This window comes from Sminthopsis crassicaudata, chromosome 1, assembly GCF_048593235.1.
Source record: "Sminthopsis crassicaudata isolate SCR6 chromosome 1, ASM4859323v1, whole genome shotgun sequence".
In the NCBI taxonomy this organism is placed as follows: domain Eukaryota; kingdom Metazoa; phylum Chordata; class Mammalia; order Dasyuromorphia; family Dasyuridae; genus Sminthopsis; species Sminthopsis crassicaudata.
This window is the reverse complement of record NC_133617.1, coordinates 415,339,095-415,460,990: the sequence shown is the minus strand read 5'-3', so window position 1 is coordinate 415,460,990 and position 121,896 is coordinate 415,339,095. Positions and strand designations below refer to the sequence as shown.

General features: G+C 35.3%; 1 protein-coding gene across 11 annotated transcripts; it reads left to right on the top strand.

Annotated features, from left to right (window-relative positions):
* Positions 1-847: 847 nt before the first annotated feature.
* Positions 848-59,949, top strand: GKAP1 (G kinase anchoring protein 1). 11 transcript variants are annotated; one of them, XM_074280160.1, is made up of 13 exons: positions 848-1,517; positions 2,385-2,520; positions 15,857-16,116; positions 18,496-18,639; positions 33,079-33,156; positions 35,707-35,839; positions 40,511-40,533; positions 46,283-46,435; positions 52,103-52,204; positions 54,799-54,862; positions 56,045-56,115; positions 56,938-57,015; positions 59,519-59,949. In XM_074280160.1, exons 3-13 carry the CDS (start codon positions 15,901-15,903, stop codon positions 59,564-59,566), a joined length of 1,110 nt encoding a protein of 369 aa, XP_074136261.1. In that variant the 5' UTR covers positions 848-1,517; positions 2,385-2,520; positions 15,857-15,900; the 3' UTR covers positions 59,567-59,949. The 11 variants fall into 11 exon arrangements, with proteins under 11 accessions (XP_074136261.1, XP_074136258.1, XP_074136262.1 ...); XM_074280157.1 differs by having other exon boundaries at positions 46,283-46,444; XM_074280161.1 differs by lacking the exon at positions 40,511-40,533 and having other exon boundaries at positions 46,260-46,435.
* Positions 59,950-121,896: the final 61,947 nt, after the last annotated feature.

The window sequence follows — 121,896 nt, the reverse complement described above, 5'->3', positions numbered from 1 at the left end:
AAGGGAATAAAGGAATAAGCATTTAAAAGCTCCTATGTGCTAGGCATTTGTGTTGAGCCTTTTGTTTTTTAAACAAATTTATCTCTCAATTGACTCTTGAAGTAGGAGTTGAGATTCTCCTTACTTTACAATGGAGGACACTGAAGCAGCTAGAGTCCAGGCCTAAACTGAAAATAGGTCTTGAATCCAGCACTTTTTTTTAACTGCTCCACAACAGACCAAACCTCAGGGTTTATTGTCTTTTCGGGCTACCTGAATAACATTTAACTTATAGCTTGTCTTTGTGGAACTAGAAATATGAGGGGAAAAAACCTGGTGGGTTGTTTTTTTTTTCCACAACTAGCATGACACAGGAGTTTAACTGTTAACATTTACCCACATTTAAATCGTGTCTTACTTAATCCCAATACTAAGTGGATTTTCAACACTAAATGGACCTTCCGAAGATGCCAGACGCTTGGCTCCCGGGCTACGGTACAGTTTCTAGGGTTCGCAAGCCCCTGCTGTACTGCACCCCGAAACAGGAGGCGGCTATTTCCTAAGTCACCAAGCAAACAAACGCAGGTTGGTTTCTCAATTAATACAAATCAAATCTCGCTCTACTCGAAGACACCAAAACCAAACGCTAATTGGCCCTGGGTGGACTTAATCTTTGGTGCTTCGACCTGTCCGGCCCCACGTCTGGGGGACTCGCTTCCCCACAACCCCTAAGTCAGTGGCGACACTTTCTCTGTGAGCTATTTCGACCCAGCCCGGCCCCCGTAGCTCCCCTTCTCCAGCAGGTGGTTCTGGTTTTCTCCCCCAACTCCAGCCGCTCACGTCACTTGAGAACCTCTGCCCACGCGCCACCGCCGCAACCAACCGAGAAAATAAACAAACCCCGAAACGGACCGCTGGGGCGCGCGAGGCCCCTCCCCTTCGCTCCGCCCTAGACTCCCTCCCCCTCCAGGTCTATACAGCACCGACTCAGGGGCTGCTCTGCCGCGGGCGAACTAGCCGTTTTCTCTTCTCGCCACGTGAAATCTCGCCCCTCTCGACCTGCATAGGGCTTTTCTGTGTCCTCTCCCCTTTTAAGCGTCTCCCGCCCTCCATCCCCCGGCTCCATAGCTCGACCTTTTCATCGCACCCGGGACCCGTTATACACCACCCTCTTCACCCCTCCGCGGCCCTGAGAAAAACGCCGCGGCGCGCGCAGAGAGAGCTGGGGGTGAGTGAGTGCGCGTGTCGCGCAGGGCCGAGAGGCGCCCTCCGCCCCCCGCCGGCGGCTGGCTCCCTTCCCCCCCTCCCGACTTCGGACCATCTCGCGCCGCCGCCGCCGCCGCCGGGCTCCGCGCGCTCTCTCGTCTCCCCCGCGCCCGCGCCCCCGCCCCCTTCCCCTCCCAGTTGACGGAGGAGCCAGAGACCCAACGCCCAGCGCGGCCGGCCCCGAGGAGCTGCCGCTGCCGCCGCTACCGCAGCCAACTAGCCGGGGAAGAGGAGGAAGACAGACCCGGGGGAAAGCCGCGGAAGGGAACGCGGTGAGTTCGAGGAGCGACTGGGGCCGAGTGTGGACGAGCTGCCTGAGTCGGACCCGCCTCCCCTCAGGCCCGGCAGCCTTGCCCTCGGCCTGGGGTGAAGGGCGCCCGGGGCAGCACCCGGGGGCGGGGGCGAGGCCCGAGCTCGTCTGAAGGGATGGGGAGGCGGCCGACCAACCCAGGCCGCCGGGTAGCGGCGACCCCCAGCCAGTCCGGTCCCCTTTGAGCCTCCCCCTCCTCCCATCTCCAAACTGGGAATTCGAGGAGGAGGTGGGTAATTTTGGGCTTCCCTGACTGGGTTTATTGGGGAGGAGAAGAAAAAGGGAAACGGGTGTTCTTCCCAGGTGTGTCCCCCATTCTCCAATGCCAGACCCCCTGCTATGAGTCGGATTGTTGCGCCTTCCTAGGATTGTTGCTCAATGAGTCCCCCTCCTGGATTGTTTCCCAATGATTCCCCCCCTTTTCCCGAGTTGTTGCCCAATGAATCCCCCTCCCCTTACGCAGTTGTTGCCTAGTGAATGATCACCGCCCCCTTCCCAGGTTTTCCCCCTTTGAGCCTCCTTCCCCCGCGTTCCAGGTTTGTTGCCTAGTGAGCCCCCTTTCTGGATTGTTGCCCTGGGAGCCCCATTTCCTTCTAGGGTTGTTGCATCTAGAGGGTCCCCTCCCTAGCTTCCCGGGCCTGAAGATGCCTGGAGGCTCGGAAGCTCGGCGGCCGTCCCTGCAGGTGCCTCCCCCGCGGCGCTGCGGGCTCCGCGCGGCCTCGAGCCTCGTGCCCATCCCTGCAAACTCCCCTTGGGGAGTGGGGAAAGCCAGTCTGGGGAGAGATCGCGGTTGGTCGGTTTGGTTTTTTACCCATTTCTTTTTTCTTAGGTGTTGAATTCTCCTTCATGCCGGACTTAAGTCTAGCCCAGTCAGATTCCTTCCTTGCTTTGCCTTGTGCTATTAAGATTTTGGGCACCTGTTAACACCGTAGGAGTGGAAAAGTTGGCTTTTGTTCACGAATGAGGTATAGTTACTTTTTTTTTTGGGGGGGGGGGATGATGTGCTGTTTTTGCCTCCCACAGTTGATTGAGTTTGACTTAGACTCATTCTTTCTCAAGAAGGTAGTTCTGGAAATGTTATGCTAGGTTTTTAGGCATCTTTAGAAACTGGATTTTTAAAAAATGTATTTTTCATTTCAGGTGTCATATTCTAATAATTATTTGACAGGATTGATATAATTTTTTGACATATAGTATTTGGGCTATTAAAACATTTCATCTTACATTAATAGGAATTTGAATTTTTCCCCATACATCTTCTTCCTCCTACTAAATGTCTTAATCCTGTGCATTTTTGATATCCCAAAATACCTATTATTTAAATGGCTTCTACGGTCTGCAAGGGACTGTGCTAAACCTTAAGGATAAATTTAAAGGCAAAAAAGGAACAGTTCCTGCCTTCAAAGAGTTTGTTTTGAGGGATAGGGTAGGGTGGAAATTTATACAAATATAGTACAAAGAAGATGAGGAAATATGGAAGATGACCATTTCTGAAAGAAAGAGATTCTGAAAAGTCTTGAGGAGGGAAGTGTTTTCCTGATGTGTGGGGATAGACTTGAGACTTGAATTTGGGAAACAGCTCCTGTGCGGTGTGTAGCTGAGAAGAAGATGAAATAAGGTTGCTTGGACAAGGGTCATTGAGAGCCAGATTGAGATCTAAAAGTACCTTCAGAGCTTTTTTCATACTTATGATCATGATTTTCTTTTAATTTATATTTTCTTCGGGTCTTAACTAAATTTTTTCTTTAAACATCTTATTTTTTATTATCATTTTCATTTCTGAAACTATCCCTTCCTTACCCTTTCCCAACAAATTACCTCTTAATGATAAAGGACAAAAAAAGGGAAGCATTGGAAAGGCAATTAAGCAAAATTGTCCAATATATCGTTTCTGAGGGTATGTCTCCTCTATCCATTTATGTATATCCATGTACATAGTCTAATATCCCATCATATTTTCTCAATTCTTCACGGCCCTATCTTTCATTATAGTTATCCAGTGCTCGATCTTATCATTTTATTTCTAATAGAAATGGATCTTAAAAAACAAATTAGTACCATCCACAACAGTATTAAAATTTATTCATTATTAACATGCTAGATTTGATGCTTCACCTTTGAAAAGCTGATGTCACTTTCACATTGTGATGAGGCATTAAGACAGAACTTCAGGGGAAATAGAAGAATTTGACCATTAAAATAGAATGTAGAAATTATTTATTGTGAATCACCCATAGTAAATTTTTAAACTTTTTTTTTTGCAACTTTGCATACTTCTAAACTTTCTCCAACATATATATAGAATTAAATCTTTCTGTCTGTTAACTCACTGTTATAGTGCTTAAAAATTTACAAAGCCCCTTTATCAGGGAAATATTGAAAATAAATAAAACATTCCAAAAGTTAAATACAAATCTATTTAGAGTTAACTAATTATATGGCTTGCTTACCTCAGTATAGTTAAAAATAATTGCTGGCATATAAGATTTGCTAAGGACAAGAATTTTCTAACATTTTAACACTGATAGTCAAGTGCCATTCAATAATATGCTCAGCAAAAATAGAGACTGGTACTTGTACTTGGGTGTCTTCTGGTCCCATTGCTGTATTTAAGTTTCTCTGCTCCTTGTGTGTTGTTTGTTTAGACATTTTATTCATATCTCTAAAAATTTTCCATTTTTGATTTTCTTTGATTTGTGCTTTTCACATCTGCTTCTTTGATCTTTCTTTTATACCAGCCTTATCTCACATTTCTTCCCTTAATGTATTCTTGTCTTCTATCCCAACTATACAACTAGCCAGAACCAGAGTCCAGCACCTTTTTTTTACTTCTGCATTTAAACAAGCTGCCCCCATTCTTAGAATGTACTTTTTCATCTCTTTCTTTCAGGATTGTTCATTTTTAAGAGTAAAGACTTTCTTGATTCCTTTGAACTTGTTAATTTGAGGAAGAAAAGACATCTTGGATTTAATTTTCTTTGTTTTTTGGATCTCCCCAATAGAAAATAAGTTCCTTGCAAATTTAGACTGTTGTATTTTTCTTTTTGTCCCTAGTCTATTATAATTCAGTATATATAATGAACACTTAACATTTTATAAATTTCACTTGTACATGTGTTAAGCTGAACCACCCACATCTTCCTATGCTGCCCTTTTCAGGTCTTTTCCCAAGATCCATTTTTTCATAAGGTTAATATAACTCTGTTATGCTTCATTCTTTTGCTTTCACTAGAGGAAAATTTTCTTTAATTGTAGGTTGATTTCTTTGGTCGATTTTATTTTGTTATCTTGTTTGTAATTCATCATCTCATAAGGTACAGAACAATGCATTAGCTTTTAAATAAAACTAATATACCTCCAAACTGTTGAACTGTCTTCTGGGCAGCACACTGGTATTTTCAAAGGATGCTGAGCAAAAAATTACCTGCTCCATACTTCTTTATCCGTCTTATGTGTTCTTTATTTCCTAACTTTTAAGAGTCCTTCTAACATAGAGATGGATTATTCATCCCATTAAACTGTGTAGATGTTCTCTCTCCTGTGTAAATTGGCATTCATCATCTTATTTGTCAGTGGTCAATTCTTGCCCTCTCCTTTATGATTCTAATTTCCTTGACTACTTAAACCATGTGTGATTTTTCCTTAATATCTTTTCCTTTAGGTTTTCTATTACTTTTTATACTCGGGAATAAGTCTTGCCAATTAGAGCACATCTTTCCCTTCTACCCAAAGTACTCTGCACTTTTCATAGAGTAATAGATGTAATCTTGGCTCTTCTTGGCAGAATTTGTTGTTACTGTTTGTTTAGTGGCTTCTGAAAGTTACTTCTTTGCCTGCCAAATAATTTTGGGGGCAGCATCTGTGTTTGGAGCCATTCCAGAAGCAGAACATCTTCTGGGAGCCTAGATAGACTATGGGCTCATAGCTGAAGTTTTACATTTGATACTTTAAACCTATTTAGTTGTGAAGTGCTTGCTGCCTAAGGAAAGTTTTTACATGGCCATGATTTTATTCCTCATTTGCCTAACATGTTCATTCATGTCTTATCTTTCTTTCCTTCTAGGGCCTCAAGGAGTCATTTAGTCTAAGATATGGAAATAAATTATTTCCAGTAGTGACTCTGGGAAAATGTTTTGGACCACATATCTCTAAAATTGAGTTGTGAAATTTTTAGTCCATTTTAAATAATGAATAATTTTAGAAGTATTAAAGTTTAGCATGTTGACTGCAATCAAAATATTGCCTTCAGTTTATACTTCTTGAATTTATATACCATAGCACTTTTAGAATAAATAATTTTATCAGTTTTTAGTGAGTCATTTGACTCGTTAAACTTTTAAAAATATTTTATTTTTCCTAATACCCATAAAGATCCTTTTTGTAAAACTTTGTTTCCTAAATTTTTCTCCGTCCCTCCCTTAACTCCCCCTCTTCAAGAGAGCAAGCAATCTGATATAGGTTAAATATGTGTAGTCCTCTTAAACATATCCATATTTGTCATGTTGTGCAAGAAAAATCAGACCAAAAGGGAGGAGGGAAAAAAACATGAGAAGAAAAAAAGATTACTATATTACACTTTGATCCACAATCAGTCTCCGTGGTTTTCTCTCTGAATATGATTGGCATTTTTCTATCCCATGACTTATTACACTTGAAACAGAATGAATATATATAAAGCATATTTTAGTTGAGAGGTTAGATTAGGTATTTTTCCATGTTGCAAAAAAAAAAAAAAAATCCCCCCTTCAGATCATCAATTAGAAAATATGCTTTTAGGAAAACTTCAAACTTGAAAATAAAATAGGTAGGTGTGATATTACTCCCAAATTACCACTTCTTTGAATTCTATGTTTCAGTGATAAAATTAAATGGTAATCACTACATAGAATTCCCAATCCTTCTATTTTTGTCCATCTGCATTTTTTATTTCCTTCACAAGCTAATTGTACACTATTTCAAAGTCTGATTCTTTTTGTACAGCAAAATAACTGTTTGGACATGTATACATATATTGTATTTAATTTATACTTTAACATATTTAACATGTATTGGTCAACCTGCCATTTGGGGGAGGGGGGAAGGAGGGGAAAAATTGGAACAAAAGGTTTGGCAATTGTCAATGCTGCAAAATTACCCATGTATATATCTTGTAAATAAAAAACTATAATAAAACAATTAAATGGTAATTACCAACAGTAATGCTTACTTTAAAATTCAGATAGAAATATAGATGAATGTTATTTGTGTTCTATTGAATTTTTACTTGTTTTTAAAAATATTTCCCAGTTAACTTTTTAATCTGGCAGGCTCACTGAAAAGTGTAGTTGGCGACAGACACCCCTTACTTAAAACTATAATTACTGAATTTATATATATATATATATATATATATATATATATATATATATACATATATGTATATTTAAATGGTTAAATGATTCATTATTTCATAGTGTTTGTGTTCTTTTCACTGATGCATATAGTATATAGCAATCATTCTATACTTTCATAGAGTATTTTATGTGAATTGCTGAAGTCAAAAAGTGTTACTACCTGATGGCCAACATTCTGGCAACAACTTAGGTTGATAAAAAAGAAAAAGCATGAAGTCTACTAATACTTTTCTAATTTGGTATAGGATTTGTCAAAGCATGCATTCTCATGATATAATCTTTAAAGAAACTATTTTCACATTATTAGAACTTTATTAATAGAGACCACATATGTATATGCAAATATAATTTTAATATCTGTTGGAAGTCTTAATCTTCAAATAATTCACTTGTTTATAAGTGTTTGGAGCAGTTGTTTTGATTTTTTCTTAACTTTATACATCTAGAATTTATCTTGTTTCTTCTCAAAAACTATATAAAATAGATCAATTTTTGAAAGTATAAATAATTGTTATTACAAGGTACCTGGAATGAGTTTTAAAAGTTGAGCAAGAATTTAGCTTTTAATTTCTTGACAGTTCAGGCAAAGAAGGAAAAGCTGGGAAATGTTTGGTTTTCATTTCCTGATAATAATCATCTGGAGGGATTTTTCCTTAGTATTGATCTAATGGAGAAATTTGTTGTGTGCATTCTTATATAAAGGATACCAGATAACAAATCTTCAGCTGATTCTTCAAAAAAAGCCCACAAATATTGCATTTGCAACCTATAAAATTGGCAATGCTAATAACCAACCTTTTTTTTTTTTTTAACTGAAGCATAGTATAGAATCTTGACAAAAGTTTTTCTGTAAGGACCTAAAGTAAACTAGGTATTTTTTTTATTATCCAGCATAATATAAGGAAAGGGATAGAACTAGGGAAAATGGATAATTAACATGTTCATCAGGGGTATTTCCTTAACTTTACCCTTTTCTCTTCCTCTATTCTTTCCCCTATCTCTGCTCTACTCTTTATCTCTTTTTTTTCCAGTCATATGAACTTAACCTTACTTGACTTCAAATAATTCAGTTGATGAGTAACTGTGTTTAATATCCTTAACTCTTGATTAAAGAGTGAAAAAATATGCTTTTAATATTATATTAGCACAAATTAGATAATGTATTAGAAGTTTAGAAGGTCTAACTTTTCTTTATACTGACAAATGATGTTTTTAGACCTAAGTGTCTTAATAAGAACTTTATTATCTGAAAAAGAGTTGGATTCTAAGCTAAAGTCATAAATCTGCTGACAGTCATTGAGCATATGGCATATAAGAAGGATCATATGTGTTTGGAGCTGACTACAAAGATTCTTTCATTTAAAAAGCCTTGGAATTTTTTAAGCTTTCAATTGAGAGAGTCCTCCATAGAAGAGAGATCTTGGCCTAAAAAATTTTATGGATAGATGTTGCCAAACAACTGCCTCAGCCACAAAAGAAAGTCATTTTTCCAGTTGAACATCAATTATAAGTTAAACTCTTTATCTTGATGGACGTGCCAACATTGTTTAATTTAAACAAACATCATCCTCCTTCCTCCAAATAGATAAATGAAATGACCTATGGAATATAAGTAGTTATTTATTTACTTTTTTATCCAGCTAAGAGTTGTAAAATGTTTGTCAAATTTAGTCAAATAAATTTTGTGTGTTGCAAAAAGATTCTGTAGTATTATAGAAAGTTAGCCTTAAAACCAAGGAAAACCTAAGTTCAAGACCTATTTTTGGCACTTGTTGGCTTTGTGTCTCTCTGGGCAAGGCTCTTTATCTTTCAGTATTCTATGGAGCTCTTGTTGCAGAAAAGATAACCTATGTTCATGGAAAGAGTTTATTCACCCAACTGTTCTCTGTTCCAATAAAATTATAGATCTAGTCTCTATCCTCTATCCTCCTTCTGTGTTTAATGTTTGAGACAAGTGGCAGATATAACTGCTTCTAATAATAATAAAAGCTGACATAAAGCATTTTAAGTTTTGTGGATTTGACAAGTGTTTTGCATACTTGGGCATTAGCTTCATTTTAGGATTGAGAAAATTGAGGCTCATAGAAATTGTGATTTAGCTGGTCAAAAAAAAAAAAAAGAAAGAAAGAAAGAAACCAATTCCAGGGATGTTTAAAACTACAAATCCAGTCCTTTTTGTATTGCATCTTTCTCATTGTCTTCATGGAAGTGTTAAAATTATTATAGTGGAGGATATTTCTCTTTTTATAGCTAGAGAATATATATTCAAAATGCTCTAAATCACTATTAATTTGAGAAATGCAAATTAAACAATTCTAAGGTACCACCTCATACCTTTCAGATTGGCTAAAATGACAGGAAAAGAGAATGATAAATGTTGGAGGTAATGTAAGAAAGCTGGGACACTAATATATTGTTGGTAGAGTTATGAACTGATCCAACCCTCCTTGAGAGCATTTTGGAACTATACCCAGAAACTCTGCATATAAGGAAATCATAAAGGAGGGAAAAGGACCCACATGCACAAAAATGTTTGTATTAGCCCATTTTATGGTAGTAAAAAAATTGGAAAGTGAGTAGATATCCATCAATTGGGGATTGGCTGAAAAAGCTGTGGTACATGAAAGTAATGGAATATTATTGCTCTATAAAAAATGAACAAGCTGATTTTAGAAAGGCCTGGAACAATTTACATGAACTGATATTGAGTGAAACGAACATAACCAGGAATACATTGCACGCAATAACAGCAAGAATGTGCAATGATCAACTATGAAAGATTTGGTTTTTCTCAGTGGTTTAATGATCCCAATATATAGACTTTGGACAGAAAATGCCATCTGCATCTGGAAAAAGAACTATAAGGAGATTGAATGGACACATACGATGTCACTTCATTTTTCTGGGTTTTTTCTCTCTCCCATGATTTTTCTCTTTTGCTCTGATTTTTCTCTCCCAGCATGATTCATAAAGCAATGTGAGCTAAAAAATAAATAGATAAATGAAAGAGAAGTTAAAAAATAAAGAATATCTATTTTAAAAAACTTAACCCAGTAAATAGAAACTGAGAAAAGTACCTTGGAGATCATTTAAATTGATTTGCTAACAGTTTTTGGAATTCTCTAAACATAGCTGGGTAGTAATCTGTCATCTACTCAAAATGTTTCTATGGACAGGACTATCATTGCCTTATTGGACAAAATGATGCATTAAAGCAATGGTGTCAAAATCAAATAGAAATGGAGTCCTCCAAATCATATAAAGGGGTCCTGTGGGCTTCATATAGACTTAGAAAACTATTTTTTTCTATATTTTATCATTTTTATTTAAATATTTCCCTATTTCATTTTAATCTTGTCCAAGATATAGTGAACAGTATCTGTCCGATAGATCTTATTCAGGCTGAACATCTCTGCCTTAAAGAACCGTTTTTTAAATTCTGAAATTTTCTTTTTGTTTTTGGATCTTCTGTCTTTCTGGACCAACGATCATGAAGGATCAACGGTCATGAAGGATCAACAAGAAAAACCTATAACTGCCTAAATGCTGTTTTAAACAGATATCTGTAATAATCTATATGAAGTGGACTTTGCTCATATATGTTGTCCAAGTCTGTCTTCCTTTCTGCATACAACCACCTTACATTCAGACCGGCACTTCCTTAAAGTATACATTTCCAAATGTTCTGCTTTTGTTTATTAAGATTTGCAGAGGGCAGCTAGGTGGCTCAGTGGATAGAGCACCAGCCCTGAAGTCAGGAGGACCTTCATTCAAATCTGGCCTGAGACACTTAACACTTCCTGGCTGTGTGACCCTGGATAAGTCACTTAACCCCAATTGCCCGGGGTGGAGGGGGATTTACATTAATTTTAGTTTGAAGGCCAATAAGAGTAGGGATACTAGTATATTCTGATTGTCATATTTAACCAAAATATTTTGGTTGAATATGGTTAAAATTAGTAAATTTTTGTCATAGTTAACCTTATTTTGATCTCATATTTTCTTGAAACCTGCCTACTTTGTCCCTGTGCTTAGTATAGTTCCTGGCAAATAGTTGTAAATGTTCAACAACTGTCTGACTTGTTCCTTGTTCTATTAGAACCAAGCAAATCTGACTCTTATTGAAATCATAGCTTATCAAATACTTAATAGCAGCCATTGTAATAATGAATCTGGGGATATGAAAGATAGTGTCTATTCTCAAGTAGCTCACTTTCTTAGGGGAGCAAAATCCCATAAGAAAGATTTGCCTGGAAGTGAGATGTGAAGGTCCTATGGCTCGCATGGTCCAGATGGCAGCAGAGCAGATGGTAGAGCATCAATTTCAATGTTATTTCCACTGATAAAAATCATATCAGTTTCTGATATTGAGCCATTTGCCAGTGCCAAATACTGTGTGGGGGAGTAGCTGGGGGAGGGGTTCATGGCAGTTTTTTTTGGTGAGTCACTTGGGATTAATTGACTTATGTGGCATAGAGCTACTAAGTGTTAAGTTTCTGATGGCCGGTTTGAACCATATCCTCCTGACTTCAGGGCCAGTGTTCTATTCCTATGCCATCTACCTGCCCGCCCCCCCAAAAAAAATACTTTAGTAGCAAGAATTTTCTTCACAGTCTTTAGTAGAGTTTACTGTGGAACCTACAGAAGCAGTTGGTGGGCCACTTCTCCATGGAGGCTGCTTTTCAAGATAATGGCTCTGTGGTTTGGGCTGGAAGCATTGACAGACAATCTATTATTACATCTTTCTAGTTTTGACCATTGTTCTGGAGAACTGGTACCATCTTATAGTTATATCTATTCTAGTTAAGTTTGTGCTATTTTATCGTATTTCTATCTTGGTGAGCTTGTCACCAGTAAAAATGTAGACCAATAGCCAAGAAAGGTGATGCCTGAACTTTTCATTAGAGACTTTCCTCTGGGTTTTGTTAGCCCATTAGTTTATTTTTTGAACTATTCATTCAAAATTCTGATAAACCTAGTTCGCATTTGTCAGTCTTGTCAACAAAGTTTTGTCAAATGCTATATTAAAATAGCATGTGGCAGTTAAGTTCCATTAGACTTCTAATGCTCAGAAATGAAATTTAAATTGGTGCATGACTGTTTTTGATGAACCTGTTTTGGCTCTTAGGGATCACGGATTCCTTTTCTAAAAAATGCTCTCAGTTAATTTAATGACTCAGTGTTTTGCCAAAAAATGTCAGGTTTACTAGTTTGAAGATTGCATTGTCTTTGTCTTTTGAAAATTGCAACAGCATTTATCTCCTTTATTCTCGCTATATAACAGTTTTCCTGTTAACCACTTTATTCTTTCCAATCTAAAGATATTCTTCATAGTAAAGAAAATTAGCCAGAGAAGTATATTTTTCTTCTGTTGACAGGACACATCTAAGGCACTTGTCCTATCCCTTCTTTTTTCTTTCTCTTGCTAAAATTAGTGTTTTTATTTTGGCATAAGGTTGCTTCTGACCACACCTATTTTGCCAAGATTCGTCAATCCATTTATATAGATTGACTTTAGAGACAAGTAATTTAAAATAATTCTTATATCTTAAAGATTCATAAATGTGTGTGTCTACAGAAAATTTAGAAAGGTCTAAAATTATCTAATTAAGAGATAGAACATCGTATAGTAGATAAAAGGGTCTGGCCTTGGAATAAGAAAGGCTAATAATAAAGAATAATAAATTCAGATCCCACATTTTTTGGGTAGTTTCCTTTCTTAGAAGTTTTTCTTATTTCAGGCCTAAATATGCCTCATACAACTTTTGTCCCTTTTAGTTCCTTTCAGTAGGAACAAGATGAACAAATTTTTCTCAATTGTATATCAAATTCAGTAGATCTCTGCTAGAACTCATTCTATGTTGTACCTCTCTATATCATGTCTCCTTCTTCCAAACTTCCCTATTTCTGAGGTTAGTCTTATCCTTGGATTCACTTAGACAAAGTCATGCTCAGATATTAATTCCCTTATGTATATGTATATATAACATATAATATATATTTATATATACATATTTGCCAGATCTTGTTGATTTATCTCCACAATTGTTAGTTCTGCTCTTTTCACTTATTACAATAACCTCAAAATTTGTCTCCTCCTCCAATCCATTTCTGCAGTTAATCCTCCACACAGTTTTCACAGTATGATATTCCTTAAAACACAGGACTTTGTGACTCCCCTCTTTAAGTTCTTTGGTTTCCTATTACTGTTAGGATAAAATATAAGCTTCTCTATTTGGCATTTAAAGTCTTTCATCTGGCTTCAAACCTGCTGTTCTAGTCACATTGTGCATTATTCTTCATATATACTTCACTCCAGTGAAACTGACTTTAGCTTACTGTTCCTCACATGACATTCCATTGCTATGCTTCTGTCTATTCATAATCCATAAATGGAATGAGCTTATTTCTCCTGGCTCTTAGAATCCCTTTATTTTAATTTAAATTTAATTTAAAAAAATTGTCAACAGTATTTTATTTTCCCCAATACATTTAGATAGTTTTGAACATTTGTTTTTGTAAGACTTAATATTCTAAATTTTTATCCCTTCTCCCCTCCCCAAGGTTGCAAGCCATTTGAAATAGGTTAAATATTTGAAATGCTTTTAAACTCTTTCCATGTTTGTCACATTGTATAAGAAAAATTAGACAAGGGGGGAACATGCAGGGGGAAAAAAAGGTGAAAATACTATTCAATGATCCACATTCAATCTCCTCTGTTCTCTCTTTGGATGTGATTGGCATTTTCCATCCCAAGTCTATTGGAATTGCCTTGAATCATTGCATTGTTGTGAAGAGCCAAGTCTAGAGTAGTTGTTCATCACATAATCTTGTTATTACTAAGTACGTTGTTCTCCTGATTTTGTTCACTTCACTCAGCATCAATTCATGTAAATCTTTCCAGGCTTTTCCGAAATCAGCCTGCTCATCATTTCTTATAAAACAATACTATTCCATTAATCTTTATAGAGCATCACTTATTCAGCCCTTCTCCAAGGGCGGGGAGGGGGGGGGAGCATCCATTCAGTTTCCAGTTTCTTGCCACTACAAAAAGGGGTGACACAAATATTTTTGCACACGGATTCTTTTGGATCAAAGGGTACGCACAGTTTGATAGCCCTTTGGACATAGTTCCAAATTGCTCTCCAGAATGTTTGGATCATTTCACACCACTACCATCGATGTCTTAGTGTTCGTTTTCTCACATCCCCTCCAACATTTATCATTATATTTTCCTGTCATCTTAGCCAGTCTGAGAGGTGTGAGATTGTTTCAGTTTGCATTTCTTTAATTAATAGTGATTTTTTAATATGACCAGAAATGTCTTTAATTTCTTCATTTCAAAATCGTCTATTCATATTCTTTGAACAAAGATTCCCTTTTTTTCTCTCAGAATTTCAAATATCTCTACTGACATGACCTTTCCTTGATCCCCTCAGTTATTACTAGCTCCTCAACAAATTGTTTTGTATTGATTTTTTTATGCATTATGTATATTCTTATACTTATGGTATGTATATGTCTCATTTCCTTCAGCCTAAATACAGTCAAAATTTGAATCTCTATGACATTCTAATTGCCCTCTTCTGGATGTCTATCAAAATACCTTTTAAACCATGGCTTGGGTTTAGGTGGCAAAATTCATAGAAAGCTGACTCTTAGAATCAAAAAGACTTCAGTTCAAATCTCAACTTTGTTAGTTAATGATGCTCAGGTGTGACCCCTGAATAGGTATCTCACTTTTGAATCTCACTATTTTACTTTGTAAAATGGGAGATAGCTTTTTTCCCACCATGATTATGAGAATCGTGTTAAATACATTATTAACCTTAAAGTTCCATGTAAATTTCAACTATTATTAAATGAAGCATTATAAAATTAAGCAGGACAGAATACAGTAAAATACTTTTATCACTTCCTGTTTCTGACCCCCATATATATTCATGAACTCTGAATATACTTGTTTTATTAGATGCCATGTCCCATAGTTGGCTCATCTTAAACGCATAGTTCACTGAAGCCCCTGACTTCATAGACAAACTGCTCTATAGCTACAGCTTCTAATACTTTAGCCCAGTCTTCTAGGCTATTAACATTTTTTTGGATGTTGATTGCCATTCATTGTTTTAGCTGTCCCTTCCAGATTATATCATCTATAGATTGGGTAAACATGCCATCTATACCTTTTATTGAGGTCAATAATAAAAATGTTAAACCTAGAGACAAGCAAAAATCCATGTTCTGTTCCTTAGGCTCAAGTAGAGTAAGTCTAATTCCTCTTCCATACGATAATTCTTCAATTATTTGAAGAGAGTATGTCTAAAATGGAATTGGGTACAAAGTGTATACCAGAGCCTAAGATTTATGCTCAAACATCCTCACAAATGTGTACATATGTACATTTGTCCAGTGATGAACAAACTTCCATCTTCCTGATTTGTAGTATTGTAAAGATGAATGACTATAAAATACTTCAAAATTTGCAACTTTCCTCTTTCTATAGATGGAAATTTTACATGTCCTATAAGTATTTATAGGAAAAAGGAGCTCCAATTTATTATTTTCTAGGAATTTGGGGAGGAATATGTTTAGAAACATTTTATTTTCTTCAGCTTAAGAAATTTAAGTACCTACTTAAGGACTACTCTGGTAGTAACCCTTCCATAGTCTAATTATGATGGCAGATATTACAATTTTGTTATTTTATGTTGCTGTTTCAACACATATTGTTGTTTAATTCCTTATTTTAGTCATTTATTAAAAATACATATATTTTTATGTATGTAAAGTCTGTCTTTGTATAGACTTTACAAAGTCTGTGTGTGTATTAATTAAACTTATGGTAAGGAAAAAAGTCTTCTTAGAAAGCATATTACATTGATTCCTTTTATTTATCTTGCATTTTCAGGAATTATTCTCTGATAGACTTTTCTTAAGAGAATCATCTTTACAATGGCTTCAGCTGTGATTAGTTCTGTTCCCACTACTGCTTCTCGTTTTGCCCTCCTGCAAGTAGATAGTGGCAGTGGTTCTGATTCTGAGCCTGGGAAAGGCAGAGGTCGGAATCCTGGAAAGTCTCAAGCATTGGGGAGCAAGCCAACCACAAATGAAAAGAAAAAAGAAAAGAGAAGAAAAAAGAAGGAACAGCAGCAGAGTGAAGCAAATGAGGTAGCATGAAAGTTAACTGGTTTAAAGGATTTTTATAATTTATTTGAAGACCCAGAGTCTTTTCTTTATTATGGAAGACTTGACAGTTTTTCCAAAATTTTTCAAGATGAATTGTATGATAAATATTTTAAATTAGATTTTTATACTTGATTGATGGGCAAAAGTATACTTTAACTGCGGTTCCTGTAGACTTGTGATGGAAAGTGCTATGAGAAAACTATGGAGATTGGATGTGGATCAAACCATAGTATATTCACCTTTTTGTTGTTATTGCTTGTTTACTTGTTTTTTTCCTTACTTTTTTCCCCCCTTTTGATCCTATTTGTGCAGCATGACAAATATGTTTTGAAGAATTGCACATGTTTAACCTCAAAAAAAGTATATCTTAACTTGGGAAGAACTTGGTTCAAGTCTAGCCTTTGAATATATTGGCTTTGCAATCCTGGGCAAATTACTTAACTTTACAGCTTCACAGGCAAATTTCTAAAACTTTAAAGTTTGATAATAGCTGCCAGTCTGCATTAGAAGGAATTTTCTCACTGGAAGTTCTCTATACTTCTAATGATAGGACTGGAATGATAGGACTGGACCACCTATCTTTTCTCCTTTCCAAGTTCTCAAAATAATGGAGGAAGTTAAAAACAAATATTTGGCACATATGAAGATCCTTAATGAATTTTCATTTTGTTTTGTTTTTTAGAAAAGCTGATCAAACTTCTGTTTCTTGTTTTGTTTTTGCATTTACTCAACATAAAGAAGGATTACTTTTACAGCATATGTCTTAGGGTCCTGACTAAGTATGGATATAGAATAGACTAGGAGTCAATCTCAAGACTAAATCAATTTAGACTGAAAAGGAGAATGGACTTTTCAACTGTATCAAGTTTTTCAATTGTAGGAAGTTTTTTTTTTTTTTTTCCTGAGGCAATTGGTGTTAAGTGAAGTGACTTCTATTCTTGCCATTCCTTTAGGGGTTTTCTTTTTTCATCCTATTTTCCCTGCCAGTGTGTTCTGGATAATAATGAAATTATTGCAGTTGAAATCATGAAATATGATATAATTAAGTATATTATGAAATATTATGAAGTAATGTAATTAAAATATGAAAATAATGCCATTATGATAAAAATAATAAAATTAAAAAGCAACTAAAATTTTAAAAAGTTGCATTGTAGAAGGAACGTATATGCCTATCATCTTCTTGTATCTTTATTAGAATCTCTCATTGATGAGGCAGGTTAACAGATATTATTTAGATTAAACAACTTGTATTTGAGTGCTGGTATTGCCATTGAGTAATAGTTTGACTTGAGATAAGTCACTTAACATCTCAGAGCTTCAGTTTACTCATCTGTGAATTGGAAATAACTTACATAGCTTAACTGGGTTTTTAGAATCAAATTTATAATGTGGGTAAAGCACTTGGTAAGTATGAAATATCATATAAAAATCTTAATAATGGTTTTGTATTACTTTGAGATTCCTGCTATGGCTCCCATGCCATGTTGTCTTAAAAGTCAAATGAAAATTTCTGATCTTTTTTTTAAGCCTTTCATTTTTTCCTATCTTTCTCTTTATCTTGATTTTTAAGTGGAACTACTGTAAAATTTTATATTGACTTCAAGAATTAGTTCCTCCATCACATTCAGGATATCATTGGTCAGTTTATTCAGGGTTGATCAGGTAATTAAACAAATTTTTTGATTTGTTAACCCTTTAAAACTAACTCTTATGCCTTGTAATTTTATCTTAAAAGCAGATTAGTTTTTCTGTTCTCCAATCTTAATGATTTTGTACTTTTGGAATAAAAGGAATTAAAGAATTGATAAAATAGAATTATGGCAGAGTGACTATTTTAATTTTCATTTGTCAACTCAATATGAACAAATTAGGACCTAAAACAGTATTTAATTATGTTTTCTTATTTGTAAAAATTAGATTAAGACATAATTTTTAAAATCCTTTCCAGATATAAATCAGATGATAGCATAATGCTTTACAATTTACAAATACTTTGAATCATGTAAGACCTTCACACAAATCTGAATTAAATAGTAAAGATAATCTTTCTTTTATTGATGAGAAAATTGAGGGTGCTATTCATATAGATAAGTAGTTTGTCTAATGGCGTATAGCTTCTTAATGGTATTGAAACTGAACCCAAAGTATTCTGATGCCAAATCTAATACCTTTATCTCACACTATCTCACATAGCCTCTCAAAATAATATTAGTGCCCACAAATGATTTCAACAAATTATTGTTTATTTGATTTAATAATTGGTTGACTAGTCAGGATCATTTTAATCTCCAGTCATTAATATACTAGAGTTGATTAGTTGGTAGCAATATATATGAATTATTATCGTTGTCCTTTCAGCTTAGGAATATTGCTTTTAAGAAGATTCCCCAGAAATCCTCCCAAGTAGTTTGTAGCTCTCAACATGAGCTTTCATTGCCAAACCCAGTACAGAAAGACTTACAAGAAGAAAATTGGCAGGAGTGGAGACAAAGAGATGAACAGGTACAGTTTTCTAGATTATTATTTTTTTCTTCATTCTTTGGTGGAATTGCAAATGTGAATATCTTTTTCAGATTAATAGAGAAATGAATTAACATCATAATAACATATCTTCATCTTTGCCACTTTGTCGATGAATAATTGTAATTATATTTACTGTAATGAAATGAAGTTTTCCATAGCTTTGTATCATCCTTTAAGTTGTGCTACTTTTTATACCAAAATTCCATCACAGCTGCCACTGTGAAGTATTATCCTGTCTGTACTAGATTAATCTAATCCCTCTTCCATATGACACAACTGTATATGTTTCAAGGAACCTATAATGAACTTTCTCCTTCCCCCTCCTAATTTTCTTTTTTCCAAGTTAAAATTATCTCAATTTCTTAATATAATTCCTTATAGTTTAATTTATGTGCTTTGTGTCTTATCTTCCCCTTTACAGTATGAGCCCATTGTGGATAAATGCTATTGAAAATCTTAGAGTAACATAAGAAATTTGGTGGGGAGGGTTTTTTTTTCCTCATAGAAGATTAAGAGAAGGCATTTCATGGAGAGAATGTTAACCTGAACTCTGCTTTCAACATGAAACAATAGAGCAGATGAATCTTAGCATGTAGGAAAATGTGTTTAAATTGCATCTAAAGGCACTGAGAAAAGGAAAGACGAGATCTGGGAATGGAAAGTAGTATTTTGCTGGAATGTAGTGTGTAGAAGGGAACTAGCATGGAAAAAGGATGGCCAAGTATGAAAAAACCACATGCTAGAAGATCTTGCATTCCAGATTCAGGAGTTTCTACTTTAAATAATAATGGAAGCCCATTGAAGTTTTTTAAAGTCTTGATTAGAACAGTTATGTGTAAGATGACTAAAGATGATTTTGGAAGCACTAGATTGATTGTAGAAAGGAAAGATTAAAGAAAGGGAGAAAGAGAGATTACCAAGGGAGAAAATATAGCGTGGGAAAAAGATGGTAAAGAAAAGAGCTTTAGTGAGTACTTCTAATTTGGGGAAATGAAGGAGCCAGGAAAAAAACAGAAATATTCAAACATCCTGTTTTAAATTTCCTTTTTTTTTTCCTTTTTAGGAAAGGATCAATATTTTCCACATTGAGGGACATTCTCTATGTGTAAAATAATTGTCCTCTAATATGTTTCTCCCCTCAAGTGGATTTATGTATAGGCATGTGTATCTTTTTGATATATAGTGCCTGTTCAACTCCCTTTATGTCAGATTTATTTCTATTGAAAGTATAATCTTCCATTGCCAAATTCTAATCATAGTTCCTATATCATGAAATCCATAATGAAACCATAAGGTTGCATTAAAAATTGAGGTTCTTTTTAATTTATCAACCATACTTCATATTCGTATATCCAGTAGTGCGTAAGATGCAGGATACCTCTAGAGCATACCAGTAGTTTGGTGACTCATCAAAAAATAAAAGCATCAAAAATTCTTTCAAATTTGATTTGAGACCGATTATATCAATTTACCTAGGGGGATATAGAGAGCAAATCCAAGCTCTCAGTGCTCTGTGAATCAAATACTGATTTCTATTAAATAAGTTGCAATGCAGCATAGACAAAATAAATGCATTACACTGACTAGCCAAACATATGTGCTTTTTAAACTTAATACATTACGAGCCAACTGTTTTAAATAACTTCAATCCTTCAATATTGTAGGCAGTTTGGAAGAATTTTCTGTAGGAATTAGATGTGTTTAAAATTATCTAATATCGTTAAAATACCACTACAAAAAAGAAAGTTTCATATAGAATTACTTGAAATTTTTCAGAATTTATATATTCACCCAAATGTTGTTCCTCAAATTTATTTTGTGAAGATATGTACTGTTCTAAGTGTTCAATTGATATTTAAGAGATGTTATTCTTTTTTATTGGTTCTTCATTCAGCTCGATGAAATTAAAAGATACAAGGCTTTGGAGTCCTCTGAGAGGGATTTCACTATTTAGTATTTAGTATGCCTACTCGCACTCTTACTTCTAAAGACACAGGAACCTCAAGGTGATTGGTGGGCTGGATCTCAAAAGAGTGAACTCTTACAAGAGAATCTAGGCTCTTTGTGCTCTCTCTCTTTCTTGCTTGCTTAGATTTCCCCTATTCACAAGACAGATGAGCATAGAGTAGATCTGCATTGGGGTAGGAGTGGTGCTCAAAATAATCTGCCTCTATAGATGGGGCATAGATGCTTGAATTTGATATTTTTTTTTAAGTGAAAGCCCTCCTTAAAGAATGAAATTTTACTTCATTAAGGATATACTAAAGAAAACTGAAACCTGTTAAAATTGTTCAGTTCCTTTCTTTCCTATGCCCCTCCGTTTCCTAAAATGTTTCAAGTTAGTCATACTTATGGATTAGTACCCATTTGGAAATGAAAATTTTGGTATATATCTTTGAGAGGAGAGCAGTTACTGTACTTTGTCCTTACAGTTAAAGCTTCCTAGTTTGTAATGATCATTATTAGCATTATAAAGAACTGAAGCAAAATAGGAGTTCAATATTTTAGGTTCTCCTTAATTGTTTTTTATTTTAGCATTACCATATCTATTCCAATCTGCAATCCTATCCCTTCTTTGTTTCTTTTTTTTCCCCTCAACTCAGCTTTATAAAACCTCTTTGTTATCGAACCATTCATTGCTGGACTCAGTTCATCGGACTCCTGACACTATTCTTAAAGGAATATGCTATTGATCCTAAGTTAGATGCCTTTCAAAAATGTCTCTTTCAGATATGAGTTTGTCAGGGAATTTTCTGTGCATTGATTTTTCTTGATTGTTCTTGTGTGTTGAGAATTTCATTCTCTGGTCTCAGACACTGAACACTTCCTAGCTGTGTGACCCTGGGCAAGTCACTTAACCCCAGCCTCCAAAAAAAAAAAAAAGAGAGAGAGAGAGAGAGAGAGAGAGACAATTTTGTTCTTGAGAGTTTTCCTTATCTACCAAGTCTGAACTTCTGAACTGTGATAGATTAATTTGCCCATGGGATCTTCTCTTTAAACTCTCCAGAATTTATTCCCCTATAGTGAAGGGTGCATATCATATTATGCCTGGCTTTTCTTCTCCCTTTTTTTCCTTTTCATCAGAAATTCCATGATAGAGTAGTTATTTGCTTTGAAGATTCTGATCAATGCCAGCTGAAGCAACAAGTGCTACTTTATTGTTCAGAATTACCTCTTTATTTTGCAACCTTTTGAAGGATGAAATCATAGTTAAGATAGTTTTCTCTTTATTTTGCAACCTTTTGAAGGATGAAATCATAGTTAAGATAGTTTACAAATTAAATTTAAATTTAATTTAATTTTTTACAAATTAAATTAAAATTAAAGTTAAGATAGTTTACAAATATATCCTATCATCTGCTGTCTTGCTTTTGGCAGAAAATAATAGTGTATAGCTGAAGCTTGACTTCTTTTTGCAATGTTAGCTTTCCATGACAGATTTGTGATTTGTTTCTCAAATTCCCCATCTCATTCTTCCTTTCTAGGTGATTTCCAGTGTAGTGCTTCTGTTTGTTTTTCTATTGATCCTCACAGTTATCTATTGATTTTTCTCTACCATGTTGCTATGTTCATGAGTGTATTTTTCCTCATGAGTATACATTATTACTATACAAGGTTACTCTGTTGTTTTTTATCTCTTTCCCTTTTGAACATGAAGTACACTTTTAATAGCCAAATTCCAATTTTGAGTTAGTTCTGTCTTACAGTCTGTTGTATCTGTAAACATAGTTCACCTTGCCAATACTTTGGGCATTCATTTGTAGACATGCGAAGCATGGATTTTATTGTTAATTCTGTTCTTGGCTTTTGTCTCCCATTATTTACTTGGTCTGTCTAATTGTTCTTCCTGTATTGTATTTACAATTTTCCACTATATGAAGCTTCTCAGATCTATGCAGTATTCTTTCTTCTCTTTCAGTTGATTATTATCTAGACAAGTATGATCCAAATTGCTTTCTATATTATCTGGATTGACTCATTTTCACAAGTTCAAAAATGTTTTGTTTTTCCACAACCCCTCCAACATTGTCATTTTACTCTTTTGTCATTTTTACTAGTATGATAAGATAGACCCACAAAGTTGCTTTAATTTGCAATTCTCTATTAATAATTTAAGTTTTTTTAAGAGCCAATAGCAATGATATTTAGAGGAAATTGATAGGTTTTGTTTTCCTCCTTCCCTGAATTTGTCATTTTTTTCTTCCCTCACTTAACAAAATAAAATGCAAAGTGGGAAGGAAGGAGGGAAAGAATTTAAGATTTAAAAAAAAACAAACTAAAGAAAATGACCAAGTCATAGGGGAAATTTTGTGTTTGATATTGATAGCTCCCCACTCTGCAAAGAAAGGAAGGGACATTTTCTATCTTATCTCCTAGGTCAAGGTTGGTCATTATAATGAATGTCTTAAGTTTCTTTTTTAATTCTTTTGCATTGTGGCAACATCATTCTTATAACATCCTGCTGATGATAACTGATAAGATCTTCATTTAGTTTTAGGATCATAAATTTAGAATCAAAAGGGACTTTAGAAGCCATCAAATCCAAATTTATTTCACAGATAAGAAAACTGAAGCACAAGGAGGTTAAGTGACTTGCCTAGGGTCGTATGGCTATTAAAGATTTGAGGCAGGACTTGAATTTGACAGGGGTGAACCCTGAAACTGTCCCCCTGATTTTGTGGGGGGGGGGGGAAGCCATGGGAATAAGCTCTGAAACTCTCCTGACCGACCTACCCTTCAAGTGAGTTAAGTGGTTGCATTAAGATTAGCCCAGGACCACTCCCAATAGTTGGAACTTAAGTGGTCTCGTTCAACTGGACATCTAGACTTGGGGGCAGTGATAACATCAAAGGGATCTCATTCAATAGAAGCCCTACCCCCAAACTGCTAATAAAATGACCATTTTGAACTCCAAATCTTTGTAGAAGTCTAAAGTAGGATTATGCTTTGCCAAGGGACCTCTCTTCTTGGCACAACTGCCTAACAGGACTCTTGCCTGCTGTGAAGCTGCCATCTTCTCAGTGATAACCTAACCTCTATTTCTCTGAAAGGACTTCTTCCCACTGAGGAGTCGGTCCTCTTAGCAAAGCCGGCTTCTCAGTGCTAATAAACTTCCCTTTTGCCATTCAGACTTTTTGGGTTCTTTAATTCTTTCATGTTGGACCTTCGACCAGAGAGGATTCCTACAACTTTATGCACTGCCACTAACAACATCATTTTGATTCCCTGACTGGTGGAGTCACTCCAGAATATCCTGCCTTTCTTTCCCCATTTTCAAGAAAGCTCAACCCATCTGTTCCCAGAAAAGTGCATATCTGTTTCTTTGAGGCAGGGTCTGGAAGGCCTAAAATGGACTGTTTTCATTCTGCAGTTAGAGAGGGAGGAGTGGGGGGTGAGATTGTGACCCAAATATTTGACAGACTGTCAGGCATTGTGGGCTTTATTTCTTCCTGGGAGTCTGCTGCTTCTCCCAGGGGGCAGAAGTTAGAATCAGTATCCTGAGGAGGAGAAAAAAAGTTGAGATTTGGTTCAGGTGAGAGAGACAGAGTTAGAGATAAGGTCTTATTCTGGAAGGGATTCAGAAGCCTCCTGATAGGGACTACATAGAGATGCAGAGCGGGGTTCCCGTGTCCCTAGGGGGGCTGGAAGGAGGAAGTTTGATTTCCTTCCAGCAGATTTAAGCATCATACTATATTGCTGTTTTAATTTAAGCTTTATAGTTTTGAGATCTTTCAAGCCAAATTTGTTTCTGCCTAAGGAAGGATCTTTAGAAACAGAGGTATTTTGTCCCATTTTGCCAAAAGCCTTAGTTTCCCCAATTCTATAGCTCCTCATCCATCTCTAGATGTGTCTAGACATCCCTGAGGCGTCCCTGAGAGAATTCTACTCAAGCCTGGGGGGTCTGATGACTCAAACCTTCCTGGGTATTTGAGTGTCCAGCTATACAATAAAACAACAAGAAAAGGCTTTATCTCATCCAGATTTTGGGGGATTCCTGGTCAGGGAACCAAAATAATGCAGTTAGTGGCAATGCAGAAAATTGAGAATTGGGGTGGGAATCCCCTCAGCACACAGATCTAATGTAAATTTAAGAACCCAAAAAGTCTGAATGACAAAAGGGAAGTTTATTGGCACCGAGAAGTCAGCTTTGCTAAGAAGACAGACTTCTTAGTGGCAAGATCCTGTCAGAGAAATAGAGGTTATTACTGAGAAGAGGGTCTCTTCACAGTGGGCAAGAGTCCTGCTAGGTAGCTGTGCCAAAAGGAGAGGTCTCTTGGCAAAGCATAATACTATTTTGGACTTCTGCAAAGATTTGGAGTTCAACATGGTCATTTTATTGGCTGTCTGGGGGATAAGGCTTCCATTGAATGAGATCCCTTCAATGTTGTCACTGCCCCCAGGCCCAGATTTCCAGTTGAATGAGACCACTTATGAGATCTTAATGAAACCATTTAATTGCCCTGAAGGGTGGGTCTCTGTCAGGAAAGTTTCAGAGCTTATCCCCAAAAGTCAAGGGGACATTTTCAGGGCTCACCCCCATCAAATTCATTCTTCCTGATTTCATTATATATTCACTGAAACATGCTTCTCTCTCTTTTCCAAAGTACTCTACCTACTTGCTCCAGTTATATGACTCTTTTTCTGCTAAATGAAAAGGGCAATGGAGGAGGGAAAGGGAAGGACTTCAGCTTGAGTAAACTATTGTTAAAACTTTTTTCTTCCATTAAAAAAATTTTTGAATCAACTAAAACTAGCGTTGCCAAATACTCATCAGAATAGAAAGAGGAAGTTGCACATAAAACTAATATTCAGCTTGTCTTTCTTTTTTAAGTATGTAATTTCATTTCTACTTCTGTTCTCATCTCTTCTTTCAAAAACATTTTGTTGTCCCTCTTTTCTTTTTTTAATTTGGGAAACCTATCCATAGTTCTTATCATCCTCTTTAACCTTTTTTCTCCTCATCCTACTTTGAGAAAAATAAAAATGAAAATCCTTGCAACAAAAATAATTACATATTGTTGCATGCCTTGGAAAAAACATTCAGATATAACAGATTCCCATGTGGACTGTCCAAAAATTTGTTTCATTATACAATTTGAGAGCATTCTTAGGTATAAAATGAAGAGGAGGCTTCATCACTGGTCACCAGTGATTATGTTTTAACTTCTTTAAGTTCTCTTTGAAAGAATAGGCAGCTTTCTGAATAGACTTGAAAATGTGATAATTCTCAGGGACAAATAAAAACTTCAAGCTACCAAATTTTTACAGATATATTCAGATGAAAATGGGTATGTTTTATTATGCATACATTAATCAGTTTACAATTCCAAAGTGAAATTTGGTTTGATAAAACCATTTCCCAAATGCTTATCATAGGTTCATACATATTTCAGTATTTGAATGGGTTTATAAACCTCATTGATGTGGATCTTCTCTTCAAAGGTACAACTCATCCACATGTCATATTTTATTACCCTTACCTGTGACATCTTGAAAAATTATTTTTGCCTAAGACAATCTAAAAATCCTCCATGAGATATCTATAATGTTGAATGATTTTTTGTAGCCTTTTTTTAGCATCATATGAGTATCCTTTTTAGCATTATATGAATATCAATGTAGTATTTAGGCTGGGAGAAAAAGAAAAGACAATATCAATGGACTAAGCCAAGGCTTGTTCATCCAGTGCTATTTCATAGTTTGGATAATTGACATTCTTTATCCACTTTATTTTTTTTTTAATAGATTGCTAGACCAAATGCTTTTGGACAATAGTAGTTCTTATTCATTTGCCTCTGTACCATTAATCTGCATGGGTTTACCTGATAAAGAAAAGCATTGCCTTTGATAAGTATTATCTGTTATATCTTCACCATAACAGTGAAGCAAGCATTTTAGGAATGCCTAATTAAAACTATTTTTGATAAAAAAAATTTTCTTAAAATCAAGAATTTATCAAGTTCTACCATTTCAATTCCAATATAAATTGGATCAAATGCTACTACAAATGAATGATTTTGTGGCAAATCACTATTCATGCTAGAGAAAAACAAGAGAGCCCATGCATAAATTTGTAGAAAGATCTTCTTTACAACCTCAGGAAAGCGGGAATTACTACTATAGATTCTAAGATCTCCCTCATGAGAGGCCCCCTTTTTATTAGCTATAATTGGGAATGACCTAAATTTTAATTCAGTGCCTATGAATATGGCAAGCTCTAAATGGTGGCTTACCAGAATTCTTTTTTTATGCAGAAAAGGTCCCTTATCTGATATGTTTGACAGCATTTCCTTGAGACAGGTAAAGGCCTGTCCCTCTTATAGTTTTGGCTAGACTCAGAAACTTTCCAAGAGTCCAGGAATTCATCTCCTTTCACTGGTAGTGATTAACTCATAACAAGTTGTAAGGCAAAATAAAGAGTATGAAGTCTGTGGCCTGGATTTCTGATGTAACTCTTAAATCTCCTGTACCAATCTCCAGACACTAAATCATATAACTGATGATATAAATAGGTGAAAATTTAGGGCAGTTCAGTACTTCATTCACATACTGGCAAAGTCTTAAGATATCAACAGGTAATTGATTACAAATGTGGCTGTACATGTATGAATTTTCTACCAAATTATTAAATTTCTTTACATTTGCAAAGGAAAGAGGGGCAAGTGCACAAATTTGAAAAAAAAAAAAAGTTATTCTTATATATTATGGGAAGAATAATAGCAACCACAAACTACAAACTAGACATTAAATGAATTGGGGCAGCCATAATTGCATAGTTGTTATATAAGAATATATGTCTTTTCTGTGCCATACTTGATAATTTATACTCAGAGGATCAAATAAAATTATTTGTAATAGTATCTATCAAGATATCCTTGATCTTAATATGTGTGAGAGATTGTTGAGAGATTTTAAAGATGCATTTTGCTATATGATGTCAAATCCTTTTTTTTTTTTTTTTTTTTTTTTAATAAAAATAAGCAACAGACACAATGGGATTTTGTAGTCTGTACATTTTAGTCCTGGGAATTATGAAGTTTTCTACTATGGAAAAATAATTTATAAAAGTATTCTTCAAGTTTCAACAAGGATATTTTCAATATAGGTATAGAAGACTTGCCATAAAGATTTTGTAGATGACGAATATGGAAATATGTTTAGAAGAATTGGACAGGTTTAACCTATATCGATTTGCTTGCTGTCTTGGGGAGAGAAAGGGGGAAGGAGAGGGAGAGAAATTTGGAACTCAGGGTTTTGCTAAAGTGAATGTTGAAAATTATCTTTGCATGTATTTGGGAAAATATAGTGCTCTATTTAAAAAAAAAAATCAAGATATTTTAAAAAAAATTTTTAGAGTTGAGAAAGTAGTAGCTATCTTTCCATCTTTCAGATCTTTAAATACCCTCAAAATGTGGCCCCTTCTGCATATATTTTTACCCCTATATAGCTTAGGTTATTCGATTACTTATCTCATCTTTGTAATTTTTAAGACTGCACTATTATTTTTTTGCCAATTAAACAGAAAGATTCATGATGGAGTATGAATTATTAAAACTGGCTTGCATTTGTGAAGGAATTGGCATGTTCAAAAGATTTAAGAAAGTAGCTACTTAAATTCCCTTAGAAACCTTATCAGTATAGTATCTTCTTGTCCCTGAATTCACATGCATTAGATTTTATAAATCATTGAACAGAGAGAACATTGAACCAAGCATGCAGTTGTAAAATTATATTTCAGTGTCTCATATATAAAATAACTGGATTGGAATTATTGCATAATAGATTCTATTATAAAATACAAAGAACCCTAGGAAATTTCAAATTATATAAATACCACTTTTCTATCATATGTAATTTATGTAATGTAAGCAAAAGATTTATAAAAACAATGCCTCCCTCAAGAATTTTTCAAATTCACAATGTTTCCCCATATCTAAATGCAAGAGTAGAGGCTATTTTAATTTTATATATCAGAAATGTTAAATGCTATGAATTATTATTGATAATGAGGAATGAGAAAGAAGTAATTTTGAAGCAGTAATCAAAGACATTTGGTACTAGTTTAATAATAGAAAAGCAGTTCAATGGAGCAGACTGGATAAATCACAACCAGAAGAAATTAAAAGTAGAAGTCTAATGTTTGATAAACCCAAGAATCTTAAATTATTGAGGGGAGGATGTAAAACCAGAAATCCCTGTTTGACATAAGCTGTTGGGAAAATAGGTTTCGATTTAATATAAATTAAGTTTAGATCCACATATTAGACTAAATATCATAATAAGCTCCATAAGCATGTATAACCTAAATAATGGTTCCATTTTTATTTTTTTTTAATAGAGAACTCAAGGAGGTACCTTTCACAACTATAACTTGGGATAGAATTTGTAACTATTTAAGATGATTAAAATTTTGTATAAAATATAAAATAGGCAATTTCAATTGTATAAAAAATATTTTAATAGCGAAACTATCAACTGAAATGGGATTAAATTTTTGCATTATCACTAATAAGTCTGGTATCCAGAATATTGGCTCCAATATAGAAGATTGAGCCATTTCCCAATAAATAAGTAGCCAAAAGATGTGAACAGTTTTCAAAAGGAAGTGTTGTAAATTGTTAATGACCTTATGAAAGGTCATTAATTTCTTCCAAATCTCTACTAATGTGAAATAGATGTTAAAACAATCACCAGGTTTAACTTTACACAATCAGCAAATTGATATGGTTGGAAAGAATCAGAAACAGTGTTGGAAGGGCTGTAATAGGAATATATATTAATATACTGCTAGAACTAAAATTGGCGTAATTATTTTGAGGAAAAGTTTAGTACAGAGTTCTTACAACATTTCACCTAGCAATTTGCTCACTAGTGAGCATGTTATTCCATGGTTTTCAAAGATGGAAAGAAAGATCCATTGTGCCACAATATTTATAGCACTTTTGTGGTAACAAAGAATTGAAAACTGTGCCCATTAATTTTGACTGGGATCAAGCAAAAATTGATCTAATTAAAAGAGACAAAGAAGGAAATTTTATCTTGCTAAAGGGTAGCATAGACAATGAAGCAATATCAATAGTAAACATATATGCATCAAATGGTATAGCATCTAACTTCCTAAAGAAGTTGAGAGTTTTTTTTCTTTTTTTCTTTTTTCCCTGAGGCTTGCCCAGGGTCACACAGCTAGGAAGTGTTAAGTGTCTGAGACCAGATTTAAACTCTGGTCCTCCTGAATTCAAGGCTGGTGCTCTATCCACTGCGCCACCTAGCTGCCCCCTGAAGTTGAGAGTTCTAAAATAAACAGCAAAACTATAATAGTGGGAGATCTCAACCTTGCACTCTCAGAATTAGATAAATCAAACCACAAAACAAGAGACGGACTGAACAAACTGGTATAAAAATAATGGACTATTCATAGTATAAAGCCACAATTAAGAATTTTACATAAACAAGGAAAGTTCTCTGACTGATAGCAAGAAAATTTCAAATAGACACAATGACTATAATAATATAAATAGAAAAAAATACACTAAAAGAAAACCAAAGACTATTTACAAATTCTGATACTGGTTCAGGGAGAATAGTTAATAAAACCTCTCAGAAATATAGACATAAAAGGCTTAAAAATTGCAGTATATGAGCATTAGAAAAAGATGTAACTATGATGGAATAGTAAAAGAACTGAGCTTGGAGTCGGGAGAACTAGACTCAGATCCTAATATTTGTAAACTATGTGATCTTGGTCAAGTAATTTCAACCCTCTTGAGTCTCAGTCTCTGTTTCTAAATGATGGTGAACACAGGGTTGTTATAAAAAAAATTACTTTGAAATCCTTAATGAACTGTAGAAATATGTTGTTTAGCAACACTCTGCAAGGAAATTAAATATAGGTGTTAGAGCTATAAAGAGGTATTAGTAATCATTTAGTCCAAGTTTCTCATTTTAGGAATTAAAAAACCCAGAGGTTGCCCAAGGCTATATAATTATTCAGAAGAACTAGATTTACTACACTCAGTTTTAGTAAAGAGAATGAAGGAAAGAATGTTAAAAAGTCAAGATAGTGAGTATTAACAAAGTGTAGAAATATTGAGAGAATCGTTTATATAAAACTTATTCCTTAGAACTTTTTGTGCCTTATAAAACTCTTCAAAATAGTTGATTGAGCAATATCACTACTAGGTCTGTATCCCAGAGAAATCATAAAAAAGTGAAAAGGACCCATATACGCAAAAATATTTATAGCTCTTTTTGTGATGGCAAGGAATTAGAAATTGAGGGGTTGCCCATCATTTAGGGAAGGGCTGAACAAGTTGTGTGATATAAATGTACTGGAATAAGAGAAGTTGAGCAGGCAGATGTAAGAAAAACATGGAAAGATTTTCATAAACTGATGCTAAGTGAAGAGAGCAGAACAAGGAGAATATTGTGCATGACACTGAAAGCATTGTGGGATTGACAAAGAACTAGGTTGTTAGAGCAGTTTGGAATGTGAAAAACTCAACAAAGGTGAGTTCTCATAAGCAAAAAGAGAGCCTTATTTTGTGAAAGGCACACAGGTTAACCAGAAACAGTCAGAGTAAAGAGGCACTACTTTAAAGTCAGGTAGGGAGGCGTGGGGGGGGGGGGGGAGGGAGCAAGAGTGGTATATATTGAATTAGGGAGGATTCTAGGAGGAAGTGAACTTGCATATATGATCTAGTATGCCTGCTCAGGAGGAAACAAAGTCCCTCAACTGAAGGATCCTTGAACCAAGAAGTCTCATTATTTGGGTTCAGGTGCAAGATAACAGTTCAGATTTTTGGGTGACAAACCAAACTCCTTGGTGGACAGCTTAATAGAATAAAGATAACAGGCCCAACTACCTTTCTTTCACACATTCTCCAGAGTTATGCCATATCACTCCCAGGAGCTACATTCCTAAGGTGATTACATCATTTTCAAGGTCAGGGGGCCCGGGGTTTTTTGTAAAGAATTTGGGATTTTTACTATATCATTCCCGAGGACTGACTATGTGATGATGATCACCTGTGATAGTTTTAATCAGTAATATAGTGATCCAAAACAGTTATAAGACTTGTAATAGAAAATGTTATCCATGTCCAGAGAAAGCACTTTGGAGTCTGAATGCAAATTAATGTAAACTATTTTCACTTTTGGTTTTTCTTTTTCATGGTTTTTGCCTGTCCATTCTGATTTCTCTTTCACAACATATCTAAATATGTTTAACATTGATTGTAAATGTATAATCTATATTATATTACTTGCTATCTTGGGGAGAAGCAAAGGGAAAGGAGGGAGGTAGAAAAATTTGGAACTCAATCTTTGATAAATGAATGTTAAAATCTATTTTACGTGTAATTGGGAGGGATATTATTAAATGCAAGAAATTTCTGTGTTTGTGATAAATACATAACAATTGATCATCAGGATAAAAACTGCTCTTGGATTATTTTAAACAATATTTGTATCCTTTGATACAGTCTGTCTTTTATGCCTTGTAAGGGGTTAAAAGGCACTCCTTACTTTCAAAGGCTATGTTAGTGAAATAATAGTGTCTAGACATACTGGTCCACAGATGTGTGCATGTTGCTTGAGACCTCTGTACCTAAGTTCAGATGGAGTTGCCACCAGAGGGGTGAATATGATTTTTTTCCCCCTGCAGTAAATGGCCAAAGATGATGTTAGGATATGGTGGAATTGTGATCTGTATTTGTAGATGAAGAAAATAACAATTATTAAATTATAGGTCTTTTGAAATAATATGCTATGTAATATTGCTTAAGTGGTGTCTTAAATTAAGGGCTAGGAAAGGTATGAGAGGCCATTTTATTAAGGTGAGGAAACAAACTGAGAAGTAAAATGACCTTCTGATTCACAGATTAAGCCAGAGGTAGATAACCTAATCATTGTTGCCTTGAATGAAGGGTTTATTTTAGATTTTGTTTTATTGTTTTAAATTTAATGAAAGAGGTCAGCAAATTACTGATAGCTAAGGAGGGAAAGCAGATATCAAATTTGGAAAAGTTGAGTTTTGTTTTGTTTTGTTTTCGTTTTTTTTTCCCTTAATCAGTTTTATTTGATTAAAAAAAAAAAAGTAAAGGTACTTATATTTTAGTTACACTGATAAATTAGTTTAGTTCTCTTGGGAGAATTCTTCTCTATTTTCTGTTTCTTCTCCCTTTATGCTTAATCTATTTGCTTCCTAATTTTACACACATTTATTCCCCCCTTTTTTTTTTACACATTTATAGTGCCATGCAAATTGTAAGCATTGAATAAATGTTGAATTTACCTGGACATTTGTTACATTGTACATGTACATATTGCATATTGTACATGTACATTGACCATAGTGTACAATTCTATGTTACTATTTACATTTGACTTAATCATAAGTCTCTCTTTCCTTACCTTCAGTTGACATCTGAAATGTTTGAAGCTGATCTTGAAAAGGCATTGTTGCTAAGCAAACTAGAATATGAAGAACACAAAAAGGTATTTACATTATTTCAGCTGCAGATTTTAGAAATGCATGTCTAATATTAAAGCTTTGACTATCAGATTCTCAAATCTTAAGTTGAACTTTGAAATTTTATCTTGAGTCAATTCTTTTATATAACATACCGTTGTGGATGTTCTCATTCCTCCTAAGCTTTTTAGAGAGAATGAAAGAAGGATAAATTGAACATTTTCTGTTTATTTCAACACATTTTTAAATTAAGAAAAAAAAAAACTTGTAATTAAACAAAAATTTGTCTGCATTTTTAAAACAAAGGTGCAAAGTGATGCACAGTTTCAATATAGGGACTTTTAAAAAGAGGGGTCCCTTGTCTGCTACTGAGCTTTTTAATTTTCAATTAACATATGGCAAAGAAAGACATTTCTGACATTTTAGTCATTGGGGCTCAGAATTCATAATTGTCACTGATCTTTAATATTAGACACTGTGTAGACATGCTTCTTAGAGCTAATTTTTTAAAAGAAGCTTTTGGTGTGTGCAGAAATATTTTTTGAAAGATTATTACTGATCAGCTTTGCTTAAACTAGGGAAAAAATGCATTTCTCACATTATATTGACTTAATTTTCCTAGGTTTTTTTTTTAAGGTAATCTTCCTGAATTTTTCTTTAAATAACCTCCTAATTACTTAGGGTGACTTCTTATCCATTGCCTTTGCTTTCCTTCTTAACCTGCTTTTTTTTTAATTATTTTTTTTAAACCATTTAACTGTCCATCCATCCTTGTATCTGAGACCTAAGAAAAAGAGAGGATATAAAGTTCAAAATAGATGAAGTTTTCTCCTTGGAATTTTAGAGAAAAAGGATAAAGCTAGTAATAAAAATGTAATATGTTTAACAAATTTTTCTACTTTCATTTTCCTATCCTTTATCTTCATACCAAATATATTACTACTGACATTCAGATGTATGAAACAATTACTAAAATAACATGAATAAACTACTAATATAATGATTTAATTAAATTGATTCTTTTTTTTTCCATAAAAGCTTCTGACTCCAATTAAGAAATAGAATATGATATTCATTTCTTAGTTTTAGATGAATAGTTAAACATTAAAGCTGGTTTTAATTATGTCACATATGGTATGTGTATATATGTATTTTAGTATATTAGTGAGTAAATGAATATAAAATATGGTCCTAAGCATGGTTCAAACAGCCAGTGTTTATGGTATTTGCAATAAGCTTTTCGGTAGGGATCTCATTTATTGATGACAGTGAATTTTGATTGGTATGATGGCAGGAAGGCAGGCAATTTTTAAAGCAACAAGTAGTTCAAAAGACTCAAAACATTAATTTTATAGAATTTAATATAAAAATCAATCAGTATTTTGATTTGGCTGTTCCCTTATACAATGCAGATCACAATCCATCTGTTTGCCCATCCTGTGTGTTTTCTTCATATCTTCCCATAAGTTCACCACAAAGAGTCCACCTAAGATGATGGAGGCCTTCCTTGATTTTTTGTTTTATTTTCCTATCAAATTTAAACTTTTTTATTATGACTTAATAAGTATCCACAAATATAAATGTTTCTTCATATGATGAGAAGTGGAAAAAGCTTGTATATGAAACAGAAGTTTGGTTAACACAGTTTGAGGCCTTTTAAAAGTATTTATTAAATTTAATGTTGTAACAAAACCGTCCTTTTGGTATTTCCTCTGAACTTCGATTTTTCTTATGTGTGTAATTCTAATGTTTTGTTAATGTTCTTCCCTGTATTTTTTTTTACATCTCTGTAACTACCCACTAATTCACCATCTCCCACAAAAGGAGTTTTTACTTGTAACAAATAAGTATAGTCAAGCTATGTGATGTCTTGGGGTAACTAGGTGGCTCAGTGGATAGATCATTGGCTCTGGAGTTGAGAACCTGAGTTCAAATGTGTTTTCAAACATTTTGTAACTCTAGACAAATCACTTAACCCAGAATGCCTCCTTCCCCCCCCCAAAAAAAATTATATATATAGTATGTATGTATGTAGTATATGTCTCATTCTGTGCTCCTTGTGCATCATCTTTCTTCCAGAGCATGAGAGGTATATGCTTCATCATCATTTGCTTTCTGAAGTCATGATTATAATCATTATATTGATCAAAGTCACGTATTCTTTTGAAATTGTTTTTCTTTACGTTATCATAGTCAATGTGTAAATTGTTCTCTTTCCTTCCTTCACTTTCTTTTGATATTGAAAAAAATCATTGAATGGTTCAGACTGTTATTCTTTTTAAGACACTATATCAAGAAAATACTTTTCTTTTATGCCAAATAATACTTTTATGATTTTGGAAGATACATTTTTTTCAGCCAGTCTATTAAAAAAAAACCCAAACAAACAAACAACAGCAATAACAATGATAGATATTGGAGTAGGGATGTTCATTCTTTAGTTAAGCCCAAGGCAAATTTTAACTTTTTTTTCCTCTTGGAAACATAGGACTTTAGTGATAACTTAATTACAAGATGATTAATTGAGTTTGAAAAGTAAAATTAGTGCAGTTGTTTTTGTGCTTAATTCATCTCAGGAATATGAAAATGTTGAAAATGCTTCACCTCAATCAAAAGGTATGAATAAAAAAGAAAAAAGAAAGAATCATCAAGGGAAAGACAAACCACTCACAGTGTCGCTGAAAGACTTTCAATCGGAAGCAAATATAGGTATGCATTGTTTTATTTGAATTAAACATTCTAAACTTTTAGAGTTACAAGTCTTGGTTTTTTTAAAAAGTTTCTTCTATAACTGAAAATCATGTTTTAAATAACTCCTGAATTTCCCCAGAATGGGAATTTTGTTTCCATATGAAGTATTTCTATTTTTAAAAATCATTTTCTACATAAGCTAAAACCAATTTTGAAGTATTTAAATGATTTTTTAAAATACTATGATGTATTAAAGCATTTTGTTTTAAAATATTTTCTTTAATTATTTGATCTGACATTTTATAAGCCTTATTAAATGAAATTAATGTCTTCACAAAATGTAATCTCGAGATGTTTATTTTTCTATTTTTCTTCAAATACATGTTTATTTTTTTACTTTACTTCAAATGTTATCCCAATATAGTTGTTAAATACTTCATCTGTTAATTCTTTTTCTAGTTAGAACATACTAAAATAGTTGGTTTTAGAGTAGAACTAATAAGTTATATTTGTTAATAAACAAAAAATCTCTTATGATATCACCTTAATAGTGTTTAACTTTTGACTACTGGGTATAGAGGGTAATTACATCACTCACTGTGGTTTTTAAGTCAAACCAAAAAAACCACATTATTTTAAATATAGGAAGTGGTAAACCCAGCATGAAATAGATGCTAACAAGTGTGCTATGTTTATAAGTACATTTTATGTAGTATTAACCTAATCTTAAAATACAAGTATTTGTTCTGGCCTTGCTTATAATTTCATAGCAGTAAACTCGGGGAAAGTGAAGAATATTACATAATACAGTAGACTTACACTAAAAAGCATTATTTGCAGAGAACATTTTGTTTAGCTGCTGAGAGAAATTCAAAAATTGCATGAAGACAGGGAGTGGGACAGGTTTAACAGGGCAAGACATGATGCACATGAGTGACTGTATAGCACTCTATCAAGCCTGAGAGAAAGAGTTTGGCATCCAACTGGCACCAATTCTGACCACCTACAACTCATTTGGGATGCTTACCTCAGTGGGTGAATGTTAATTGCCTAATGGTGGAGGATTCACTTTTTAGCCTATAAGGAAACATCATCAGAGGAGGGGGAGGGAGTCAGAAAGTGAGTGATTAAGAAAATAAAATATTGGGAGAGGGGAAACAACTGAAAAAACTCAGAATTTTAAGAAAACCTTGAATATATAAATCATCAGGAAAAAGAGTAATAACAGAAGAAATTAGGGACTTCAGATCTAGTAATCAAATTCAGGCATCTATGAATAAATATTTGAAAAGACAAAAGACTCTGTAATATAAGGAGACTATAGAATAATAACATGCTATTATTGAATGGTTTAAAGAAATTAGAATTATGAGAGCAGAATATATGTCTCGTACAGTAAAAATAATAAGCAGAATAGAAAAACTTAAATTGCATTTTTACCAAAGGAATGTTAGCATTTATAAGATACAAATAGGACAAGTTTTGGCAAAAAAAAAAAAATCTATATATTTGATTCTGTTTGGAGCATATTGAGTGATGATATTTATGAGATAATTATTTCAGAATGTGAGAGAGTTGATAATGTGAGACTTGAGGTCAGGGATGGGTAAATAGCTCTGAGCATCATCTGCTCAGATATAATTTGACTCCATGGGATCTGATGATATCATCAAGTTTACTAATATAGAACAAGAACAGGAGAAAGCCTTGAGACACACTAAGCATAGCAAAAATAATGAGCAGAATAGAAAAACTTGAATTGCACCTTTACCAAAGAAACTTTAGGGTGAAGAGAAAAGGGGCAAGAAATAAGGAATTGGGTGGTAGGGGATGGGGTTGAAAATGATGACCTGTAAGAGTTCAAAATCACTGGGATGTATAGGGTATTATCAGGTGTGAGAAGGTTTTTCATAGTTATAAGTAGCCAGTCCTCTAGAGCAGTGATTCTCAAACTACAGCCCGTGGGTCAGATGCGGCTCGCTGGGTTATGGCAAATGGGTTGAGGGGTGGAGACTGTGAGTTTTTGTTTTTACTATAGTCCAGCCCTCCAACAGTCTGAGGGACAGTGAACTGGCTCCTTATTTAAAAAGTTTGAGGACCACTACTTTAGAGAATGACCTGGGAGACAAGTGGCACATTAGATAAAAAGCAGCATCAGGTGGAGGCCATTTTCTCCATTTCCCTTCCTCTAAAGACTGGAGATTGGGCAAAATACTGTGTAGCAGAAGATGGAAGCTGTCTCCTCATTGATTTTCTTCTTTCTCTTCCCTTAAGGGACAGCTGTAGGAGGAAGTCAAAGGGAAGATCGCTATTCTTTTCACTGGAGGTTCTCTGTATCTTAGTTGGGGGATCAGGATCAGTGGGAATTGCCTTGTGCTGGCACAGCTGGAAATTACTTCTCTGGCCTTTAGCATCTCTTTCAGGGGAAACATGCTGCAGAAGTTAGAAGTAGATACAGAAAGAAATGGAAATGGGAATTAGTGAAGTTTTGGTTTTTTTTTAAAGAATGTGGAAAACTTTGGCATGTTAGTAAGCAGCATGGAAGAACCTGTAGATAATTAGAATAACAGATGAAGATCTATTAGAGAAGGTGGAAAGAGATGGGGTCAAAACACAAAGAAGTCTTTTCAAAACAGACTCAGCATCTAGTACTTGAATAAAGGAGGAATTGCTGTTTGCTTTTTAGAACTTCTCTTCAGAACATTTTTTAAATACTTCTATGACCCTCTATTTATTATTTTTGGACAACTCTTCCTCCCTGATGAAAAAAGAAAAACAGTTCTTGTAACAGACATAATCATGCAAAGTAAATCCACAGCTTTGCTATGTCCAAAGATACATATCTTATTCTGGTACTTGAATCTGAATCCATCATGTAATTACTGATTTTAAAAAGATGTAGACAAGTGGGAATAATTCTAGAAGGAGGCAATTAGAATGGCAGGGACAGAAGACTTATGTTCCATATGAAGATTGGTTGAAGGATCTAGGATGGTTTGCCCAGAAGAAAGATCTTTTTGGTAGAAGACAGAAATTGGTAATGTCTGAGTATTTGAAAACTCTAAAATAGAAGGATAATTAGACTTTTTTTGCTTTCTCCTTTTCCATTTCAGAAGGCGGAACTAAGGGTAATAAGTGAAAACTGCAAAGAAATTTAGATTTTTTTTTGTAAGGAAAAACTTGCTGATAACTAATTGTTAGCTGTCCAGTAGTAAAAAGCAGATTTCCTTACAAGAATGGGTGAGAGGTAGTGTTGAGATTAGATAAAATAGTAGTTGCAATTTAGAAAGAATTCCTTTAGTTACAGGATACCAATAAGGTCCTTTCTAGATTATATTGTGTTAATTAATTTCTACACTTTTTAGGATGTTTTTTTTTTTTGGTCTAGATTTGTGATTTTATTGGTATAGGAAATTCATACTTAGAATCTTCTATTAAGAGATTGATGTGTGTTCTACAACTTAGAATATCAGATGCTGTGCAATGATCAGGACTTCTGCACTGTAGAACCTAGTGAATATTTAGTACTACTAGCTATATAATTATTTTTTTAATTCTGTAAAGTCGTGGCATTGTGGTCTTTATTTTATTGGTAAATTCATTAATTTTAAGATTTGAGCCCCAATATTTTGGAATTTTCTCCCCATGACATCAGAATTAAAAAGTATTTTTGAAAACTTCACGATTTGTTAATATAGCCATTGATAGTTGTCTTTTTGGAAGAGCTAACAAAAAAATGTGGTTTGATTTTTTTCTCAATCCCTTATAGTATAATGTGGTGTAGTTTTATGAGAGAGAGAGAGAGAGAGAGAGAGAGAGAGAGAGAGAGAGAAGTGACTGAGTGAGTTGTGTGTGTGTGTGTGTGTAGATTTGTTGATTTCAGGAAATATAGGAATATTCATGATGAAAAAACTCATTTTAGCAACTGCTCTATATATATACTTTGTAAAAGTAGTGACTTTTCTGGAGCACTGAATGGTTGTAGCCAGTATGTGTCAGAGGTAGGACTTTTAAAGACTGATGATTAGTAGATCAAGCCTCTTGTTATGTCACGTTAGTTGTTTCTCTCATAGCATTAACTATGTTTTTGCAGCTGGTAGAGAAGTGATATAGCACCAGGTCCTACAATTAGATAGACTTGAGTTCAAATGCAGCTTTAGAGACTGACTAGCTATGTGATCTTGGGCAAGTTATTTAACTATTTTTTTTGTTTGTTTCAGTTTCCTCATCTTAATGAGGTTCATAATAGCACCTAACTCCCAGAGCTGTTGTGAAAATCAATTGAGATAATAATTATAAAATGCTTGGCACATGGTATGCATTAGCTATTGTTATTTTTTAAAACAAAATTTTAAATTGGTTTGAAGGGGGAAAGTTTGTTTTAAAAATAATGACTTGAGAAAATACAAAAACTGAAATACCTGCCAAGAAAACCCCAAGTGGAATCAAGAGCTGGACACATTTGAAATGATCAGATAAAAATATATTCAGAGAGCAGACTATTAAAGTGCAGAACTTTGATATCTCTCTAGATATCTTTGGTGATACCTCTAAATAGGAAGGAAATTCACTTTTGCTGATATGAAGTATATGATTTTAATTTCTCTCTAATTTGGAAGTCATGTAATGTTTAAATTGTAAATGTTTCCATTTTATTTAGGGAATTATCTTTTTTCTTTTCTTTTACAGATCACCTTAGTAAAAAAACTGAGGTAAGTCTTAACTAGCCTTTGTCACAGGAAGTACTTTTATTTTTTTTACTGGTAATAGATAATAATTTTGTAATATCACCTGTAATCATTGATTAAATCTTAGTGCTGTCTTGAATAAAACTAGCAACAGCTTTGAAGAGTTAAAAAAAAAATACCACCTTAGTAAAATAAATATGAAAATGCATGTTAATTTAAAGTACTATCTGACAGCAGGCTTTTTTGTTTCATTAGTACATACCATACACTTAAGCTCAAACTTCAGTATCTAAGTTGCCTAGCATAGGAAAATGCTAAATTCTGTACAGGTCTCCATGGAAGTGAAATGTATGTTTGAAAAGAAAGTTTGGAAGTTAAAAAGTCAATCTCATTTATATCTTCTTACCACTAGAAGTTGGTACAAACCTCCACCATTTCAGATTGACATAATTTTCTATTCCAAAGAGAGATTTGTTTTTTTCCCTATTGCTTCTACAAACTTAGGAGGATTGGAGAGTATTACTGCTAGAAAGTGTGCTCATGTTTTTAAATGAGATTTGCTTTATTTAAATAACTGGCTTCTTAAATTATTCTTTAGTTAATATTTTCCCCAGTTTAAACATTCCAAACAACTTTTTTTGTTTGTTTCTAAAAGTTTTAAGCTCTCGGTTATCTCTCTTAACCTCCACCCACAATTAAGAAATCCCTTGTGAAGTTATGTAAAACATTTCCATTTAAAAGTCAAGGGGTGTGTGTGTGTGTGTGTGTGTGTGTGTGTGTGTGTGTGTGTGTGTGTGTGTGTGAACATAGATCTTCCCCCCTAATGAAAATAAAAACCCTCAAGAAAAATTTAAGCCAAAAAAAAAAAAGAGAGAGAGAAAGAGAGAGAATGCTTCAGTTTGTATTCAGACACAATCAAGTTTCTTCTTTGGGGATACATAGGTTTTTCATAAGTCCTTCAGAGTAGTCATGAATGATTATACTACAGAAAATGTCATGCACTGCTGGTCATCCCAGAACATTGATACTACTTTCTTTGTATACACTACATTTCTCTTTGCTTGAGTTAGGAATACTTTCCAGTTTTTTTTTTTTGTTTTTTTTTTTCCTCGAGAGCGTTCTGTCCATCATTTCCCACAGAACAATAATAGTCCATCATAAACGTGCACCACAGTTTATTGAGCTATTCCCCAATTGATGGGCATCCCCTCAGGTTTTTTTTTTTTTTTTTTTTAGCCCTGAAAAGAGAGGTGCTATGAAAATTTTTTGTACATAATAGGTCCTTTTCTTTTCTTTTCCAAATCTCTTTTGGTATTCATGCCAAGTAGTGGCAGTGTTATGTCAAAGGAAATGCATAAATTCATAGCCCTTTGGGCACAGATCAGATTTTTGGATCATTTATCAGCTGTGGCATGACTTTTATTTTTTATAAATTTGACTCAGATCCCTCTATGTTTGAGAAATTTTAAATAGCTTTCAGTACTGACAAAATACTAGTCATCTTCTGAATTCTTTTCAGGGAGACTGAGAGTGTCTGCTTTTCTAAATGTCTGTATAATATTACCATCAGTCTTTATCATTATCAGTATCCCCATCATCAGATCAAATATTGAATGAATTTGGTTTTATTGCACTTTGGTTGCTGTCTAGAATGTATATTTTTCATTTCTGACTTTTTTTCCTTGACTTTATTAGGCCAAGGATGAAAACTATAAATGATGATTATAAAAACACTTCTTAATTATGTGTAATTACTATAAAAGATGTTATAAAAGAACATCCAAAATTCAAAACATAATTTGCCTTGTTGGCTTATGATAATTTTTATGGCTTAGATAGTTATACATAATTCTTAATGAGCTATTATTACTTATCATAGTTACCTAAGTGCAACTTAAAATAATCACTTTTAGGGTTGGTCCTCTTTAGAGATGGAAAATTTTGTGTATATGTGGATTAGATTATTACTTAACTTATTTTGAAACTATTTTACAATTTGTATAACTTTATCTTCCAAAATAAATATTAGTTGAATGTGTTTGAACAGAATTAAAGTGGGCTATTAATAGGTAATAAAAAAGTATTTCTTTAAGAATCCTAATATGCTTGAGGAGGCAGCTAAATGGTTCAGTGTATAGAACATTGGCCTTGGGGATAGGAAGATTCATTGATTTCCTGAGTTCACATTTGGCCTTAAAAGGCTTACTAACTGAATGACCCAAATAAGACACACCTCTGTTTGCTTCAGTTTCCTCATCTGTATAAGGAGCTGGAGGAAATGGCAAACACTGCTAGTATTTTTGCCAAGAAAGTCTTAAATTAGGATCACAGAGTCTGACAACTGAAATATGAGCAATATAGTTGAAGAAATTTAATATTTTTGAAAATTTACCTTACCTTTAATTCCCTTGCATAACAGTATAGGAAATTCGTCAAAGGAAAAATTACATTTTTGCACATTTAATTAATTAAAATAACCCCATCAAGTTATTGTTATAATTGAAGTTCTTAATTCTCTAGAACTTAAATGTTTAAATATCCATATAGGTTAAGCCATTTCTTTAGAAATTTATCAAAACTATTTTATAATTGCATGTAGTTCTAACAAAGAGATTTTACTGACTTATGTCCTAATATGGAATATTATTATACTTTATTACCCTAGTTTATATCATAAAAATAGCCACTTCATTGAAGTTTCCATAACTCTAGGTGTTCATCTAGTTCATCCTATAAACTTCTGCCAATTTTTTTTGGAGCATTTTTTTTTTTTTAACCATGTTACTTTCCTGCTTGGAAACTTTCAATAGCTTCTTTTTGACTAATGCCTCAAATCTGAACTTTTCTGTTACTTGCCTTATTTTTCTTACTGCTCATAATCTATTCGTCATAATTATTGAGTGTATTTCCCAGTATAATTACTTTTCTTTAAACCTTTCTTAGTAAGTTCATTCCCTCTATTCTGATTTGCCTTTATTTTTGTTTTATTTCTTTGGAGTGTCCTTTTCTCTCCCTCCTTCACCTATCTAAATCTTTTCCCCTTCCCTTGAAGTTTAGCCTCTTTTGAGAAGGCTTCTCAAAACTTATTAATGTTTCTCTCCTTTGAACTTCTACAAGGAATGATCTGATAGGATTTTCCTCCTTGTAGAAAGATGGACATTAGATGGATAGGACAGTCTGGGGTTTTTCCCCTTAAATGAAATAGTTATTTGATCCCTTTTTTAAAAGCTGATATTATTAATACAATTAGTATAAATTTGGGTCTCTAAATTCTGCTTGTGAGGACAATGGAGTGTGTGTGTGTGTGTGTGTGTGTGTGTGTAAGGAACATTGAAAGGGATATAAAGAGGTATGTTGAAGGTATGGATAGGGTTAACTTAAGGAACAAGAATCCAAGAAAGATCAGGCATAGGGCTATTAATATATGATTAAAGACTTTTTAAAGTTTTTTTTGTTTTTTAGCTTTTTAAAACTTAACTGTAATTTTAGTTTCTTTTATAAATATCTGTCAATTTCCTTCTAGAGATAACAGTAAAAAACTTGAGAAAATTTAGAGGATTACTATTCAGTTCATCAGATACTTATTAAATATGAGAGAAAAAGAAAGATTGTGGTACTAGGGTGGGAATAGTGGTTCCTGTTCTTGGAATCTATAGAAGATTAAGTATATATGAGTCAACAAATAACTGGTTTACATAGGTGCTTAAAAAACATAAAAGTACTGCACAAGAGCTAAGAAGATATAATTGCTAGGAGAGTAAAGGAAGGTTGTACAGAAGATAGGATTTTTCAGATAGTGGGTAGAGAAAAATTTAGATAGAAGAAAAGGTGGTAGCAACATTTAAGAGATCCTATAGAGGAGAGAGAAAGCCTTTCTTGAAGAAAGAAATATATCTGTAGGAAAGTACACAAACTGCATGGGACTACAGGCATGACATTGAGCAAGCATGTGTTTTTTATTTACTACAGTTTTGTGAATAGTTCTCTCCAAGTAGATGTAAGCTTCTTAAAAGCAGCAGCAGAATACTACCAGTCTTTGATTTAGGTCCATGTGAAGCAAGCAATTGCTTCAGGTTATGTAAAGTAAGCAAAGTGGGCAGAAGAGAGCTTTTGAATTTTATCAACATACTTTCCCCACAAATATAGCATTGTCCTTGTTCTAACATCATTAGAAGAATATTAGAACATAATTTGAATTACTTCTTTAAGATAATTTTCATTGTTTTATTCATTGTAGTTAAAATGAATAAATACATAGTGAAAATAAGATTAGTGAACTGACCTGTATTATTTTTCAAATGATTTGTTCTCTATTGAGAAAATTGTATCAGAGTAAAATTCATTAGTGTTCTAAGTTAGTTCTTGTGATGGAATTTGTGATGTTAGATGGGGCACAGCAATATTTGCCGAAGGGGAATTTTATCTTTATTCCTTTAAAATGATACTTTATTATAGTATGTTTTTGGAACTTTGTTTTTTGAAAACTTAATTCAAATGCTAAATTATCGTAATGAATTCTCTGAAACATTGACTATTACTACCAAGTTTTAGTAGGTGTAGTTTTGGGGTGCAGCAACTCATAAAATTATTGGAATCATGGTTTCGACTATGTCCTAAGTACTGGGAGTGCAAAGAAAAAGTGAAAATAATCCTTGAATTTCTAATAGGAACTAATTTATTTATTTGTTTGTTTGTTTGTTTCTAATGGGAACTTCTAATGGAAAGTTTGGGGAGTGGGCCGGTGAAAGGTGAACATACATCATATATATGTAACAAGTCTATAAAGAATTTATATGATTGAAAGGTGATTGGGGAGGAAGAACACTAGCAAATGGGAGGATCAGCAAAGACATTTTGTGTTTATGTCCAAGGGTTAAAGGTTCTGAGAGACAGAGGTGAGACAAAGTTATATATTTTAGACATGGGGCAGCCTGGTACAAATGCTGTGCTGATATGCTCTTGAGAGTATATAGAAAGGTAGTAATGTCAATACAGCCTTGCTCCAGCAAGTAGGGAGGGGTCAGAATGTAAAGGATTTGAAATGTCAAACCAAGGAATGAAGGGTTAGTAGTCTCTGCTAATGGTAATAATTTCTCCACTGAAATAATAGATTTTTTGAAGTTTGAAATGTCATACGTCTAAACAGTTGTCTTTACCAACTGAGGAAGAACTTTAGTGCTTAGGGCTTAACAATTTTCCTGTTAACTCAGTAATGAATGAAAAAAGCCTATCAAAGACTAGAGGAAACCTTTGGTGGTGATTCAACCTTATTTGAAAACATGAGAATTAAGTGTAACTTAGGGAATGAAAGTGACTTGGCACTTAGCTTTTTCTTACCCTTCTGTCTCCACAACAGGAAGTTAGGGGAAGAAATGAAATTTGCCTATAACTAAGACTAAAACTTCTAGCATGCCTAGGTGGGAAAATACTTGAAAATTTTTCCTTAACTACCCATTTTGTCTATGCATTGAAGACATCAGACTTTTCAAATAATATCTGAAAGACTGAGGTATATAGCTTTCAAAAACAAATACAGTAGATCGTTGTATTGCCATTTTGTTTTCTCTCTGCTTTTTCCTGAATGGCATTTTGTGCCTCTTCTTTTTCCCTTCTGGAGGGAGGTACAAGAAAAGAAAGGGAAGAAGTCGGGAAATAATTCTGTACTTTGTATTATTATGCTTTTCATTTTCTGCCCTACTTTTGGTGGGTGGGTAGTTCTATTACTTTGACCTTTATGTGTGGAATGATAGTAAATCACAATTCATTTTGGCAGGAATTGAGTTCTTCCCAGACTTTATCACATGATGGAGGATTCTTCAATAGACTGGAAGATGATGTTCATAAAATTCTTATTAGAGAAAAGAGAAGAGAACAGCAAACAGAATATAACGGAACAGATAATTGTACAGCCCATGAACACAGCCAGGCATGTAAAGTAGGAAATTCTCTTAAAAGCACAATGAACATTTTAGTACTGAAATTAAAATGTATATTTTCTAGATATAATCAATGGCATTCAGTTATAAGTTTATAGAGTAATAAAGTTTAGCTGCTTCAGCCCCCTTATGTAAAGGGGCTGAATTTATATAAATTATATAAAATATAATGAAATTATAAAAATGAAAACATAATGAAATTATATAAAATATAATTTTATTTTGAAGTATTATTTACTTTAAACCTATGTACCCTGAATTCCAGAACACAGCATACCTAGATTCCAGCTTTGTTAACGTATAGCTTTTTTGACCTTTGACAATTCATTTGACTCCCTGTTCCTCATTTTCCTCATCTTTAATTTGGGAATAACAATGTTTTTCACTACCCTATATCATGATGTTATGTTGAGAATCAAAATAGCTAAGTCTTTTAACTGTTAATGTTAGCTATGTTTGCTTCCATGAAAATCTTTGCAGAAATGAATAAAGTTTGAGCTGAAGGAATTGATCGATGAAGGGAGAAGATCTTGAATAAGTGGGCTTCTCAGCTATTAGGAATTCATTTGTGTGGAATTTATGTGCAGATGGAATTGTCTGAGAGGTTGTGAAGATAGTGATAGAATTATGGTTAAGAATGGGGCAAATTATAATTCATTGAGTTATGAAATTGTTGGGGTCTTTGTATTGCTACTTTGCTCCATTACATTCATTTTCTTTCTGCTGATCAGTTATAAAATTTAAAACTTTCTAACTAAGCTGTTTTGTAAGTTCAATAGAAAATATTGTTAGTATTAGTCAATAAGAATCTATATATTTATCATATAATACCATATTTTTATACTAACTTTTATTGACTGAGTGCTAGTAATTTCTAAACAACAAGAGAGAAAGGTTCTTATGTGAGCACTCACATAACCAATTATTGGATACAGGACAGGCGTTATTTAATCTTATAGAAGATGTAGAACCTACAAGAAACCCATAAACAATTGAGACAATTCTTTTCCGGGGGAGGGGGGAGCGTGCAGGTCTTTTTTTTTGCCCAATGTATTAAGTATTAGAATAGTCCAGGTTTCAGTCTTCAATTGCCATCAAGTCCAACCTATACCTGTAAAAATTCCTTGCTATTTCATAATCAAAAAATTAACCAGCCTTTGCATGAGGACATCCAGTGAGGGAAACTCACTTCTCATCATAGGTAATATATTTTACTTTTAGATGGCTCTTATTTTGGAAAGTTTTTATGATGACATCAAGCCAAAATTGCCTCTTTGCAATTTTTACCCATTATTTCTGGGTTTGCCATTAGAATCATTCTAATCTGTCTTCAACATTATAGTCCAATTCCTTGCTATTTCATAATCAAAAAATTAACCAGCCTTTGCATGAGGACATCTAGTGAGGGAAACTCACTTCTCATCATAGGTAATATATTTTACTTTTAGATGGCTCTTATTTTGGAAAGTTTTTATGATGACATCAAGCCAAAATTACCTCTTTGCAATTTTTACCCATTATTTCTGGGTTTGCCATTAGAATCATTCTAATCTGTCTTCAACATTATAGTCCATAAAATATTTAACACTACTCTCATATACTTCCTCAGTCTTCTCTAGATACACCATTCCCAATTCTTGTAATTGATCTCTTCTGCTTTAGCTCTTTAGTGTCCTCCTTAAAACATCATCATCCAGAACTGACTACTACTTAAGATATGTGACTAAGCTAAAGTATAATAGGAGTGTTATATCCTTATTCCTGAAAGTTACACATTTCTTTACTGTTTTAGCTCCTACATCATATTCATTAATATGATTGAGTTTGCAAAACCTCAAGATATTTTTCAAATAGATTTCCCCTTTCTTGTATTTATGAATTTGATTTTGTAAAACCAAATAAAAGACTTGCCATTTTTCCCTGTTGAATTTCACTGTGATTAAGTGGTACTCAAAACAAGGCAAGTTCATCTCCTTTCTTTGATGATGCCAGAACAAAAGCTTTCCTGTTAACCAAGTTAATATATGGTTAACCTTACATATGGTTAATATGTAAATATGTTGCAAGAACTTTCTTTAAAAAAAAAAAAAAAAAAGATTTTTAAATACATATTTGTGAAGCAATACTTTTATTCTTGGGAACTTGGGAAATGTGAAATGTAGATGAATTTCATTTTAAACAAATCCAGTATAGTATGTCGACATCCAAATTTCAAGATAGATTAATTAGGCATTGCTTTTTTGTATTTTACAGTTTTCCTTTTTAAAAAATTGTATTTTCAAATTCCTTTGAGTAACAAGTTTTCTTGATATATTTCAAATACAATATAATTTGTGAATTTTGTTTTGTTTAAAGCTGTTTCACAAAACATATGGGCCAGATGAGGTACAACTGGAAATCCAAGAGTTATTCAAGTATTAGGTTAGACATGTTTAACATGTATAGGACTACCTGCCATCCTAGGGGAGGGAGTAGAGGAAAAGAGGGGAAATGTTGGAACAGAAGTTTTTGCAAGGGTCAAGTGTTGAAAAATTACCCATGCATATATTTTGTCAATAAAAAGCTATTATAATAATAATAAAAGAAAAATGTGAAAAAAAAGTATTAGGTTAGAATTACATTATGAAAGTTAGAAGTCACATTCTGAAATCTTTTGAGATCTTCCTAGTTTAGGGCCTCAAGCAAAAAGTATGGAGAATGACAAATGGTGTTGCAAATAAAAAGACAATAAAATATTCAAACTATAAGCCATATGACTTTATTTCAATTCCTTGAAAAATCCTAGAACCCTAGGGTACTATATGAGTTGGAGAGATTGCCTAGCTATTGTCTGAAAATCAGCCTAAGTTGACTTTTTTGGTCAGATTTTTTAAAGTAATTTTTAGGGTCATAGCCTCTAAAATCACCTTAGTGTTGAAGAGTTGTATTTATTTTGCATTGGTGGAGGAAGGGCTTATATTGACAAAATCATTGGATCCTTTAAAAATGCTGAAGTATAGTCAAGATAAAAGTCAGAAAAGTGTCATGTTTATCCTTTTGAGGTCAAAACCATATAGATTGATTCTGTACTTTCTAATAAAATGTCAGAAGAGACCAAAAAAAAGCTAGATATTTTTAAAATAACCATAGTAAAATAATAAATAAGTTAAGCACAACAAGAGTACAGTCTTAACACTAGATATGCAAAAATTTTAGAATAGTAAAATCTGCATCAAGTAGAAATCATAGCCATAGAATTCAAACCGAAAGAAACCTAACAAGTAATCAAAATGTACCCCTTTCACTTTTACAAAGAAGGAAAATGAAGCCTGGGCAATTAAAGGGATTCATCTAAAATCGTACTCATAGTAGATCATAATGAGAGTGATTTTTTAAAAAATCTTTCATGAGGATAATAAGCTTTGACATTAAAGAACTTAATAGGTAGCATTGTGCTATCAAAGAAGGATGGTGTGATATTGGAAGAATTACATTATGATATTAGTTGTACCTCTGACTACCTGAATGACCTTGTACAAATAATTTTATATCATTATATCTCTGTTTTCTCATATCAGGTAAGATTTAGAATCTAAAAATAAATTTAAATTGTTCCTTCTAACTGCATTTGAGTAGCAATAAGTAGGATTCTGATTAAGAATGTTTAGGTATAAATTGTTCATAGTAGACAATTTGCATTTCTCTGTGGAGTTTTTAACCTTTGCAGATATTAATAATCTATTTAATTTATGTTGGGCTTCTCCTGCTTTATATTGTAGTCAGGTATAAGGAAAATCATTGGGATCTAACTTCAGCATTGAGTAATTTTATGTTATATGTTAATGATATCATACTTTAAAACATCTCACTGTGTTTTTGCTCCATAGATTTTTTTTAAGTGTTTTATAGGAAACAGAAAAATTGAATTTAGGATTTTTAGAAGTTTGGTGAATGAAGACCATTTACTCATCACATCATTTTTGGGATTTCTTCAGACAAGTAGTAATACTTTGCAGAGTTGTTTTCCTTGCTTTTTCTAGAGTATACCAAACAGTACATGAGTGAAAGGTTTTCTGACTTTAGTTTGGACAGAATGGAGAGTAGACAGCATATTTCTTGTTGCACATTCAAAAAAATATCTTTAAATTGGAAATGAAGCTGAAGACAGAAGAAATGGCAAGAGAAAGTTTAAAAGATCCAGGTGAGCATGACTTACAATAGTTTTCTGTAGACTTGTTTTAGAAAAAGTCTATAGAAAGTTTGGGTTTGAGATCTAACCTAGCCACATCATCCCAAGAATATTCATATAGTAAATTGGAATGAAGACAACATGAAATGGAAAATTGAACAAAGGTCACTATTTCATATAAGAATTTATTTTCATCATCAGTGGCAATGAAACTAATATATTTGGATTCTTAACACTTTGGTCTCTGATATGTTACACAAGGAAGTTAAAATAGCATCTGAAGTCAGAAGATTAAACCATAAAGATGATAAAATAGACACATCATGGAAATTTGTGCTGGAGGTGACATAATGTTGAAACACTGAGGAATCATTTTATAAGCCATCTCAGGAAGAATATCAAAAGAATGGAAAAGTCATGGAAAATAGTATCCAGAATCTGAATTTCAGGAAGAGAATGGACCTGGTTTTTTATTCTTGGGATATTTTACAGTGCTTTCAATGTTTCCAAGCTATTTCCTGGTACAAAGATCCATCTACTTAACACAAATGTTCCTCTGCTGATGATTGTGAATCATAGGAAACCAGTCTGTGAAAACTCAGAAGTTTCAGGAAACATGGAGAGCCATGTTAGGTAGATGTAGACTATAATATATTTCCAGTGATTATGTAAGTCTTAGAAGTAGCATAATAAGATCATTGATGTATAAGAACAAGAATTACAAGGATAAGGAAATACTTGAGTGCTGCAGTGATTTGAAATAGAAGAGACCTAGCCTGCAAACTAGCAAATCATCTGTGAAACATGGATTATGAATGAGAGTCACTTGTAACTCTGTAGAAGATATTTAGATGGATTATTATCTGGATTGATGAAAGGAGTATCCATGTAAATGTGATCAATGATACGTTATACTGAAATGAAGTAAAGACATTGATTCCTAACTGTTCATGATGCATTAAAGAATAAAAACCTATGAGAAGAGTAAGACAATTTTTCAGGAAGTTGTTTATGAATTTTGTTGTATATTCCTAGGCCACTTTCTGTAGAAATAATATCTAAATCTAGACACTCTGCTTTGCTACTATTCTGTTTTTAAGTTGTGTTGAATATGCTCTTAAAGTTGAAGAGCAAAAAAGAATTTTTTGAAGAGAAGTTTGTCGTAGTTATGCTTGTACTTTTCTAATGTAATTATTTTAGGGACTGTAAATATTTCAAAGACATGCTTTTGTTATGTGATAATATTGAAAGCTTTAGGTTGATCACAAAATTTTAATTTAGATTATAAATAGTTATTAATTATTAACTGAGTAAGAGGGAAATCACTGAAAATGGGAATATAGGAACTTGAATTTACTTTTGAAAAATAAGAAGTAAGGCTTTCATTTTTAGTTAAATTTTACTTACCAAAAGGACTTTTGGAAACAAAGTATGTTGAGAAAATTTTACTTCTAAAGCAGTGGATTTTGTGTTTGTGTGTTTGTTTTAGGAGGTATACTTGAAAGATGGAAGAACTGAAAGACTAAAATTGGAACTTGAAAGGAAAGATGCTGAAATTCAGAAATTGAAAAACAACATCACTCAGTGGGAGGTTTGTGTTTAGTTACCATTTCAAGGTGAAATGCATTGTCTTTTTTTGTTATTCTAAATTTTTCCTCATTATAGGTAATTATAATAATTTTTCTCTTCTGTTCTCTCTCTCTCTCTCTCTCTCTCTCTTTTTTTTTTTTTTTTTTTTTTTTTTTTTTTTTTTTTTTTTTTTTTTGCCTAGGCAATTAAGATTAAATGACTTGCCCAGGGTCACACAGCTAGGAAGTGTTAAGTGTCTGAGGACAGATTTGAAATCAGGTCCTCTTGACTTCAGAGCTAGTGCTCTTAGATCAAAAATAAAATATAAAAACCTTACTTCACTTTTAAAGTCCTTTACAACTTGACTCTTCTTACTTTTCTAGTCACATTGTACTTTGGCTACACAGGCCAAAATGTCCTTTTTCCACATTTCTGATACCTCATTTCCTTGTCTTCCTTCAAGAAGAATTCAAACTCTACCTTCTGCAGAAGTCCTTCCCCTATTCTTTTAGGACCTTCCTTCTGAAATTACTTGCTATATATTCTGGATAAATCTTATATGTACATAGTTATTTGTATGCTATCTCTCCCCATTAGAATGAACATCTTGAAGGTAATCATATTTTTGCCTTTCCTTTTATGCCCATTTTTTAGTACATATAAGTCCTTATTGAATGACTGATTGACTTCTACCCCATGCATAGATTTTTTTTAACCTTATTTTTAAGAAAACCTTTATTCTTTCATGGATCCCTTTGGCAATCTAGTGAAATCTGTGGATCTTTTCCCAGAATAAAATATTTTAACTGCTTAAAACAATGCAGAATTTGAATGGAATCAAATATATTGAAATATGTATTTTTTTCCATTTGAGCCCACAAACCCCATGAAATCTGTCTTTGGACCCCAAATTAACAACGCCTACACTAAGGAGTCCCAAATGATGATAATTCTTTCCTTAAACTAAAATATCCTACCTATTGTAGCTCTCTAATATGGCCATCAAATTTGTTTTGTATATTCACATCTTTGATGAAACTTCTCATGATCTTGCTTCATCTGAACATTTAGCCTTTTGCATTTACCTGATCATCTATAAACTATGTACTTTGTATTACAGCTATAATGCCAATATGCATTGGCTTCTTGATCACTTACATTTTTGTAGATTTTTTTTATTGGAAGAGACATTTGAACTCATTTAGTAATCTGGTGAAGCCAATGGATATTTTTAGAACAGTGTTTTTAAGTGCTTAAAATAAGATATAGGATTACAAAGGAAACTTTTTTTTTTTTTTTTTTTTTTTTCAAATAGAGTTATTGAGGGGCAGCTAAGTGGTGCTGTGGATAGAGCACCAGTCCTGGAGTCAGGAGAACCTGAGTTCAGATCAAGCCTCAGACACTCAACACTTCCTAACTATAACCCTGAGCAAGTCACTTAACCCCAATTGCCTGGTTCACCCCCCCTCCCCCCAAAAAAGCAATTGAATACAATTATTGAAGTATTAAAAAGTAATTAATAGACCATGTTAAAAACTGCTGATCTAGTACAGCTCTTTACAATAAGGCATAATTTGTAGAATTCTGGAAATGGAGTCAAGGAGGCTTAGATTTAGGTTCAAGTCCTGTCTCTGACACTGCCTTTTTACCAAATCATTCAAATTTTCTAAGCTTCAGTTTCCTCATCTACAAAACAGTAATAATACCAGCAATGTTATGCATCTCATAGGGTTTGTTGGTAGTAAATCTCAAATGAGATAATGTGTAATAAGGCATTTTACAAATTTTAAAATATATATAAATACTATCTTTTAATTATGATTATTTATATCTGTCATGGTGCCAGGTCCTTTGCAGTGATTTATATCTCTTATTCAGTATATGTTATTAACTAATTAATTGATCAAAGAGAGAACTTTAATTTTTGTTTTATATGTTAATCACATAACCTGTGTGCCTCCTTTCAATATGTGTTAAGGGAAAAAGAAATGTCTTATACCATAATCTTTAGATGTTTAAAAAAAATAGAAAAAATTTTAAAATGCCTAAATTTATTAGTAATTTCTATCCTTATTAGTAGAACCTGTAACAGAAACTTAGTTTCCCATCTAAGACAAAATGTGAAAAAGTACATTAGGTATGGACAGTAATTTGAAGAAATATTTTCAATACTTTATATTCAGAAATTAACATATATATGTATATAATTATTAGAGTGAAAGAAGACACTAGAAATTTAAAAGAAGTCCCAGGCCTATTTCAGTAAATTGCTTTGCATGTTAATTACATAGCTTTCAACTTTTGAACCAATTCAAATATTGAAATAACTGAATAATTACTGTGGTCTGTGTAATCTGAAATAATATTAAAAATTAATTACTTTGGTGTCTTTGTTTCTTTTTTGAGAAGAATGAAAATCCCTTAAGAAAATTTCTATTGTGTTAACTTCTTTCCTTTGCCCTCATCCCATTAGCCTTAATTTTGAATCATTTGTAATTAATACCTGCATTTTTTTTTGTTCATGAGGTTGCCTAGAATTTTTAGCTTACTAGTTGCTGTAATTTGATTCACATCATATATTATAACTAAACAATCTTGTTCTCTTTGATCAATTAGGCAAAATATAAAGAAGTAAAAGCAAGAAATGCTCAGTTATTGAAAATGTTACAGGAAGGTGAAAGTGAGTAATTTATTTTTTATGATTTCTAGATTTATAAATAACAGTCATATTTGGGATATTTCATATTTTAAAAATATAATTTTATAGGGGTAGCTAAATGGTGTAAATGGAAAGAGCACACTAGCACTGGAATCAGGAGGACCTGAGTTCAGATCTGGTCTCAGACACTTAACACTATTATGAGATTTAAGGAGCTTTTTTGAGTTCAGATGGAGGATGTTTTTTGTTGACCTTTTTTTTTTTTGGGGTAAACTCTTGAGATGTGGAAAGATCATAAAACGAATCCTTTTGCTCATTTCATAAATGAACAGAATTTCTCAAGATAATTATCATGGGGACACCTAGGTAGTACAGTGAATGGGGCACCAGCCCTGAAATCAGGAGCACACCTGAGTTCAAATCAAAGATCTAATTATCATGGTCACCATCTGCATCAAGTTATTTGAAAAATCATATTAGAAAACTGTTAGATTGCTTTTTTACCATAGACCAAAAAACTTGTAAATAAAAGCAAAACATAATCTTTGATAGTAATATTTCAACATCTTTTTAAAATCCAAGTTAAATAATACAGGGATTTAATTCAAGATTTTTCCTCAGTGTCAGTTGTTGATGTTCTTCTCTTCTTTATAAATTGGAATAATAATAAAAATAATGTGACAGCTCTCTTGAAAAGATCTTTCCAAGAAAACTATTGGAAAGCAATATTAAGTATTCAGTTGTCAAGGGGGGTAGTATTTTTTAATTAAACCTTTTGATCCTAGGATGCCATTTAACATTTTTAAAATGTTTTCCAAAACAAAAATAATTTATTAAAAAAGAAAAATACTGTCTGACAAATTTTTGCAAATATCTGGTTTAATAAAAGATAGCTGAGTTCTCAAATTCAACCTGTTGTGATTTTTTTTTTTTTTTTTTGGTTGAAATCTTTTAAAATTTGGATTCAAATATGTAGTTGAAAAAGGAAGTAGTACTTCAGTAAGCAAATATTTTAGTGTTATTAGGACAATAGTTTTAACTTCACAGACCTTCTGTAATGGTGTTTGGAATTCTGTAGAGGTCCCTAGAACACAGTTTGAGAAATAATGAATTTTAGGATTTGAGAGAGAAATTCACCTTGACTCCTGTGAGGTGTACATCATTTAACAATTTTTAAAATTCCTGTTTTTTCCTTTTTGTCAGTGAAAGATAAAGCAGAAATACTTCTTCAAGTTGATGAATCACAAAGTATCAAAAATGAGCTAACCTTACAGGTAAGGAAATTGGTATTTATTTATATTCTAGCTATAGAACTGATTAGGCTTTGCTCTAGGACCTAGCCATGAGTCAAAGAAGAGTATTGGGAGAGAGTCTTCTTCCCTGTGGTAAACACTATGTTTATCTTGCAGCCTTTTTACCCACACTTTGAAATTCATCTTCCCCTGATCCATTCCCATAGAATGCTATCACCATGGTGGTCCTTCTGCAGGATCTACATTTTGTTTCAACTCCTATGGACTTTTAGTCCCTCCATCTTCCTAGCTAAGGATAAGGGTTATCAGGCCTCCCTCTCTTGGCATATCCCTATCGAAATTAAATTCCCTTCTGTGCTGCTATTGGTTACTACAACCCTGAAAATTATAGAGAAATTTTTTGAGCTACAAATCTTGTTAAAGTTTAAAAAGTACTATCCCACATGGCTAATAAATATGTATTTATAACAAATTCCTTCCTTTCTCAAGGAAGAGGTGGGGAGGGAGGGAGGGAGTTTAGAACTCAGAATATGTAAAACTGAATGTTTACATGCAATTAGGAAATAGTTAAAATTAAAATATCAAAATAAAATTTGCTGCACCTGTTTTATTGTCTATAGAATGAGGGGGTTGGACTAGATAGCCTCTAAGACACCTTCCAAACTTAAATCTAGATCCATCATCCTTTAAATTATGGAATCCATTCATTGTCTTCTAAAAAATGAGTTATGTTATTTTTTTCTTATTGAACTTGCGTTACATATATTTGTTTTAAAATCATTCTTGTCATTGTTAATGTTCTTTATGTTAATTTTTTTAATCTCATTGATTATTTGGTTGCAGGTGACTTCGCTTCATGCTGCATTAGAGCAAGAAAGATCAAAAGTGAAGGCATTGCAAGCAGAATTAACAAAATATCAGGTAAGCCTGTTATGATTCATAAGGATCACAGGTTTAGAGGTTAAAAGGACCTTAAAAGCCATGAGTCCCAACCCCCTCATTTTATAGATGTGGAAATTTGTAGAGATACAAAGGTTAGATAGATTGTGTAGCTTAAATTTTAAGTAAGGAATCTATTTAAAAAAAAAATTTATGTGAAGGTTAAATTTTATTCACCTTATATATCTTAACAGAATTAATTGCTATCTTGGTAAGATTAAAAGTTTAAAATATCTTAAGTCTATTGTGGACATAAGTAGAAATAATTGGGAACTCAGTAAGAGTGTAAGAAACATAAAAGATTTTTACTTCAATTTACTAGAAGCAGCAGTGGCATTAAGAATTCTATGAATATTTTATTTTTAAAGATACATGAGGAGGCAGCTAGATGGCTGTGGATAGAGCACTATCCCTGAAGTCAGGAGGACTGGAGTTCAAATCTGGCCTCAGATATTTAACACTTCTTAGCTGTGTGACTGGACAGATCACCCTAAATTGCCTTGCAAAAATAAATTAAATAATTGGAATAGAGATATAAGTACTATGTCTCTTCAGGTAAAGTCCTGTTGCCATGCTGATCATGGTACAGATGTCACCTTGGGTTCTCAGAGGCCATACCAGTGGTACAAGTTCTAGCAGATCTTTACCAAACTATGAGTATGAAGCTCATAATAGACTGTGTATCTTTATCTGATGAACAACCCCTATTAGCCACACTCCAAGAGTCCCACAGTAGAATTGGTCATGGATTGAAGAATTTTTCAGCCATGGCAACTTTATCTACTAATTTGTAGAGGAATAGAAGTATAATTAAAAGGGAATAAAATTACAAATGTTTGGGGTGTTGAAATATATAAGTATAGAAGTACATGAAGTTTTAAGTAATGATGAAAGTTAAATGATTATTTTTAGCTTTTATAGATTGTTAATCTATCTATATTTTATTACCCAGCAATCACTTCCTCATCTAAAGAGTTTGTGGATAAAAATGAATAAAGTTGGAAGAATGAAATCTTATTTTAGCCTATACTTGAGAGTTACATAGATGTGGTGTGTGTGTGGTTTTTATTTTTAAATTAAAAAAATCTATTAGTAACAAATGAAATATTTTGGGAGGAAAAAAGTGCACACTTTAAAACAAATCATGGAATGGGCCGCTTCTCAACTGAGATCAGTAGAAGTAGTTTTTTGTTGGGTAAAAAAGCCCCCTTGTACCTTACAACAGCCCTACCTACTACTATTATATAAATCCTCTCTGTAAAACCTGAGGTTGGAGCAGGCCCACCATCTCTTACAATAGAGCTAGGTTCCTATCCATGGCCTGGAAAACCCAGGACCAGTGAAAATTGTGCTGCCAATGTGCTCCCCAGGGTGCAGCCCTAGCTTTGAAGTTTGCCAGCCCAGGGAGAAGGGACTGCCTTCGCCTGGGAGGCCTTGGGACAGGCCCTTGATCCAGGCCTCTGCTTATAGAAAAACTGTTGCCAGTTGAGAAGCAAGGTAAGAGTTTTATGCTATATGAGCATGCACCTAGTTTGCAAGTGGTACCTAGTTTGCATAAAATAATCACTGAGCTAGTTTTTGGTAGTAGCATTCATTATTTCAATTTTCCTTCTTCATGGCAAAAATCAATTTCATTTTTCCCCCTGATTCCATTACATAGATCAGTGGCTCCAAATGTTTCCTCTATAATCCACAAAGATTTTAAGCATCTTTCATGGCCCATACCAACCTCTTTCATACCTTTCCTTAAAAAAAAAAAATTAGTAGGATTTTCATCTAGTTAGGAATTATTTATGGGGAAATTGTTAGTGAATACTTACTAAATGTTCTTGAATGGTTGTTGACAAGAAGTACAATAGAGAGCAGAGCAGCAGAAAAAGAAGTAGCCATTTAGACTCCTGATGAGTGAAGGAATAGAAGATGTCACTTCTAACAAATAGCATGTCTGAAATTGGCATGACTCAGTAAAACTTAATACAGTCACCATTTTAAGAAACACATTGCGTTAACTGATCTTAAAAGTTGATCTTTTAGCGGGAAACTAGTCTTGTTTAAAACCCTTGAAAAATAATAATTTCATGGCATTTTTAGACCAGTTTAAGAGTTTTTCTTTTTCCTAAATCCAGTTTGATAAAGTTTTGGTTTTGTAAGGGATTTAAGTGTGGGTGTATTGTTTAAATTTTCTTTTAAATCTTGATATTGTAGAACAGAGAAAACTTGCCCTTTGAAAGTAATATAGTAGTTATGAAAGCATAGAACCTATTAAGTTAGCATGGTTCAAGTTGAATAAATTGTCCCAAAAGCCACTTTAACCTTTGAAAATATTCAACTAAATTTTTTCATAGAAAAGGTATACACAAGCTCAAATATAAAATGAGTTCAAATAAGCTACTTTTCCTCAGATCAGAAATTTTCTTTTAATCATGATTCTTAAAATGCTTATAGAAGAAAATTCTTAAATAATTTCCTTTATTTTTCTTTACAGGGTGGCAGAAAAGGGAAAAGAAACTCCGAGTCTGACCAGTGTAGGTGATCACATTAGCCATTGAGATCAGCACAAACACACACACACACACACACACACACACACACACACACACACACACACACTCTCTCTCTCACTCTCACACGCACTACTTACCCACATACATACACACATACACACACACTTTTCAGGGTTTTGGAAAAAAAATGTATATATTTAATGCTCTACAACTGCTGAACTATGCAGTTTTTGTTGGGGAAAAGAAACCTAAAATGACTAATTGATTAACCAACTAAAAACTATTTCATTTTTCTGTTGGTTTAAAGTGAAAAGTAGGAAAGTAGAAAAACTCAGTGAATCATTACTGTTTGCTGTCCATGCTCATCACTTTAGTTTTTCATCAGTCAATAAAATTTACTCTTCCATTTGTATGTTTGATTTTTTTTTTTTAAGTCCCAGAAATGTGTGGAAGTATTAGCTTAGTATTTATCAAGATAAACTACATTAGACCAAAGCTATAATTGCTGCTGTTTATCTGCTTGATGTTTTTTTAGTTGTTTTAAATTAATTTAGTACAGTGGAATGCCATTATATAGTATGACTCATAGTGAGACAGATTTACTCATGTCCTTAAAAAGGTAATTGCTAATAAAAGATATCTGATTTAGATAAGGGACACAGATGGGCCTGGATCTGTGATTTCATTGGTCTAGAGAACTCCCAGATGAGAAAACTGTCATTGCACCTCATCACGTTCTTAACAACTAAGTCCTAAGAATCATTTAAAACCTTGAGAGGTTAAATGACTTTCCCAAAATAAAACAACCAGTGTGCATAAGAAGCGAGACTTGAATTCAGGTCTTCGTGGCTCTCTATCCATTATACCATGTTGTCTAAATATTATAAACATAACTACATATATATGTACATATGTGTATATAAAAGAGCAGGCTAAACAAGAAATGTTAAATCATCTGTTAAATTCAGGAGTTCTGTTTAATTTGGCACATGAACCTATTTTACGAAATAGAATAATAAGACAAATACAAATGACATATAAGACCATAAGCCTAGGACCTCAGCAACCATCTTAGTTCAGCCCCCTAGTCTTGTAGATTTTAAAAATTAAATAAGAAACATTGAATTACTTCCCTAATGGAACTTGTATAAAGGTAAAGTTAAATGGAAACATAATAAAAAGAAAAATAGATCTTTTAAGTAGTGTGCAGCAATTTGGTCTTACTAACTAGCAAAATTCAGTGGTATTCAGAAATAACCTATCTTACTATGCAACCTATTACAAAATTGGGTGTCTAGTATTAGTATCAACATGAATAAGATTGGACTACTAGGACAACAAGAAAAGCTTGGGTTGCAATTACAATGAAAAATCTCACAATTCTTTTTTAGCATCCTCAAATTTTATGTTATAGGTAGGAAATGTACACAAGACATGTACAGAAATGGTGTTAAAATGAGTGAGTTGCAAAAATGTTGACAGTTCACAGGATAGAAAAATCAGTTTTTGGTTGATCTTTTGGATTAGGCAAAATTGCATGGGAAAAATAGGAGTTTAAGCTAAACCTTGAAGGAAGAATCATATAAACTGGAAGAGACTTAAGGCCTCAGGACCAGAAAAAACAAAAGCACATGGGTAAGGATATGCACCATAGAAACCTGGTTTAACTAAAGTACTGTAAATATGAAGCAAGTAGTAGTAAAATGAGGTTTAAAGGTTGTAAAAGATTTCGACTCTCAATTTAATGACATTGAGCTTTATGAAGTGTAGTAGAAGACAGTATTAGAGCTGTGCATTAGGATGGTTAGTGAAAGTCAAGGAAAAGGAAAATTATCATAACAAGTTTGGAAGGTAATGGGAAATGGAGAGAAGATTAATGGGAGAGATACGAAGATCTCATAGATCTTCATACGAAGAGTTCATAGCACTTAGCAGTTGATTGGATATTAGATGTCAGAGATGAGTTGAGATACTACAGATGGCTTCCTGGGGAAATCATAATGCTATAAATAAGTAACTCAGGTGAACTTATGAACTAGAAGAAAAAAGAGGAATCAATTTGGGACATACCAAATTGAAATTGGTTGTATGACAAGGGTGAATAGATGTTTGAAAATACATGTGTGGAGCCCAAAGAAAAACATGAGGAAGAGTGAGAAGAAGAGAGGGTCCTTTCCAAAATGAAAAGTAACACTCAAAGTGTTAAAAAAAAAAAAAAAAAAAAAAAGGGTGGAAAATCTTGCTTGATGTAACTGGGGAATATTTAACTTGGTCTCTATTGATTCCAAGTCAAGTGCAATCTTAAGTTATTGTGCTCTTCCCCCAGTCCCAAAAAAAGTTATTTTGTATTTATTATGTATTTTGTGTTTACTTTTCCATGTAGGTGTTTCTCCCAATAGAATGTAAGTGACTTGATAGCAGAGACTTTGCTTTTCATTGATATATGCTAGTATTTATCTTAATACTGTGCTCTTCATCAACAAAAAGTTGAGTTGAATTGAACCTTAGGAAAGCCTTCATTGAGCGGGCAAGAGAAAGAATGGTAAAAATTGAGAGATAATCCAAAAAAAGGGCATAAGGCTTCAGAAGGTCCAAGAGAATGAACACTAAGAAAAAACTATTGCAGTTAGTGATCATGAGATCACTGACAACATTTTTAAGAGCAATTTCAATCAAGTATGGGGGGATAAAATCAAGAATGCAAAAAATTGAGTGAAAAGTGAAAGCACATAGAGACCATAAGAGTAACAATCAAGAGAATGTTTTTCTTAGGAGTGTGTTCATAGGGAGGGCTAGAAAAGATTAAATATTTAAAGAAGACCAATGGAGAAAAGGCAAGTGAGCAGAGTCCCAGAGCCAGTGTAGAAGTTGGTGGGATGGGATTGAGGAAGAAGTAGTTAGCTTGATAAGCAGGAAGACCACTTATATATGAGAACCTAGATCAGATATTTCTTTGTCAAGATTCAGGGTTAATCTGAGAGTGAAGAGGCTTCAGAGTTGAGTTTGAGTAGAGTGGGAACGTTTTAAACAGCTGCTGTGATGAATTATTAAAATAATTGAACAGCTCTGAGGCCCATATAAAGTTCTGTATCATAACTAAAATAGAGCCTAAGTCAGAAATTAACTGCTTTGACTAAAGCAAACTTGATCTAGAATGCTGCTCTTGGGAGGCCTTGTAAGCCTATAAAGTACATAATTTACATGTGCCTCTTTCTCAAGGGCCCATTAATAAATTGGAGTGGGGAGTAGGGGGTTCTTTCAAAAAAGGGAAGGAGGGGGGAAAGTACCAAATGATTGAAGGCAAAGGTCCTAAGTTTTAAATTGAAGACTTTGTTGGAGATAAATCATCTTCTTGAGTACAAATTAAGTCCCAGATCCTTACTAGCTGTTTGACCCACCCTGGGCAAGTCACTTTACCCAATTTGCCTTATTTCCTCATCTGTAAAATGAAGTGGAGAAACGGCAAATCAGTCCAGTATCTTTGCCAAAAACAACAAAAAACTTGAAATAGAGTCATGAATAGTCAGATGTGATTGAAAGAACTAAGCAACCACTATTTACAATAATCATCTTGGAGTCAAATCACTTGTGTTTTTTAGGCACACTAGGTACTCAGTTTACAAAGAAAGGCAAGGAAGTTCTTGCTCTCAAGAAGCTATCTAATGGGGATGACAACATGTAAACAGGGTAGAATGAGAAATATTGTAAGAGAAATTGATCATGAACCGAGGGAAGGCATTAACATTAAGGGGGATCAAGAAAGGAAGGATTATAATTATATAAGGATTTTATTAAGTACTTGGAGAAAATTAGGAAATAGAATTCCTGGCATGAGAAAAAAGCTAGTTGGCATGGTTTGTTCAAGAAATAGCAGTTGTCCAAGCCAACTAATAAATCCACAATCATTTAGACATTTTTTAGGATAATAGTTTGGGTAAATCAATAAATGTCAATAATGAGAAATTGAGGTCATTAGGATTTTAGTGTGAGCTCATGACAGATTAATAGAGACAGCAATATAATTAGTTTTTAACCTTAGGATTTTCTTTTATGGCTTCTCATATACAGTAACTTTTGAACTCCTGACATTTCCTGCTAAAAAATGTATTGAATGAGTGAATGTATTTGTGTTGTGGTCTCATATGTGAAGCAATTGATCTACTGTTTTCTAGGTACCATCCTAGGTAAAAGGAAAAAATCTAGATACCATCCTAGGTAAAAGGAGAAAAAACCATCCAAGAGCCCCTATTCAACTTTACATTCTACTCGAAAGATAGAGCATTTACATAAATCAATAAAAGTAATATAATAAAAAGCACTAGCAAGTAAGATCAGGATAGCATTTCTTTGGAATAGAATTTTAACTTTTTTTTATCATGAACTCCTTTGGCAAAGGATCCAAGATTAATTTTTCAGATGTACTGAATATAATATGCCCAAGATTATAAAGAAAATTAAGTTAAACTATCAAAAACATTTTTTAAAGTTAATGAATCCCAGCTGAAAAATCCCTATTGTGGAAATGGGTCCCTGAATTGAGCCTGAATGGAAGCTAAGGATTGTAGGATTAACAAGTTACAAATTGGTATGTTGCAAACATGCAATAAAGTCTACTCAAAATCAGGAAGGCAGGAAATGTTAGACTTGGAGTAACTGTAACCGGGAATATAAGACATATATGAAGAGGAGTAATGTAAAGGCTAAAATCAAACTAAAGGACTTTTTCTCTTTTAGCCCAGAAATAATAAACTTCTCAGAAGGAAAAGATTGATGACTTGGCACTTTTTTTCCTGCTGAGGCAATTGGGGTTAAGTGACTTTCCCAGGGTCACACAGCTAGGAAGTATGTCAAGCCATATTTGAATTCAGGTTCTCTTAACTTTAGAGCTGGTGCTCTATCCACTGTGCCATCTAGCTGCCTCTTGGCACTTTTAAGAATATTATTTTGACATGTTTGGAGGATGGGTGGCACTAAGTGCCTCAAGGGAGAGATTGGAAGTAGGGATGAAGGCATGAATTAAAATATTTTGTTAATTCAGGGGAGGGAATAATGAATAACTAAATGGGGATACTGACTGGAAAGCACAAGAGATTAGAAAATCTAATTTTATAAACCTATGTAACTCATCTAAACTTGATAATTGATTAGGTTTGGAGTGTTGGGATTAGAAAGAAGGAAGTATAGAGGCTGAATCTGAGTTTGCTAAATTATGAAAAGCACTGGACTTGGGTGGGAAGATAATTCTAGATTAGACATACTGCATTTAAGACGCCTATAGGAACATCCAGGGTATTACATCAGAAAAATTCCTTACTGTATTTGAAAGTCAGGTAACTATCATGTAAAACCTATTTTTACTAATAAACTTCACCTAAGTATGTATGAAATGATTAAACTATGACTTATCATAAAAAAACTTAGCTTCCACATTATGTAGGTAAATGTTAAAATAAAACTTCATCTCTTATTACAAAGTAATCTAGTCTTAATGCACAATTTAATCTGAAATTGGTCCCAGATTCTGTGATGTATCTATTATATTCAGTCTACCAGCACAATTTTTCTTACATATTGCAGGGGAAGTGGAAAATGAAAGATGATGATACAGGATTTGTTTAATTAAAATCCTAATTAAAGCATAATCTTCCTAGTATTAATATATCACCATTCTCAAAGTTACTGCTAGATTATGCCCTTTATATAAAGTTATTTTCTCCAGCTTTTATTTATTTACTTTATTTATTACACTTTCAAATTGAATAATTATGAAATTTCCTCATCCATCCTGTCATGATCTTTTATTATTCCCTTTCTCCCTGTTGACTGCTACCTCTTAACTTCATTCTTTGTTTTTACTATGACCTCCATTCCCTCTGACTTGACCAAGCCATCCTTCCTATCCTGGCTACCTCTCTCCTCTTTTCCGCTTCACCTCAACTCTGATTCACTTGCTTGTCCTTTTGCTGACTGAACTTTGTCAAATCTCAGCCCTGGATTGTTACTGCCTTTTCTTCTATCATGTGCTGCTGCTGAATGAAGCAGAATGTCATAAAACTGTTTTGGGTTCACTATGTATGTCTGCTAATTTCAATAAGGCCTTCACTACAAGGCAACTCTACTCACCACAGTGTCAGTTTCTGTGATTTTTTTCTCTCAGAGCCTCTCAGAATACCCCATTGCTCTCATCAGTTGAAGATCTCACGTCATACTTGGTAGAAAAATTTAGGGCCTCTAGTCTCATTCTTCTAATTTCACATTCCCCTAGTATTTAATTCAGTATAGTTTCTGATGAAGTGGTGTATCTCTCTCTCTCTCTCTCTCTCTCCTCTCTCCTCTCTCCTCTCTCCTCTCTCTCCTCTCTCCTCTCTCCTCTCTCTCTCTCTCTCCTCTCTCTCTTCCCTCCCTCTCTCTTCCCCCTCTCCTCTCTTTCCCCTCTCTCCTTCCTGTCTCTCTGTGTACACACACATACATACACCCTTCTCAGTTTGTCTGGCAAATTGCCCCAATTCTCTAATCTTCAGATTCTATCTAGTGTCTATTTTCCTGCTATCTACAAACAGCCCAAACCACCTAAAAACCTATTGGTAGCAGTTTCCCTGGTTCCCAACTAATCTCCTTAGAAAAGCTATCTACACTAGGTGCCTGACCTTCCTGTCTGCTGTTTCTTGCAAACTAGCTGCAGTCATGCTTATGTGCCTCATTGTTCAATTGATACTGTTCTTTCTCCTCATTTCTGCCTAGTAACTCTCTCTAATGATTTTTGGGATGCGACTCTGAGATCCTTAGATTCCTTAAAGGCAACTCCACTATCCACTAAAGAATTTCTTTTTTTGATCTTAATTCCCCACCACTCCCATCACCTAGGCTAATTCCCCTGCATCATTACTACCAACTGCTAAAAGCATCTTCTCTATAATTACCTTTTATCAGGGACTGTTTTTAACTTTAAATAGACCTCCCTTAATATTATTCCTTCAGGTGATTTCTTGTTCAGTCATTTTAAGTTGTGTCTAATTCTTGGTGATCCCATTTTGGGGTTTTCTTGGCAAAGATACTGGAATGATGGTCACCTGTTACCTTTTCCACCTCATTTTGCAGATGAGGAAACTGAGGCAAACAGGATTAGCTGACTTCTCCAGGGTCTCAGAACTGGTAAATTTATGAGGTTGGGATTGAACACTATCCACTATGCCACCTACCAGCCCAGTGGCTAGCTATTCAGTATACCTTCTAGCCAAAGTAATGTATTCACTGTTTGTCCAATTCAGCATACCATTTTAGTACCTTTGTCCAGATTGTCTCCAAGGATAGAGCTTTTTCAAGGCTCGGCTCAAATATCTATCCTATAAGAAAGCTTTTCAGATTGTCCTAGTAACTCCCTAGAGTCAGGGACTGTTTTGTTTTTGTTATTCTTCTTATGTCATCCTTTATGTCACTGTAACATTCCATTATATTTTTATGCCACAATTTCTTAAGCAATTTCTCAATTGACCCATAAAATTTTTCCCACTTTTTTAATCTTATGAGTAATGCTGCTATGAATATTTTTGTGTGTATATATATATATATATATATATATATTTCTTGTCAGTAATCTTTTATGTCTATTAACCTAAAATAGTAGGATTACTGGGTCAAAGAATATGAACATTTTTGTAATTTTCATTGTAAAGTCCAAATTGCCTTCTGAAATGGTCAGACCAGTACTTTGCTCTACCAGCAGCAAATTTGTTTGCTAGTTTCCAGTAAGCAATCCTGTCAACTTTTTGAAGATTTCCAGTTCAATGCCTCAGTTTAATTTACATTTCTCTGGTTATTAGAAATTTTGAATTTGTTTGAAAATAGTTTGTTTCTTCTTTCAACAACTGCCTTTTTGTAATTTTTGACAAAAACTTGCCAATTAAATGATTTTAATGTTTACAAATCTGACATTTTCCCATATTCCCTACGTCTTTTGATGTCTTATTTTTTTGAGACTTTTTGCCAACAACATTTTTTGCAAAGATTTTTTCTCCAGCTTTTATTGTGTATACACAAGCTTTTTTGTTTTTGTAACAGGAAACCTTTTTTAAGACATTACCCATGTTTTAATTTTTTTCTCCCTTCCACAGTAACAATTTTTTTATGATGTGACTTTCTTTAATGCTTAGATCACTGATTCATGTCAAATTCTATTTTAGTATAATCTATTGAACATAAAGTTAATAATTGAAAATATTATGTATTTAACCATTTTAGTGCATTTTGTGGTAAAACCATGGTAATGGTTTTTACTAATGCATGGTATCCTTAAAATATGAAGATTACTGACATCATAGAAATTCTTGAATATTAATCAATTTGTAACATTAATTTTATAATTTTAGTCTCATGAACTTAAGTCTCATTAAACAGTTCAAAAAGTTTTTTATTCGTTATTAGATGTTACTATAAGGTGAACTGTATTGCTTTCTTGATCACGTGGTCCTTGAACAGAATGATCAGACTTTCCATAGTATAATTGAGTAATAATAAGATGAAAGATTTAAAACTCCCTATGGGAACTCCTTGAGGGGAAAAAAAAAAAAAAAAAAAAAAAAAAAAAACGAGTCCAGGAAAGTTTGCTGAGCTGCCTGACACTGGTAGAGGTGGTAATGTCAAAGGTGGGATTTTAATCTAGGTCTTCTGATTGCATATATATATGCTCTTTCCACTGTTTTACATTAGCATGCTAACTTGTTCTTTTATCTCCCTGTTTTTAAATATAAAAATGTTGCTTTTTTTAAAATATAAGGTGTGGCATTTTTTTCAAATACATGCAAATATGTTCATCTTTGCAAAACCTTGTATTCCAAACTTTTCTCCCTCTTTTTCCCCTTCTACTCTCTCCAAGACAGCAAGGAATCTGATTCAGGTTAAACATGTATAATAATTCTTAACATATTTACATTTTCATTGTTCAAAAAATCAGATCAAAAAGGAAAAGAGGGGGGTGGAAGCAAACAACAAAAAAGATGAAAATCCTATGCTTTGATCCCCATTCACTATGATTTAAATTAGTTAAGCAACACAGAGGTACAATTTATTACCTTTTTTTTTTTTTTTTAAATTTTTAGTCATTGTCAATCATGCCATAATTCTAGACTTGATCTTGAGCTTTGAGGGAGCAGCACTACTTTCTAACTTAAATTAGCCATCTCGCAGAATCAAAGGGCTCCTAGAAGTATATGCATGTCATAGAACTTCAGGATAAATGGTTGGCAGAAGCCTCTATGTAGCTTTGCTCATCTGCATTTGTTCATTCAACAAATTATTTATGAAAATGACTGCTTATCATGGCCATCAATGGTTAGTTAAACAGGTAGGTTGATACACTTAATAAAGGCATAACTTCTCTATGCAGACATGGAGAACAAAACACATAGTAATACAGTATATCTCCTTATATCAATATCATGAGCCCTTTGCCTGCCTTTTGCCCAGAAGATTTTTCATTGCTGCTGCTTCCCATCAAATACTTGCCATCGGTATACTATGCTGATCTTATCATAAAACTAAAAAACTTTTTTCAGATATAAACTGCCTTCTATGAAAAAGAACTAACAAAGTTACTTTTAATATGAATTTCATTTCAGTTTATATTGACAATTATAGGTATTCAACTAAACATGAGAAAAGAGGGAAAAGTGAAGCAAAATAAATCCAAAAGAAGAAATTGTTAATGACTTTAGATACAAGTGTTTGTAAAATTTAATTCTTTGCCTATTGTTAACCCCTTCAAAAAGTACAGGTTGATTTTAATATTTTCCCATATACTTTCCCCTTTCTGATCCCTTCTACAACATAGATTTATTGCTTATAACTACATAGTTGTGGGTGGTAAGTATCATGTTCCTTTGGTTCTCTTTTCATTTTATATCTTACCCTTCATTTTTATTATTTCCCAAAGGACAATAATATCCCTTTTCATTCACATGCTATAATTCAACCATCTGAGATATTTTTTTCTGGATTTTTTGGCTGCTAAATATTCTGTACAGAATTTTTTTTGTTGTTGTTGTTTGTTTTTTCTTGCTATTAATCCTGAGGTATGGTTCCAGGAGTAGGACTCTTGGGTCAAAAATAGGCACAATGAGGGCAGCTAGGTGGTGCAGTGGATAGAGCATCAGCTCCTGACGTCAGGAGACCCGAGTTCAAATGTGGCCTCAGACATTTAACGTTTTCTGGCTGTGTGATCCTAGGCAAGTCACTTAATCCTAATTGCCTAAAAAAAAAAAAAATATATATATATATATATATATATAGGCACATTTGCAATTCTTGCTATATAAATTTGTGTTGAATTACAAAGAAGATTGGATCAATTTATAGTCACACTAACAGCTTAATTATGTGACTGCTATAATGGCTATAGCCATTCCAGCTTTGAATTTCGTCATAATGTTATTTTTTTGCCAATTCAAAATATGTAAAATAGAATGTTTTATTAGCATTTTTCTAAATAGGTTAAGTTTAGTCTAACATTAGTGGTCCCTACAAATTACCTATTGTTGCTATTGCAGTTCTTTCTGTTGTTATTCTTGATGAAGATAAGAAAAGGGAATAGTTAGGTTTTGGCAAATGCTATTCGATCATAGAACATATCTTAGGACAGTAAATTTAAAAGCATTCAGAATACCTGATTCTACTATATCTCCTTACTATAAAAAGCATTTGATTTGTTAGAAATATTGCCTAAATGGCTCTACTCCAATAAGATGCTTCCCATACATATTTCATAATCATATAAATTTCTTTGAATGAAACTCACTGATTACTCATATTAAATGAAATGCTAAAACAAATGATATCTACTTGCCACAAATGTTCATCATTGTCAAAGGGAGGTATAGCAAAGATTCCAAATAGAACAAATATTCCTTAAGGATAGTAATAAAACTTTTGATGAACATCATGCCCATGAATTAAGTCAATGATAGACAAAGCAGCATGGAAGAAATGGGTAAGATGTGCAGATTTGTTTATAGAAGTGGAGGGATCTATTACAACAATTTAGGACTTTCATTGACAGTAGAAATGACAGGTTTAATCTTGAGTCCATACTCATTAAGCAGTGAAGAATGCTAAGGAATAGATAGCAACTGTACAAATAGACTATAGAAGCTTAAGTATTTCTCAAATTTGTAGCAAGCCATGACCTAGTATCTGGAATTATCAGAAATTACTTTTCATGGATTAACAAATGACAAATCCCATGCTAAAAATGGAGATCTGAAGATGCCTTGAGAAATCAGCCAATAAATTAACTGAAACTGGAGCATTATCTTTAGGAGTGTGTGCTGGTAAATATTTGATAACCAGATATTCAGCAGGAAAAAATGCAAATAACAATTTTAGGTTTAATCTTCATTATTAGTATTTTCTCCACTTAGATATAAACAAAACAAATTGAGCCCTAATTTAAATTGTTTGCCAATTCCTGAAGGTATAAATCTCACACTGAAAAATTTTAACAACCAGCTCTTAGGAGCTTACAGACCTTTACAGACCAAACTTACCTTCAATCACCTGAATATAACATTGATACAGATGTTGCCTTATCAAATATTAATTTCTAAGTTTCATGGAATGGAAAGGTTCTGAAAGAGACTTAATAAAAGAAACAAAAGCAGATAGGAACAGTCTGATACTAGAATTAAGGCTATTTTAAACAAACCTATACAAATTGAACTTAAATCCTAATTCAGCTATAAAAACAGGTGCTTTATCCCCCTGTGCAGTTATCTGTTGAATATTTTTTAAAAAAATTTAAGTTGGACAGTGACTTGTCCCAATATTATCTCAATCTTAACTCTATCACCAAGGTGAAAACTTTTAATGTTTATAGATAGCTTTAAAGTTAGCTCTACATACATTATCTCATCACTTGATTCTTACAACAAATTTGTGAGAGACAAAGTATCATCCCCATTTGACAAAACGGGTGAGTTGCCCATATAGCTTAAGTGCCTTGCAAATGAATACTGCTGATTATTATATGACTATTGTATAGCCTCCCTAATTTGATACCAGTAATTAAAAGAATTTGACCCACTACCCATGTAGGAAAAGGGAAAGAGGAAAGCCTATCATTAATAGAATGGTAACCCACAAAGCTAGCCAATCAGTACATAACTCAAGGAGAAAGCCCTAAAATTAAGCTGAAGAGAATGAACTAGAATCAGAAATTACCAGTTTGTTGTGTTTTTTTTTTCTCCCAGAAAGACTTACCATTTTTCACAACAGTAGTATTCTGATGGTACATGGTTATAAGTTATATGTAGAGTTGAAGATGAAAATTACCCACAGGACATTGGCACTAACATTACAAGTAAGGAATTTTTCAGGAGAAATAGTGTAAAATGATATCAAATGAGAAGAAAAAAATTAGGTCATCACAAAGCAAAAACAAAAAATAATGGACAAACTACAAACCTTACTGCCAAGTTAATGCTAAGTGAACATGAAGAATTGCCCTCAGGATGTTGGGTGCACCCCTTCTAATGGATTTATGAAAGTACTTGGACAAAATTTGTATACGTAGGGCAGGCACATAGAAATGAACTGTATTAAAACTCACTGATTACTAGTAAATGCTGAAACAAAGTTAACAGTGAATTTCCACAAGTTTTCATCACTGTCAGAATTTTCAACATATTCCAAATAGAATATTCCAAGTGAATGATAAAAATAAGGCTTTTGATAGGCAATACAAACATGAATTCAGCTAATGATACACAGAGTAAATATTTGGGGAAAGGCATATCAATGAGATCACAAATCCATTGGGCTATTATGAATTATAGGGGTAGGAGGAAAAAATCAGCAGTAAATTTAAGATGAAGATAGACATGTTAGCACAAGAATTTTAACTTTTATAGGATAAGTTTGTAATGTTTGCGAATTTTCTTTCTGAAATTGCTAGGCATGAAATAGAATTACAGTAATATTTGCATAATGTCATAGTCTTGTTCTGTTACTTTAAAGACAAATTTGTTAGGCTGGGATGAGAAACAACCATTGTACCAAATTATTTGTTTGTAAAGAATTCATTGTAATTGATTAATTAGCATGGTTCATCCAGTGAAGTGTGAAAATGAGTTCATATCAAACTTTATTTTTCCATTATTGTAAAGGTATAAGACTTTTCTACTGCTTAGTTTTTATTTTGGTACTTTGAGGATATAAGTACCAGCAGTTGTATTGTGCCATATTGTTTTCTTGGTGGCAACTTTCCAATTGTAACTTTTTTTTCCACCCAACAACACTTGTATATCATTATTGGGATTGTTTTCCAAGTTCCTGCCATTAAATGAAATGTTTTCTCTGTTGCATGTTTGTTGATTAAAAGACTTGCTTTCCTTGAATGTTTTCTATCTCTTCCCAATGGAATCTATATATTTAACTTCAAAACTGACTGTTGTGTTTTAAGATACAATTTCTTATTATCGGGTGAAATTAAAGTGAGAAAAATTACTTCCTCATAGTTTTTAACTATTTCATTAATACACTTCCTCATGAAGTGTACTTTATCCTTAAGCTACAATGATAGATTTAGAGATGGTTTGTGGGTAACTAGGACAAGTAATGTCTAGTTTTGTTCTCCTTGCTAAAGGGTGCCAACAGCGTTTGAAAATTAGTGTCATTACAATAACACCTGAATCACATTATGCTATTTGATTCAGGTCAAACTTTCCCTGTCGCATAAGTTGCCATGGATACTACAAATTCAGCTACTGAGATTGGTGTAGTTAATGCACATTTCCTAGCACATGTTTTTTGTGATGTGATGAAATACTATGCTTTTAGGTAATAATACACCTTTTTATTAAGTCAGTCCTGGACCCCTTAGCTTTCCCTTAAATTACAAAAGGTTCTTTACTAAAAAGCAGGAAATTGGCAGTTATTACAAGAAATGGTTTAGTAATTAGCTAGTTCTTACTAAAAATAACTTTTGTAACATTTTCTTTATATGCTTCTTTTCTTTTTCACCATTATATTTTTATGAGTGTGAATCTTTAGAATTAATTATTTTTATTCCAGATGGCCCAGGATAAGAGGGAGGGATAGCTTAAATGCTTTTAAAAGAACACCCTTTAGCTCTTGAGTTGATAGCATTTATGTTGCAATGATGATTGCTTGCACCAAGGGAAAGCAGGAAGTAGATAAGAAAAAATGAATTCTGGACATTGAAACAACTCACTTAGCATTCACTTATAACAGTCTTTTTTTTTTTACCATTAATTTTTTTTATAATAGTTTTTTATTTTTCCAAATACATGCAAAGATAGCTTTCAGTATTCACTTCTGCAAAACCCTGTGTTCCAAATTTTTCTCTCTTCCTTCACCACTCTCTCCTCCCCTAGAGAGCAAGCAATCTGTTAATAGGTTAAATATGTGCAATTCTTTCCATCACACGTCTATTGGAATTGCCTTGAATCACCCATTATAACTTACAATCTTAAGAAATTTCCTGGAAAACTGAGAAGTGACTTACCCACCCATGATAACTACAGAGTATCGGCTACAAGACTTGAACCCTAGGTGTTTCTTACTCCAAATCCAGCTTTTTATCCACTATACCAAAATGTTCATTTTTTAAAATCCAAAGTATTGAAGAAAATGAAATGCAATAAGTATTGCTATAATATTAAACAGGTATTTCACTTTCACATCCAACTTGCCTATGCAACTCACAGGACCAGAGCCCAATAGAACACATCCTTCACCTGGGCTATTTCAGAAACTTGGCAATGGTACCATTTCTTCTCCTTTGAGAAGTACTGCTATGGCAGGAGTCACTTGTCTGTAGCAGTCAGCTAACTTAAGAACTGCCAAACCGAAGTATAAATGTACATTTCTCAGGTTTGATATTTGACTCTGTGCTTAGAGAAAGGAACACAACATTGAAGCAGTAGCCAGAGATCACCCAGCAATCATATATTCCCATTCCCCTGTATGGGTCCAGAGTTGCTGGGGCAGGAAGATGAGAGAAATCCCTTTCTCATCACTGTGGAAAGTCCATGAGAGAGCTGGTACTGTGTCTGTACTAACTAAAAGCCTTCCCAAAAAAGAATGACAATTGGCTCTGATTGATCCTTCTAGTTCACAGAAGTCTTCCTGACTCAATTGATTTTTGAGCCAGACTCACCCCTCCAAGTCACATGAAATAAAAGACCAATCAGAATCTCTATCTGTCTCCTATTTTGGAGGAGTAATATCAGAAAAGTGTTTACAGGATCTCTAAGAAAGCAATTGAGAAAAAATGGCATCGGCAAGAAATAAGTTACTTAATCATTTTAATTGTGTTGAAGTCTAAAGAACGAAGATGCTCTGGCTTTATTACCTCATTAGAATCAGAGATACAATTTGAATTCAGGTCTTCCTAATTCTAAGATCAACACTATCAACTAACTACTGCAACCAGGGCCATTGCCAATTCTGACTCTTGTCTTGCCACTGAACTTTGAAATCTCTGGAAGAGAGAGTGAAACTGAAAATGTGGTGCATCTGTCTCACTTAAATCCAACTCAGAAATTCAATACATCACCTTTTAATGTCATTGGTTTTCTTCAAAACAAAAGATGAATAGCATTATTATAATGTCACAATTTGGGTTTTGACTCTCCCACCCCCAATTCTTTTTTTTTCAAGGCTTTATTCATATAGCATAAGGTGCTAGAAGCTTAAAATGCATACTAAGCTATATCTAAATCTTTGGGACAGAGTGAAGTATCAAAGTACTGAAGTATGTTTTGGGAGAATGTTTTGCAATGTGAAAAACTCATGAGATATTTATCACTGCCACAAAGGATGCCACTTATTACCATGAAATGGCTGACAGGTTAAATCAAATGTGATTAAACAAGGCTTTATGATCAAGCACATGGTATAAAGTCAGAGAAAAGAGGGGGAGGAAGGTAAAGGCAGGGTCTAGGGAAATAGGGTGGATTTAGGGAAGGATCAGGAAGGGAGCCTGATAGAGAACAAAGACATGCAGCAAGATGATCAAGGTCTGTCTGAGGTCTCAGGAGTTGGCCCATCTTTGTGTGTGACCACAGGAACAGGATGGATGGATTGGGTTCTGGCAAAGAATGAAGTTCCTTTATTACATCATTCACTCTGCTTTCAGTTGTTGAAGAAATCTTTCAAAAAGTTGAACAGAGAAAATAATTCAAGAATTATGGGAGAAAACAATTGATCCAAAGAGAGTATGATCAATATTTTCCACCTTCCCTGAAAATTGAGGATGTCAGGCAGAATGGAGATAATAATTTAAATGCCACAATTTGGTTTATTTGTGATATGAAAATTGGGCCATTTTCACTCAGTTAAAACTGGTAACACTACAACTATCATGCTGCACAAGAAAAATCAGATCAAAAAGGAAAAAAGAGGAAGAAAACAAAATGCAAGCAAACAACAACAAAAAGGTGAAAATGCTATGTTGTGATCCATACTCAACTCCCACAGTCTTCTCTCTGAGTGTAGATGGCTTTCTTCACCACAATTCCATTGGAACTAGCCTTTATCACTTCACTGTTGAATCATGTTCATCAGAATTGATCATCATATAAATTTGTTGCTGCTGTGTACTTGGTTCTACTCACATCACTTAGTATCAGTTCATGTAAGTCTTTCCAGGCCTCTCTGAAATCATCTTGTTGATTGTTTCTTGTATAGAACAATAATATTCCATAACATTTATATACCACAATTTATTCATCCATCCTTCAGCTGATGGGCATCCACTCAATTTCCAGTTTCTTGCTAATACAAAAAGAGCTGCCACAAACATTTTTGCCCATATGAGTTCCTTTCCCTCCTTTATGATCTCTTTGGAATACAATCCCAGGAGAAACACTATTGGATCAAAAGATATGCACAGTTTGATAACCCTTTGGGCATAGTTCCATATTACTCTCCAGAATGGTTGGATCTGTTTACTACTCCATCAGCAGTGTATTAGTGTTCTAGTCTTCCTACATCTCCAATATCCACCATTATTTTTCCTGTCATTTTAGCCATTCTGAGAGGTATATAGTGGTACCTCAGAGTTGTCTTAGTTTGAATTTTTCTGATCAATAGTGATTTAGACCATTTTTTCATGACTAGGAATGGTTTTAATTTCTTCATCTGAAAATTGTTCATATCCTTTAACTATCAATTGGAGAATGGCTTGTATTCTTATAAATTTGAGTCAATTCTCTATATATTTAAGAAATGAGGCTTTTATCAAAATCCTTGGATGTACATTTTTCCCCCAGTTTACTGCTTTCTTTCTAATTTTATGTTCATTGGTTTTGTTTGTATAAAAACTTTTAAACTTAATATAATCAATATTATCCATTTTTTCCATAATGTACTCTAGTCCTTTGACCATAAAGTCTTTCCTTCTCCACAAATCTGTTTCTCATAGTTTCTACTGACTACTTGCTATAAATATAACATAATATAAATATAATATAATAAATATAATATAATATAAATATATTATAAGAAGACAAAGTAGGGTTATGATTTTAGTAGGATAAAACATCCTTGGCTCTTTTTGTCTTCAGGTAAGAATCAAAGTTGACAACCAAACATACGGTAACAATTCCACCTCATGACCAAACTAAGGGATAATTAGGTGGAAAACATAGGAACACATCTGGGAAATTGAGCTAGAAGGATCACACCCTAAGAAAAGCTTATGATTGTTCTTCCAGCTCTTGCCCAAATGCAGAACTCCACTTATAAAAATTCAGGACCACACCCTTCTGAGAAGCTTGTGGCACTTCTCTCAAATGGTGAATTAACTGCCTAGATTACTGCCTCAGCAAACAAGCACCTGAATTCAAAATTCAATTAAAAAAAAAAAAAGTCAGCTTCAGTCCCAAGAGATTTTATTTCAAATAGCAAGTTCCACATCAGAACTTTAAGTTCTATTCTATATAAGTATTGACTATAATCTTACATTTGTAACAGTAAGAGATTTATTACAAGAGATTCACAACTTACTTTGATATTTAAGTAGGTTGATCTTAAGATCAATATAACACAAATGATTTTGTTCTACAATGCTCAATTGTATACAAGCAAAGATTTGAGATGTGGAAATATAAGTAAAACAATTCAGTTATTATATTCAAAAGGACATGAACATAGACTACCTAACATTTAAACAATGGAGACAATTTTAAGGTTAAGAGATTTCACTAAACTGGTTTAAAGAAATCTATAGGGAAACTGTAGATTTTTTCCTTTCATTTCCCCCCAACCTATGAAGGGGAAAGAGTGCTTTATATCCTCACATTCCAAGGTGAACTTACCTAAAAAGTAAAACCCAACTGGAAAAGGTTTTCATCTTATGTCATTTCAAATAATTTAAGTAATAATCATATACTTTTCAATCATAAATTTTGGAATTTAGCATAAAGAAAATAACTTCCAATAAATTAACAATCTTAGAATATTCATAAGTAATATCCAAATTGTCTTAACTTTAAGTTCCTCTTAAAATATCTAAATCCCTGTGAATACATCCAGCCATTTTGCAGAGCAATTTGGAAATATGCTCAAAAAGTTATCAAACTGTATATATCCTTTAATCTAGCAGTGTTTCTACTGGGCTTATATCCCAAGGAGATCTTAAAGAAGGGAAAAGGACCTGTATGTTCAAGAATGTTTGTAGCAGCCCTCTATGGCGTGGCCAGAAACTGGAAACTGAATGGATGCCCATCAATTGGAGAATGGCTGAATAAATTGTGCTATATGAATGTTATGGAATACTATTATTCTGTAAGAAATGACCAATAGGAAGATTTCAGAAAGGCCTGGAGAGACCTACATGAACTGATGCTGAGTGAAATGAGCAGGACCAGGAGATCGTTGTATACTTTAACAATACTATATGATGATCAGTTCTGATGAACGTGGCCCTCTTCAACAATGATATGAACCAAATCAGTTCTATTTGTTCAATAATGAATAGAGCCAGCTACACCCAGTAAAAGAACTCTGGGAAATGAGTGTGAATCTCTACCTAGCATTTCCAATCCCTCTGTTTTTGTTTGCCTGCATTTTTGATTTCCTTCTCAGGTTAATTTTACATTATTTCAAAGTCTGATTCTTCTTGTGCAGCAAAATAACTATGGAAATATATATATATATATATATATATATATTGTATTTAACATATACTTTAACATATTTAACATGTATTGGTCTACCTGCCATCTGGGGGAGGGGAAGGAGGGGAAAAGTTGGAACAGAAGGTTTTGCAAGGGTCAATGCTGAAAAATTACCCATGCATATATCTTGTAAATAAGAAGCTATAATAAAATAAAATATCTATTCTCTAAATAGAACAATTGGTTTTAAATAAATTTTCCACATTCTATTCGTTGTTTAATTTATACTCTTTAGGTTACTGAATGACAAGCCAAACCCATTAGCATTTACTGACTCTTATCTATACAACTAATAGGATTTTCCTTTCCCAAACTATTATCTTTCAGGAGGGTTTTCCCTCTTGTTCTTTCTTCATTTTTTCTTTAAGATCTTTTTGGGATATGGGCCCAATTGAAAGACTCCCAGCTTTGTATATAAACCTTTCCTAAAAGAACTAGGATCCTCTGCCCTCTACCTTTGAGTCTCATGCTAAGATAAAGACAGTCAAGCTCCCAATTTTAACAAATATCAATTTAAAGTTATTTTTAAATTAGCTAGTTCTTTAGTTATGAGACTCCTTAAATACTAACTAGATGTTCAATCCCCAATTAACTTTCTGGTTGTTCCCAGATACATAAAAACCTATTCTCTCTTTATGAACCACGAAAAGGGTGTAGGCCTTCACCTTGAAATTTTCAGGAGTACAGCTATTAACCTTTTTCCTGGATCCCAAAGGTTTTAAAAAGTGGAAATAAACTGCTTTTATAATATCCCATTAATTACCAATCAGGTGACCTAACTTTAGTTGAGCGCACTTCCAAATCATCTCACACAGAAAATCAAAATGACTTCATACAGAAAAGCATTTACTTCAAAAAATAGCAATATATGTTGGTCATATCTAAAAAAAACCCTATATAAAGTTATCAAGTATGAGGCTTGTATTTGCCTTATGCCAAAACACTTTAACAGTCATATGACTGTGGTTTCAATCATTCTCTTAGAGAAAGCAGTGTTTTAAACACTAGAGTTGGGTTCTAGCTGTGCACACCAAAACTTAACAGGCTCCATAAGGTTTGATTGCCTACTTAATAGATTTTTCTTTCTTTTTTTTTTCTCAGTTTCCCCAACTTTATTTTTTTAAATTTTATTTAGAATTTTTTTCACAGTATATATACATGAGTAATTTTTTTTTAATAACATTATCCCTTGTATTCATTTTTCCAAATTATCCCCCCCTCCCTCCATTCCCTCCCCCCGATGACAGGCAATCCCATACATTTTACATGTGTTACAATATAACCTAGATACAATATATGTGTGTAAATACCACTTTCTTGTTGCACATTAAGTATTAGATTCTGAAGGTATAAGTAACCTGGGTAGATAGACAGTAGTGCTAACAATTTACATTCACTTCCCAGTGTTCCTTCTCTGGGTGTAGTTATTTCTGTCCATCATTGATCAACTGGAAGTGAGTTGGATCTTCTTTATGTTGAAGATTTCCATTTCCATCAGAATACATCCTCATACAGCATTGTTGTTGAAGTGTACAGCGATCTTCTGGTTCTGCTCATTTCACTCGGCATCAGTTGATGTAAGTCTCTCCAAGCCTCTCTGTATTTCTCCTGTCATTTCTTACAGAACAATAATATTCCATAACCTTCATATACCATAATTTACCCAACCATTCTCCAATTGATGGACATCCATTCAACTTCCAGTTTCTGGCCACTACAAAGAGGGCTGCCACAAACATTTTGGCCCATACAGGTCCCTTTCCCTTCTTTAGTATTTCTTTGGGATATAATCCCAATAACAGCAATGCTGGGTCAAAGGGTATGCACAGTTTGATAACTCTTTGGGCATAGTTCCAAATTGCTCTCCAGAATGGCTGGATTCTTTCACAACTCCACCAACAATGTATCAGTGTCCCAGTTTTCCCACATCCCCTCCAACATTCATCATTATTTGTTCCTGTCATCTTAGACAATCTGACAGATGTGTAGTGGTATCTCAGAATTGTCTTAATTTGCATTTCTCTAATCAGTAGTGATTTGGAACACTCTTTCATATGAGTGGATATAGTTTCAATTTCATCATCTGAGAATTGTCTGTTCATATCCTTTGACCATTTATCAATTGGAGAACTTAATAGATTTTTCAACTAAAACATAAAAGGGGTACTTACAAGGCTGGTTTCCCTACTTCATGCTACCATGAAGTTGGTACCAGGGATACCCAGACTTTACCAGGCAGTGACTGAGAAGAATTCTCTGAAGGCTAGGGTGGTCACACTGGTCTCTACACATGTTGTCCCATGGGGAACAGAAGAGAAACAAAATTCTCCCCATCTAGAGAACTTGCAGGTCCAGAACCAGGGAGGATCCAAGCCCAAAACAGAGGTTAGTCCAAAACTCTCCCCAAGTCTATCTGATAATCAGCTGCCTACTGAGGAAGCCAGCAGTAAGGAATCAGCTTACCTTGAATTGGAAAAGTACCAGAAATGCTGGGGGTACAACAGAGATGTTGGGGGTACTCTGGCAGTGTAGTCTCTCAAAAAAGTCAGATCAGAACCAGCAAGCAAGGGCACTGACTTGGCTAGGACACACCTTGTGAGTCTCCGTAAGGGAGAGAAGTTACTCCCAGAGATATGGCCTGTCCTTAAAAAGAATTCTACACAGTGGTACCCCAAAACTTATCCAGATGTTTTAGAAGGGGTCTTTTCTGCAATCTTAAATGATTGATCTTAAAACTTCCAGAATCTGCTAAGATTTTTTTTTTTTTTTTAGCAATTTTTCTACTCTTAGCTTTATTTCAACTTTATCTGTGTCGCCAACAATGGTCTTCCCTTTTCTTTAGTGATGCTAATATATCTATCTGCTAAGCACAGCTTTGAAAAGTTTTTTTCTTGCTGGTTTCACCTAGACCTTTTTAAGGTGATGGAGTCTAGTTTACAACAGGGACAGAACAGAAATTTTTCAAACACAGACAAAAAATCAACAAAAGCAAGCATTTTAAATCCTTAACAGAAAGACCCCTGGTTGGGCCATTTTCCTGATCTTTTCAAGTGAAGTCAGCTTTATAGTTCCACTTTGTAATTTTGGGGAGTGTAAGGTTTCCAAGTCTCCTTCTTCCAGCCTGACACCCAACAGCCAGCATCCTGAGATCATGGGGTCCTAACCAAATCAAAAGAAACAATCTCTGTCACAGCATTCCTTGAGGAGATCAATCAATTAGGCACTCAATTAGGCTAATTGATTTTTATGAACTCCTTGCAGGAATGTTGGGCTTCCCAAGTGATCTTGCTGCATGGAGAAACAGGACTTATTAAACCAGGATAACCTTATATTACCTTTGTGTCTGTAATCAAGCCAACTTTTTTGGCACCCTAAGAAAAATTATCAAATAAATGAAGTACCCATGCATGTGGTGGGAGGGCAGTTTGCAATGTGAACAATTCATTAGACATTTATTATGACCACAAAGGATGCCATTTGTTATCATGAGATGGCTCAGGGGCTAAATCAAATGTGATTAAGCAAGACTAAACCATCTGTGATTAAACTAGATGCTTTGAGTGGCTGGACTTTTAATGTCAGAGGGAAGAGGGGGAAGGAAATAAGGGCAGGACTAGGGAATTAGGGAGGAATTAGGGAAAGGCCAGGGAGGGACCTAGTTAAGAACAAACTTGCATGCCCATGGAATTACCAGGTGCACAAAAAAGTGTCGAAGGTATGTTAATCAAGACAGTTTCAAGAGTTGGCTCACTTTTATGTGTGATTTAGGAATAGGATGGGTGGAAGGGATTATATTAGAATAAGGAAAGAATAGTAGGGATAAAATAGTTGTGGTATTTTATAGGAAAATAAGTAAATTCTAATCCACATTTGAAAAATACGCATGGTTTTTAGGAGGTATGAATAAAGTCATTCTTCTAAAAGAAAAAAATATTTAATAACTAATTTGATAATAAAAAGCTGTTAATGAACTTCTTGGGTAATAAATAAAATGAAACATTACTGGACCAAAGAAATCAGCCAAATAATGCCCCTTTTTAAGCCTTCCTTTCCTCCATACTCCTCTTCTTCACTCAGTCCCCTAAAAGAAAAAATAACCCACCATTTTTATAATAAAAAAGAAAAATCTGACATTAAAATCTGAACTGAAGAGTTTGTGAAGGGACTCAAAATTTGGGATTTAAGTATGAGAGAGGGAGAAAAGAAAGAAATGTATTTGAAGGTTTCTTGAGCCTAGGACAACTATCAAAAGTGTTTAAAGAGTTTTTCAAAAATCAAAAACAAAATAAATAAAAACAAAAACTAGGCAACACATTCCTAGAGGAATGGAAACATAAGGAAAAAAGCAAACATAAGCTGGTTTGTTGCTGTTGTTACTGTTTGTTTGCCTTTTAAAGCTTAGAATCCATGTGAGACTGGGCAGTTAAGAATCCTGCCAAATGTTTTTTTGTAAATGAATATAATGTTCCCTCTGCTATTAACATTCTTAGTTTTTCTCTTGTACTATTATATTCCTCTTGAGAGTATAATAGAAATATTAGAACATTGCTAATCACCTTGTCCAACCTCCTCATTTTACAATTGAGGAAACCAAAGCACCTGACACTCCTGATTCATGGGTCTAAGGAATGATTTCCTACCTTACTGCTGTTAGCTTCTGCTAGCTTTTCTCTGTCCTTTTATGGCATTGGTAGAAGAAAAAACATCAAAAAGAATAATTTATGTGTGGTATTATGACCTCTTTGCTTTTAAGTTAAGTCAATAAGTATTTATTAAATGCTTACTATGTGCAGAGACAGTTTACATGGCTCACTGAAAAGAGCACTGGGCTTGGAATCAAAAAGTCCAGCCTCAGATGCTTACTGTGTGACCTTGCACATGTTATTTAACCCTATTTGCCTCATCTACTTTCAAGCCACTCCAGTATTGTTGTCAAGGAAACCTGCACACAAGGAGAAGCTAGTTGGCAAAGTAGATAGAGCACCAACCCTGAAGTCAAAAGGATTTGAGTTGGAATACGGTCGCAGACATTTAACCCTTTCTAGCTATGTGACCTTGTGCAAATCACTTAACCATGTAAGAAACAAAATATCCTACCAGAATAACTCTACTGACTCACTAATGAATGCAGGAAAGATTTGTTTTACATTCCTTTTTTTCTTTTCTTTGTTTTTTTTCTAGTTATACATATATATTAACTTTGTAAATGCACATTTCTTTATGAATAATGTTGAGAGAGAGAACAAAACAAAAGGGGGAAAAACCCAGGAGAGGAAAAGAAAATAGAAAAAAGAAGTGAAGATATAATGTATTAATTTAGATTCTTGCAAGATGGATGCCTAGGTTAATAAGACACTTTTAGAACAGCAAAAGCAGTATTTTATTTCCTATCCTGAAGTGCAATCCCCTCCCTTGATTACTCATTAATTGGATGGTACAGAAATTATGCAATGTCAATTTTTACCCCTGATTACAAAAGCCAGTCCTTTCCTCCAAGGAATTTACATTCTTATGAAGGCAAAGTTCAGAGGGCTCCTGTTCAAATCTAAAACATCCATTTCTGATTATTCTTTGATGTTCTTATGGATTTCGTTTTTCTAATTTAAGTTTCATTTCTCCAATTTAATTTTCATAACTGTGGAAACCAAATATCCATCCATTTCTCACAATTCCCTTTAAAAAATATTATTTATTTTCCACATCCTTTTCTAATCTCTCAAGTAATTCTTCCTGATTTGGTCTTGGAATGCCAGGGTAAAAGGAAAAGCCAATTGGATCAGTGCACAGGTACCCTCTCAATTCCAGGGCAAAGAAGGTTTGAGGTCTCCACAGTAGCACCCAAGGTTTGCTCAGGGTATGCTCCTCTCTGAGAAATTTCCAGAGCTACTCTCAGTTATCTTCCAGACTCAGATACCTGTCACTACAATTTTTTCACCCTACCATGAAAGGCAAGCAGAGTGATTTCCAGAGCTGGAATGAGGGTCTGCCTCATAAAAGGGAAGAGGTAGAACAAAGCACTGTAGTTCTCCCCAGAGATATTACTTTTGGAAGAGGAGGAACATGCAATTGAATTCACTTATGTTTTTTTTTTTCCATAAATGTGTGGGATGTAAAAGACGACCCTTACGCAAAATGACTACTCAGAGATCACTCAATAGAAAGCAGAAAGGTTGTTTATTAAAACTCCAGAGGATGAGCCATCCCATCATGAGATAAGAAAGAGAAAGCTAGTGGAGGGCTAAAGAAGTAGTAAAGATGCACAGCTTTTATACAAGAGATTACATCATAAGTAAGAGAGCATTGAGAAGGGGAGGGGGGGAAATCTAATTGGTTGTTGCTATCCAGAGAGATTGGAATGGAAGGTTTCTGTTTCCCCTAAATCACCTCACTTCTAGGAAACAGAAAATCAGGCCTTCAGGCTTAAGATATAGCTGGCCAAGCCTCAAGTAAATATGGGCCTGCACATATTATAAAGGTCATAGGGGAAACACAAAAATAATAAAAATAAAATACAGAAAAAGAATTCACACATTCCTGTAAATTCTTCACTTTATTTATCTCTCTATTCCACACAATAAACAAAAGGAAAGGTACTACCTGGGCCATAGGATATTCACAGAAATTCTTTTTTTTAAAACTCTTTACAGAATACTTTACCAGTTCTACCCAGACATTAGTGTCTATATTTGTCTTAAGTCCTTGACTTGATTCCAAATCTTCCTAAGAGATCTATACCTATTACATCTGTTCTCAAACCATATGTTCAACTTACTCTTTTATCTGTATTTTTTAAATGTCAGGTCCTTGTAGCAAACCAAACATTATTCCAGATTGGACAAGTAGTCCAATAAAATTCTCTTTCTCCATCAGAGCATAAATATTTATTGATAATTATTTGTCTATGGCTGGTCAAGCCTTTAAATTCTATAATTTGATAAGCATCAAACTGAACCCGATGTCTGCCATACTAAAATCCAAATACTGTTGTAACAGGGCAATAATCTCCCCTTTCACAGAATCAGTGAATTCACAGGAAACCCACTAAGACACTAGGTAGTTTGGGGTTTGTTGACCAACCAGTTCCAGCTCTTCTCCCCCCCTCCCCCATGAGGCTCACAATCCTTTGGGGTATGAGTCAATGATCTCATCTTTTGAACTACTTCCTGCTGAGAATGGGCATTTATCTGGGTCATCCTACAGGTTCCTATTTTGGAGGGATTTAAGCTGATTGAAGATCCAATATAGTACAGAGTTGTTCCTTTCCTGTTTCCTAGAGAAGAATCTCTTCTTGGATACCACTTTTTTATTTCTTTTCCCCTAGAGTTTCTTCTAAGTATCCCTGTACAGATCCTTTCTGTACTCCAGCACTAAGATCCTTCACACTCTAGTGATCCCAGATCACTAATATTTACTCAACCCTAGATTTCTGACATCCTCACTTCTAGGATTAGTCGGAGGTATGTCCATAAGGGTTCTGTCGGTATTCCTTGGTACCATTAAATTCCCCATTTTACTAATTTGTCTGAGACCTCAGACCTCCCCGATAGTCCCAGCCACCAAAGGCATTACTAAATAGTCTACATTCTTACCTTTGGTCTGTGCACAGAATAGTTGCCATTGAATCTTCTCTATTTTCCTTTCCTGATTTCTTTGATTCATCAGTGGTCTTACTTATCAACATGATCCTAAAATATTGGACAGATTATGAGTGGGGGACACCAGAGCTGATCCACAAAACTGTTGAAATCAATGGGATGTGTATTCTCATGCTTTGACAGGGGCCAACCCTAACTCCTGATGCCCCCATCTATAAGAAACAAAATATCTTACCAAGATCTTCACTGTCTCACTGATGAATGCAGGAAATATTTACTTTAGATTTTTGTAAGAATAAGTGCCTAGCCAGTTCCAATGGTCTTGTGATGAAGAAAGCCATCTGCAGCCAGACTGCGGAGTGTAAATCATTTTAAAATTGTTTTTTGCTTACATTTTGTTTTATTTCTCATCTTTTTACTTTTTGATTTGACTTTTCTTGTGCAGCATAATAATCACTGAAATATGTATAGAAAAAATGCATATATTTAATGTATATTGGATTACTTGCTGTCTAGGGAAAGAAGTCAGGGGAAGAGAGGAGAAAAAATTTGCAAGGGTGAATGTTGAAAATTATCTGCATATGTTTTGAAAATAAAAACCTATATTTCTATTCTTCTGTTATTGTTTGCTTGCATTTTTGTTTTCCTTCTCAGGGTTTTTTACTTTCTTTCTAGATCCAATTTTTCTTCTGCAGCAAAACAGCAGTATAAATATGTATACATGTATTTAACATATACTTTAACATATTTAATATGTATTGGACAGCCTGCCATCTAGTAGAAGAGATGGGGGAGAGAGGGGAAGTTGGAACAGAAGGTTTTGCTAGGGTCAATATTGAAAAATGACCCATGTGTATGTTTTTGTAAATAAAAAGCTATAATAAAAAATTTTTTAAAGAAATTAATCTAATTTCCCTCCCCCCCCAAAAAAATGAAAGAAAAGAAAAAGCTTTATTTTAAAAAATAAAATTTTTGTTATGTACAATATATGGTTCTCTGGAAGTAGGGAATGTGATATAGGAAGAAAAATAGAAATTTTTTAAATAAGTCAATGATAATTTATTTTAAAAGAACTCCTCTGTAAACTGTTACTGCCTGAAAGAAATGTGCTACTTCAGTGATTGTTTTACTTGTTGTCCTATTATGTGTCTTTGTACCTACTATTGTATTATATTCCTACTATGTGCCTTATGTAGAAGCTTAATAAATGCCTGTTAGCCAAAAAATAAATAAATAAATTGTTATTATTGATTCTTTAAAAAAAAAAAAAAATGAATGGGTGCCTAGGTTGGTAGACATACTTTTGGAACACCAAAGGCACTTTTATTTTGTATCCTGAAGTGCAAGCCCCTCCCCTGATTGCCCATTAATTTGATGTTACCCAATGTAAATTTCCACCTCTTATTATATAGATGGTCTTTTCTCCAAAGGAGCTTGCATTCTTTTTTTTTTCCCCCTGGGGTTAAGTGACTTGCCCAGGGTCACACAGCCAGGAAGTGTTAAGTGTTTGAGACCTGCTGGAACTCTATCTTCCCAGAAATCAGCCGGAGTCAGGATCACTAAACATCTTTTTTCTTGATCTTTTACCGTCACCCTCCAACGGTAGGTCACGAGTTCGAGAGAGAGTGAGTTCCATGACCCAAGTTTGTCTTCCTCCTCCTACTCCTCCCACACAAGTCACTTCCCCCTCTTTGTCCCACCAATCAAGTCAGCACAGAACAGCTGGGGAGGGTCAACCTTCAAACAAGTTAATAGGGAACTGTCCAATTGGCAATTAGTCTCACGTGCTTCATTATCCAAGTGCATTGCTCAGTTCTAGCCCTTTACAGAGACCAGATTTGAACTCAGGTCCTCCTGACTTCAGGGCTGGTGCTCTATCCATTGTGCCATCTAGCTGCCCCTACATTCTTATGAAGGTAACATTCAGAGGGCTCATGTTCAAATCTAAAACCTCCATCCCTGATTATTCTTTGATGTCCTTGTGGGTTTCCATTTTTAAATTTAAGTTTCATTTCTTCTATTTAATTTTCATAACTGGAAATCAAATTGCCATCCATTTCTTACAACCTCAATTGTCTCACTAAAAAGGAAAAAAAGAGAAAGAGAAAAAAAAGAAAATCATATAAAAGATCATGAAGAGCAAAAAAACATAATTGAACAACAACATGTGCCAAACTGGTAATACAAGAAGAAACAAAGACAGTCCCTGTCCTCAAGGAGTTTAAATTTTAATATTAAATTAAATTTTAAAAAAAATTTAATGGGGGAAAACCACAGTTTAAAATGTATCCTGTGCATTGGGTAAAGGGGGCATGATTGTAAAAATCAGGTGATTCCAAAGTAGATCCTGAGGGAAGAATGAAGACAGAATTGGTCTGGACATTTTCCTTTCAGTGGAGATTTTGGGGCAACCAACCAATAAGAAGAAGGTGTCAAGGTCTGAGTATACTTACAGTCTGAGAAATCCAGGAGTGAATAAATTTCCATGAGGAGGCTTCTGTAATATGGCAGAAAAGGTCCTGAAAATGAGGAGTGGAGCCTGGAGAGCACTTATTTTTCTTTTATACACACACACACACATACACACACACACACACACACACACACACACACACACACACACACACACACACACAATTTTCTTAGGTTATACATGTACATCCATTTTTTACATATTTTCATATGAGTCATGTTGGAAGAGAAAAATCAGAACAAAAGAGAAAAATCACAAGAGAAAAAAATAAATGGGGAAAAAAGGTGAAAATAATACACTGTGATCTGCATTCAATTCCCATAATTCTCTCTCTGAATTTGGATAACATTTTCCATCCAAAGTTTGATGTGAGGACAGTAGGTGGTGCAATGGATAGGGAATCAGTCCTGAAGTCAGAAGGACATGAGTTTAAATGTATCCTCAGACACTTAATAGTTCCTAACTCTGCGATCCTGAGTGAGTCATTTAAACTCAATTGCCTCTCAAAAAAAAAAAAAAAAGTTTATAGGAAGTGCCAAGTCTATCATAGATGCAACTTCATACAATTTTCTGGTATATAATGTTCTCCTTGTTTCACACAGCATCGATCAATTCATGTAAAACTTTCCAGGCTTTTCTAAAATCAGCCTGCTGATCATTTTTTATAGAACAATAATATTCGATTACCTTCACATACCACAACTTATTCAGCCATTCCCTAATTGATGGGTGTCCATTCATTTTCCAATTCTTTCCCTCTACAAAAAGAACAGCTACAAACATTTTTGCACATGTGGGTCCTTTTCCCTCTTTTATGATTTCTTTGTGATATAGACCCACTAGAGGCACTGCTGGATCAAAGGGTATGCACAGTTTAATAACCTTTTGGGCATAGTTTCAATTTGTTCTCCAGAATGGTTGGATCATTTCACAACTCCACCAACAATATATTAGTATCTCAGTTTTCCCACAATCCCTTCAACATTTATCTTTTCCTGTCATCTTAGCCAATCTGAGAGATATATAGTGGTATCTCAGAGTTGTTTTAATTTGCATTTCTCTCATCAATAGTCACTTAGAGCATTTTTTTTCCATATGCCTATCACTGGCTTTTCTTCATCTGAAAATTGTCTATTCATATCCTTTGACCATTTATAAGCAATTATTTTTCTTGATAAAAATTTTTAATTTTGATTATTGTATATCACAGGATGGATTAAATATATTCTATATGATACTGAAGGACTGAACTAAAACCCATTAGGGAAAAGGAGTTAGATTTTGGGATTTTATGACCTTTCTGGTTTTGATCCTTATTTTGTTGATTCTTCACCTAAACAAGTCAGTTTCCTCATCTGTCAAATGACAGAGTTGGAGTATATGATCTTTATGGATCCCTTTTGGCCTAATATTTTAAAGTTCCTGATACAATGTTATGATAGGGCCAACATTTATCAGGGTTCTCCTATTCCCTTACCACTTTCAGGAGGTAAGTTTTCCCTAAAAGAACTCCTGGAGACCTGATTGGCTTCTGTCTTATTTTATGCAGCCTCCTGGTCACTTTAAGGACATAAATAATTACAAAAATGCAGTCAAACTGCTGGAGTGAATGGACTCCAGCAAAAGACCATGTCTTTGAGCAGAGGTTCCTAACATGGCAGCCTTATGCCTGGCATGCCAAGGATCTCTGTCTATTTCTGGTGCCCTTTTATCTCTACCTTACTAACTAGACTTTAACTTTACTTCCAAACCCCATAATAAACCTCTTTTATCAATCTAGGTTTTCGGGCCTGTAAATTCTTTTACAGAGGACTCTTGCACCATTACTAGACCTCATTTAACTCCGTATCCTTGTGCTGAATCCAAAGGGGTTGCAGGGGAGCTCTATTTGTCTCCCTTTTCCCAAACTTTCCACTAGACCTCAATTAACCCTAATTTCATTTAGTTACTCCAATTCTAAAACTCATCATTTGTTTCCCTTACCGGGAACCCTGAAACCTGGACATAATTTGGCAACCAAACAGAACCTCAACCTTTTCAGAACATCAGAACCAATCTGGGTTTTGAGCTGTTCGTGCAGTATTCTTCTGGGAAGAATATCTGCATTCCTTCTTTCGTTTCACTTTATCTCTAAAAATAGTGGGCACCCAGACTGGGTCTGGGCTGCGGGCAGTATTCTACCAAGGAGAGTACTTGCATTTCAGGCAAAAAGGCCTCTTTTTGTCACAATCTATTTTTCAGAGATAGCAGGACCAGAAAATCCGGAACTCTGGACAACTTTTTTTCTTTCCCTATCTTGCAGTGGACACCCAAGCCACTTTAGGCTTGGGTCCTTGTTAGAGCTCTATGCTTTTTACAAATTGCTGCAGCTTGACAAAAGGCTTCCTTTTGTCTCACTCTCTGTCTCTAGAGATACAAGAGAGGCTGCAAGAATTTGGAAAACTAAAAGCTTTTACCTGTCCACAATGTAGACACACCTCTGCCTCTAAAATCCTTCCTCAAGCAGATTGCTTGGCTTGAGGAAACTCCCTTGGTCCAAATCCTTCCAGAGACAAAGGACCTTCTTTTGTATCTCAAGGCATTTCTAATCTTTTTTCTCTCACCAGAAAGTCCTGCCCTCAGGCAGGAACTCTGAGACACAAGAGGAAGTGTCTCTTTAACACAGCCCCCAGACCAAGGAGACACATGGCCATTCTGGGGACCCCACCCTTCTCGGGGGTCCCAGGCTAGCACTCTCTTTGATCTGTTCTGGGGAGATAACTAGAGAAACTTAAGAGAATCTGTGTTTGGGCCCTTCTCTCACTCCACTGTTAAAAACAATGAAGTCTGTAATGGCCAGGCTGTAGCCACGAGGAGAAAGATCACTGAATTGGGGTGAGCTTGGAGAAATGTCTCTACCCGGCTGCTACTCCTTGGACAGGGGTGAGCGGTCTCTCCTTCAGGTCTTGCTCTCCCAGTAAGGTTCGGGGGCTTAGATGAGCTATTCTGCCCTCAAGTTCCAGAGTGAAATCCACAGAGGAGCCCTCAACATTTCAGAATGCACTGGGTAAGATGGCATCTCTTTCTCCCCCCACCCCCACTCTGGCCTTTCCTTCCTCTCCCCCATGGAGTGGGGATGAACTCAAGGCCTTTTTCAGACCTCTCCCTTATGGCTTGGCAACTTGCCATTTAAATGCTCCCATCCCTTCTTGGGGTACTGTACAGTGGGGAGATTGGGGACTCAATCTTAATCTTCTCAAATAATTTTCATTAACTTTTAAAACAACTTTGCTGGCATTCTGGACAAGTGGGCCACACCCCTCCCAGACCTTTAACCTGGTTCTTAAGAGCCATAGCTTCTAGCCCTCCCAAAGCAAGCTTGTCCCATACATTTTAAAATACATTTAAAATTTGGTTTCCCTGATTTGGTCATCTGCCTTAGAGCAATGCCTCCTGTCATAGCCTTCTAACTGTAGAAGCCTCAAAATTATGCTTTTACAAGCTCAAGAGGCTCTCTACAAAAAAAGGGGGATTTCAAACTGCTCCAGGTTTTTTTCCTGGCCTCAGGGCACTTGCTTAAACTTTCCTCACCTGCTGGTGGAGAGATAAATAGCCTCCCTGTCTCCTGAAACCCGGCTATGTCTCTCTCACTTTCCTACCTACTCTTGTTGTGCCACAACTCTCTTAATGTCCTGAGCCAGTTTCCCTAATTGTCCTATTTAGTTACTCTGCCTCAGGTTATACCCTTTTAATGTTAGGATAAAGGTTTTATTTCTTAGACCTTAGGCTATACTTATTCCCTCTTAATGTTTGATGGTATAAAGGTCTTTATCCATTTTAGAGGTCAGCCCCATCCAGGTACCTCCTCCATTAAATTCTGTGTTGAATACTCTCTAATCTCTATCTTGCTCAGTTTCTCCAGCAACTCTTTCACTCCTAATCTTTTCAGTCCCAAAGACCTTTTGCTTTTAGCAAAAATTCTCTATTTTTCTGGATTAGCATTCTATGCCCCTGCCAACAATTAAAGATTTCTTTTCTAAGATCCAACCCTGGCCACGTTGCAGCTTCAAGAAAGACCTTTGGAATGATGGCTGGGGAATAAAATTCCGAATCAAGGCAAATTAAATTAATTGTTAAGAGAGTAAAGATAGCTTCTTTCTTTCTTTTCTCTTCTCAAGTCCTGACTGCAGCAGGAAATGAGAAATTATAATGAAAGATTGAACCTGTTTGAAAACTCCTTAACTACTTTAGAAGATCACTGCTTTTTGGACTGACAATGGGAGTGGGAAAATGGTTGAATTATTGTTAACATTATAACTGTATCATTGCATCTAAATAATTTTACTATTGTCTTTGCAGGCTAGATTTGATTATCTTTGAATGTAAGATCTTAAGAACTTGGGGTGAATTTCTGTTAACTTACTTGAAAGGGGTCACATTTCTCCAATTAGGGTCTGACTTTTCTAAAACCTCCAATGCCCCCACCCCCAACCCACTAAAGGATGGGTGGGGTAGGATTTTTTGTCTTCAACTCACCCATTGCTCTCTCCTAGCACCTACTTAGCCTGGGGCGAAGGTTAGCTGCCTTCCTTTCCCCCCTGCCTCTTGGGAAATGGAGTGGGGAGAAGGGGGCCACATGGAATTCCCTCACACCAACTAGTGGGTTCCAGCCTCCAGTCGCAGAGGCTTGGCTTTGGCAAAAGATTTCAAGATAGGCCTGCCTTTAAATTAATTGATCTATTTTTAAGACTTGTTAAAACTGTCTAACTATTGCTGTATGAGGGAAACTTTATTGCTCTATGCTTGATGGATTTTAGGAAATTTACTAGTCTGTTATGTGTACGAACTTTGATTTATCTGATAATTTCTTTTCTGTAAAAGGGAGGAAGGAAACAAACTGGTCAGGAAACTGGGAAACTGATATATTTTTCTTAGACACTTAACTTTGAAATCCCTTATTCAGTCTTTGGGATTATTCTTTAGAAATAACCAGAAATCAGATACCTGTCCTGGGACTGGCAAGCTCTCTGATCTGTTTCTCCATTCCCGTTATCCCAGTTCCTTAATTACTATTTCAGCATTTTGATATCAAGACTCTAATAGTTTGGGGTTGCCTGTCTTGGTCTAACTGCATAATTTGCTCAGAAATCTGTCTCTTACTAGCAGCTTCTGTTCCAGAGAGAGAGGGGACAGGTGGAGCTACTCCAGGCCCCATTTTTTCCCTCTTTTGGAGCCCCTAACAGACTTTGGGTGCCCCTCTTAGGGCAGCAGGACTGCCTTGAACACTGCTACTCAGCAGAGGCTGAATTGAATGCACAAATGATCACAGACCTCAGACTGTCCATGAGATGCTCCCCAACTGCAGAGGACCTGAACAGGGAGGCTTCTGTGTCTCCCTAAATGAGGAATGCTGTTTGATGCTGATAATTCTGGGGTTATCAGGGAGAAACTAGTCCTTGCCTCAAGTCCTTGCATTTTCTAGTTTTAGTCTGGTTTATTTGCTTTATTGTCCTGACTCAGTTTCCCTAATTATCCTGACACAGTCCTGCCTCAGTTTCCCTGCTTCTCAGTTCTGCGAAATCTCCCCTGCCTCTTTATCAGAATACTTGATAAGGGGTAAAAGCTCTTATGTTTTTAGAATATTAGAATGCTTCTTCCCATCCCAAGCTATCAGAATGTCAGATACTGTCTTATCAAGATGCCTCTCCCATGTCTGAGGTGTCTCCCTCTGATTATGTCATTCCCCTCCAGAGGCTCACTCCAGCTCTCAGTAGTTTGACTTTGCTCCTGCCTCAGCCTATTTCAGTCTTTCTGATTTACTGTTCATGAGGTTTTTTTTTTTTGTTTTTTTTAAAGCCAGCACCTACCCTTTCTATAGCTAGGTGAGACACTCAGCCTCCCAGGACTTGGCTGAACACTATCTGGACCTGCTACGCTCAGCTGAGTATTTCCCATAGAGAAGTCTGTGGTAAAAACTCCTGCAAATTTGACAAAAATTAAAGTTTTTGTCATATCTCTCTCTCTTGGGGATGCCCAAAAAGAACAAAAAGCTATAGAACTGGGATGCTTGGGGCCTGTTACTATCTCTCAATGCAGAGACACACTTGGCTTGAAAAATGCCTCCACCTCACAATTTAAATACTGAATAGATTAGCTGAAAGGGATCCCATCTCTCTCCACCCACCTTGAAAGGAGCTTCCTTTGCATTTTAACACTTCTGCCCTCAGACAAAAGGGGGCTAGCAAAACATACCCATCAGGCTAGTCACTTTCAAAGCTAAAAATTCAACCTGATGAGAACTGGAACCTCCTCAACTTTTTTTTCAGGGGTCCAAGGCTAAAACTGCTGCTAACCCCTGTTGGTTTCCCTTTAACTCTCTAACCTGAGACTCTCAGCTCTCTTCTTCTCAGGGCAACTTCTACCTCCTGACACTCAGAGCAGAGGTGCCCTTTTAATGCAAATCTGTTCTAGACTTAAGCCTTAGAAGACCCCAGCCTCTGTCCTGAATTCGAGAAAGTGGAACTGCCTTCTCACCACCACAGCGAACACCACAGGGGTTGACCTGGCCCCCCAGCATCCTGCTCCCTGGTAGGGATTTGACGTCCAGCCCTTTTTCCCTTTTATCCCAGGACAGTCTGAACATCTCAGGGGCCAGTAAGCTGGGTAGGGACCCTGATATTTGGCATTCCCTTTGACCCCTTCCATCCCTCACATAAAGAGTGGGGATAGTAGGAGGGAAGATTCAAGATCTTTGCTTATTTTTCTGTTAAGATTGAGGAACCAACCTCCTATTTTAAAAAAGCAGCACAGACATTCTGTTCAAGTTCCTTGAACTTTCAAGAAAAAGAAAGATCTTTATTTTCATGAATCTTTAAATGAAATTTAATATTACCATCAATTCTGAATTTAAAGGAAAAAAAACAAACAACTTTTTTTTTTTTTTTTTTTTTTTTTTTTTTTTAAGAACCTCTGGTCAAGAGAATCTCTGAGACTTAGTCTAGCTCTGAATCTGTATCACTTTGATAATTATTGCTGTTGTTAAAAAGTAGACACTACAATATTTGGGGATATAGGGAAATTAAAGAAACCAATTAATCTAATGTAGGGCAACTATACACAAGATTACTAGTCATGGAAGATAACATGTAAAGCACTTCCCAAACCTCAAAGGACTATACAAATATTATTATTTGTTAAATTTTCAATAATATTTTATTTTCCCAAATACATGTAAAGATAGTTTACAACCTTCATTTTTGTAAGAATTTGTGTTTTAAATTTTTTCTTTGTCCCTTTTTACCTTTCCCCCCCTCCGGGTCAGCAAAAAATCTGATATAGGTCAAATATGTGCAATTATTTTAAATATATTTCCATTAAATACTTATTATTATTATTAAATGTCTGGAAGCTACTGGATAACTTGAGTAGCTCTGTGCTTTCTATGAACCAAAAAGAAAGAAGCCATAGTATGATTCATATTTCTTCCCAGGAAATCAGACAGACAAGGATATTTTGTTATGATTAGGTGAAACATTAACTCAAAAAAGACTATTACCCATCCTAGTAGTGTTAAAGGAGAGTTGTTCACACTACACGGAATTCCCAATCCCTCTATTTTTGTCTGCCTACATTTTTTATTTCCTTCATATGCTAACTGTACACTGTTTCAAGTCCGATTCTGTACAGCAAATAACTGTTTGGACATGTATATATATATTGTATTTAAGTTATACTTTTAACATATTTAACATGTATTGGTCAACCTGCCATCTGGGGGAAGGGGTGAGGGGAAGAAGGGGAAAAGTTGGAACAAAAGGTTTTGCAATTGTCAATGCTGAAAAAATTACCTATGCATAAAATTTTTGTAAAAATTAATTTAATTAACTAATTAATTATCTTTTTTTAAAAAGTAGAATTGTTCAGTCATTTTTCAGTTGTGTACAATTCTTTGTAATCCCATTTGAGATTTTCTTGGCAAAGATACCGAAGTAGTTTGACATTTCTTTCTCCAGCTCATTTTATAGATGAGGAAACTGAGGCAAATAGGATGAAGTGACTTACCTAGAATCACATAGTTAGTAAGTGTCTAAGAACAAATTTGAACTCAGTAAAATGGGTCTTTTCTGATTACAGATCCTGATACTCTATACACTATGGTGCCACCTAATTGCCCAAGAAAGAGTTACCGAAACCTTTCTTCATTCTTTATTCTCTATCCATCAATGACTGGTTTAATGACTTATTGAATCAGATACCTAAAACTGATTCCTAATCAGTTCTGGCAAATATGATTTATATATTACATAAATCAGAGAGAATAGTACCATTATAAAAGAACTAGTAAGAAAACATTTTTGGAACTTAAAAAAAAGTTAAATCTTTATACTAATATTTCTCTGAGGAAATTATCACACTTTTTAACTCATAAAGCTTTGTAGATATATTTATTGTCCGAGAAAATATTAAATCCATTTTGCATTCTCAAGCTATCTGAGCTTTAATTTTCTGATAAATTTTTTAAAATTGAATTAAAAAAAAGTCCCTTGAATTCAATAATAGAATTTTAAATATTTTTAAGTGTATATAGAGAGATTTTAGGTGCATAAATACATTAGTATCAGAAATACCAAAAATTTATGAATTTGAAGTATTGAGACATAGGTTATAAAGATTGTATAAGATTGAAAACTTTAGCCATTTTCATGTCTCCTTTCTGAGAGGAATTCAGGGTTCTCTAACAAATTTTCCCATGAAGAATATCAAGCATTTTAAGATGATAAATAAACTAACAATTCAAACAGGATATCATCTTTGTTGGATCCCTTTTGGGGTTATATTCCACCAGGTCACTTTGCCTCATGATGTTTTTACCCTCACTCCTTCCCTATGCCACATGGTGTCCCTCCTCTCATCCCACTATGCCTAATGGTGTCTCTCCTCTTATTGGGGTTCAAAGGAGACTTCAAAAGATTTGGAGTTTCAGACCACTGTTGTGACATGTCTCAGAAGAATTTGCAGGCTTGAACCCATCTCCATGTCAAGAGGCAAAGTTTATTGTAATTGTAACACCAATTGAAGCAGGGTAAGTTTCAAAAGAATTTAGCAGAGAAGCACAAGCAAGAAGATAAATTTATAGGGAAAAGACAGAGATATCAGATGCTTCATGTTACTGATATGCTAATTTTATGGCTTAGAGGTAGAACTGAGGGATTGAAGATGGGATGAAGAGTGGTTTGGTATTCACATCTCTTTTGAATTCTATGGCTTAAGAGGTAGTTGAGGAGTGGTCCAGTAGACACCTCATTGTAGTCTCAGAAACTTTATTACTGAGCAGTAGATTTTTATCTGACAGCCAGTGGTATTTGTGGAACTACAGCTCTCCTTAGGCCAGGAGACCTTAGGGTTAAAATCAGGTAGCCTTAGGGCTACTGCCACAACTTCCTTAGAAGTTGCACCCCATCATTTTCCCCTCAATCCGTTGGAACCCAAATTCATTTGGGGCAAAGGGATGAAGATCTCTTCTGGAGCTGCTTCAGGCTGATAAGGGATGTAGGGCTGTCCCTGCCCAGTGGGGTCCAGACTAGGGAGGGGAGACACATCATTGAAGATGGCAACAGCATCCAGGGGGTGCTGAGTGTCAGAATCAGGTAATAGGTGATATTCAAGTTGAACAAGTAGTTGGAAGTTTATGGTTTGAAGTCTGGAAGAAACAAATCTCACAAGTAGATTAAAAACAAGGACCAAAAATGAGCAAGAAATAATAATCAAAAATGGAGTTAATATGGGGGTTATGAGGGACAGTAACCAGGGATCCCACCCAGAGGAAAACTTAAGAGAGGAAATAAAGGTATCATGAATGTCTTGCATCCAGATAGTTTTTTCTAAGATAAATACCCAAGAATATCTTCCCCAAACTCTGACTTTTGTCTCCTCAAAGGAGTAGGGGCAATGGGAGGAATAATGGCATTATACACAGTGAAAGGAGTGCTCAGGTGGTCTAGGGTGCAAACACAATGTTTAAAAAGCAGTAAGCATTGGGTAGGGAGGATGACCGGTAGAGTGGCGATAATAATTAATATATGCCTTAGCTACAGCTTGGGTTATTTCAGAAGTGAAAGCTGGGCTCTGGGCTCTATTTCAACAATGGCATTGTATGTTAGTCACATCTAAAAGCCCATATAAAAGTATCAATATAGCAATTATATCCAATGAAACAGTTAACATTCATACAGCATTTGCTTTATGCTAAGCCCTTTTGCAATTGTGATCTTCACAACAACCATCATTATTATTTCTCTTTACAAATCAGAAAACTGGGCAGAGATAAAATAATCTGAAATAAATTACACAGCTAATACATATCTGCAACTGAAACAGAGAATGGTGGGCTTACTAAATGCAGAGGCTGACTGACTTTCTTACCTCACACTGCCATGCTGGGTACTGCCAGGGATACTGCTTCTCCCCAGGTGGTTTGCTGGACAGAACCTACTGAAGGCTGGGGTGGCTGGTGCCAGGATCTCCCTTTGAGGGTAGTTTCTAAGATGCTAGCTTAGCCTTTATGTGTGCACCATATTTTCCTTTTCCAATGGAGCAGAGGGGACTCCAAACAAGATAGGAATCAAGGTTAATAAAAAGTTGCTATTTACTCAGTTCTTTTTTTTACTCTCTTTCAAAATGGAGAAAATTAATGCAACTCTCCCCAATGTCTCAGGAATTTTTTTCTTACAACCTTAAAATGACTAATTGCCAAATTCCTTAACCATTGCTCTCAAAACCTTGAGAGAATCTGCTAAGGTATTCTTTTAGCAGTTCTATAATTTTAATTATCTATCTCTGTAGACCCCATCTTGATCAGAACAGGGTCCACAGGAAAAAAAAGTCAGGCTTTTCCCTTTTAAGATAGGAGTCAAGGATGTTAAGAAATCTTTCCCAGAATTTTAACTACAGCATAGAAGTTTTTTTGTTTTTGTTTTTTGTTTTTGTTTTTTTTCCTTGCTGGCTACAATTTAAATCCTTACAATGAAACAGAATATAATTCACAGAACAAACATGGCACAGATATTTTGCACCGAGACATAGACACAGATAAAAATTACATGGAAGAGGAATGTTCCATCTTTGCCAAAAAGCATAAAATTTCACATCCTCCGGTGTTTCAGCGAGGGTGAAAAAGATGGCAAAGGTTAGTTCTTCGCCAAAAGTCATCCTACAGAACTTTGCCTCTTCCGGTCCCAGGGAGAGTGAAAATGTGACAAAGGTTCCCTAAGAACTTTGCCCAAAATGGCAAGAATTTCCAAGTACAAGCATCTCTAGTCGAGAAAAATTTGCTGAGTGTGGAGCTCAGAGAAGCCTTTCCTAGGGGTGACCCAGCTATAGGATTGAGGGAAAAAAGAATAAGGAGGACTTATCTTGACAAGGAGAGGGTTAACTTAGGAGAGATTAGACTCTCTATATAAGGGCCACCAAATGTTGGGGTTCAAAGTAGACTGCAAAATGTTTGGGGTTTCAGACCAGTGTTGCAACATGTCTCAAAAGAATTTGTAGGCTTGAACTCATCTCCAAGTCAAGGGGCAAAGTTTATTGTAATTGTATCACCAATTGAAGCAGGCTAAATTTCAAAAGATTTTAACAAAGAAGCACAAACAAGTTTATAGTGATATGCTAATTTTATGGCTTAGAGGTAGAACTGAGGAGTGGTCTTAGAGGTGGGGTTGAAGAGTGATTTAGTATGCATCTCATTATTGAATTCTATGGCTTACATGTGGAGTGGAGGAGTGATCTGATATGCATGTTATAATCTCAGAAACTTTATTACTGACAAACAGAATGTTATCTGACAGCCAGTGATGTTTGTGGAACTACAGCATTTCCAAGGCCAGGAAACCTTAGAGTTAAGATCAGGTAGCCTTAAGGCTACTAATACATCTCCCCTAGAAGCTGCACCCATCACTCTCATCATCCCACCTTGCCTCATTGTGTCTTTCCTCTCTTTCTCTTCCTTTATACCTAAGTCTTTTAGAATGCTAAATCCCTTTCAGGATTTAACCTGTCAGTAAAGGCCTTACTCCAACCTTTCTCCTGATTAATTGTGAGTCCCACTAGGGAACTTGTCTTTTTTATTGTTAATTGTTACATGTTCTCCCAACTTTCCATTTTGGTGTCTATTATATGTCCTCATTTTATCTGGAACCTGTTCTCCCAAATAAACCTACCTTTTGCTAAATAGAATTGGGGGTTGAGGTCCCTTTAAGATTCCTCTATGACTGCCCAACCCCCATGGCTGACCTTGATTCACAAATCCTGGTCAAAAGCACCCTTTTGAATATCTGGGCCCAGCCCCCACCATCAGCTCAGCTTCCCCCAGCTCTCACCTGATCTGAGCTAACTGAAAAGTCCTCTGAGAACTTGGGGGTACCGCCCACAATCCCTTCTAGGTATAAAAGAGCCAAGCTGGAATGCCCTCATTGCAGGAGCCCTTCCCCCCAACACATGGTATCCTTCCAGCCATGTAAGGGTTCCTACCTGCCCAGCGGCCACCTTTGGCCCTGGGGTCTCTCTAACTGAACTTTACTTCCAAATTCCTACAGTAAACCTTTTATTTATCAATCTAGGTTTTCGGGCCTGTAAATTCATTTTCAGGGGACACTGTGCCTCATGGGATTATCTATGTGCCAACAAACGGTGTTCCCCCTTTCCTTTCCCTCATTATTTGGTGGCCTGCCCAGGGACCCCAAAAATTGTTACCCCGAAAACTAACCTTAACCTTTTCAGGTCTCTCAGAACCAATTTTTGTCCTTAGCAGCTCAAGCAGCTTCCATGAAGAATATCTGTGTTCCTACCTCTGTCTCACTCTATCTTTAAAACATAGGGCACCAAGACCAGATTTGGGCTTCTCCCATGGAGGCTACTTGTTTTTCAGGCAACCCTTTATCTCACCAGAAAAGCCTGCCCTCAGGCCGGGACTCTGACACACAGGAGAAAGTGTCTCTTCTTTACCCCTCCCCCCACCACGTGGCCGTTCATTCTGGCAATCCCACTTGGGTCCCAGGCCAGAAGTCTCCTTGATCTCTTCTGGGGGAGAAATCTGTGTTTGAGTCCCTCTCACACTCCACCATAGTGGTCAGGCTGTAGTCATGAGGAGACGGTCAATGGATCGGGTGAACTTGAGATGTGTCTCTACCCAACTGCATGAGCACCGGAGAAGCACTGGGTAAAATAACATCTCTTCCTTCCCCATCCTCTCTCTTTTCCAACTTCTCCCATGTGGCTTAACCTGCCATTTAAATGCTCCCATTCTGTCCCCTTCTTAGGGTACAGTGGGGAGATTTGGGGACTCTCTAGAAACACCCCTTCTATAGCTTTTTACTGGCTCTTAAGGCTTCCAGCACTCTCAGAGAACTAGCTTGTCCCATACATTTTAAAACGGGACTCAGTTTCCTGATTTAGCCATCCTTCATTAGAACATAACCTCTAGGCTGGATATAGGATTTTCTAAGCCTCAGGGCATACTTAAAAGCCTAGACAGAGAATTTAAACTGCTCAAGCCTTTCTCTGTCTCAGTAGCTTCTCGATTGGCATTCTATGCCCTCTGCCAATAATTAAAGAATTTCTTTTCTGAAGTGCAGCTTTGGCCACGCTGTCATTTCAGAAAGGAGATCCTTGTAATTTTGGCTGGGGAACAAAATTCCGAATCCAGACAAATTAATTGTTAAGAAAGTAAGAATAGTTTCTTTTATCTTTACCTCATCCTGACTGCAGCCGGAGGAGAATTAAGAGATTGAAACTATTTTAAAAACTCCTTAACTACTTTTAATTTGGCGCCTCTCTAGAATCTTTCTCTGTTCTGGTGTGCGACAATTCTCTCTCTTTTTTTTTTTTTTTTTTACTGCCTCAGTTTCTTTAAGCTGATCTCTTCCTTGCCTCTACTTCTGGCATTTCAGTCCAGGAATATAGAATAAGAATAAATTCTCCCTCAAGCTGCCTTTTAGAGAATGGCTAAATTAACACCTGAATTCTATGTAGAATTCTCTACAATCTCTCTCTACTCGCCCAACTCCCAACTTTCTTTTCAGGAGTCTTGTATCTCCAATTAGGGTCTGACCTTTCTAAAAGCTCCAAACGTCCCCACACCCTACTCACTAAAGGGATCTGTGGGGTAGGACTTGAACCACTATTTTCTGCATTAAGTACCTGTAGCCTCAGGTAAATGCTAGCTGCCTTCCCCTCCCCCTGCCTCTTCTAACAGAGTAGGGAAGGGCCATGTGGGATTTCTCCACACTCACCTTTCACAGAGAAGGTTCTGAGATGGGCCCGCTTTCAAATTAATCGATCTATTTTTTTAAGACTTTTGATCTTTTTTTTAAGTCATGAGAAAGATTAAGAATAGCAGTCTAAATTCTAGTGCAATTTCTTGAACCCCAAAGCACTCATTCAAGCAGCCTATTCCATTCAAAAAGATCTCTCTCCACACATCACTTAAAACTACAAATGAAGCTATCCTACTGACCCAAATTCCTATCAAAATAAGTATCCTGAATTCATTTGTTGTGAACAGAAAGTCAGGGATGTAGTTACACTACTGAAATCTTTTTTGGGAAACAAAAAACAAAGCAAAACATTAGCACTCAACAGATTTCAAATAGAGAAATTAAGTTGTCATATTTGGCAATGTGATCAAAAGGGGCTTAAAAAAGGGGCTTGGTATGCAGCCAAGAATAACTTACCCAGCAAGAATGAGCATCGTTTTCTAGGGAAGAAGATGGACATTTAACGAAATAAATGAATTCCATCTATTTTTTATGAAAAAACCAGACCTACATAAAAGGTTTGATCTTCAAATACAGAACTCAAGAGATTTCTAAAAAGGTAAAAAGAAATCTTGAGAACTATACTTCTGTCAAAAAAATATGTAAAGAACATATGTACAATTTGTCTTAGAAACTAGAGGTGGAAAGGAGATTATATCATAAAAAAGTGTAAAGTGGTGGTACTACATCTCATGAAGAGCAAAGGTAACCTATTATATCTGAGAGAAAGAAAGGAGGGAGATGAATATAGCGTGTATCAATAGACATATTCGATTTATGGTGAAACTTCTTCCACTTCATTGAAAAGTGAAAGGGAAGGAGTAAGCTAAGGGGAAGGGAATACAGTAATTTCGAGGAAAAGGGGTAAAATAAGGGGAGGATCTTTAAGGTGGGGGAGGGATCCTAAAAAGGGAGGGCTGTGAAAAGCAAGTGGTGTTCACCAGTTTAATACTGGATAGAAGGGTAAAAGGGAAGGAAAGGGGAAAAGCATAAGCAGGGGTTAATAGGATGGCAAGCAATATAGAATTAGTCCTTCTAACCATAAATGTGAATGGGGCAAACTGCCTCATAAAGAGGAAGTAGTTAGCAGACTGGATTAAAAGTCAGAATCCTACTATATGTTGTTTACAGGAAACACACCTGAAACAGGGTGAGACATTCAAACTAAAAGTAAAAGGGTGGAGCAGAATCTATTATGCTTCAGGCAAAACCAAAAAAGCAGGAGTAGCCATCCTCATCTCAGATCAAGCAAAAACAAAAATTGATCTAATTAAAAGAGATAAGGAAGGGCATTATATCCTGCTAAAGGGCAGCATCAATAATGAAGCAGTATCAATATTAAACATATATGCACCAAGTGGTGCAGCATCTAAATTCTTAAAAGAGAAATTAAGAGAGCTGCAAGAGGAAATAGATAGCAAAACTATAATAGCGGGAGATCTCAACCTTGCACTCTCAGAATTAGATAAATCAAACCACAAAATAAATAAGAAAGAAGTCAAAGAGGTAAATAGAATACTAGAAAAGTTTGATATGATAGATCTTTGGCGAAAGCTAAATGGAGACAGAAAGGAATATATTTTCTTCTCAGCAGTTCATGGAACCTATACAAAAATTGATCATATACTAGGGCATAAAAACCTCAAAATCAAATTCAGTAAGGCAGAAATAGTAAATGCATCCTTTTCAGACCATAATGCAATCAAAATAACATTTAATAAAAAGCCAGGGGAAAATAGACCAAAAAATAATTGGAAACTAAATAATCGTATACTAAAGAATGATTGGGTAAAACAGCAAATCATAGACATAATTAATAACTTCATCCAAGAAAATGACAATAATGAGACATCATACCAAAATGTGTGGGATACAGCCAAAGCAGTAATAAGGGAAGTTTTATATCTCTACAGGCCTACTTGCATAAAATAGAGAAAGAGAGGGCCAATGAATTGGGCTTACAACTAAAATTGCTAGAAAAGGAACAAATTAAAAACCCCCAGACAAACACAAAACTTGAAATTCAAAAAATAAAAGGTGAGATTAATAAAATTGAAAGTAAAAAAAACTATTGAATTAATTAATAAAACTAAGAGTTGGTTTTATGAAAAAAAAACAACAAAATAGACAAACCCTTAGTAAACCTGATTAAAAAAAGGAAAGAGAAAAAGCAAATTGATAGTCTTGAAAATGAAAAGGGTGAACTCACCACTAATGAAGAGGAAATTAGAACAATAGTTAGGAGCTACTTTGCTCAACTTTATGCCGATAAATTTGATAACTTAAATGAAATGGAAGAATACCTTCAAAAATATAGCTTACCCAGATTAACAGAGGAAGAAGTAAGTAGTCTAAATAGTCCCATCTCAGAAAAAGAAATAGACCAAGCTATTAACCAACTTCCTAAGAAAAAGTCCCCAGGACCAGATAGATTTACAGGTGAATTCTACCAAACATTTAAAGAACAACTAACTCCAATGCTATGTAAACTATTTGAAAAAATAGGGATTGAAGGAGTCCTACCAAATTCCTTCTATGACACAGACATGGTACTGATACCTAAACCAGGTAGATCGAAAACTGAGAAAGAAAACTATAGACCAATTTCCTTAATGAATATTGATGCTAAAATCTTAAATAAGATATTAGCAAATAGACTTCAGAAAATCATCCCCAGGATAATACACTATGACCAAGTGGGATTTATACCAGGAATGCAGGGCTGGTTTAATATTAGGAAAACTATTAGTATAATTGACCATATTAATAATCAAATTAATAAAAACCATATGATCATCTCAATAGATGCAGAAAAAGCATTTGATAAAATCCAACATCCATTCCTACTAAAAACGCTTGAGAGTATAGGAATAAATGGACTATTCCTTAAAATAATAAGGAGCATATGTTTAAAACCTTCAGTAAACATCATATGTAATGGTGATAAACTAGAACCTTTCCCTGTGAGATTAGGAGTGAAACAAGGTTGCCCACTATCACCATTACTATTCAATATAGTACTAGAAACTCTAGCCTCAGCAATAAGAGCCGAGAAAGAGATTCAAGGAATTAGAGTAAGAAATGAAGAAATCAAATTGTCACTTTTCGCAGATGACATGATGGTATACTTAGAGAACCCCAAAGACTCTGCTAAAAAGCTATTAGAAATAATTCAGAATTTTAGCAAAGTTGCAGGATACAAAATAAATCCACATAAATCCTCAGCATTTTTATACATTACCAACACAATCCAACAGCAAGAGACACAAAGAGAAATTCCATTCAAAAGAACAGTCGATAGTATAAAATATTTGGGAATATATCTACCAAAGGAGAGTCAGGAATTATATGAGCAAAATTACAAAACACTTGCCACAAAAATAAAGTCAGATTTAAATAATTGGAAAGACATTCAGTGCTCTTGCATAGGCCAAGCAAATATAATTAAGATGACAATACTCCCCAAACTAAACTATTTATTTAGTGCTATACCAATCAGACTCCCAAGAAACTATTTTAATGACCTAGAAAAAATAACAACAGAATTCATATGGAACAACAAAAAGTTGAGAATTTCAAGGGAAGTAATGAAAAAAAATTAAATGAAGGTGGTCTAGCTGTACCTGATCTAGAACTATATTATAAAGCAACAGTCACCAAAACCATTTGGTAATGGCTAAGAAATAGACTAGTTGATCAGTGGCATAGGTTAGGGCAAGATAGTGAATAAAAATAGCAATCTAGTGTTTGACAAACCCAAAGATCCCAACTTTTGGTATAAGAATTCATTATTTGACAAAAACTGCTGGAAAAACTGGAAATTAGCTTGGCAGAAACTAGGCATGGACCCACATTTAACACCACATACTAAGATAAGATCATAATGGGTCCAAGATTTAGGCATAAAGAACGAAATCATAAATAAATTAGAGGAACATAGGATAGTTTACCTCTCAGACTTGTGGAGGAGGAAGGAGTTTGTGTCCAAGGGAGAACTAGAGACCATTATTGATCACAAAATAGAACATTTTGATTACACCAAATTAAAAAGTTTCTGCACAAACAAAACTAATGCAAACAAGATTAGAAGGGAAGTAACAAATTGGGAAAACATTTTTACAGTTAAAGGTTCTGATAAAGGCCTCATCTCCAAAATATACAGAGAATTGACTTTAATTTATAAGAAATCAAGCCATTCTCCAATTGGTAAATGGTCAAAGGATATGAAGAGACAATTTTCAGATGATGAAATTGAAACTATTTCCACTCATATGAAAGAGTGTTCCAAATCACTATTGATCAGAGAAATGCAAATTAAGACAACTCTGAGATATCATTACACACCTGTCAGATTGGCTAAGATGACAGGAACTAATAACGATGAATGTTGGAGGGGGTGTGGGAAAACTGGGACACTGATGCATTGTTGGTGGAGTTGTGAAAGAATCCAACCATTCTGGAGAGCAATCTGGAATTGTGCCCAAAAAGTTATCAAAATGTGCATACCCTTTGACCCAGCAGTGCTACTCCTGGGCTTATATCCCAAGGAACTACTAAAGAAGGGAAAGGGACCTGTATGTGCCAAAATGTTTGTGGCAGCCCTTTTCATAGTGGCTAGAAGCTGGAAGATGAATGGATGTCCATCAATTGGAGAATGGTTGGGTAAACTATGGTATATGAATGTTATGGAATATTATTGTTCTATAAGAAATGACCAACAGGAGAAATACAGAGAGGCTTGGAGAAACTTACATCAACTGATGCTGAGTGAAACGAGCAGAACCAGAAGATCATTATACACTTCAACAATGATACTGTACGAGGATGTATGCTGATGGAAGTGGATTTCTTCAACATAGAGAAGAGCTAATCCAATTCCAATTGATTAATGATGGACAGAACCAGCTACATCCAGAAAAGGAACACTGGGAAATGAATGTAAACTGTTATTTTTACCTTCTGAATCCAATTCTTCCTGTGCAACAAAAAATTCGGTTCTACACACATATATTGTATCTATAATATACTGTAATATATTTAACATATATAAGACTGGCTGCCATCTGGGGGAGAGGGTTGGGGGAGGAAGGGAAAAAATCTGAATAGAAGTAAGTGCAAGGGATAATGTTGTAAAAAATTACCCATGCATATGTACTGTCAAAAAAATGTTATAATTATAAAATAAAATAAAAATTAAAAAAAAAAGAAAAAAAAAGACTCGTTAAAACTGGGGGACTTGCTAAAACTGTTTGACTATTGTTCTGTATGAGAAAACTTTAACTATTGCTATATAAACCTATTTAACTATTGCTGCATAAAACTTTGACTATTGCTGTTTCAGGAAATTTACTAGTCTGTTATGTATAATCTGATAATTTCTACAAACAGGGGAGGAAGGAAACTGAGATTTCAGCTGGTCAGAAAATTGGGGAAAATTGATGTATTATCTCATTAAGTTCAGGCTGAATTGGAAACTATTTTACTCTTTGCTTAAAATTTACTAGACTATGATTTGCCGAGTTATGTTTTAACTTTGAAATCCCTTATTCAGTCTTTGGGATTATTCTTTAGAAACAACCAAAAATCAGATACCTGTCCAAGGACTGGCAGTCTCTCCAATCTGTTTCTCCACCCCTGTTACCCCAGTTCTTTAATTATTATTTCAGCATTTCGATATCAGAACTCCTATGGTTTGGGGTGGCCTGTCTTGGTCTAATTGCATAATTTGCTCTATCGAGAGAGGACAGATGGAGCTGCTCCAGGGCCCATTTTTCCCTCTCTTGGAGCCCCTGACAGACTTGGGGTGCCCTCTTAGGGCAGCAGGACTGCCTTGAGCACTTGAGCACTGCTACATAGCAGAGGCTGAGTTAAATGCACAAATGACCACACACCTAAAGACTGTCCATCTCTGGCTGAGATGCCCCCAACTGCAGAGATTTGAACAGGGAGGCTTGTATGTCTCTCTGAATAAGGTATGCTGTTCTATTCTAATAATTCTGGGGTTATCGGGTAGAAACTGGTCCTTGCTACAAGTCCTTGCATTTTCTAGTTTTAGTCTGGTTTGTTTATTATTGTCCTAACTCAGTTTCCCTAATTATCCTGACTCACTCCTGCCTCAGTTTCCCTGCCTCTTAGTTCTGCAAAACCTCCCCCTGCCTCTTTATCAGAATACTTGATAAGATTATGTTTCAGAATAGCAGAATGCCTCTCCCATGCCAAGCTATCAGAATCTCTTATCAAGATGCTGTCTCCACTGATTATGTCATCTCTCTAGAGACCTACTCCTATATTGTTCTTGCCTCTATTTCAGTCTTCCTGTTCATGAGGTCACACAAACCCCCACACTCGAGGGGGGAGCGAGGTGGGACAGCTCAATTTCCCGGGACTTGATTGATGCTGTCTGGAGCTCTACGCTCAAGCCAAGCATTGCTCATTGAGATGTCATGGCACAGCTCAGGCGAAATTAAAAATTTTTGTCCTCTCTCTCTCTCTCTCTCTCTCTCTCTCTCTCTCTCTCTCTGGGACGCCTAAAGGGAATGAAAGCTATAGAGTTGGGGTCTGGTTACTGCCTCTCAATAAACTCCACTGAACAGATTAACTAATCTATCTCCACCCACCTTCACCCAGCAAAGGTAGCCCCTTTGAAGCAAAAAGGTTGGGAAAGAGCAATAATCAAACTTAACCTGGGTTTCTATCAATGTCATCCATACTTCGGTAGGATTTATTTCTAAAAGTTTAACTATTAATTCCTTGAATTCTCTTATGTGGAATTAGACATTCTGTATATGATTGTATTTGCATTGGGTATTTTAAAAGCAAACTGATTTGTATCAATAATGTTCACTTATGAAACATCTACTTGGATATGAACTTATTGGGGTAAATTCCTTACTGTTATCAGCATAAGGTTATGATAAATATTTGTTTAGAATTTATGTTGTTGCATTTTTTCCTTCTGTAACCGATTTCTAAGATCAGAGCAATAGTCAATAAAAATTGTTAATGCAATTCAATTATGTCATACCTTGCTGTTTCCAGCCTGATTATATGTAATCATTGTATCCTAAATGCTTGGACAAATAAGCATTTAGCCTGATCATCTGTCTGTTACTGGACAACTAATAGAGATCTGTACAACCAAAACTGATTTTTAACACCTGTTGGTTTCCTTTATCTCGTTAACCTGAGACTCTCAGTTCTCTCCTCAGGGCAACTCCTGCCTCCAGACACTCAGAAAGAAGCAGAGATGCCCTTTTAATGCAAATCTCTTCTAGACTTTTTTTTTTAATTTTTTAAATTAATTTTTATAATTACAACATTTTCCTTGACAGTACATATTCATAGGTAATTTTTTTTTTATAACATTATCCCTTGAACTCCCTTCTGTTCCAAATTTTTCCCCTCCTTCCATCCACCCCATCCCCTAGATGGCAGGCATTCCCATACATATTAAATATCTTATAGTATATCCTAGGTATAATATATATGTGCAGAACTGAATTTTGTTGTTGTTGTTGTTGTTGCAAAGGAAGGATTGTATTCGGAAGCTAAAAATAATCTGGGAAGAAAAAACAAAACAAAACAAAACAGTGCTCACAGTTTATACTCATTTCCCAGTGTTCCTTTTCTGGGTGTAGCTGATTCTGTCCATCATTAATCAATTGGAATTGGATTAGCTCTTCTCTATGTTGAAGAAATCCACTTCCATCAGCATACATCCTCATACAGTATCATTGTTGAAGTGTATAATAATCTCCTGGTTCTGCTCGTTTCACTCAGCATCAGTTGATGTCTCTCCAAGCTGCTCTGTATTTCTCCTGTTGGTCATTGCTTACAGAACAATAATATTCCATAACATTCATGTACCATAATTTACCCAACCATTCTCCAATTGATGGACATCCATTCATTTTCCAGTTTCTAGCCACTATGAAAAGGGCTGCCACAAACATTTTGGCACATACAGCTCCCTTTCCCTTCTTTAGTATTTCCTTGGGATATAAGCCCAGGAGTAGCACTGCTGGGTCAAAGGGTATGCACATTTTGATAACTTTTTGGGCATAATTCCAGATTGCTCTCCAGAATGGTTGGATTCTTTCACAATTCCACCAACAATGCATCAGTATCCCAGTTTTCCCACACCCCCTCCAACATTCATCGTTATTAGTTCCTGTCATCTTAGCCAATCTGACAGGTGTGTAATGATATCTCAGAGTTGTCTTAATTTGCATTTCTCTGATCAATAGTGATTTGGAACACTCTTTCATATGAGTGGAAATAGTTTCAATTTCATCATCTGAAAATTGTCTCTTCATATCCTTTGACCATTTACCAATTGGAGAATGGCTTGATTTCTTATAAATTAAAGTCAATTCTCTGTATATTTTGGAGATGAGGCCTTTATCAGAACCTTTAACTGTAAAAATGTTTTCCCAATTTGTTACTTCCCTTCTAATCTTGTTTTGCATTAGTTTTGTTTGTGCAGAAACTTTTTAATTTGGTGTAATCAAAATGTTCTATTTTGTGATCAATAATGGTCTCTAGTTCTCCCTTGGACACAAACTCCTTCCTCCTCCACAAGTCTGAGAGGTAAACTATCCTATGTTCCTCTAATTTATTTATGATTTCGTTCTTTATGCCTAAATCTTGGACCCATTATGATCTTATCTTAGTATGTGGTGTTAAATGTGGGTCCATGCCTAGTTTCTGCCAAGCTAATTTCCAGTTTTTCCAGCAGTTTTTGTCAAATAATGAATTCTTATACCAAAAGTTGGGATCTTTGGGTTTGTCAAACACTAGATTGCTATTTTTATTCACTATCTTGCCCTGTGAACCTAACCTATGCCACTGATCAACTAGTCTATTTCTTAGCCATTACCAAATGGTTTTGGTGACTGTTGCTTTATAATATAGTTCTAGATCAGGTACAGCTAGACCACCTTCATTTAATTTTTTTTCATTACTTCCCTTGAAATTCTCAACTTTTTGTTGTTCCATATGAATTCTGTTGTTATTTTTTCTAGGTCATTAAAATAGTTTCTTGGGAGTCTGATTGGTATAGCACTAAATAAATAGTTTAGTTTGGGGAGTATTGTCATCTTAATTATATTTGCTTGGCCTATGCAAGAGCACTGAATGTCTTTCCAATTATTTAAATCTGACTTTATTTTTGTGGCAAGTGTTTTGTAATTTTGCTCATATAATTCCTGACTCTCCTTTGGTAGATATATTCCCAAATATTTTATACTATCGACTGTTCTTTTGAATGGAATTTCTCTTTGTGTCTCTTGCTGTTGGATTGTGTTGGTAATGTATAAAAATGCTGAGGATTTATGTGGATTTATTTTGTATCCTGCAACTTTGCTAAAATTCTGAATTATTTCTAATAGCTTTTTAGCAGAGTCTTTGGGGTTCTCTAAGTATACCATCATGTCATCATCTCTTCTAGACTTAAGCCTTAGAAGACCCCAGTCTCTGCCCTGAATTTGAGCAGGAGGAACTGCCTTCTCACCACACAGAACACCACAAGGGTTGACCTCGCCCCCCAGCGTCCTGCCCCCTGGTAGGAATTTGAGGTCTGGCCCTGTTTCCCTTTTATCTCAGGACAGCCTGAACACCTCAGGGGCCGATAAACTGGGTAGGCTATGGTGATACTGTGCACCCCTCCTTCATAAAGAGTGGGGAAACTAGGAAGGAAAAGATTCAGGATCTTTGCTTATTGAATAAGCAACTCTCTTCAACAAAAACAGCACAGTTTTCCCAACATTTCCAAGAGCTTAAACCGCATTCTTATCTTGATCTGCAGCTCTGACAACTGGGGATACATACCCATCCCTAGACCCTGCCTTACAAAAGAGCAGTGGTCATTAAATCTACTAGATATCAAGGCCTCTTGCCTCCCCTGACTTCTGAGTCCACACCCGTTAATCCCAACCCCAGGACAAATTAGCTTTCCTGGAAATTAAGGGTGAAAGAGCTAGGCTACAAATAATCTTTTCTCTCAGCATTTTCTCCTATTTCTCTTTGATAATTAGATGGGCCATCAGACAAGCAGCCCACAGAAGGGACCTGATGCATTTCTTGCTAAAGGCCCCATTCTCCTGCATGTCACCATCTTCACCCTGGGTGACACCCCACTTTAATCTGTTCCTGAGATCTGTTTTCTCTAGGCTTCAAACTTTGGATTTTCAGCCTGGAGAATATGGGATGACTGACTGGGACAACCCCTCGATGCCCTGCTGCCATCCCTCACACCTCACACCTCACCTCCTGGCATGGAACCCCAAATCTCTATGACCCTTGTCATCTCGAAGCAGTTAAGAGGAGATCAATGCCCCTTTTCCCACATGCATCTGGAAGGTGACAGTTTGAGGGGGGAACAAGACGAGGAGATCCCGCTACTTTGAAGATCTTTGGATGGGGGCATCTAGGTGGCACAGTGGATAGAGTACCAGCCTTGAATTCAGGAGAACCCGAGTTCAAATCTGGTCTCAGACACTTAACACTTCCTAGCTGTGTGACCCTGGGCAAGTCATTTAACCCCAGCCTCAGTGGGGGGGGGGGGGAAGATCTTTGGAGAAAATCTTCAACCTTGCCTTAAATGAAGGACACTGCCCCATATTTTTTCTTCTATGAATTTAAGTCTTAACTGTTTAAGGGGGAAAATGATGGGGGTTGAGGTCCCTTTAAGGTTCCTTTCTAATTGCCCAACCCATGGCTGACCTTGATTCACAAATCCTGGTCAAAAGTACCCTTTTGAAAAACCGGACCCAGCCCCCCCCCCATCAGCTCAGCTTCCCCCAGCCCCCATCGGATCTGAGCTATCTGAAAAGCCCACCAAGAACTTGGGGGTACCGCCCACAATCCCCTTCTAGGTATAAAAGAACAGAGCTGGAGCTCTCTCCTTGCAGGAGCCCTCCCCGCCAACATAAGGTATCCTTCCAGCCATGTAAGTGTTCCTGCCCCCCCAGCGGCCACCTCTGGCCCTGGCGTCTTTCTAACTGAACTTTACTTCCAAATTTCTACAATAAACCTTTTATTTATCAATCTAGGTTTTCGGGCCTGTAAATTCATTTTCAGGGGACACTGCGCCTCATGGGATTATCTTACTATCTATGTGCCAACAAATGGGGTTCCCCCTTTCCTTTCCCTCATTAGAATCTCCACTGTGAATTCTTCACATGACTAAACCCCAACATTTGGATCCAGATTGCTCTCCTAAATCACATCATTTGGTACTAAAATTGTTTCCCCTGAATTACATCATTATTAGCAAAAACTGTAGTCACAAAATTTTCCCTAATATCATGTTCTCCCTAAATACATGTAGGATGGGGGGGAGAAGAGTAGGCATGAAATTAGATAGATAGATAGATAGATAGATAGATAGATAGATAGATAGATAGATAGACAGACAGATAGATAAAGAGAGGGAGAGGGAAGGAAGGAAGGGAAGAAGAGAGAAACAGAGAGAAACACATGGTCAGGACAACTCACAACTCTGGGCCTAGAAGGCCCTAGAAATCTGTCCTCTCTCTGGAGTAGGAAGCCCTTCCCAGACCCTCTTAAATCTAGTGGCTTCCCTTTGTCAGTTACTTCTGCTTTATTCTGTATATAGCTTGTTTTGAATGTTTGTCTGCATGTTATCTCTCCCACTAGATTAAGCTTCTGGGCTGTCTTTTGCTTCTTTTTTTGTATCCCTCAGCACTTAACAGTACCTGAATAGTAGGCAATTAATAAATGTTTATTGATTGATTGAAGATTCCTCATGACATTTATTCACTCTTGGGCATGGAGTTGGCGATGGATGAGTCACTGTGGTTTAGCTGAGTTGGTTCTTTGTGGGATAGGCAGTTAGTTCAATTGGACTTGCTCCTCCTAAGGTGTGGTATCTTTGTTGGACCATCAATTCACTTGCCTCTTGGACTCATTCTTCAATGAGCAACTTCTTTTATCTTCAGCCATAGGATTGATTGGTCCTCAGCTGGAATTTCCTGTAGTCTTTTCAAGCTGGAGTGTTACAGGGTTCTTTCAGCTAGGACAATGAGCTTTAACTTCTCCTGGCAGAAGAAAAGAGACTTGCCTTCCACTTTGGATAAATCCTTCCTGGATTTAAAAAAACAAACAAACAAACAAACCTCAACCAACCCTCAGTAAGCCTGGGAATCTTTAATTTCAGTTCACTTAGTTTTATCTCCTATACTCCTTCAGTGAGTGGCTAGACCCAAAAGTTTGAATCCAGTCTCAGCCCTGGAAGCAAACTCTTTTTCTCGTAGGCCTTTTCATTAGCCCTGAGCTATTCAATTCTCCCAGTTGTTTCTAGACTGGGAAAAAGTTTTGCATCTGAAGGCATTAACCACCCTCCTCTAGGTCACAATACAAAAATAAATAAATAAAATAAAATAAAATCCTAAAGAATAAATTAGAGTCCAACCTTCCATCTTATGCATAAATCCTCTTCATGGTGGTAATTCATTCTCTTCACGAATATATCTAGGAACAAAAGCAGAATTTGATTTTTAAATGGTTCTAATTGTTATAACATTTTTTTTTTGTTTAGCCTAAATTTGTCTCTCCAGTAAACTTCCATTGATTTACCTTTGTTCTACTCTCCAGAGCCTCTCTAATCCATCTTCTACAAGACAACTCACAGAATCAAAATCGCAGAATTTTTTTTCAGCATCTTGGAATTCAAAGAAACCTCTATAGTCATTTTGTTCAATTTATAACCTGAAAAAAAATCTTACTTCTGCCCATCCACTAGGTGGCATCTAGCCTACGCCTGAAGACCTCTAGTGACAGGGAGCCTACCTCCCACATGGCCTCTTGCCCATTGCTCCTAGAGAACAAACCCAGCTCTTCCTAATGATAGCCCTTCAAACATCTGGACTCTCTCTCATGACCTGCCTGAGTTTTCTCTTCTAAACATTCCCAGTTCCTTCAATATATCCTTGCGTAGCATGGACCCTTCACTAATTTGGATCCTTCCTCTGAATGCTCTCCAGCTGATCAATGCTCAGTGATACCTAGAACTGAACACAGTATTTCAGAGATGATCTGATTAAAATGTTTTTTATTTTATTATATGACTTATGTGATTATTTTTATTTATTATACCATTCTCACTTTTTTGTTCCTGAAAATGATGCCTCATTATTGACTCATATTGAGTTCACTGAAATCCTATGATCATTTTCAGAAAAAAAAAATGTTCTGTACTTTATCTCAGTTTATTCAGAACCAGTGCTCTGGCCCATTAAGAGCGTTTTGGATTCTGACTTATCTGGTGTGCTAATTATCCTTCTCAGGTTTATGTCATTTTCAGATTTGATTGAAATCTCAAGAACCAAGAGGTCAAGCCGGTGTTCTTTCCAATGAGGTCATCTGGTCCTTCTGATGTGAGTTTGGCACCAAAATGATGTGGGTGATGTAAACATCAGATGATGGTAGGTTCCAAAGTTTGGGGTTCGGTCATATAAGAATTTACAATGGCGGTTCTCTTGGGCAAAAGGTAGATTTATTTGAGGGAACAGGTTACAGACAAAATGAAGGGATACAATAGGAATGTAAACATGAAACAGAGTTGGAGAGCAGGTGAAAGACAAGTTTCCCAGTGGAACTCAGAATTACTCCCTAGACAGGGAGCATTCCATGAGGCTGGGGCATAAGCTTAGCTGGCAGGCTAAATCCTGAAAGGGGCTTAGCACCCCAAAGAATTAGCTGTAAGGAGGAGAAGTGGGGTTCAGAATCATGGTGAAGTTAGGGGAGACACCACATGCATAGGGAAGTAGAAGCAGAATGCTGTGGCAGACTGACTCATGGGATGGTCCAAGAGTAGATTTTAGAGAGAAAATTTAACCTCAGGGACATGACTGAGATTTCTGACAGCGAATGGTAAGGTGATACTGCTGGAGACCCCTACAGAAGGGAGGTTCTCAGGAGTCTGACATAACTTGGATGTCACACTGGACCACCTCCTCAGAGGGTAGGACCATGAATTTCTCTTGTGCTTTCTGCCTGCAAGCCTCAGGGATTAATTTTTATCAATTCCTCTGCTAACTACATCAACATTGAAGACCTTATCACTTCCATTAGAGTCCAATCCATCCAATGTACTATTATCTAACCTATATGTCACATCCTTCCTACAAGAATAGCATGAGATACATGATCATACTTTGCTAATATCTCTCAGTTGCTTTTGCTTCTCTGATTGGAGGGCAGAGCAAAAAACTTCTTTCATAGTCTCCCTTTATAGAATAGAATAAAGACTAGCCATTTCTTCATTTATCACCAGCTGATTGCTCTGCTTAGTTTTGACTCCACCATCATCTTTACATATCTCTGAATATTTTCTGGCACTCCCTCCACCTTTGCATTGTGAAGTCCTTGAGAGCAGGAACTTTCTTATTCTTATTTGTATCTTTTATGTTTATCACAGTATCTGTAGTAGCTACTTAATAAATGTTTATTCTATCTTATTGTGTCTTGTTAAACCTCATCTATATTCTTTCCTGGATTTTGTGGCTTTGGAAACCTCTCAACAAAGGGAAAAAATATTGGCCTAGTGTGACTCAGTTGAGAGTTTTCCATTTCTATGAGGCTGTTTGATTCATGGACTTTTAGTCCATGGAATTCTGTTATTTCTTGAATCTCTTTGAAAGCTTTCCCCCCCAAATCCCAGGAGCAGTGTCAGTCCCTGCTTTTCTTCTCCTTTATCACAAATTGTAAGATAGTGTTTATTTTATGAAACCTATCTTAACAACCCCATTCTCTACTCCCAGCTAGACATAGTTCTTCCTCTTAATCTCACATGCTACTCTGACCTGGAGTGCGCAAACCAAAATAGTGATGGCATTGCAAGCCTCATGTATGTTGGCTGATCCAGGGAGGTTGATTATTCCTCCTCACTGGTCCTCACCTTCATTTGGACAGCACCATTCTTTCCCAGAGATCCCTTCTAACTCCATTTTTGAGTTGAACTTTCCAATCACTTCCTCAGCTCTATTCATCAGGAGGAATAGTTTTTCTTTCAATTATGGCCCAAGTAAACATGTGTAAATATGTGTGGTACAGAAATGGTGAGGGATCACCATTTGATTGAAAAAATAAGCTAGAGAAGCAAAGCAAAGTTTATTGTATGTTCTTGTTGGAATAGGTGTCCCACCTCTCAAGCACCTTCAGGGACTGGGTTAACACTTTTAATCCCTAACGCAAATAAATACCCCCTCCCACCACTGACCCTCATCCTCATTGGCTGACATTCTAAACAGGGGAACTACTCAAGAAATTGAACTTGACCAATAGGAACATAGTTACCCGTATTTGACTGAAATGGGGAGAAAATGATGTCATGGGAGGATAGCAGGAAGGAAAGACTTCAAAGTCCTTCAAGCCTACTGAAACTCTGAAGTAGATGAAGCCTTACTGGATTTTCACAACTGCCTTGAAAGATCTCACCTCATCTAGTTCACACTGAAAAAAGAAACATGACGTGTAATGCTGGAGAAACCGAGGCAAGATAGAGATTAGAGAGTATTTAATAATTTATTTAAATTATTAATTTAATAATTATTTAATTAATTAAATAAATTTTTAATTTCTTATTTAATTTATAATTTAAGTTACCAATTTAATAATTTATTTAAAAAGAGATTTACTGGGATCAAATGGATCCATGGTTTGGTCCCAGGGCTCAATGAGACTATCCTCTCCAAGAATCCAGCCAACAATGTGAGTTCTCAATGACGTAAAAGTATATACACATGGCTCGGACTCAGGGTAGACTGACCTGGGGGCGGAGTCAAGGTGCTGAGAGTGGGAATGGGATTCTGACAGGGTGGGGTAAGCCTCCAGAGATGGGGGGAGGCATCTTGTTAAGACAGTATCTGACATTCTGATAGCTTGGGATGGGGAGAGGCATTCTGATATTCTAAAATATAAGATCTTTTATCCTTATCAAATATTCTGATTAAGAGGGAGGGGAGGTTTTTTAGGATTGAGCAGAACATAAACTGAGACATAACAATTAGGGAAACTGAGGCAGGACAATAAAAGAGAACTGTGGCATTACAGACCAATACTGGGTCTCTGAGCAGGTAGGAGGTGCAGTGAATGCTGGACCTACTGTCAAGAAGGTCTGAGTTCAAATCCAGCTCCAGATACTTCCTACTAGTGTGATCCTAGGCAAGTCACCTAATCTCTATCTCACCTTCTCAAGTATAAAATGGGGTTAATAAAAGCATGTACTCGAAGTCAGAAGGACCTGAGTTCAAATCTGGCCTCAGATCTTAACAAGTCCTTGCTGTGTGACCTTGGGTAAGTCACTTAACTCCAATTGCCTCAGTGGAAAAATAAACAAACAAACAAATAAATAAAAGCATATACTTTCCAGGGTTGTGATAATATTTGTAAGATGCTTAGCACAATGCCTGATATATAGTAATGCTTAATAAGTAATTATGTTTTCCCTCCCCTCTCAATGGCCTCTTTCTTAGATGTGTATTGCTCAGTATTCCACTTAGTTGGTAAAACTTCTTAGTATCCCCTTGACCTGACCATGGTCCTTGTTCCAATGGTTTTCGTGTTATTCAGAGAACCCCTTGAAATTAGCTGGCTATCATTCCCCAATGGATAAATGGTTAAGGGATGTGAACAGAAAGTTTTCAAAGGTAGAAAAATCCAAGTTATCAACAACGATATGAAAAAATGCTCTATTACTAATTATTTTATTATTTGGTCATTTCAATTATATTCTTCATGACCCTATTCAGGATTTTCTTGGCAAAGACATTGGCATAGTTTGCCTTTTCCCTCTCCAGCTCATTTTACAGATGAGGAAACTGAGGTAAACAGGATTAAGTGACTTGTCCAGGTTCACATAGCTCAGGTCTTCCTGATTCTTAGGCCCAGACTTTCCAGCACCACCTAGCTACCCTCAGTAATTGTTAGAGAAATGCAAAAGAAAACAATCTTGAAGTTCCACCTCTCATTCATCAGTCTGCTAAAGATGAAAAAGAAGGAAAAATACAAATGTTAGAGAGGTTGTGGGAGAATAGGCACACTAGGACAATGAATTGAATTGTGAATTAGTCCAACTATTCTGGAGAGCTGTTTGGAAATATGCCCTCAAACTAAATTGTATGTATTCTGTAATCCAACTATACCACTACTAGGCCTATGCCCCAAAGAGATGTACAAAAATATTTATGGCAGCTCTTTTGTTAGTAATCAAAAATTAAAAACTAAAAAATGATGGTGACAATTGGATTAGAACTAGCCTTTAACTTATGGGTGGCCAGAGCCAAACAAAACAGGCTAGAGACAGGAGTCAGGAATCCAACGAAAGTTTAATTTCAGAGTGAGGAAAACAGTTTTGCAAACCAAAGTCCTTCGGAGAAGGAAGGCTTATGGCTTATGGCAAGTGTAGGGTTTTTAAGCACAAAAGTCAGAAAAAGGAGGGATCTCACACAGTCATTCTTATGTCTTGAGTAAATATTTTCTATGCATGTGGGCATTTTGGGGACAATACAGATGTTCTTGAGTCTAGTGGGAACAGTCTCAAGTTATTAGAATTGTTGAGCATTATCATCATCTCAAGTCATTAGGGTCCTTGAATCGTGTGATTGATGGTTCATGAGTATAGAACCACAGAGTTAACATGGCAGGAAAAGAAGTAAAGCGTCTAATTCAGTTCACTTAGCATGCCAGGAGGTTTGGTCACTTTCTGCTGTAGTACCAGATACCCAGGTATCCCATGGGAAATAGGGATCAAAGTAATACAAAAGTTCTATGATTTTGCCAGAGGGTGAGATCATCCAGAGGGTAAGCTCAAAGGATTATTATTATACCCAGCTCAGGTGCCTTTGCTCTGGAAAACAGGGTGTTTCCTAATATTTTGACACCTGCTATTGGGGAATAGCTAAATAAAGTATGGTATATGAATGTAATGAAACTTTATTGTTTCATAAGAAGCGATGGAATGGAAAGCAGAAACTGGAAGACCTCTATGAATTACTGCAGAGTAAAGTAAATAAAACTAGAACAATTTATACTGTAACAACAATAGCCTTTACTATTGATGATATCCCTGTTTTGAATCTTCTTTCCTTTTCAGGTTTTTATTTCACTTCTCTCTCTTCTCCTCTTGCCTATCTGATTACTCTTTCTCAGTCTCCCTTGACGGAACTTCATCCAGACTGCACCTGTGTGATTGGACCAGGTTTTTTCCATTTCCCTAAAGGATGGATTAGTTTTCCCTAAAAGGCTAGAAAGAGTTCTCTCTCTCCACATTCCCCCTTTCCCTCTACTCCTCTATTGCTTTCCTCTTTTCCTTCTCTTCTCCTTTTTTCCTCTCCTGCTCTCTCCTTCCTCTCCCCCTCACTGGCTTCTGCCTATCTTAATGCAGCTTCCTAGTCACCTAAATACTTAAAAGTCCCATCCACATGAACCTTTTCAAACTGGTAAATACCTGAAGACCACTGGAATTATCCTACCCTGTCTTTCTGAGTAGACTTGTTTCCCTATCATTGTTACATATCCTCATTGTGTTAGGGCAAAGTACACTTCTGTTTTGTTAACTATTCAATGACTTGTGAGTGATTCACTTCCCCTCAGACCAAACCTGAGCTAACAGGATTGCTGGAGTTAGGTGTTTCCCAACATTTGGTATAGTCAGTAACAGGGATGAGATGAGATGGACTTATGGTGATGTAACAGTTCTATAGTTGGCACATGCTCAGTGTGCTGTAGTGATGTAATTGTACTAAGTTATATAAGGGCTGAGAGGACTTGAAATTAGTAGACTTGAGA

What these genes read in the sequence shown, in the direction of transcription:
- GKAP1 (XM_074280159.1), top strand. Translation starts at nt 15,901, where the DNA reads ATGGCTTCAGCTGTGATTAGTTCTGTTCCCACTACTGCTTCTCGTTTT. An exon ending in GGAGACAAAGAGATGAACAG is followed by an intron (nt 18,640 to 33,078) that starts GTACAGTTTTCT and finishes CCTTACCTTCAG; the next exon opens with TTGACATCTGAAATGTTTGA. An exon ending in AATGTTACAGGAAGGTGAAA is followed by an intron (nt 54,863 to 56,044) that starts GTGAGTAATTTA and finishes CCTTTTTGTCAG; the next exon opens with TGAAAGATAAAGCAGAAATA.